The sequence below is a fragment of the Ochotona curzoniae genome, unplaced genomic scaffold (assembly GCF_017591425.1).
Source record: "Ochotona curzoniae isolate NIBS_2020 unplaced genomic scaffold, NIBS_Ocur_1.0 scaffold_2476, whole genome shotgun sequence".
NCBI classification, from domain to species: Eukaryota; Metazoa; Chordata; class Mammalia; order Lagomorpha; family Ochotonidae; genus Ochotona; species Ochotona curzoniae.
In genome coordinates, this window is record NW_024467095.1 from 7,556,013 (window position 1) to 7,700,191 (window position 144,179).

The 144,179-nt window shown below is 36.8% G+C and overlaps 1 protein-coding gene and 1 long non-coding RNA gene across 3 annotated transcripts; both read left to right on the top strand.

Annotated features, from left to right (window-relative positions):
• Positions 1-34,176: 34,176 nt before the first annotated feature.
• On the top strand, positions 34,177-89,837 carry TFEC (transcription factor EC). 2 transcript variants are annotated; one of them, XM_041002484.1, is made up of 7 exons: positions 34,177-34,237; positions 58,832-59,074; positions 77,896-78,010; positions 80,101-80,157; positions 81,563-81,638; positions 87,539-87,692; positions 88,577-89,837. In XM_041002484.1, the coding sequence occupies exons 3-7, from the start codon at positions 77,953-77,955 to the stop codon at positions 88,955-88,957; spliced, it is 726 nt and encodes a 241-aa protein (XP_040858418.1). In that variant the 5' UTR covers positions 34,177-34,237; positions 58,832-59,074; positions 77,896-77,952; the 3' UTR covers positions 88,958-89,837. The 2 variants fall into 2 exon arrangements, with proteins under 2 accessions (XP_040858418.1, XP_040858417.1); XM_041002483.1 differs by lacking the exons at positions 34,177-34,237; positions 58,832-59,074 and adding an exon at positions 68,004-68,970 and having other exon boundaries at positions 87,539-87,686.
• A 21,754-nt stretch (positions 89,838-111,591) lies between these two features.
• Positions 111,592-113,441, top strand: LOC121170991. Its single transcript, XR_005886075.1, has 2 exons — positions 111,592-112,217; positions 112,329-113,441. It is a non-coding gene; the product is annotated as an uncharacterized LOC121170991 (long non-coding RNA).
• Positions 113,442-144,179: the final 30,738 nt, after the last annotated feature.

Below are 144,179 nucleotides of genomic sequence, written 5' to 3' on the forward strand. Positions count from 1 at the left end.
TTTATTAGAAAGTCAGGTATACAGAGAGGAGAGGAGACAGAGAGGAAGGTCTTCTGTCTGCTGATTCACTCCCCAAGTGGCCGCAGTGGCTGGAGCTGAATCAATCTGCAGCCAGGAGCCCAGAGCCTCCTCCAGGTCTCCCATGCGGGTGCAGGGTCCCAAGGTTTTGGGCCGCCCTTCACTGCTTTCCCAGGCCACAAGCAGAGAGCTGAATGGGAAGCAGTGCTGCCAGGATTGAAACTGGCACCCATGTAGGATCCCGGCTGTGAAAGGTGAGGATTTATCCACTAGGCTACCGTGCCTGGCCCATATGGACAAATTTTTGAATTGAGTCAGTTCTCAGATATGACAGAATGACAAAATTGCTTTTGTCTAGAAACTTTTTAAAGTACCTTATTACTTGTATCCCATTATGGATCCAGAAATGTATCAATAACATTTTCTAATTCTTAAATGAACTGTTTCTCAATATTTATGGTAAATTCATTATTGCTTTCCTCAACTCCTAAAGCTATTTTAAAGATTTATCTATTTTTTATTGAAGATGTAGATCAGATTTACAGAGAGAGAAAGGGAGAAAGATCTTGCATTCAGTGGTTCATTCCCCAAGTGGCTGTGATGGCTGGAGCTGAGTTGATCCGAAGCCAGGAGCCAGAGGGAGCTTCTTTGAGGTCTCCCATACAGGTGCAGGGTCCCTTTGCTTTGAACTGTTCTTTACTGCTTTGGCTACAAGCGGGGAACTGGAAGGGACATGGAGCAGTCAGAACATGAGCTGCTGCCCCTGTGGGATCCTGGTATTTAGGGGAAAGATTTTGGCCACTGAGCTATTGTATCAGGCCCATCATAATACTATTTTAAATTTTAAATTTCCTTGACTTATTCTTGAGAATAAAACATACTTCCCCCTTTTCAGCCAGTAATTTAAGTAGATGGTCAGGTGTATTATTGGGCAAATAGTTTAAGCCAGTTTCAAACTTTATTCCATGAGTTGAGTGAAGTGTGAAAGCAACATATGTTTAACTTCTTAACTTATTTAAAATAGTTAATTTCCCAGTCTCCCTTCATCTCCTTTAACAATTCAGTGGGAGCATATTGCAATAGTATTCTCTTTCTTCACTGGTGGTAACTTTTCCCCTTTTATCAGAAAAAGGATCCTACTTTCTATGATCCTCTTACTAACATTTTAAAGGGACTTTTTTCTTCCTTGCTGACTCTCTCCAGCAAGTCCCATCTCAACTGTCGCTTATCATTCATTGTCCTTCTTTGTGTCCATTTTCTTACCTTAGTCCAGTTTTTCCTTTTCTTTCTTTTATGGGAAAGAGGAGAGTATATGGAAATAGGGGGCATTAGTGTTGGGAATCTCATATCAGCTAATGGACTTAAAAATACCATTATTTTAAAATAGAAATTGTGATTTTTCTGAAAAAGTGAGGTTTCTTTCTTTTGTTAATTGGAACCTCATTACTCTCATATTTATTTAAAAGAAAATGTCTAAGTAACTAGTAAAGTGGAAAACCCTGATTTGGAGTTTCAGTTGCTGCAGATAGCAGAGACATCTGTTTGAGTGCTCCCATCTGCTTTTCCACAGACATCTGGGGCCCGTCATGCTCCCATTCTTCCCGTTATCTGTGCCCATCTGCTTGGATGGTGTGTTCCCACTCCAGCATACTTTCAAACCCTTGCCATGGGGCAGAAGTGCCAAGTAATTATTTGTTGAGATAGATAGCCCACATAACACTGTAAGTGACATCTGTTCCATAGGAAATCCCTCCCTTGTGGCAACAGTGTCACATTGGCAGCGCCTAGAAATATCAGAATTGACACACAGGGACGATGGAATGTTCCATCTTTCTCCGAGTCCTCACTGAGAAAGCATCCAGTACCAGATGCTTTAGGGGCATGTGAACCCCCTGGCTCCTTCTCTTGTTCAGTCTACACCTATGCTAATTGGCAAGATGATGTGATGGGGATAAGTTGTTCCTGACCCCAGCTGGTAACCAAATTGTGCCCTACAGCATGAAGATTGGCATACTTTAAATTTTATTGAAACTAAGATGATAAAAAATGTGATATTTTCTTATGAATATGATTCCTACATTGTTTGACCTAAATAATAGCTTGAATGATAAATTCCCCAAAGTACTCTTAGTGCTGCATTATTTGGCAAAACTACAGGGACAGACAGAAGAACATTCAAATATTTTGAGAGTGCTGGTACCCACAGTTAGCAACTGAGTCCTCTTTTCTAAAGTATTTGAAACAAGTGGATAAACTCTGAATGTGTTGATTTTTAGCCATTTGATGTTAAGAATTTGGAACTATGATTACTATTGGCGGATTAAAAATACAACGTGGAAGGTAACACTTCATTTCCCATAGCATCTATACTGCCACTGTCAATGTCCCCAGTGATTTCTCAGGACGCCGTGAACACTTCAGGTGCAGAAAAATTAGAATGGTGTCATGGTGAAATGCTTTTCAGATGGAAGGCTGAAGTGAACATACTCAATTGTGTGTATAACTTAAATATTTAAGTAAAGTGTAAACCTTCAATATTGATAATCTGTATTTTTTATATATTGCTACAATACCAGTTATTGTTAAAGTGACTTAAATTGGATTTGACTACTTGTCATATTCTAATTCTCATTTTTATGTTCTCCTTTCTTTCCTGTCTGTGGATTACTTACATGTTTTTTGGGGGCTTATTTTTAGTTATCTACTGTGTTTGGCAGTAGAGAAAGAGAGACAGTGAAGGAGCTCCCAGGTGTTGGTTCATTCCCAAAATGTCTACCCCAGCTAGGGGTTGGCCTGGCTGCCACTGGAGCCAGGGGTTCAGGGAACCTCCCTTGTGGGTGGTAGGAGCCTAGTTTTTAATGGGAAACTAAAAACAGGAGCCAGATGTCAGAACCTGGTTCTTCAATTTGGGGTTGCAGGACTGCTACCTGACATCTTACCTGCTAGAGTAAGTACCTACCTTATTTACAGGTATTTCAGGATATGTATCATTTTTAACGGATTCATTTATTTTCATTGGAAAGGTAAATTTACAGAGAGAAGGAGAGACAGAGAAAGATCTTCCTTCCACTGACTTATTCCCCAAATGGCCGCAATGGCTGGAACTGAACTGATCTAAATCCAGGATCCAGGAGCTTCTTCCTGGTCCCCTGTGTGGGTGCAAGATCCCAAGGCTTTGGGCCATCCCTGGCTGCTTTCCCAGACCACAAGCAGGGAACTAGATGGGAAGCGGAGCAGCTGGGGCATGAACCGGCACCCATATGGGATCCTGGAGCTTGCAAAGAGATGATTAGCCAATTGAGCCATCACGTTAGGCCAGGGCATATATCATTGTAGTCTTTTTTCCCCCAGTGATTGCACTCAGCGTTATGGTATATTTGTATCTACTCCGTAATTTATAGTCTTAATAATAGTCTACTGACGTTGACAGCTTACTCACTTTGATTGAAGTATAGAAAACTGAGTTCACATTTAATACTTTTAAACTGCCTAATTTCCAAATATGCTTTTTCTAGTTTTTCTTTAAACTCTGAATATTTACCCAAAGGCATTGAAATATTTGCTTAAACCCTGAAACAGGAATTAAATGCTCATGAGTAAAGCACCTTTAAAGTGTAATAATAAGAAAATGAACAACCTAATCACAAAATGGACAGAAGATGGGAACAGATATTTACCAAAGGTATGCTGATGAAAAATAAACACACGTGAAGACATTCAACATAATAAGGCATTAGGAAATTGTAAATTAAAATCTAATGAAATAACACCACATACCCATTAGAACAACTAAAATCCCAAACCAAGAAAATACCAAATGCTAGCAGTTTTAGGGAGCAACAAGAGCTCTCATTTATTTATTGTTGATGGGAATGCAAAAATGGCTCAACCACTTTAGCATGGAAACTGGCAGTCTCTGAGACAGTAAATGTAGTGTTATATGACTCCATAATTATATTTTTGGAAGTTTCTCACATGACTTGTGTATATGTTCATGTGTAAATGCAATGAAGTGATCAACAAATTAATAATCTATAATAAATCCTTACAATGGGATATTATATAGCAATAAAGAAATTAGTCATAAAAAGATATGCATGAACTAAGTATACATCACTAAGTGAAAAAGCCTTTTCTAAAAAGTATACTTAGATGGGAACTTCGAAAAGTTGATAGAAAGTTGAATTAAAAGATAAGCTTGTCTGATACAAAATTTCTTTGAAGTCCATTTATGATATTTTTATAATTCACAGTCTCCATAAACTTTTTTTTTGAAATGCTGTTGTACGTTATAATTCAGGCTGGATGACACTTTGGAGAAGGCAAAGCTGAAGACAGCAAAGGCATCCCTGGTTGCCATGGGCTGGGGAGGAAGGGAGGTGGACTAAACAAAGTACAGAGGATTTTCAGGGCATTGAAACTAGTCTTATGACACTATAATGGTCTAATACTTTTGTCACATCTCACATATAGCACAAAAATGGGTATTGTTGTAACATATGAATTCATTGTTATGAATTCATTATAATATATCAATATTGGCTCACCAGTAGCAAATGAACCATACTGTTTCAAAGTATTAACAATGTGGATTTTGTCCCAGATGGGATTGAAGGGGAAGCGATGGGAGTAGCTTGTGATCAGATTAGATCTTAGAAAAGGGACTGCAGCTAATGCATAGATTTGGCAGTTATTGAAGAAATAATAGAGAGAACAGAGGAAAGAAGGATGTTACATGAAGAGTAGAGTTTTGAAATGTACTACAAATTCAAATCACAAGAGAAAGGGAAGAGGTAGTGAAATGGTATCTGAGAAATAATGGACTGTAATATGATGGAGATCAAAGCAAGAGGTCTCCAGAGAAAAAGAGCCCAAAAATAAAGGGACCCAGACTAAGGTGTTCACTGTAGGCTCCTGAGAGTGTCATACTGTAAAAAAGTATGGACAAAAGATTGTAAAATATTAACGGTTTCAGAGTACAGTTTCAGGGCAATTGCTGATTAAGTCTTGGGATAGAATAGGGCTATAATCAAACAGCAATTGGAGCTAAGCCTATCTAAAGCTGGTAGCTAGGAGCTACCCTTGGGTCTTCTGTATGGGTGTTGAGGTCCGAGGACTTGAGTCACTGTTTACTGTCTTCCTAGGCCCTAGCAGAGAACTGGATTGGAAGTGGAACTCTGGGGTCATAAACTGGCACCCATTTGGGATGGTGGCACCACAGGTGGAGGACTAGCACAGTATGCTATGTTGCTACCCCATGGTGTCACCTTTCTACCTATGTGAGCGTCTACTTCCAAACCCAAATGCTTAGTTTTGTTTTGTTGTTGAAACTGATATTTGCATTAGTGAAAACATCTTTGATTTTTAACAAGGTAGGAAAACTTTCTGGAAAACCCAGGTTTTAAGGTGAATTAGGCAACAAAGGTTTTCCGATTTAGTGGTTTCATGGCCAAATATTAGGTTGCATTTTTAAAAGGTCAAATTCTGAAAGGTATGCTAAGTAACCAACTCTGTATTATTAATTCTATAAATCTTGGGTACTGTTGAATGATATCTTGGCAAATGGGTATTCTACTTGTTAATTAAAGTAAAAAAATAACTAACATTCTCATTATTCATATCTATAAGTTATAATTCATCTGCTAGTTATTCCAGGTATATATATCATATAAAATCATCGATCCTAAGTTTAATTAGCATCTGATGGGAGTTAGCAATTTAACTTCAATTAACAGTATAAAGGTTAGGTGTGGCATACTCATTCCATAATATTGGTGCTATTATAATAATGAACATTAACTTGATCAATGAATAAAAAATGTAAATGAAAACTATCCTCAGGTTGAGTAATCTGTGGGTCTACTACATTCCAAAAAAATGCACTTTTATTTTTCATTTTGAAATAATTTGCTCTTACATGGTAGTGCTTATGGGAAGCTAACGCCCAAAGTGTAGTCTAGACCGAGGCATAATGAGAAAAAAGTAATCACATTAACAGCAGTTGGTCTTCTCCATCTGACTTCAAACCAATTCTGACTTATAAGACTGCTTAGGTTACCAGATGCTGGGGGCAAAATTCTCTGCAGTGTTTATGATCTCATTCTCAGGCATCCAGATTATCGATGCTCATTTCTTCCTCCTGAACACATGTACAACTACCTCCTATGTTATGTTGTCAGTGTTCAACCTGTTTCAGCTTTCTAATTTTTCTTAGTGCTTTTGCCTTTGTACAAAAGCTTTAATAATGAATTGTTTCGATTTATATAGTCTATGGTAAAATGGAAAATGAGATTAAACAACAACAAAATTCTGTGTATGGAAGTTTTGCAAATCACTTTAAAAGGGTTATTATTTCAGAAAGTAAAGACAGTAGAAATGAATGTAAATTTCTTTCACTAATGTGTTTTCACGGGTTAGGTTCTAGCTAAATAACCTCACAGAGCTAACATTCCCTCCGAGTTCTATTTCTCTATGAAGGTATGTTTCTAACACACACTTAGATCTTGCTTTCCCTACTGGACCTTTAGAAATCAGTGACATCAACTTAGAGGAAAAGAAAATAGAGATTAATTGAGATGTTATTTTAGGTATAGCAAATGTGAAGGAAAAAAAAATGGACTATAAAGCTATAAAGACTATGCATTTGGTAAGACCACAGGACCAAAGTGGTAAAATTAAAGAAATGAAAAACAAAAGTAAATTCTCTCCAAATTCATGTAGCAGGATACGTATATATTCAGATGTAGAGCAGGGAAGTTTAAGCTCCAGAATTCAAAGGTTCACATTTTGCATTCATTATATTTTCTTCCTTAGGCTCTTTCTTACCTGTCTTGTTGCCTTGTATCTTTATGATCTCTCTTCCTCATAGTACAACCTTGACAAATTTGTCTTTGTTTAAAAGAATAATAGAAGGAAGGCTGCTTCTATAAACTGTATCTATAACTTTTTCTTTTACCGCCTCTCCCCCCACCCCTTTTCCAGGCATATATATTCTACAGATTGCATTGCAGAGTTCATGTGTCGTCTGACCATACTTTCATGAGTGTCACGTCTTGCCTCTTGCTAGGAAATTTTCCCTTGAGGACAAGGCCCAAGTCTAGGGCTTTCTTTGAAACTTCAAAGCACTCAGTCTGCTGATGTGTTAACTCAATAGGTACTCAGTAAATGTTAATTGGTTGAATAAATGAACCAATGAAAGGGATGCAAATTCTCTCACCTTTGTTCAGAATGATTAATCTGTCATTCCTAGGACTGGTTTAACTTCCTGTAAGGGCATTCGTTGGGGGCCTTTTGTTAACTTGTAATTTGTTGTAGATGCTGTGCAAAGTGGCTAGTTTTCTAACAATAATCATATTCAATTCTGCAGTACAATTTTTGGATAAAGGATTAGGGATTCAAGCTAACATGTGGACAGTTTACTCAGCAAACTACTGAGAAAAACCACGTTCCCATATTTTGGTAAAAAAAAAAATACGTGAGTCAAGGGAGCATTATGGTCTTTATAGAATTCTGCCTCATTTACTTGGTGGACTTTGCCCAACTTCAGCAAAATAATTGAGTTTGGCAATGTAATGAACGTTTTTGTAGCCGAGCCTTGCTTCTAAGTCAGTTAAAAGGATACTACCAATAAGGAGACTGTACAAGCCCATTCACACACCAATTTGCCTTTTTAAACTTTGGATATTGATGTATCATAGTGGGAAAAAAATCACTTCAGTTGAAAAATAAAATGCTAAACATAATTATATGTCAGGTTACATTTTTTTTCCTATTCATGGGATACATGAAAGATGTATTTAACGAGATTTTTGTCTATCAAATTTGTCATTCCAAGGCAGGTCTTAATCCTATTAAAGCTAATTGAATGGAGTTTTCAGGCTATGTCACTTAGGTGAAGTTCATGTTGTAATCAGTATTAAAAGAATAGAAATATAAGAACCAAATAGTAGCATCTAATGTCTGCCATTTATTCTTTCCACTTGAACTGAAGGGCAATGTGAGAAAGAGAGCTGGGCTTCCAGGGCAATTCACTGGAGACCAGAGGTGAGATTTGATCTCTGCAAGGACAATTAGTAGGTTAAAAAATGGCCCCTATGTTGGGAATGTTGAGTTATATCTTTTTGGGAGATCTAGCTCTATTGGAGACAAAGGTCTGACAATGTTTCCATTAAAACACCACTTTCCAGAGCAAATATCTTCACTGTAAAAATTTGCTCCAGGCTAAAGTTGGCATCAAGATTTTAGCCCGGAAGCTATTTTGTTTTAGAGATTCAGTTCTGCCAGTTTTAGCTTAATGTTTAAAGGGAATGAATGAGATATGTGTCCACTCTATCCCCCACTTTCCCTTTTTCCCCTTACAGTGTAGTTATCAAATTAATATTTTGAATGGCATTTGCAGCTGGCCTTTGTGTTAAAATCCTATACATTTCTTTAATGAGTTTTGAATTATATACACTTCCAATACAGAGTGATTTTGAGAAGTAGTTTAAGAGATTTACTTTTTGCTTTGTATATTTATTTCCTGAGTTTCATATCGGAGATGTCATTTAAGCCAGTGAACCAATTAGAGTGCAACTAACCAAATCTGGTATTTGTTTGGAAGCCAAAGTTTTGTTCCTGGAGTCTTGGGTTGTTCTCCCACAGATATGGTAAATAAATAAAGAGTGCTGACTTCCGATTCTAGGGAAGGCAAATTTCTATGAGCTGTGCCTAGTGAGAGTTTTCCAGTAGTGACGACCTAACCAGGGGAAAGAAAATTTGAAGAAAAATGGAACCCTAAACTCTTATTAAAGGTCAGATAAATGGCTTGCTTTTCCATTTACACAAACTGTGTTTTGATATTTGATCTTATATCAAGCAATAATATTTGAAGCAATTGAACACTCAGTATAGTGAAATACATGATGTTTCTGAAAGGAGACCACTTTTGAATCCAGCACTTTATTTCACTGTTATCCAATGCTCTTTCTATGATGCTTTTCTCCAGAGAATTTTTTGGTGTGTGTCTTCTAACGAATTGAAAGAATGAGTATTTCATTTAACTCTAGGGTTCCAATTGAGCTGCCATCATATGACTATTGGTAACACATCTTTGAGCACTTGTAAGTCATGCATGTCTTATTGCATTACAACATATAAGCTTTTAATATTGTACTAATATGTTTCTCAAATTAAAATAAACTTTATGTTAGTGAAAGGACCTCTAAAGGAAAGAGAAGTTTTAGGGATATTGACTTAGAGGACAGAGAGAAGAACTCCCATTCTGCATCTTAAAGTCAGTATTTCTATACACTGATTGAAATTTAGCATAAGGTCTTTATAGATAATCAGCTTCAGACCCAAGTCTCAGTGCTTATATTAAAAAATCATGAAAATTATGTCCCTACCATCACCATAATTAAAAATCAGCTCACGATGGGTCAAAGACCTAAATTTAAAACTTGAGAGCTTAAAATTTCTAAAATGAATATAGGGAAACCCTGTAAGACATTAGTAGACATGATGACTTCTTGGATGAGATCCCCAAAGCATGAACGACAAAAAGGATTATTTCAAATTCAGAAGCTTCAACACAAATAATCAATAGTTGAAGATAACAGGCAAAAAACAGAAAGTAACAAATGCTTTCAAACATATAGACAAAGGGAAACTGATACAATATTGGTGAGATTGTGGATTAGTGTTGTTATTCTGGAAAGTGATATGGAAGTTTCATTTAAAAACGAGGAATGGAATTCCCATGTGTGCTGGGAAATCCACCACAGGATATTTGCTGACCATAGACAATGAAAATTACGATTTACTGAAACTTTTCTATTTTAAGGTACTGTAAAAGGCATTTCTAGTCTATTGGCCGAATTGAAATTTACCATAATGGAAGGTTAGATATTGTTTCCATTTCAATTCTTGGGCCCCTACACTTTTTGTGGGAGACCGAGAAGGTGCTCCTGGCTTCATATCAGCTCAGCTCTGAGAGTTGCAGCCATATGGGGAGTAAATTAGTGGCTGGAAGATCTTTCTCTCTGTTCTGCTCTGCTCTTTCTGTAAAATACCTTTCAAATAAAATGAATAAGCCTTAAAAATAAATTTAAAATATTGTGGTTTCCAGTGTTATATTAAAGCAACTTTTGGCTACTTGATTAACTCAACAATAAAATGTGTTTGAGAACCCTGTTAATGGAGATACATAAGCATAGTTCGTAAGATTTCTTTTTTGTGTGTGAATATAAATATGCTATTTTTCTTCATTTTTACAATGAACGAGAGATACTTTGCATTCCACCTACTATAGAAACATATCACAACTTTCTTGGTGAGGGTGATTTTAAGAAAAGCTGAACAATGGAATGGAACATATTAATTTTCTAAGAATACAATTTGCATAAAGGATTGATATAATTTTATGTTAAATTTGTGAGCAAATTTAGAACTCGTGGGCACCTTGGGAAATAGTGAAAAAATTTAAATCTGGGGCCTTTTATTACACATTTTCAGTTTAACGTAGACAGCTAAGCAGTCATATCACAGGCAACAGTAGGCAGTATTTCTCAATATAGTAAACATTTCAGGAGCAGGTGTTGGGGCGATGGTTTGAGTTGTAGATGCTCCAGTTCTGATTCAGCTCTCTGCTAATGTGTTTGAGAAAGCAGGAGAAGATAGCCCAAGGATTTGGTCCCCTGCCACCTACGTGAGAGACCTGGAGGAAGTTCCTGGCACCTAGTTTCCCCTTGGAACCAATTGGGAGAGTGAACCAGAACCAGAGGATTGAAGAGTCTCTATTTTACTCAAGGACTTGGGTCATCTCCTGCTGTTTTCCCAGGCTATAATGAAATAGCTGGATGGGAAACAGAGCAGTTAAGACACTGCTTGGTGCCTAGATGAGGTACTGGGACTTGCAGGTGGAGGATTAGCCTGTTGAACCACTGCATCAGCCACTGAATTTTTAATATTTCAAATACAATTTTATTGGCACATAATCCTGATTATAAGAGTGCTACTTCTTGGTGTTCAAGTTTATTAAGAAGTTACATTTTAAAAAGATTTACTTATTTTTATTGCAAAGTCAGATATACTAGAGGAAGATCTTCTGTCCGATGATTCACTCCCCAAGTGACTGCAGTGGCTGGAGCTGAGCCAGTCCAGAGCCAGGAGCCCAGAGTATCTTCCGGGTCTCCCACATAGGTACAGAGTCCCATGGTTTTGAGCAGTCCTTGACTGCTCTTCCAGGCCTCAAGCAGGGAGCTGGATGGGAAATGGTGTTGCCAGGATTAGAACCGGTGCCCATATGAGATCCTGGCACATACAAGGCAAGGGGTTTATCTATAGGCTACCGTGCTGGGCCTGAGACCTTCCATTTTTAAAATCTAAACCATGTTGTGAATTATGTATCAGTTTTGGCATAAAATTTCCAGTAATGCACAATAGTTCAAATACAGACACATTAATCCACAGAGTGAATGGATATGGAAAATAGTTTATTGGTGATGCTGTTTCAAGGAAGTTAATTGATCTATTTCTGAAAAAGTTTTGAATATAGAACTATTTCACTTATAAATTCAGGAAGGGATCTGTTGGAAGAAAGGCATATAGGAGATATGTATAATCAAAGGTTGGAGCAGAAATTATGTAATTGTGTAATTTCCATTTGATTTCAGTGCAAGTCATTTATCAATAACTTGCAAAGTAATGGAATGGAATTTGTAATCATGATTGTGCAGAATGTTGTCCTTTCTCTCTTTACACTCAAATATTAAGTTACCATTCTGCTGGAATATACTTCCTGAAGGAATATCCAACATTCTGCAATGATTCATATTGTCATTTTGCATTTGTTAACAATTCACTGGGGTATACAATGTATTAAAACATTACAACTTGGAAAACAGTGCAAGGATACTCTCTAATGAAACATTCAATAGCTCAAAAAACCAAACACAGTAAATGAATGGCCATGTGGAGTTGGCCTTTCTCAGAATTCCTGGTCTTAAATATAACACTATTGTTTTAGTAGAGTGCCCCATTACATAACTGATCTTATAAATAGAGAAATAAATATTTCGCTTGACAAACTGGGTATCGAATGAATAAGGGAATTTGAACCAAGTTCAATGGAGTAGGCCACGGTGAGGTTAAAAATTAATCTAAAAGCCCCCTTTTTATTTCAAAATGGCATATTGCCTTAAATAAAAAGCATTTGGATAAAAATGTTTTTTTTTATGGTTTTTCCTTTAATTTTTATTAGGAAATTTGCTTCATGCCTTAATAAATCATGTGTGAAAGAAGTTAAATTTAAACAAGAACAATTTGTATTCTAAAAATGAAAAATAGGCCAGTCATAGGGCTCTGAAATATGTATTTTGCAGGTTATATAACAGTCAAATAATTCATGGAATAATTTTTTTGCCATCCTAATATTAATGTAAGAGCCTCTTATGAAAAACAAGTTAAAAGGGTATATTTAATAACTTTGGAATCATAGTTGGTTATTTTTGTGTTAGCTTTATCAAAAGGTCAATCTCAATTTTCTATCATTGATAACTCTATGAATGAACTAACCAAATACATTTTACACACAGTTACAGTTAAAGGTGAAATTTGTGTAACTTTGAATGAATGGTTGATCTGATTTCAGTGCAGCTAATAAGTTCATTTTAGCTTCAATTTGGGCTTATTTTATTCTTGTGACATTTAATGAAATCTACAAACAAACCTAGAAGATTCTTATTTAACAAGTTTAGACTTTGAATTCTTGTTTATATGTTTAAATTTCCATTTAACTATGAAGTTATTGGCCTGTTCTTTTGACACAGTTGCTTTGTGGAATATTGGATGCAATCATCCATTTAATGAAATTAGCAAGTACAATGAATTTTGTTGAATGAGTTGTATAAATTAATCTCAGAAAAGTTCATAGAGAGGTACAAAGTACTTTTTCTAGCATAGACACATGATATTGAATTTTTGTTTAAAACCAACCTCTGCCTTCACTGATCTCCTACTTCAAAAACTCCTTGATACATAACCTTCTTAGTAGTGCAAAAATCAGTCATATCATATGCATCATTCCTCAAATAAAATCTAACTCCTTCTCATAGTCTCACAGGATGGGATTCTTGTCTATCTTCCTAATCTTGTCCCCCAGTTTTCTATTCCCTTTCACCGCATTGCGGACTGGCCCAGGTTCACTTCCTCAAGTCCAGCGTGTTGGTGTCCATATGCTGCTCTGTTTGCCTTGCTCTTTGTAACTTTTCATGTTAGTGATTCTGATTCCTGTTTCCTCATGTTAGCCCCTCTTAGTAAGTACCCATCCAAGGGTGTAATTGTTGATCCTCGAGGACATCCATTGGACCGAGGTTGATGCTTTCACTCCATCCATATCCTCCACTGTAGGGTTGATATGCACTAACTGCTGGTAATTACTATTTCATGAAAGCAAAGTCTGATAATTACTTGATGCATCACTCTGCAATGAATGCCTTCAAATAAGTTTGCCAAATATTGTTGAAATTTGAATAGATGGAAGATTTAAAAAATGCAAAGAAATACACATATGCCACAATATAGTATGCTCCATAATATAGGTATGACTATCTACTTTTTGAAACCTGAATTGTAGAAACCATTAACAGATCAGCCATGTAGACTCTCCACTTAATGCCTTTAAATATCCTGATAATATTGAGGTTAGTTTCCATGTTTTGGGTATCTGATCAAAGAGTCATTTGCTAACCGAATTTTCTCAATTGAGATCTTGGTTTACAAAAAAGAGAAAAACCATATAAAAAACATACTAAAAAATGTAAGAGATTAGAATGAATAATTCAATACTGCCAAGTGTTGAGAAATTGGTTAGTTGACTCTGTTATAAAGAACATGTTTATGACAGAATTTAGTATAGAGGAAAATAGAATTGTACCGTTAAGAATTTAGGAAAATTAAATCATGCCATAAATTCTAATCAAATCTTAAATTTGCCTTGGTTTTTCTTAGAGAACTCAGTGAAAGTATTTTAGGTAAGGCATGAAAGGAAGCTGGAGAGCTAAGCAAAAATGCCAAGAATTGGATTAATTGGCATAAAGCAAGGTGGCTGGGCACAGTTGGGAAAAGTGTCAGTGTATGGAGAATCCCTCCCAAGAAAGACGGTTTGTGCAATTAGCTCTCTGAACTTTAACCCTTCCAGAATAATTAATGAGTAACAGAGGGGATCAAGACAAAGACACAAAGTGATATGGTGGATGCTAGCAAGTAATACATCAAAGAATGCTCGTAATTGGCCCTCTGGCTTTCATTCTTGGCCCTATTTCTTTCAATTCATTGACTCCAAATAATGGGTTCAGGTTCATTATCAACAGGTTTTAGCTGTAAGAGCACAACATTACAACAAAGCTTGCACTGTGGCAGCATTGATGGCAAAGTAAAAAGTTGTGGTTGGTAATCACTCTTTGAAGAGGACAAGTAACACACCCCTTCTGAGTGAATCAACAGCTTTTACACCCATATTGAGAACCTGGAGAGCCTTGTATTTCCCAACTCTACAATGCTGGAATATGGCTGGTGTGGACAAGTAAGTCTATTTCCATTTGAATGATGTTTGAGACCATTGTGAGAGGGTTTATACCGTGTATTATCTCAAGTAAAGTTAAATTATTGACATACGACACACAAAGACACCAAGGAATTTTTTCACTGCTAGAGTATAACTCTATATGATTTCTTATATTTCTAATTTATGTCACTTGCAGAAATATTGATTCATTTTGATTATGTCTTTGTGGTCGTAATAAGTGGAAAGTTAGAAAATTTCCTGGGAAATTTCTAAGACAAGTGCTCTGAATCTTTCTGATTTAATGAACTCAACTTGCTTTAGGTCTAGATATGTTTCAGTAATAATTCATACAGCATGATATATACAGATATTTTCAAGGTTTATCATTGTTTAAATTTGTGTGGTCATCATGGAAGTCAGAGTTAATTTCAATTTTGCATATAGATACTTGGAAAATATTTCTACTTGACTAATTTCCAAAGTCACTCGAAGACATTGATATTGTAGTAATTTCCAGTACCTTACTGTTAAATCTATTTTTCAATTTTGAATTTAGTTAACATACTACTGCAAGTATCAGAGTAAAAAAGCAATGAATGCATATGGAGCTTACAATTTAAAATTTAAAACATTTACTTGGAAAATAGCAACACATTTAAAGTAAAATTGCATTTATCAAATGGTCAATTTCAAAAGCACACTGCATATTGGTTAAGTTATGGTCATTACTGAAGTTTTAAGTCAGTCTTTATTGAACTTTAAGCTAAAGTCGGAATGAAATATCAAATACGGAATTGATTTAGTTTTGTGATGCTCATTAAATGCATTAAAAATGACCGATAGACATGAGACTATCTATGTACATTTAAATAGCATGTATTTGTTAAAAACAAATTATTCACAAATAAAAAATTGTAACACTATAATTTATTTATATAAACATATTGTAGGAAAATCACTGATTCTCTACGATAAATCTAAAAAATCCATAAATGGGTCCTTTAAATTTCCCAACAACCAGTTTTCAACTTGGCTTGTTTTGTTGGTTATAGATCATAATGTACATCAGATTTTAAATGGAGAAAGTACTTATTTTTTTCATAAGTAGCAGAAACTACCTATTGATTATTGTTATTTAATGACTTGTTAATACATAATGGCCAAATATTTCTTCTAGCGAGTTAAAATATTTGCAGTTATAATTTCAGAGTTTGAAGAGTTTTTAGATATGACCTATTGATTTTAGCCTACCAAGTTAACCTAGCCAAAGTTCTCCTGACTCTAATTTATGCTAAATTTGGTGTGTGAATTCTGGAGCAAGGTGTCAGAGGCATTTGCCTCTCAGTGTTGAAGTCCTTGCCCACTTGGAGGCAAATGTGTGTGGGCACACAGCAATTACTCCTGTGTACACTCCACACTTTAATAACGTTAAGTTTGTCTTGTGGTAGCGTGCGTCATAATAGATGGGTTCGATGGACGATGAATGAGTAGCACCACTCACCTCACTGAGGAGATGTGTGTGTAAACAAATGTGCCTTACCACTATGAAAGTATTAAAGAAACACTTCCTGAGCAGAAGGAATGAGTCACTGACTATGCACAAGATGTTCCTAGAATTAAGAGCAGATGGCGAGTATATACAGAGGTCTTGAGAAATAAACACTAATTATATGGAAAAGGCAGACAGTGGAGGAAATCACTAAAGTTACTAACCACAAGGGCATAATAAAATTTTAAAAAGCAGCAAATTAAGTTGTTTGAAAGACCACCTTGAAGAGAGAGTACTAGTTTGAAAGCTATTGGGGTACTAGGCTGATATATTGCATGGAGTCATGTTGATAGGGATCTTCTATCTAGCTAAAGCAATTGGATTTAGTTCTTGAGCAACGAGGAGATTCTGGAATATTTTGGAGAGTGTGTGCTTTAGGAAGATACATGTCTTGTCACTGGGTAGCTTGTTGTAGAGAACAGAAACTGGTGGTGCCTGCAAACCTGCTGAAAGGCTGCTGCAACTGGACAGACATGCATGGTCTCCCCAGTTTCAATAGCGAGAGTGTGCATGGAGAAGTAAGGGCTCATTTACAGACTGGTGAAACTGGGATTTCATACTGACAAGTGAGTTCGTTTCATTTGGGGCAAACACACTTGAAGATTTGTGTTTGTGGTTTGTGTCTATTTGTGTCTATTTGACTAGTAGAGAGACAGATAGCTGGGCAGATGGACGTACTGAGGTAGAGATCTGTTGGTTTGCTTCCCAAATGGCCACAGCAGCAAGGTCTAAGGCAGGTTCAGGCCTGGAGCAAGGATCTTCATCTGGGTCTCACAGATGGATGGAAAGAGTCGAGTCATTGATACTATGGACTGACCTCTTGGGAGCTTTAGGGCGTTGAAGTGGAAGTTGAGTAGCTGGGATCTGAAGCTGCGCTCCAAGATGGGGTGCTATTTTACAAGTGATGGCTTTGCCTACCGTGCCACAAAGTTTGACTGCTTCAAGTGTTCAGAAAATTGTGTGTATAATATTGTTTTGTGGGAAAATAATTAAACAGATGTTAAAAGCATAGTTTCACTGAGCTATACTTCACAGAATACATTCATTTCATCTTAATAAGGTGTACAGTTCGATGGTTTGTAGAGGTCCTGGAATTGATATGACAATGACTTTTTTGCTTTTCCCTCTCTGCTCACTCTCAGCCTCATAATGGCCATTTTTTTGTGGCCTTTTGTAATGACTGGCTACTTTGTATTAAGATAATGTTTTCAAGGTTCATCACTGTTGTAGCCTGAATCAAACTTCATTCTTTCTTCATTGTCCAGTAATGTTTTATTGATGAACATCCCATATTTTATTCACCTATTAATCAGTTGATGGCCATTTGGGATGCTTTTCCTTTTTCCTATGAATAATGCTGCTGTAATATATTGGAGAACTTTTTTTGTGTGTGTATGTGTGAGCTCAACTGAACGTTCAAACACACACGTACACACACATAATTAGTGTTTCAGAATTGCCAAGCTATTTTCTAAAATGACCTTGCAATTTCATATTCTCATCAGAAACTTGAAAATTCCATTTTCTCTATAACAGTGTCAAAATTTGTTATGGTCTTTCTCCTGATAACCATCCTGATGTGTATAAAGTATCTCATTGTGGTTTTGAATTATGTTTTCTTAATGAGTACTGACATTTAACATCGTTTCATGCATGGACTAGCCATTAGTATATCATTGGAGAATGGTGTATTTGGATGTTAAACCCATTTTTTAGTTGGATTAAATATATGACATATATATATGAGTAAGTATATATTTATATTTTATTCAGAATTAAGCATTTATTTTGGCCAAAGGGTTTTAAAAAAAGGTTTATTTTAAAAATTTTATTGGAAAGGAAGATTTACAGAAAGAAAAAATACAGAAATCTTTCATCTGTTTGTTCACTCTGATTAGAAGCCAGGAGCCAAGAGGTTCTTTCAGGTCTCCCATGAGGGAGCAGGGTTCCAAGACTTTGGTCCATCCTCTACTCCGTTTGCAGGCCACAGGCAGGGAGGGAGCTGGATTGGAAGTGGAGAAGCTGGGGCAAGATCCAGCTCTTATATGGGATCCCTGCCCATACAGGCAAGGATTTAGCATTTAGCAGCCAAAACATTGCACTGGGCCTCAAAGGGTCTTTTTAAAAAATGTATCTGTGGGACTGGAGACATGGCTTAATTGGCTAATCCTCTGCCTGCAAGTGCTAGCATTCCACAGGGACACTGGTTTGTGTCCTGGCTGCTCCACTTCTCATTCAGCTCCTTCTTTGTGGCCTGAGAAAGTAGCAGAGGGTGACCCAAATCTTGGGATCATGCATACATGTGAGAGAGCTGCAGGAGGCTTCTGGCTGCTAGCTTTGGATCTGCTCAGCTCTGGCCATTGTGGCCATTTGATTTGTAATGAACCAATGGATGGGAGATCTCTCTGATTACCATCTCTCTATAGATCTGCCTTCTCTTTGCTCCTCCCCCCCACCAAACAAACAAAAACAACCAAAACCAGGAAACTTAAAAAAAGTATTTGCTAGTGTTACTTCCTGTTATGTGAATAGTCTTTATTCTCCTGATAATTTATTTTAAAGGTATTTTTTCTTCATTTTGAAAGTTTTTGTGTGCCGATGTGTGTGTCTTATTCGAACATGAAAACATGTGCTTAGGGTTTTGTCAGATGCCTTCTTTGAATCTTTTAGAATGATCACATGATTTTGCTATGATAAAATTTTAAAAAAAGTAATTGCAAGGCTATAGACATACATCTATACTATGTTTAGTATGACCACTTAAACATTTTTATGATAGATCTTATTTTAAAAATATATATTTTTAAGAAATAGACCCAACTACCAATGAATGGCCTGTGTCTTTCCTGTTTGATAATCTCATAGTGGATGTATCATTAAATATAAGATTTCAAAGACATTCCTTTTGTCCACTAAAAGCACTAACTTATCTTATGAGCATACACAAGTATACAGCAGAAGTTACATTTTCTGTGTATTTTCAATTAGGACATAATAGAGCTAATCCTTGGGAAAGAAATGAACAATGAATACATTTACTACTTAGGGTCTCATATGTAATTCTGTTGTGAGAAACATGTATTTTCTATCTTAAGTAATGCTATGTGTATTACATAAATTCTGGCAATACAGCACATCTCAAAATGAATTCTTGCTCATATACATGGCATTTCACTGAAAAGTGCAAGTACATTTTTGTAGCTGGTGTGGCATTCCAATGAAAGCAATATTTATATCAGAACAGGATGTTATTGGGATTCATAAGAGAATTATTTAAAGTAAGATCTATGTATTATGTGACAACTATGGAATTCCTCTTTTTATCTTTTAAATAATTATAGCAGTAAGTGTAAATGACTAAAACATTCTTCAGATCTAATTTCATCTGTGATGAAAAGGAACTAGAGATATTTTTCCAATTTAGTGCTTATTTTAAAAATAACTAACTTCTTAAAAATACCTTTGGTTATATAGTTGTTAAAAATCTAGGCTGAAGATAAATATTTCTATATTGCTATATACCTGAGCTGCCCTTTAAACACCTAATACCTTGATCCATATTCAGTTTTTTTAAACTTTAGTCTGCCTGCTGTGATGAAAGAGTCATCTCATCTTGTATTAATTTCATTTGATATATAGAATATCATTATGTCATAGCTGTTGGGGTAAGCTTAAATCCAGAGACTCTCTAAACTTTAAAAGTCATATTTGAAACTTTTCTTTGTGTATCAGGAATATTTTACTTTCCTTTGGGTCTATTTTAACAGCATCTAAATATAAGAAAAGCATCAGCTTTTTCATCACCAAAATATTTAATTTAAAAACTTCTTAGGCAAGTACCAAATAAAATAGCCGAGACTGTATGAGTGTGTGACAGTGTGTCAGAAACTGTCATCTTCCTCAGTCATCTACAAGGGAGAGCACAGATTGTGATCACGGTTTTGTGCCCTTAGTTTTTATTCTGTCTTGTTCATTTTGTGGTATTGTATCTTCAAATATATTGCCCTATAAGTGGATTGGAATGGGAGACTGGGCCAGGCAGAAACCAGGAGCCCAAAATTCCATCTAGGTTTTCCTGTGGCTAGCAAGGACCTAAGTGCTTGAGCTCCATGCTGTTTCCCAGGGTCTACATTCACAGGTAACAGGAAGAGTTGGGAGGACAGCCAGGACTGTAACTCAGGTCCTCCCATATGGAGCACATGTCTTTCAAGAGGTGTCTAACTGCTATAATAAATGCCTACTTAAGCTATCTTCTGCTGCATTTCCAGGATGTAAACAGAGAACTGGATTGAAAGTGGAGCAGCTGGGACAGACACCTGCCTCAATGGGATGCTGGCACTGCAGAAGGAGGCGTAGTTTGCTACACTAGGGCTGTTTTGGACACAGATGCACATTTTAGAGTTTTTTTGTTTGTTTGTTTTGTTTTTTTTGTTTTTAGCTTTTCTTTTACGTATTTCCTCACAATTTATTTTTCTCTCCTGAATTTAAAAGTTAGATCTTATTTTCATGTTGTTTTTTTAGAAGATACTTAAGCTCTAAAACTTAAGTGATGGAATTACTTTCTCAGGTTCAGGAAGACCCATGCTGAGCTAGTAGCAAAAAAGAAGCAGTCATTCATACTGATACTCAAAATAAGAAGTGCAGGGAGTTTCAAAGTAGCCCAACTCTCTCCAAAATATAGACCAAATAATTGCTTCTCTCCTATTTGAAATCCTCACTTAATTTTGCAATACTTTCTGAAATTCCACCAATTAAACATTCGCTTGAGATACTAAGTATTCCCTTTCAAAACAAACAAGGAAAAAAAATCCCCAGATGGTTGTCATTTATATGGATGTATTCCTTTTAAAGTCTCTTAGACACACAAAGAGGTTGAGTAGGGCTTTTGAGATGAGAAAATGGTAAGAAAACTTTGACATTTTTCTGGAGAGTCCAAGTTATGTGACCTAAGTTATTTACTAGAATTAAAAGTGAGGTGAGGATTTATGTACCAAGCGGCATCTAAATGCATTGTTAGGTCAAAGAAAAAGGTAGGAGAGATGGGAGAAAGACTTTGGTCAAGGCCACAGTCCATTTTGATTAAAGAATGAGATTTGGAATAATAGTCACAGCACATACTAATCTTACTAAATATTTGCTAAAATAACAAATGCTCCCACATAGAGGATAGAAGCAGGTATCTGTCTATCTACTTAAAAAAGCAAAGTGGGAGAGAGAGATTTTTCATCCACTCACTGTCCAAATGCCCACAATAGAAACAACAGGGTAGGACCAGGAGGAAGCCAGTATCTTCACCCTGGTCTACACGTGGGTGGACAGCTTCCATGGTTTTGGGCCATCCTCTACTGCTTTTCCCACACCATTAGAAGGGAGCTGGAGGGGAAGTGGACCAACCAGGACATGAACCTGAAATCTTATGAGAAGCCAGCATTTCAGGACACTTCATTACCTGTTACACAGAGTTGCACTAGCCTTGGCTAATCTTAACAGTATAAAATATAATTTGGTTGAATTGCTTATAGTCATGGATATCCAAAACACATGGTTGGTTGACATCAGCTCTTTCTTCTTGTGTTACCTTTTGTTGCATATTCTGTAATAGAGAATGGCCAGTATCTCATTGATGGTGAAACTATTTTTCTGTTGAAGAGAGGCATCACAGATATTTTCAAATTAGCTCTTGAAGCTTTTTACTAATTCCATGTATATGGAAACAACCATGAATAGGGCTTTCCAAGTCATCTGAAATGATTGTAGCAGAGTTTGTGGGAAATGAGGGATTCCTGAGTGCATAAGCTACAAAAAAAGAAAAATGATTCTGGGTCTGCCTCATGTTTCATGGCTTCAAGGTCTGGGTCTAGCACAGTTATGTCATTGAATTTTCAGCTCCCCAATTTGTGACACATCACATACAATCAGTAAAATCTTAGACACGTCACTAGCAAACCAGAACTTAAATTTTCATTTAAATTCATCTTTTATAAAAGTTGATTCCAATAGCTTTGATCATTTCAATGCTCTGTTTAGGTGGGAGAATCATTGAACTCTCAATGTTTTACTTGAAGTGACCAACTTGCTGAGACAAATTATGATCTTTCCAGAAATCATTCTTGGGCCTTAACTGGTGATGTATTTCCAGTGTGTAAACTGTGTTGGGGAATAATTTAAATTTAGTTGATTGAAGTGGTCACTTGCACAGTAGGCATAATTTATGGTATATATTCAAATCCAGAGATGTTCTTTTGGATATTTGAAAAAAAATTATAAATAAATGTGTTTTCAAAACATCACACAAATCAATGAGATTTGGATAAATTGCTTCGTTTAGATTAGTTAATACTTTCTCAGTTAAAAGTTTTAAGCATTTTACCCTTTTTGCAGACTCATTACAACTCAAAGGAAATCTTTTATTTCCAAATGCACTTTGGCATTTTAAAATGAGAAGATATAGTGCTCTTCATATTTGTCCTGCACACATATTTCCTGACAATTTAAAAAGCATGATGCCCTATTTCATCTCTGCTAACCCATAATTACAAACTGAAAAAAAATTGTATTTTCATGGTATATTAAATGTTGGAAATCACGTAGGGATGAACTTACATTAACCTAGATCAGTGAAAAGATACACACTGTATTAATTACCACTGAGAAAAGCAGCTATGAAGGGTTGTCTGTGCTTGGGTCCTTTAATGAGCTTATTTGATCTTTATGGATCATCTCTGCGATGGGACAGGAATTGGAATAAAAGAAGAGAGCTGGGTGAGTGACCCCAATGCCTTATAGCAGTAAATAGTAACAAAAGTGTGAAAGTATCTCTGGAAGGAAAGAAGAGTCACTGGGCATTTGGGCTGTGTGCAAAGCATCTTCTTCCTTGAGTGGGTCTTGAAAGGACATTTCCAGCATGTGCTGGTAAAATTCTGATTTTACATGGACTTCCTCGATTGTCCATCACTGAAGCAGCTGTTTTTTTTTTGTTCTATGTATTCTTCTCATGTAAATATGCTGATCCATGTTGAGTTGAACACTTTGAGAGAGACACCTGAAGGTCTCTGGATATTGTCATTATCTTTTTAGACCCTAATACTTTAAATTGGCTTCCTCAACTCAGGAGGTGTATCAGTCTGGAAACTGCTGGTATTATAGCCTGGAAATTCTCTCAACAGAATGGTAAAGCCACCACTGAACTTATCTTAAATGGTTTTTGTTTCACGGGGTCACTGTCTTGGGTTAATCTGGTGTCAGTCCCTTGAAAGCTGATATTTCAAATATTTTGTTGTTTTATGATTGTCTTAGGTCAATAGAGGAAAACTCATTTCTGCTACTCTGTCTTGGTTAGCCACAGTAATGAATTCTAGTGAAATTTCACTAATGTGTTAGCAATAATTATAAGGTATCATTTATAATTTGTGCTGAATAGTTATTTTTGGAAGTGTAGCTTATAATAGTAGAAAGATCATTGAAATTATAACATGAATGTCTGGTTCTTAAGCCAAATCTCCCATTGACTGACCTGTGACCTTTCACATTTTATGTTTATCCTTTGCCTTCCCATTTGTGAAAAAAAATTAGTATGCTGATAATATCTTCACAGAATTTGATAATCATTGAAATAATACACATATTAAATTGTTTTGAAAAGTATTTTATGTAAATATATTTACAAACTTTAAGTTGAATTTTAGAAAGTATGCCTTAAATTTTCACATAATCTTGTTTGTATATTTTCTATATGATAGGAGAAGTCTCTAATATGAAAATACTAACATTGTGCTAATAGATTAGAAAATCATGAGATAAATCATGATAGGAAATATTTGTATATGTAATTTATTTGCAATTGTCTAGATGACCATCCTTCTTATACGTACATCTTCCTATATTTTGCGTTTTTGTCTACATAATGCAATAAGAATTAAAGATGAAATAGCATGAAACAGCATTAGAAAAAGAAAAAAAAGCCATTCTTAAATGATAGGGGTTTTTACAATATTGATTCCAAATAATGAAGCTTATTACTTTTAAAATCATAACTTCAAACACAATGCAAAATTTGTTTTAAATATAACTATGAAATTACTGAGAGGAATCTTTTCCCATTTATACCAAAGATGAAAGACAGTTGTGATCATGCATAGGCTATTTTTCTGTCATCATAATTGGACTTATTTGCTAAACTAAATTAACGGAAACGATCAGGGAGCCTGCCCATTGATATCCTGCTGCACATATTCCTGGTGATAAAAATGTTAGGTTGCAGTTTATGTGGTTGATTTTACAAAAGGCAATGCACATTTATATTTTGCAGTGGATATATTATCATAAGATTGTGGAATACACTTAGTCTAATTTAGCAAATCAGAAACAGCAATTTGACTTGGATAAGACTTCTTCTTTGCTGTATACGTTGTACCAAAATAGGGCAAAATAATGCTGCCATCTATATTTTGAAATTTTTTTGAATTTGAAAAAACATTCTTAGATGTATATTGCCATAATGCCTGTAAGAGGGGTAAGCAGTTACACAATTCTTGAAATTTATTTCTTAGAATTAATTAATGGAAAAGATCACTATTTTAAATAAAAGCAAAAGCGGTAAATGCCTATAAAGAATTTTCATGATCAAAATGATTTGTGGTAGCCCTGTTGGATTCAGTCTCGAGTCAATGTTTTGTTGCTGTTGTTAGGTTGTCAGGCTTGGAAGGCCTGCAACAATGCACAGGCCAATCTGATGCCGGTGGGAGCTGGCGCAGGTTTTCCCACACAATTCCTTGCATAACCAGTAAGATCTAATTTTGTCTGCCTCCTCCCGAAGTAGATACTGCTGCTTAGAAGAAATAAATCTGGAAAAAGAAAGCTCTTCCCAGGTGTTGTCCCAGTTGAATAGTTAGCACCTTTTCTAGGCAGGTTGCAAGTGGAAGTGCCTTATGCCTCCAAGCCTGAGACCAGGCAGCTGTCAGATGCCTGACGTCAGCAGGTGCAGGCTGAGGGAGAGGGAATGTTCAGCATCTGGCTGTTGACCAGGATCTAGAATTCTGTTTCATCATCTAACCGGCAAATCCTTAAATATGCTTTCTGAACCATTGTTGCTAGAAAAGCTGAGGAAAAAAACAAGGACTCAAGAAATGGAAGAAATTTTGCTTATAGCGTAACTAAAAAAGAATAAACTTCCATTCCATCGAGAATGTATAATTAAGTATAGGTTTATTACATCTATTTTTGTGTCTGTAACATTGTGAAAGGACAGAATATCTCAGATAACTTAAGTGTTGCTTAGAGCAAGCAACTCATTCCGTATTCTGAATATAGTAAGAAATATTATTACTGTTGATTAGGAGCAAATTGTCATCAAAACATATTTTGTACCAAAATCTTACAGTATCAGGTAGAAAATGGTAGAATAGTATTAGCCTGCTACTAGCTGGCAAAATTTTCTCTGGGCATGATAAAGAATATATGCAGGTGAACTTCATGATTCATGAATCCCATTATCTTTTTTGGGGGTCAAGTCACACTATGTTTAATAAGCTGAGGTTGGAGTTTGTAATTTCTGAGTCAAATTTTACATGCTTCAGATGGGATGACGTGGATTCTAGTTCTGCCATACACTTAAATGATGTAGTTTTCGAATTGGTGGACTATGTTTAAATTTTGAGAAAATAACTAAGCACCATGTGATATCTTGTGGCCCCAAATTGAATTTCCTAGTGGTTTTGTAGTTCCCATTCCCAAGAAGCTCCCACGCAGCACCTGCACGTCTTCAGCCATATGCAGAGGCTGTGCCCACTTGCCTCTAATACCTCGTGTATCAGGGAGCTCACAGCATTTGCTTCATTTTATGATCTCAAGTATACTGAATTTCCACAAAGAAGTTTACGCTGCATAACGGTTCGTGGTAACTTGGTGATAAGCTGCCGTGATGTTTTTGGTAGGAACGTCTCAAATAATTAAGCTTTACTAAGTGCATAAATGCGTACTCTTGCGTGCTTCCCCCCCCCCACCCCCCCGTTATCATAAGGCAGAGAGTCATGCTTTTAGCAAGTGCTTTTTGAACAGAAGAAATGGTTTTGGTTAATCTGTTCTGAAGATTCAACTAACAATTTCCGATTTGTTAATGTCTTCCCTTGCGCGTCTTGCAAGATGAAATTCTTAAATCCTTATGTCCTATTCATGATTTAATTCACTGTTTTCTTGAAAGAATTTGTGCGTGATGTATTAAAGGTCTGTTTTCCATTTGTAATTGTATTCTTATTTGTATAACCTTTACTTATATTTCATATATTTCTTTTTCCGAAACTTTGGCTCTATGTTTGTAGAATGTGAAGCATCTATTATTAATCAAATATTGGTGAATTCTTTTTTGAATTGTCTTGAGAAAATGATGTTCTCTTCCTCAGAAAAAAAAGTGTTTTATAATGGAGCACTCTTACAGAAAAATCATTATATCCACATATGTTCATAAGATACACTATTAAATTCAGTAGTCCTATCACATGTAAGCCTCAGATATTGTTGCTTTAATGCATTCCCTCACTACTTTGATAAAAGCCTTAAGATGTTGCCACTAGTTCTTTGATGATTTCCTCTGATGTTACAGTACCTCTCTTTTTTCCTCCAAAAAAATCTGTTTTGCATAAACATGAGAAGTCAAGGCGGTTTGAGTTAACGAGTAAAAAGATTCAGGTTTTGCAACAAAAGCACATATATTTGCACTCAGTTCTCTCTCACTTTATACTGATCTTTCTAGCTGTAAGGAAAGTTTATTTTAGGTTTTTGGAAAATAAGAATGATTAGCTTTAAAAGAGGTCCAAATATATCTTCAACTTTATAATTTTGAGGTTTAGGGAGTGTTGTTTTTCATTGAGTTAAGGAGGTTTAGAAATGGAATTTTGAGGGATAAGAGACTATTGACCTAGATATTGACGGGTTCAGATTTATTTTACCCCTCATCCTTGCCTGATTTCTAAAGGAGGTCTACATTGTGTTGGATTCAGGCACAGATGATTGTTTTTGTATGTTGGTTTTTAATGTTTAGTTCCGGCTGCCAAGTTATTTTGCGCCAATTGCATTGAATTAAAAGCCAATATTGTGCAACATTAAGCGTAGTATTCCTGTGGGGATAGGGTGTTAGCCAATCCACCATGTACTCTGGTTTGTAGCTGAACTATGAAGTTTTGCTTTCAACTTTATGCCTAATATTCAGCACTCGTTAGCATTAGCCACATAACTCCAAGCTTACTTGTGATACGTGGTGCTGCCTCTATCACTCACAGTAGTTCTTTTTGTCAATGTTTGGGCCAAGTTGTCCTGCTTAGTGAGTGCTTTCCTGAGTTTGAATAAACATTTACCTGTTTTCTCTTTGTGTTCAATGCAATCCTTCTAATGCTTATGCTGTGTTATAAATGTTTTAAAGCCAAGAGTGTTCTGTGGCTCTGTTCTAGAAAAGAATGCCATTCTACTCACCAATGGTGATATCTGTGGGGCTTTCTTGATCTTATTGTGCTAAATTTTCATTTTCATTTTGCTATCTATACCCTGTGAATTGATAATAGAGACATCTGAAGTCCAGCTGTGCCTGATAGATTCACCTGTTTCTTTTTTTTTCTTAAAATTAAGGTTACTAGGCACACGTTCTGCTGTTATTCTTTCCCTGCCACACCTGTTGTGTTTCCCTAACACTGGAGGTAGGTCTTTGTTACCAGGTTTCCAGCAGCAGGTGAACCTTGTTGTGAGTCTGCATATTGTGTGACACTCTTGCCTTTTGTTTTAGGAACTGGCAGGACATACAGCTCTGTTTGGAGTTGGTTAGAATCACCAGCAGCCATCATGTTTGCGTGTGTGTATGCATATTTTCTCTTTGTTTCAGAAAAGTCTTCCAAAATAGGATGAGTATAAAATGGAATATAAAGCTTGTGAAATCTCTGGGATTTTCGAAGCTCTGCCTGCTCTGAGTTAAAACTAGACAATGATATACAGTTTTCCACATGATTAGCAAGGTCAACACATACGACAAAAGAATTGCTTCTGAGTATATCTTTGCCATAAATTTTCAAACATACCATGATGACTACTGTTTATACCTAGCTCTCATGTTCTCGTGTTTAAAATAGACATTTTTCAAAGACTTATATTTGCCAATATTTATAATTTCTGAAGTTTGTCACTTTTTATTTTGTCTTGTTTTTATATCAATGTGTGTCATAAAATATGTCTGAAAAACAAAAATGCTGGCCACTTAATCCACATATTACACATGCCCCAGATCATTTGAATCTGGATATTTGATATCGAATCTGATATTTGAGTGGAGTTATATTTCATAAAAGCTGGCTTTCTTTCTCTTGCATAATTTGGAACAAGTTTTTGCTTCTTATGTTGTTTTAAATGAAAGGAAACCTATTAGGAATGTTGTGCAAACAAATATTATAATGAAAAATAAGCAACCTGTTTCATATACCTCAGATAATTAGTGTGTTTTCTAATGTCAATCTACACATACAATCATTGACACTTATGGAAATATTTCAGTTACAAACTTAGCTGACATTAGCTATTGTACTATGTATTATATTTCAGTTAGCAAAATTATATTCTGTGTTGTTCCAGGAGATAAATATTGGAGTTACATGAACTGAGTACACTGTGAAATTAAGTGTTAATGTTCTTTTGATGGGAACCTCCACTTAGTAAGAATGTATTCCATTTAAAATTTTCTAAGCCATGACAGGACTCACTTTATTTTGCTATTTGAACTCTTGAAATAAAAGTGAATATATCAATGTTAAATTTTGTTTTTTTACTTTTGGTATAGAAATCACAGCAAATGGAGGTCCTGCATAGTGTATGGCAAATCAGGATTAAGGCATGTTAGATGAGTTCCAAATGGCAGATTTGGGGCGGGGGACAATTTTGGAAGGACAGTTTTCAGTAACACAGTGTTGGAGTGTAGGTCAGGTTCAATGTTATTGGCTCTGGAATTCCAATCATCATAGACAGACAGACCATCAAGAAAAACACAACACGCATCAAAATGTGAGGCATGGACAAACTTTTCTGCTTCTTTTTCTATTTCCTATCTTTTGTCTTAAGACCTTTCAATTTTCCTTCCTTAATATTAGTGTTAATAAACTTTTCACAGCATCCTTAGGAAAGCTATGTTCACTTTACAGAAAACTTGCATATGTAAAATGACATATCCAAGATGACAATTTCTCCCTTGCAAGTAGATATTAGAAGATGAGTTGGCCATGTGTAAGAACACACACACAAGTCACAGTAATGATGAACAATACATGCACTTAAATGGAAGTCTTAAAAAAGCACTTCTGTCTTATCTCCTTTTCTCTCTTACTTGTATTTACAATGAAATCAGAAGTCATTACAATGAAACCATAACTTACTGTTTTGTGGCCAGAATGAATGTGTTTCCTCTGTGACATTATAGATGAGCTACTCTTTATTAGTGATTTGCAGCAATAGTTGAGATGGTTGAGACTACTGCAGAGTGGTACAGTCATCCATCCTAGTAAAATGTGCATACTGCAGGTTTTCTTCCCTTGAAGTAGACACAGCCATTGACTGTTTATCTGAAGTGGTGAATGGTACTTTCTGCAGAGACTGGAAGGGAGCCTGCCAAGGAGTCTCCACATTCTATTTCCTGCCTTAGTAGTGCTGAAAGCATATGAGAGATGGATTCTCTATCATCCTGAGTCCTGGAGGAATTAGCAGAACAGATTCCTCCTGGCCTGTCCGCACATGTGTGGGATATGAAACCATGTTTTGTTTGTTAACAAGCTGTGGCTTCTTGGAGTTGCTTGTTATGGCAGCATATCCTGTCCTACCTTATGTGACAGACAGCAATTGTACAATTTTGGCAGACTGCAGAGGACTTGTCAGTTTTCTGATCTCTGGAGAGCTGTGGTGTCAATCATGGGAAATGCCATTACCTTTGGAACATACTAATATGACAAAGGAAGAAACTTTACATTTATTTATTTTTTGGATAATATGTTACCTAGTCTGAATATAGCCTGCTTGAGTTAGATGGAAGTTTGCATAAAATACTGTGATTTTTGGAATTTTGTAACTTTCCATTCCCAATTTTAAATAGATCTTCCCTTTTTTTTACCTTGTGGATTTATTACCTTCAAAATGCAAACTTCTTGGGAACAAGGATATTTTAAGTCTTAACAGTCATTTATCTTAGTGAGTATGATACATAAGGAATTAATTAACTCTAAAAATAATTTTCAAAAGTGGTGAAAATGGGAAGATGATAAGGATTAGTGACACCTGTCTTAGAAAAGGAAAAAGGGCACAGGGATTGCACACTCAAGAAAAATTTTGAGTATTTTAGGATTTCTGGACAGGCATTCCCCAATACTTTAGTGTGTGCCACAATTAACTATATGCTCTAGAGAAATCTTAAAGTCCTTGGTATCATAGAAAAATTAAGCTATATTAATATCTTAGAGGTGTAGAAATTCCTTGTTCTTCAAAACTGGATTGTTTGGGACAGAAAACATGGGAGAGCCATTTATCTTTGTTTCAATTGATTTTATCCATTTCCCATGAAGCTATGGCAGATACCTGTATTTTTGCTGACACTGATAAGGGTTTGTGAGTTGATGTTTCTCAGATCCACAGAGATATTCAGAGAGCATGTGGGAAGTGACATAGGACTGCTGTTGTCATTGTATGGAGACAGGATACTTACACATGTTCCATAGCACTCAAGTACGACATGATTCTTGTTAAGGGCATAATGTCATGGAACAAGGTTAAGTGCAGTTGCAAAGATATTTTAAAAGTTTATGAATGAAGTATGTAAGAGTATGTGGTAAAATAGTTGAAATCTACATACGTTTCAGCTTCAGGAGTTTAAAACTTACTTATGTGAGACAGTCTTCGCTTCTTACATAATATTGGGATCCAAGGTCAATTTCTTCTTCTGCACTTCACCAAACTGATAATAAAATTAGACTTTGAATAATTAATATCAATTATTTGCCAAGGGACTTAACTCTGACATTTATCTTTAAAGGTATAACTTTTATTCTTAAATAACTTCAGAATTTCAGCTCTGAAAATATATATCTGATTTTGTTCACTTGTTTTCTCCTCCTTTTGGCTTTTTAAAAAGAGAACAGCTAGGTTTCTTTGGTGTTTAATATTTTGAAAAATTTTCCTAAATTAATGATTGCCTTAATTGAGCTATGTGTTGGATAATGCATTCTTACGAGCATAGGGACTTTCAAAGTCTCATGTATAAAATCTATTGCCATTAAGCGATGTTTTGCCAGTACTTTTTGCTTTGTGATTTCTATGAAAACAATCTAAAGATGACAGTGTTTTTCTTTTTCCGATGGAAGGGCTAATTTGAAATTTTCTTACCTGCTTTTCACCTGCTTGTCGAGCTACTTTCTGAGTCTGTTTCTAAAGGTGCATCAGCTGTCATTTGGCAAGTAACGTATTTTTTCCTGTTTAATTGTTAATATTTTTAACTTAAATATCTATTAGTGTTTACTACGTTAGTGGCCCAAAATATGGTTGACCTTTGAAACCAAGAATTCCCTGCTGGCATGCATGTCTCATGTCAGTATCCTGTTCCCTTCTGGAAGCTAGTTGTAAGAAAGATAATCATTTTATTTCAAGTATTAGTTTTTGCTTGCAATTTCATACACTATCCCTTTAAATTACCACTTTTCTGTCATGCATTAATTTAAACCATGAGTGTTTATCTTTAGATGTTAGATTTCAGTTTCCCTGAAGGTTAGGACTTTTTCTGTATCAAACACCTAGTACATTGTAGATACTTATAAAATGAGTATTTTATTATCTTTGATGGGAGATTACCATAAAGATTATTGAGACGTGGCATTTAACACACACTGTCTACTCTATGACAGAATGATTCTAAATAGTTGTATCAAATGCTGTTGGTGTTTATTCTCTACTTCCATACGCGTGCTACCATTTCTGTAGACAACAGCTTGTCTTCCAAGAACTGCAAGTTTTAAGTTTCATCAGCAGGCTGCTTTCAGTATGATTCACATGACTTTGTCCATGTTGCAACTTGAGCAGGATGTGCCTGAGAATTCAGAGTCCCCTGGAGGCAGCCTGAAAGAAGCAACTGATAGGTTTTGGGAGCTTAAATATCTCGCTCTTTAGCTCTGCATGGGCAAGAATTGAGTCACATATTTTACATGGTTTTCAGGACAATAAAACTAGGACAGAATTGCAAACGCAAAGAAAATATTATGCTCCAACCTTGCAGAAGCACATTTTTGTATAAGATCAACACAAACAAGGAACACGTGTAATTCAGTATCACAACTAAATATGTAAATATAACACAAGTATTTTAGAGGAATGGAGAAAAAGCCCTTCCTCCCCAGTTTCAGAAGCAGAGATGAGAGAGAAAGAGAGTGCTTCTCTATGCTGCTTCACTTTTCAAATGCTTGTCATTTGTTTCCATGTAGCCAGTGATTCCATGTAGGTCTCTCCTGTGAGAAGCTAGACAGTGACTTACTTACAGCATCTCTGCTGCATCCAGGGGGATGGTACATGACATGGAAGCCGGAATCAGGCATTGAACCTGGCCTGAAAATTCAGGTGTTTCCTTTGGGACGGAGCATCTTAAACAGCAGCTTAACCTCTAGGCCCAATGCTATACATTCTCAATTTCTGAAATTCAAAATCCATGCCCACATAGTAGAAAAGTTACTGATTCTCACACATGTATTTTAACAGAGTATGCACTCAACTATTCAATATAAAATAATTTCTAAAACAAATCGAAAGTCTGTAATTTTCTCTCTCCTAATAAAATTTCTGACATAGATTGTATTTCTTCAGTTCTACTATTAACTTTCTATCTAACTAAATTCTTGTCTAAATCAATTATTTACTGCTTCCAAACACCCTAAGAAATGTAAATGTATGATAACATTATCAGAAAAAATCATGTAAACAAATATTTGTTGTGATAAAGAGATCTGCTTTAAAAAGTTCATAAAGCAAGATATAATGGGCTGAGATGTCTTCATATAATCCTTTCTTGAAAAAAGCAAGTGTCAGTTTAATTGCATATTTTTTAAAGCACAAAAGCAAGTGAAATTTGTGTATCAACTTCACATAAAACTTAAAAAGCTATCTGAACATCTTTTTTTGTATGTGCATGTGAATATGATGGAAATAGCAAACAGTCATAGAGTGCATGCAGATTTTCAGACCCAGATCACCGCGTGGAGAGAAACTTGTATCTGTTTTGTTTTGTTTTTAAGTTCATGCAGGTACATAATACATGAAATGGGACCTCTCAAGTGGCTTCATTTGTGAAAGCAATGATTTTCCACATTTCATTCCCTTAAAAAGTATAGATCAAACTAGGAAATGTGTAATAAGAGTAATTGGAACTCTGTATCTTCTATATATACACAGGAAGATAACATATTCTTGGACCAGAAAAAAATTACTAAGGAGTCACTGTGAGAACAACATCACTTTTTAAAAAAAATGTGATCTTATGAAATATGAAAACTTTGAGAGCTTTAAGACAAAACTTAGGATCTATTTATACTCTGTGCAAAAGTGCAGATTTTAAAACCTGAAAAAAAAATGGTGCAGATAGGTTTGTTGAAAAACTGCTACTTGTGAAGCACCACGTGCTGGAATACATGTAACATCTTAGTCCATAATTGATAACGGTACTACACAGCTCGTGGATGTTCTGGAAAAAAACTTTTAAACATCAGGCGATGATAGGATCAAGCTCTCTTGATCCTATTGTGCCACTTTTGAGTCGTTTACTTGGAATGCTGCGTCTTGAATTAGTACAATATTTCAGATAAAGAAAGGAAGTCGCCTTAACTTGAAACTGCTGTGTCATTTCTTCTTCCTTAACTGAAATTCCAACCAAGGTTCAGGAAATGCCCTAACGAGCCACTTCTCCTTTCTCTTTCCTCAACTAAGTAGATTCCAACCAGCCTAAACCATCCGCTTACTTGTGGTCATATCATTTGTGTTGGGTGTCTCCTGGCATGATGTTGATGCTGTAACGAGGAATTCCAATTTGGTGGTGATTATAGAGGTGATAACATTGGTAGAATTCTTCGTGCTGGTAGGTAATTGAATTGGCACATTATTTTTTTCCCTATACTTTAAACAAACTCGAGAGATGAGTGTAAGCAATTTGTTTTACTTTGATAAATGTGATTTGTGTAAAATTATGATTTCATTTTGTATTGGGAGGTTTCAGGATGCTAGACTAGTCAACATGTGATTTTTCATTATTTGTGTAAAATATACTAAGATGTCTTAATGTTTCAAATTCATCAAGATGTAGAAATATTTGTCACAGTTCATGACAAAGAAAAGATTTTCTTCAATATTTTAAAATTTTCAAATATTTAATCGCCTGGAATATGATTTAACATTTTCTTGCTTCAAGTTATTTTGTGAATAGATGTTGACTTGTGCTTTGAAAGCTAATAAAATAGAAGGTCCAGTCATAGCAGAAACAGAATTAGGCAGTATATTTGCACATGTCTTTTTCCCAAGATTAAAAATTATTCTGCTTTATTTTCATGTGTTTGTGGATATGAGCAATTTGTATCCTTCTCCCCCAAAAGAACTTTTTAAAGTGATGCTGACAGTAATGATTGAAAGAGCAAGAACTTAGGCATCTCTTTCTCTATGTGTGTGTGTGAGAGAGAGAGAGAATGTGTGTAAATAGATATGCACATACATGTGCGTGTTATGTATATAACATATATGTTTACATGAATTATAACTACATGCTTTCAATATTGTCTCACAAAGCATCTGGGAAGTAGATATTTTGAGAAAAAAATAATAATCTTTCATTCACTGTAAGTACCTTATTCATTTGGAATTTCTTTAACATTAAGAGACTTTAAAGCCATCTCGATATTTTTTGTTCAGATAACTGTGTCAGCAAAGCAAAACACCATGATGCAAAGTTTATTACTGAAATTATCCAGACAATTCTGCTTCACTTCTGTGTTAGGTAAATCTCAATACAGCCACACGCTTTAAGTGAATTAAAATGAAATCTTTCACTGCTTCAGTTTAAAGTATCTTAAATAGGCCAAATTCTATGTTCTGTTCTTTGAGTATAAAGAATCCTTTTTAGCTCTGAGATAAATGGGATACATATAATTTTATGTTGCCTCTTTCTTTAAATTTTGTTACTATTATTTTAATTTTCAGGTTTATTCCAATAGAATAGTTCAATGCATGAACATTCTAAGGAAATGAAAGTTGGAGTTAATGTCCTAAAAGCGAAAAACTATTTTTTAAAAGTCAGCTGAATTTTCATGTCGATGGCATAAAAATTTGTTGTAATTTTTGGGAAGTAAAAGTAGCTAAAAGATTTTAAATTTGATGGATTTTTTTTAGCACAAATGAGCCTTTCTTAAATTATGGCACAGTGGAAGTAAAACATAATTATGATAAATATGTTTGAATAGTCAGAACAGTGCAATAAGAGAAGGAGAAACTGAAAGAAATGAAATATTTTTGCATAACGACTTTAGACAAACTAATGAAACATGCTTCACTATGGATATTGATAAAATATCAAACACGTGTGTGGAAATGAGGTCATTTAATCTTTTATAAATCATGACACAAACAAAATTTTTGAAATCAGTTAAATGGTCCAGATCCTTCATGGAGATATACTCTTAATTTAAAAACACCGAACTAAGAAATAAAGTGCCAATGGATGCAGAGAGGGGATGTTTACAAATAGCAGATGGAAATTTTGGACAATTTGATGATAACATAAAAATAAATGTACGGCACAAAATATATTTCCTGCTCAAGATTTTCTGGCAATGTTTACTATGAAATAATAGACTGTGAGATTAGTTAAACATCTGAAAGAATAGTTTCTGGAAAGCCATAAATCACAGTAGTCTTATAGGGGCAAAATGTTATTGCAAGAAAGCAGGTATGAAAGGGCCTGGCGTGATGGCCTAGTTGTTAAAGTCCTGACTTTGCATGCACCAGGATCCCATATGGGCGCCCGTTCGTATCCTGGCTGCTCTACTTCCCATCCAGCTTCCTATTGGTGGCCTGGGAAAGCAGTCAAGGATGGCCCAAAGCCTTGAGAGCCTGTACCCCTGTGGGAGACCTGGAAGAAGCTCTTGGATCCTGGCTTCAGCTCAGCTTAGGTCAGCTCTGGCCGTTGTGGCCACTTGGAAAGTGAACCAGCAGATGGAAGATCTTTCCTCTCTGTCTCTCCTTCTCTCTGCAAATCTGACTGGCCTTCTATTAAAAATAAATAAATCCTTTAAAAAAGATTCTATTTTGATTTTTTTTAAAAAAGTAGGTACAAAAATACCCCTTGCTATAAAATGAGAGATAAAAATTAATAGCAGTTAGATCTGTACGATTGAGTTGGAAGTTTGAAGATGTATCAAAATTTGATAGATATGACTTTGTTGGTGAGAGCTTGGCTCATGAACTTCCTCTCTCTTTTTTTTTTTAACATTTATTTATTTGAAAGAACTTTAGAGAAGTAAAGGCAGATGGATAGGAAGGTCTTCCATTTGAGCCAGTCTTTGCTGCTTTCCCTGGAGCATTAGCCTGGAGCTTCATTCAAAGTGGAGCAGCTGGGACACAAACAAGTGTGTGTTCATGTCGTTTCTGTACAATGCCTTGCAGCATGGCTGTCCTCTGGCAGAACAGAAGGCAAATGTTTTGCTGAAAATATAAATGTTATTTCATAGATATTCTGTAACAATTCCCACTGTAGAAATAATCATTTAAACCGATGAGCGTGAATGGAACAAGCAAGCATTTAAGGTGATTCCGTGAAGGCTTAGTGGCTGTTCAGAGCTGAGAGAACACACTGAAATAGGAAGTTAGAAATTCAGCATTTTTTTTTTTTTTGCTTGCTACTAAATTGCCATGTGACTTTGAGTAAGTGTGTGCGAGTTTCCTGGGATTTTCAGTTGAACTAATATCTGTTATAGAGAGGGATGCGCTGGGGCCAGGCCTGCAGGTGAAGGTTGGGGGATCTGGTGGTATTTAATATCTGGGGCTTCTTTACCTGAAAAGTAGCTCTGAGGTTACTCCTGGGAAATCAAACTTGGATTGGATACAGGAACTTTAAGATTGGAAATCTAGCTCACAGCACAGAAAGAGTCCTCTCTCCTCCCAATGAGGCTCCTGACTGGCACTTCTGATGGGTTTTCTTAGTGTGAAGCATGGCACTGAGCTACTGTCCGGTGTCTCTCCTCTCCACATCCCTCCTGTTGCAAGAGCTTCAGATTCTTCCTTAGGACAGAGTTTTCAGAGTAAAAAAACCAGAGACTGAAACAACTCTGCCTAATTTAGGAAATACCAGCTAATTTGTCTTTTGGGGACATCTCTATTCTCCATATTTTCTCAAGCATATGGTCAACTCATTTGCGTTTCTCATTTGCTTTCACACCAAACACTGCTTTTACCACTTTCTCTCAGTTCATTTGGTTTCAGCTCTATGGACACACACATTGACAAAGCTTTTGAGCGATTGTGTAGCATGTATTTGTTTAAAGATGAAACAATGACAACCACAAATTGCAAGCAATGATAGTTGAGTAAATAAAGTATAAAATACATGCAGAGACTAAAACATTAAGTCTCTTACTGGCCCATGAAAAAGGAGACCCTAGACATGCACTCCGATCATGTTTTGTTGTGTTTCATGAACTAGTTTGTCTTGTATTCTCTCTTTTTTTTTGCAGAAATAATAGAGTATATAGTTTGAACTCATCATGTAGTAAAGGCTTTATCTGTATCGCATCATTTGAGTTTGACACTAGTTCTGAGGCAGAGGCTTGGGAAAGAGCAGGTGGAGTTGTTCAAGAGACAGCACTGAGTCGGGGATGGGACAGGATCAGGATGGAGTTTAGGCATGGATGAATTATGCAGGCTGTTGAGGGCATTTTTACTTTGGAATTCACTTTTGTTTTTCTCTCTTTTATTTGTTTTGAATGCGGCCCAATTTTTATAGCATTGAAAAATAAATAGTTACAGAGGAATAGAAAGGGGAGAAATCAGAAGTTATGGTGCTGCTGAAAATGCCTCCTGTACTTCCATATGGATAACGAGGGCTTTGACTGTATTCGATTTGCAAAAATAGCAGATGCAGAGGTAACAAGGGACCAGGCTGGATAGCTCTATTTTATAAAAGAAAGGGGCAAAGAGAAGAGACTCATTAATGTTGAAGCGCTAGATGGATAACCAGTGACAAATATCAAGTAGATATGCTTTAGTTTGGTCAGAGAAAGGTCATTGATTATTTTTGGTTAAACTGGTTCACGGAGGCCAGGTCTCCACTAAAAAAAGGAATTAATTGCTTCCATTTTCCACTAATTGCCTCAACATTTCCCTTTGCCTTGTCATTGGAGATTTGGTCAGAGAGGCAAAAAGTCAGAAGTCAGAGTTTGATGGAATCTACATAAAAAGGGAATCTGAAGAGACCAAATTATGGCATTTGGTGTAATAATGATAATGATAGTTAGCATTTTTCCCTGGGAGTGCTGTGGAGTTTTAGAGCCCTATTCAATCTTTAATCAGACCATAGGGCACATTTGAAAGAGTTCACTGTTTTTATTTCCATCCAGAGGATAAGGCATCACAGAGAGATGAATTGACCCAGGGCAGGTCTCCTGAGATGTTAATCCTGTGTGTTGGATCACACCCTCCAATGTTGAATTTTAGCTGGAAGTCGGTGCTGTTCCTGGAGTCATTCATTCACACTCCTTCAGCATCATTAGGTGTTATTGCACAGAGCTGTCTGAGAGTACCATCTCTATCAATGACTTTAAAATCACCCAGGAAAACAGTAGGAAATCAGTTGAAAGTCACAGGAATTCTTTGCTGAATGAATTAGTCTTTAAAAGCCAGCCCCACTCTGAATCATTGGGAATACATGAGTTCTGTTTTTTAGAAAAATTGCTTGTTTTCTGGAAGCCGAAGTGGAAGTGCTTCCCCAAAGCGGAAGCAGCATTCAGTTCTGAGTATGATCAATAAGTGTTGACTCAGTCTTGACAATAAATGTTTCTTTTTAGAAACTTCCAAACCTGCCACTTGAATCTTTCAATTTTTTTTGTTATAAGAACCAGCAATGTGTTATTGCTAATTACATATTTATTACATTATGTGCTCTTAGAGACTTGGTGTGTTAGAGAGAGCATAGGTTTTCATGCAAGAATGATTAAGGCTTAATCCCAGTTAGGTCATAATCACGGTTTCACCAAAAGCAGGGGATGTATTTTATTGGAACTCAACTTCCTTACCTGAAACTTAATTTACCTATTAAGATTTTCATAATTATTAAACTAGAAAGTAAGGAGAAAGCTCTTAGCTCTATTCTTGACTAGGAAGGGGACTTGGCAACTTTCATCTTTTGTGCTATTGTGATCACGAGGCTGTTGGATGATTCAGTTACTACCTGAAGCAAGACTGAGAACAAATGTAAGATGTTGCTAAGAAGAAAATTCAGCACTTTATAACATAGTTTATTTAATCAAGAAACTTTTGTAGCTATGGTAAAGTTAATCTACAACTCAGTCCACAGCTCACAGAAAGTTCTCTAACCACAGCTACACTGAAGAACATGCTTTATTTCTGTTACGCATTTATGGATTTATTTAGTTGAGCAGCAGAGAGACAGAGATAGAAAGACACAGAGAAACAGAGAGACAAGAGAAAACTCTCAGTCACTGATTCTGTCCCCAAAGTGCTAAGATGGTTGTTGCAGCTGTCTGAAGCCATGAGCCAGGAACTTGGTTTGGATTCCCAGTGTGGGATGTAAGGGGCCAGTTGCTTGAGTCATCTGCATTAGTGGGCAGATGCAGTGAATAACTGGAGCTGAGAGTCAAACCAGGGTACTTTGATGTAAAATCGAGTGTCCTAACTGTGTGTTAACACCTAGACCCAGTGCACACCCTTATTGTGATTTCAACTTCAGATTGCAATTAGCAGTTGACATTTTGAAAAATGGGGAAGTTAGAGTGTCCTTAGTTCCACTGTTAAGAAAGTTTTATTAAGTTGAAAAGGCAGAATGATGGAGATGGATGAGCAGGTGATCGGGCAGAATGAGAGCAAGATCTTCCATCGGCTGGCTCACACCCCAGGTGGTTGCAAATAAGCAGGTCTAGGCCAAGCTAAAACCAGACACCAGGTGCTTCGAAATGGTCTTTCATGTGAGTGACAAGGTCAAATACTTAGGTGATCTATTATTACTCCCTCAGGCCCTTAGCAGGGAGCTGGATTGGAAGCATGACTGGAACTGATGTACTGTCCAATGTAGGATGCCAACCTAGCAAGCAGTAGCTTAACGTGCTGTGCCATCATGACCTGTTTTATTTCCACTTTTACATTAATGAAGGAGATTCTTAAAACCTACCCTTTTCCTGGCTATTCACTTCAAGAATGAGGAGCAAAAGCGAACGGGGGCATCAGTATCACTAACTATCCCATTGGGTGCTAAGTGCTAGTTCAACCTCAAATGTGTGTCCAGCTCATTTCCTTGTTAGGAAATACTTCATAGGAAATGTTAGGGGCACCTGTAGTGGTTCTCGACTACCCTTCTTTCCTGTAACTTATAGCTCTCAGACCGGGCTGATGAACAGTCCCTCCCTAGTCCCTCTGCTGAGAAACAACTTTGAGGAGAATCCTAATTGTCAAACTGGTCGTTCACAACTTTTTGGACTTGTTTCTCTTAAGCAGTGCAACTTTATATAAACTCCATTCAAATATATAAACAGGAACACCTACTGAAAAAACAGCATGAGCCAAAATTGCATTTACATGGGAAGCCTGACTTGACTGTTTTGACTGCTCAAGTCACTCAAAAACTATTCATCAGTTAAGGAAATCATTTTGACAGTTTTTTGGCCCATTGATTGCTTGTTTGAGTGGCTTGCCTGTCAGGTTGAGGTGGTCACACTGACTGGAGGCAGTCTAACTGGAAAGCCTAACTTGGGAGGACGTGGGTGTCTGTATACCAGAATCTACTTTAAGTAACTGTATTTGAAATCTGTACCTATTTTCTCGGGACCAGTGAGAGAAGTTTGAGAATGACACATTGCACAATGCTTTTGACTTTCTAGAGTGAGATGTCTCCTCGCTTGTTAGAGCTGCCAATGTATTTATAGGCTACAACACAATCACATTTTCCCTAGGCAGGTATAGAATTCAATGAGATTGAAAACTACCTGAACTGGGACAAGTGCTAATAAGGCATCCTACGCTCTGACTCTTCTGGAACACTGAGGATAGATGTGTGACACAAATGACCTCTTAGGTAGCTAGTTAACAATTTAATACTCAGAGTATTGATATGCAAAATTGCCCATGCCATTCCTTTATAGCAGACTCTATAAAAAACAAAGAAATGAAATGAAAAAGAAATTATGAGAAAAAAATAAAGCGAAACACCAAACAAAACCTTGTGCAGGGCAAAAGAATTTGGAACTATTTGAATTACTCCCTCCCCCTTTTAAAATTTATATAATGAATGAAAATGAAAAATGTATAAAATGAAAAACTTGATGTATTTTTTATATACTCTCTTAAGAGCACAATGGTACTTCCCAAGCTGCCCTCCTCTTTTCTTTCTTATTTTTCTTTGAATTTTAACGGTGGCATACTCTCTACAATCACACTCTCAGCCCTTCACTAAATAAGGAATTCAGCTTTCTAGAAGCAACCCCCCTTTAGAGGGCCATTCTTATGTTTCTTTTAAAAGCTTACTTTGAAATATGCTCCAGGTTTGGGCAAGACAAAAAATAACACCATAAGGATGGAAAGAAAGATTTACGACCACATTATAGTGTTTGATTTTATGGGGAGAACATAACGAGGTTATTGTCTTCTGTAAGCACATTTTTATAAGTCTGGTTTATGTTAGTTGAGCATTGCAATGTATTTACAAGGAAGACTTGAAATATGCTGTTATTATTTAAAAGGCATATTCATGTGCTATGCCTAGCCTTTCTAAAATCCTAACTTTTCCTGGGAAAATGTTTGGAAAATGCTCAGGGTTTGGATGATATCTCACATACTTTTCAATAATAAATTCAGAGGGAAGATTAGGATTGAAGTGTCAGCAATAACATTAAAATAATGACACATTTCTTAATAGAGCATATTTTTTCTACTTTAAAGTAGGGCCACTTTAAGTATCATTCCATTTTGTAAAATTTGTGATTGATAGAGGGAAAGGAAATTTAATTTAGCTTTACTTTCCAAGTTGATACATCCCACTCATTCATGATTGTTCTTAGCAATAAAGCAAATGAGGTTACTCTATGACTTAGGAGTCAGTGACGAAGTTAAGAAGAAAAAAACCTTTTTGAAGAAATGAAAATAAAGCAAAAATATCAAAACCTGTGAGATGTAGCACAAACAGTATTGAAAGGGCTATTGATAATATATTTTGCATGAAGTTTGCCTTATATCAGAGAGAGAACATATATTTGCCCTTTTGGGATTGACTTACTGAGCATAATGGTCTCTAGTTGACACCATTTGGTTGTAAATGGTAGAATTTCATTCTTTTTAATGGCTGAGTAGTATTCCGTGGAGTAGATGTACCCAGTTTCTTTATCCACCCCTCTTTTGACAGGCATCAGAATTGTTTCCATGTTGTTGCTATTATAGATTGCTCTGCAGTAAGAAGGGATTACAGATCAATTTCTCATATGCAGTTTCATTTCCTTTGGGTATATTCCGAAAATTGAAATTTCTGGGTCCTACCACAGATGAATTTTCAGGTTCTTTTAGCACTCTCCATACTGACTTCCACAGTGGTTATACTAGCTTACACTCCCACCAACAGTGAAGGAGGGTCCCTTTGTCCCCACATCCATACCAGCAGGTTTCATTAGAGTTCTGAATGCAGGCATGTAGGCCAGTCTCACTGGAGTCAGGTGGAACCTCCATGTGGTTTTCGTTTGTATTTTCCTGATAGCTAGTAAACCTGAGCATTTTTCCTATGCGTATTAGCCATTTAAATTTGTTCCTTTGAAAAATGTCACTGCATTTCCTTCATCATTTCTTCCCTGGGTTGTTTGTTTTTCTGTTGTTGAGTTTCTGAAGCTCTTGGTAAATCCTGGATGTACTTTGAATAGTTCCTGAAAAAAAATTGAATTAAAAAAGATAAGATTGTATGGGGACAACACTCTTCGGAAATCCATGCATAGTTTTCATTGTCAGCATTGTCTACAAACTTTTTGAAGATCAATCATGCATTTATTTCTTTCATCAAACTTTATGCCTAATCACCTCTTTCCTAATGCCTTACGTGAACAAATTTGAATGTAGTTTTACCTACAGTATCTGTTTTAGAAAAAGGCAAATTTTAACTCCTTCCCCAAAAATCTGAGTTTATTTTTTCACCCTCCTGTTTCAGACAAGAGAATAATTCTACTAAAACTAGACTCTTTCTGTTAGGTTTCAGTGGCACTCATTTTTATAGTCACATATTTAATCAGTCATCATTTCTTATTTATACCTTTTACCTGTCCTTTCTGCATGTAGATATAGTGAGACCTCTCCATGTATAAACAGCTACCTACCCACGCATGGCCCATCTGTCAACCTAAGAACCATTTGCAACTGAAATCCTCAAAGTTTTCTCTTCCTGTTTTATAAAGTTTCTAGGCATAAAATTGGTCCCAGACTTCCTAGAAACAAATACTTGCTCAATTAGCCAATCTTTTAGCGTAATTGTGAATTTCTTTGCCTTCCTGCCCTCTTCACTGAAATGGAATGATAAGACTTTCTATGTCACAGAATTGCGATGATGAAAAGATTATACATGTAAGATTTTTGGAATTCACGACACATAGTGAGTGCTCAGTTTGTGACAGTTGTTTTGCTGGTTTTGTCCTCATTTACTTGCTGGTTGTTTAATAAACATTTATTGCAAAACTTACAATTTCCCAAGTACTGTGTAAAACATTGGGTATTTGATAATACATGAAAGAGCCCAATTCCTTATTCCGACTCAGGTTAAATGTAGCCCATTAAACAGGCAATATTGAGTATTAAAATGACATGTGAATAACTAATTGCAACAGTAGTTAGGAGATGATATGACCTGGTTTTGAGAGCAAAACTGTCAGGCCTTTGACAGTTTTGTAGGTAAAAGACACTCCAAAAAGGGAGAGAAGCATGTCTGGGCATCATTCTTGGTCACTGGGAGTCATGGACAGCAGGGGTTACTCTGGCCAGACACAGTGAACTGGGCAGAACAGCATGTGGCAACATTGGGGCAATGTCAAGAAACATCCCTTTCCAGTTTTACATCCCATTTTGTTCTTCATGAAATGAAAAGCAACCAAAATGTTTTCTTCTTTTTTTTTAGACAGAAGAGTGAATGATTCACTCTGTGGTTTGAACATTCATACTGAAAGTTGTGTGTAGAGGACACGGTATGGTAGCCTAGTGGCTAAATCCTCACCCTTCATGGGCTGGGATCCCATATGGTTGCCAGTTCAAGTCCTGGCTGCTACACTTCCCTTCTAGATTCCTGCTTGTCTCCTGGGAAGGCAATATCAGATCACCCAAAACCTTGGGACCATGTACCTCTGTGGGAGATCCAGAAGTTTCTGGCTCCTAGCTTTGGATTAGCTTAGTTCTGGCTATTGTGACCTCTTGGGGAGCGACCCAGTGGACAGAAGATCTTCCTCTCTATATTTTCTTCTCTTTGCATATCTGACTTTCTATAAAAACAAATAACTCTTTAAAAGTTGTGTGAAGAATGATCATATTGAGCAAACTGGGAGATGCACCATGGCAGAGTCATTGCATCGGATTAGGTGCTTGGGCTATAGCCTTGATAGTGGAAAACAGTGGTGGATCTCTGTGATGCACTTGTGAGTTAGAATTAGGTAAGGAGCTTCATATCTGGGGCAAGAAAAAAAAAACAATTAAAGGAGACTACCTGGTATTGGAGTTGAGTTGCAATGAAGAGAAGCAAACTTTAGGGGAATAATAATGAATTCTTCAGACTTTAACTTTTTGAAATTTTTGTAATAGGAAGATATGGATAAAATATATGCTATGTGGGTCATAATTTATCATATATACAAATACATCTCCTGTAAATGGTTTACTCTTTATATATAATGAGGTATACATACTACATATGATATCTTAAAACTGGTTATAAGCTATAAACATTTTGTTGCATATGATATCTATAAAACTATGTAGTAAATATATATAATACTATCTATTATCTATCTATATATGTATGTATGTATATGTATTAAATCTAGAGCTGTACCTCCCTAAAAACGAGAGAATTCTGGAGTGAAAACACAAGTTTGGGATATACATTTTTAGCATATGGATGGTGTTTATACTGATGGGCCAAGATAACAATAGTGGTCTTAGAAAATGGACAAAGAAGGGGTGCCTGGTCCTGAATCCTTTGGTTCCCCAATTCACCTGTCAGCTTCACGCAGAGATCTGAAGCAGAATTGTTGATGTGGAGTTTACTAGCCTGTTGATGGTATCTGGAGTCGTGTGAACAAGTGAGATTTTCAGGAGGCAACTGTGGCAGCAGAGGAGCAGGGGCCTTGTTTGAACCCTGGCGTCTGCTCAGGTACAAGTCACAAAATCTCTCCAGTCCCAGCAGGTGAATTTTTGTTCTCCCTCCGTACATGAAATGATGCTCTTGCAGGTTACCAGTGGAGCAGCTATTTTCCAGCCTGCTGGCAGGAGTGCCTACGCTTTATCTTGCCTTGTGTCTGTGGCATTTGAGTTGGGGAATCATTTTTTTTGTCTGGCAGATCTAGCCTAAGTGTTTCTGTGTATCCTGCTCTTCCCATTTTTCATCTGGCGCTTTTAAGTCTGTCCCATCTCTACTATTTTGATGTTTCCCCAAGTTCTTTACTTAACACTCTTACCCTTTAATGATAATTCATGATCCTGTGTCACTACATGTAAAACCCTGGCTCAGTGATTTCTTCTAAATTGGCTTCCAAGTCTGAGAACCTAAACCCACTTGGCTAGTGCTCACCAGCTCTCCTGGCTGCAGCGCAGGCCCTTTGATTTCAGGAAGTCCAATACTGCCAATTTTTTGGCTTTCCCTAAAAATGTTTGTTTCTCTGCTTTTTTGTCTTTTTTTTTTTTTTTTTTGTAAAAAAATAGTTTTCTTGGGCCTGGCGCGGTGGTCTAGTGGCTAAAGTCCTCGCCTTGAACACGCCAGGATCCCATATGGACGCCAGTTCTAATCCCGGCTGCTCTACTTCCCATCCAGCTACCTATTTGTGGCCTGGGAAAGCAGTTGAGGACGGCCCAAAGCCTTGGAACCCTGCACCAACGTGGGAGACCTGGAGGAAGTTCCTGGCTCCTGGCTTTGGATCGGCGTAGCTCCAGCCGTTGGGTCACTTGGGGAGTGAATTATTGGATGGAAGATCTTCCTCTCTGTCTCTCCTCCTCTCTGTATATCTGCCTTTTCAATAAAAATAAAATAAATCTTTAAAACAATTAGTTTTCTCCATAGCTTTTAATTTTACAGCAAATCATCATAAAGAAGTCCAATACTGATGGCATTTTTTTCTTTCTCTTCTCTAATTTTTTTTCAGTGGTATCTGGCATACCATTCCAGTTTAAAATCCTATTGCATAAAGTTGGATCTGCTATTCTATCGTGGAATATTGACAAAAATTCTACTGGTTCTGCATGTGCACAGGATGGTCTTTGAAAAACTCGATTTCCATATGATTGCCTGAAGAGTAATAGAGCTGATCACATTATTGATTGTGTTATTACTTACAGCCTAACAGGCCTAACCAGAGCCTTAGAAACTAGTACGTGTTAGATGACTTCTGTCTCATTTTTTATTTTCATTTGTCCTCATCCCCATTTTCTTAAAATATCTGAAGGAGAGAAAGAACATTTCGCTTCTGATTTCATAACGTTTACCACAAGAGCATTTCAGTAACACTGAGAGGTTAATTCTAGACACTAGTTAGGGAACTAATGTTGGGATTTTTCTCAAGTAACTTGAGCTATGCCTGGTTGAGAAATCCCATATTACTGGCATTTCTGGGCAGAGCACTTCTTGGAATCCATTAGTAAAATTCTTAATGTGAAATGACCTAGAAAAAAAAACCCTAGTAATTAAAAAATTGTTAATTCCATTTTGTTAGTATATCAAAACTACTATAAAACCTTGGTATAGACATGATGGAAATGCTTGATGTTGCAGTTCTGGACGAGAGAAGTCTGGAATAAGTTACACTTGTCAGCTCTAGTTAGACTTGCTCTGTCTCAGGCTCCGGGGGAGTCTGTTTCCTGGCCTCTTCCTGCTCTGAAAGCCACTCTTGTTTCTTGGTTCTGTGCTCCACTTCACTCCAGCATCTTCTCCCAGAATCAATCTCCTTCCACTGCCCTGTTGCTTCTTACAAGGACCCTTGAAAAATACAGGGAACCCAACTGGAAAATCCAGGATAATCATTCAAGTTAAAGCTCTTTCATCTGATGATACTCTCAAAGTCCCTTAGATAACTGAAGTTATATCTCTAGGGGTTATGGAGCTGGATTAATGGACATCTTGAGTGGGGGAGGCATTATGTTACAACTGATGATGCATTGTAAATGAGTTGGAAAATTTTAAGAAGGATAGGACAAATTTTTCAAATCAATTTTTCAAATTAACATGGAAAAGGAATCCTAAATTATCCTCTCTGAAGTTACTATGAAATATTTCCCTATATTTTAATGCTATAATATTACCAGGTATTTTGATTTTAAAAAATTCTAAAATAATTAACCCCAAAGAAAGATCTTACAAAGAATTTTTCTGTGATTTTCAAGTCTTTTTAATTTGTTATATGCATTAGTTGATTTTTAAAATCCATTTCCCAGAAAAAGATAAAACATACTACATATTTTATTCATTATTTTTAAAGCCAAGCTGTAAATAACATTATTTTCTCACCCCTCCTCTCCCCCAACCCCTTGACCTACTTCTTACTCTCTTGTGGTGAGTAGTTAGCAGTTTCAGGAAAGGAAACGCTGAGATAACAGTAGAGATGATATAAGGAAACTAACATTTCTCCTGGGGAAGCGGGTTTGGATTCTTCAGAACACTGTACCATTATTACATGGCTGTAGAGACTGAAGCAGAATGAAACACCTTAAAGGAAGTGAACATTCATCTAGAGGTATTGTAAGTTTCAGTGGTATCCTTGTCCCATATGATCTGAAGCACCCATGTCTTGCAACATATGATGATTATATCATAGGTCATGTAGCACGCACAAAGTGACAAAAGTGTAGTCGCGAGCGAATCAGATTAAGTTCCACCGGTATGAGAGAAGCAGCAGGAGACGGCTGATGTTGTGTGTCTGTCTGGAGCTCCTCTTCGTGATTCTGCATCTCAGTTTCTCCTGTGCAATGGGATTAAATCACTACAGTGTTCAGCTAGTGACTAGTTATTATCTGTTAAGGGACTACCAACCATCCATGAAGTTCTGTGATCTCAACAAATTAATATTTCAAGGCTGTGCATTCTTACAATCATAAAAATTTAAAACAGAAATATGTTTCTTGGATTCTAGACAAGCATTGTTCTTCAGTTACAAGGGGAAGGTGAAATGAAAACAGCCTTGTAACTGATGGATTTTCCTCCACACAGGCACGATAGTTGAGGAATTTGATTGGCGTAGACACATGAACAATAGGTGCATTTCAAAAAGAGAGCCCCCAAGCTCATCTTTACTAGTTAGGTAAAATGAAGATAAGATAAATGTTACCCTGTTCTCAGATGTACTAGTAATTTCTGCAAAAAATGAGTGATAGAAATGTACTTATGAAAAAAAGTCATTTTCTGCGGTGTGTCAATCAAAATGAATAATCTCAAAGTCTCATTTTCAATTAGATTACTTTAATATTTAACTACCTAAAATGCCCCGATCATATTCTTTATAAAATGATTAGAGTAGAATACTATAGCTCTAATTGTGACATTTTATTATGATAAAAATGACTTCATTAATTGATGATCATATATCAACCATAAAGTAAGTAGATAAAGAATATAAAACAATTTCCAATTAAAGAAAGGCTAAAACTGTATGAATTGTTTAGACCTTTTTTCAGAAGTAAACCTTTATGATCCTTCTATTTTCACAAAAAAATGCATAAAACATCTTGTGAATTTCTTTTATTGGGTGAGAACATATTAATAGTATATTATCTCAAATTTGGTAATTAAGATGCAATAGTAATAATCAACATAAGTGTATTTTAAAAGTTCCATGGGAAATTTTTTCTTGGGAAAATGGAACTAAGGTCTGGCCCTGTGACACAATGTTTAAGCTGCTAGCAACTATGCTGGTGACATTCCCTATGGGGTCAGTTTTAGCCCTGGCTGCTTCATTGCTAATCCAGCTCCTTGCTAATGTGCCTGGGGAAGCAGAGGAAGATCGCTCAAATATTTGAGTGTTCGCACTCACGTGGGAGACCTTGGTGAAGCTCCCGGCTCCTAATGTTGACCTGACCAACCTGACCATTGTGGCCATTGAAGGAGTGAACCAGTAGATAGAGGATCTCTCTCTTCCTTTGTCCCTTTTTACTCTACATGTTAAATGAATAAAATAATAAAAAAACTTTTTAAAAAGAAAATGGGAATAAAAGTTAAGGCAAGCATTGTTTTCCCACGATACACTTTTTCTGTGGAGAATTCGAAGATTCATTGTAAATGTTTCATTGGCAGAATGACTTAAAAGATGGTAAACATTAAAGTTTGGATTCCTGTTCCATCTCTGCATTCACGGTGTGAAAAAATTGCAATGATGGCTTTCCCAGATGTTTGAAATATGACCTTTTAAAGAAGTCAGCCCTGTTTTTTTTTTTTTTTATTCTCTGTACCCTTGAAAGAACGTTCACAACTTCATAATGAAAATGATACCAAAAGGTCACTATGCCAAGAATGAAAAATAGCATCATACGAGAGCAGTATTTTAACTGGAAATGTAAAGCATCATCCAAACACAATTGCTGGTATCTGAAGCAAAACACCGTTAGTTTATAAAAGTCTTCACAACAAGTCTCAGTGTTGGAGCTCTAACTCAATACACTATTTTAGATTTCTTTTCTGAGAAACTATTTTAGATTTTTTTATGAGTACAGCTTTTGTAGTTGTCATGTACTAGTGTATTTGTGTATTTAATGAAACTTTTAAATCTTGGGATTCTGAAAGGCATTTCAATATGACATTAACTTAGAGAGGAAGGTGTAATGTATAAATATCAATTTTTATTAATAGCAAAACATAATGTATTTGGATGATTAATTCATATTAAAGGAAGCATATAATTTTATTAATTCTGTTGTTTTAATTTCATTTTTAATCTTTAAAATTTCAACATAATTTTTCAGAATGATTAGGAGTTAAGTATTGCACTGTTCCTTGAAAAATAATTGTGGACACCTTGTTGAATTATGATATTAGATTTTATGTGCAAAACATTTACACAGTCTTTTCTATATGCTGTTAATTTAGTATGCAAAATAAGGTGCACAATATATTACTGATCCCGAAACTAAAGACCAGAAGTGCTTCAGAGTTCTGGTGTGGCAGGTGTGGAGAGATATATGGTGCAAATATTATTGATTATCTAACACCCCATAGGGGTTCAAGGTATCAGTGGCTACTCAAGCACACTGCTGTATCTGTCACAAAGTTATATGAATCCTCACTCCAAGTGGGATCAAGGAAGACTACATGCACACCCTCACTTTTTTTATGCGTGAATTCTTCACTGACTGGGTCTTGGCAATCATACTTTTTTCTGGTTTTCATTTTGAATTGTGGCATTGTAGATATTTTCCGATATGACATGGAAAATAAGACTATCTCACAAGCCTAAAGGATTGCAAGAGTAATGTTATTGGTCCTTAGAGATGTGGATCATGCCATCATCTGCTATCACCGAAATGTTCTCCTGTTTTTTTCCCACTACTGCTCCATCTTGTTGGAACGCCCTGACCTTTACTCTTTCTTTGACTACTTCTGACTTAGCCCTCTTGTCCTGATCCATCATGCCATCCCTGGGGAAATCTCTACTGACTTATGCCTCACTTTGACTTGAATGACATGTTCCCTTTTTATCTAGACCTTTTTGGTTGACTTTATGACGTATTATATTTCCCTAGGGTTTGTCATATTGTGCCATAGCTAAATGAAGTCTCTGTCTTAAAAGATGGTGAACTCTTTGAAAACTGATAGCGCTGCCTTGTTGCTGCTATACTTAATGCTCATTGCGACAGAGTAAAACTTTGATGTGTAGTTAGTGTTCAAAAATCTTTGAGTAATTACTGAATTATAAACCTGTGACTGCAATGTCAGATATGTCTTAAAGTACCAGTGCTCAGATTTTCAGAATGTTTAATAGTAGCTTATTTCTGTTATTGGTTGTGTGGGTGGTTGAGCTTAGTGTATACATGTCTGTTTCATTGTTTTGTGGACCAAGTGAAATGGCTAATTTCCGATGTGGTGCTTGATGGATGTCTGTGACTCACAACATTTTGAATACACATAAATTCTTTAAAAATTGATTAGACAAGAGTCACAGGCTAATCCTCAGCTTGCTGGCTCTGGCATCCCATATGGATGCAGTTTCAAGTTCTGGCTGCTGCATTTCCTGAATCAGCTCCCTGCTTAATGACACAAGAAAGCAGCAGGGGATGGCCCGAGTCCTTGGGTCCCTGCATCCATGTAGGAGACCTGAAAGAAGTTTCTGGATCTCAGCATTGATCAGCTCAGCCCTGGCCATTGTGGGCACCCTGAGAGTTGATCAGTGGTTGGAAAGCTTCATTGTCTCTTTTTCTCTGCCTGTATCTCTCACTTTGCAAGTAAAAGAAATAAATCTTTTATTTTTTTAAAAAAATCGGGCTTTGCAGATCAGAGATAGTGCTGCTATTTATTCTCTTTAAGTATGCAAAATAATTATTTTACTGAGAAACTAATGAAATAAAATAAATCAGCACATGTGTGAGTGGAGCTAGATGCAATTTTATGGGATGCCTAGGTTTCTTAGTCCAAATACAAGGCTTCATCAAGTGCCAGTTTTTCTGCGGGAACACTATTGAATTAGAAAAATTCTTCTTAGTAATATTCATATCTTTTGAAAATCTTTTAAGTATGACTCTCTTTTCAAAGACACACCACTGAATTATCCAAATGAAAATGATTGGGACTGAAGGATTATGTTACAATCACATTTTATATTATTATCCATCAAATTGCTTTGGATTATATAATACTCGGCTGAAATATGCTGACAGTTATTCAGAAGCCTAAGTAAAACTTTTGATGAACTGGGCACTACTTTAGCTCAGTAGTTACATCTCAATCAGACAAGTATGATGGTATAATTTTAGGTTTAGTCAAGATGAGATTTATGGATATATCCTATTCACAGACTTGCTGTGAAGAAAGTAAGATTTGAAGAAATGAGTTATTAATCTTTACTGCAGAACATTAACAAATGTCATGTGGCTTTTATGAGTTGGTACCTAGGAGATAGTAGATTCATAAGGCCCCCAAAATAGATTTCCTCTTATATACCTCTGATACAGGGAACATAATGAATAGTTACCTATTATTCACTTGTGAAGTCCAAACTTTTTCACTTCATTTATTAAATTCAGTCTAAGTATAAAATTAACAAACTTAAATAATGGCTGTCTTAGTCCATGGAATGGGATTGCCCTGCTTTTTGCTGAGTGTGTGTGTGTGTGTATGTATGTATGTATGTGTTTTGTGATGCTGTGTGTGTTTTTATTGACTATCATCAAGCAATATAATTAGAATAAATATCTTTCTGGACAAAGATATTACTGTTTCCGTTCTTGTTAATGGTTCAACAGGCTTGTTGGGCGGGTTCTCATGTTTGCTTGATTCGTGTCATTGGTGACTTGAAAGGTGATGAAATGTTTTGTTGTTGAGATAATTGCTGTGTGGCATTTGCCATTGCTTCTTAGTTTTGAGTGTTGAAAGATGAGCACCAGAGGTTGGATCATCGTCTCCAAAGCTTCTTGCCCTCAGTGTGGATAAACGGTCTCCAAGTGTGTGGTAGTAGGAAGGTCAGAGTTCCATGGAGATTGGCTTTCACAGAGAGCAAACTGTCATTTACATGTTTGCTGAGTGAATGGTGAAAGAATTAGCTAAGTGTTTTTACCAGTGCCTTATGCTTTTTTTTTTAAAAAAAAAACAACTTTTTATAAGAGATTAATATAAATATAAGTCTGAGTAAATAGGAGTGACATTTAAATGCATTACCTGATATAAGTGATATTTAAGGAGATGTGACACAAGCAGGACAGGTAATCCTGGGACTGGTGGAGTCCCTGGGAGGAGTTTGGTTTGACTACTTTTTTTTCTCTCTCTCTTTTTTTTGGTTTCCAAGTTTCCTTGATCATTATATTCTGTTTGTTTCTATTTAGTTATCCGGTATGTAGGGTCTGAAATCAATGTAAGGACAATAACATAAATTAGGAGAATGTGATTAAGTTTTTTGGAGAGTCATTTGGAAAGTACCATCAGTATATCTGCAGGTGGGGCTATGGCCCTGCCCCCAATTCTGCTTGGTTGGCCCTTGTTGTTCCAGAATTCTACCTACCAGGAAGTTTAAATCCAAATGCAAATATGGCCCTTAACTCAATAACATCTGGTTACTCTTAATTAATTTCTAACCAAATCCTCAGCAATTTGCAGAGTTGAATCCTTCCTAGATGGATCATACTCTCTGGAATTTTAGATTAGATATCATACACCCTAAAGTCAACTTGCAGCACGTTATCAACTGCTATTATCCGGAAACACCATCTTACTTCTTTCTATGGTCTTAAGCTGTTTTCTCATGCATCCCCGTCAGTTCTCTCAGTAGTCAGAATTTCTGTATCAGTTTCAATCTAAAAACAGAGGCAGAAAGAAGAATCCCCCCACCCCAAACACATACCTTTGAATACATGCATTTTGTGTTTGCCATCCAAATTCCTCAGCAGTTTTGTTTTCTGCAACTTAGAGATGATGATTTTCTTTCCAGAACAACTCTTCTCTTTAGTTCATTCCATGTGCAGGAGATTTGGGGACGCTAAATTTTCTGTTATTTTGTCTGCTCATTGGGCATCTGGTCCCAGATTCACTTACAGATGGATCAAAGCACTACTTTTACATATATGTCTGTATATATATATACAGACCAAAGCTTTGGGACCAGACCAAAGCTTTGGGACCCTACACCCGGGTGCAGGGTCCCAAAGCTTTGGGCTGTCCTCGTCTGCTTTCCCAGGCCACAGGCAGGGAGCTGGAAGGGAAGCGGGGCTGCCAGGATTAGAACCGGTGCCCATATGGGATCCCGGGCGTGCAAGGCGAGGACCTTAACCACTGTACCACCATGCCGGGCCCAAGGGTTTATTCTTTTTTTTTTTTTTTTTTTTTTTTTTTTTTTTTTTTATTGTTGCTTACATTGTATTATGTAGTACAGTTTTATAGGCGCTGGGGATTCCCCCCACCCCTCCCATAACCCTCCCCCCATGGTGGATTCCTCCACCTTGTTGCATAACCATAGTTCAAGTTCAGTTGAGATTCATTGCTTGCAAACACATGCCTAGCATAAAGTTCAGCGTCTTATTGTCCAGATAAGTTCAGTGGCCTCTTGGGGAGACCTTCTATGGTCTGAAGATAGGTCTAACAGGGTAGAGATCCGGTCAGTTAAAAGCCCCAACAAGGCCTCAGTGTCAATATACAACATTATGGAATTAATTGACATAGTAATGGGTAGACAATATGTTAAAAATAATGCAAGTTCCATTCTTCGAAACATCTGGGTTGAGACAGTATCAATGACAGGTTCAGAAAATAACCAACAACCAAACAAAAAATTACAGGTTAAATCAAGGCAAACATGTGGTATCTAATCTTTTGGGATTCACTCATTTCCCTTAGCATTATAGTTTCCAGTTGTGCCCATTTAGCCACAAAGAACTGCATTTTGTTTTTTTTAATAGCTGAGTAGTATTCCATGGAGTAGATGAACCAAAGCTTTCTTATCCAATCTTCTGCTGATGGGCATTTCGGTTGCTTCCATGTTTTTGCAATTACTGATTGTGCTGCAATGAACATAGGGATGCATGTTGGTTTGTCGTAAAACAGGTGTTTTGGATATATTCCTAGGAGTGCTATTGCTGGGTCATATGGTATGCAGATTTTGAGTTGTTTGAGTGTTCTCCAGACTGATTTCCATAAAGGCTGTACCAATTTGCAGCTCCACCAGCAGTGGAGTAGGGTTCCCTTTTCCCCGCATCCTCGCCAGCAAGCGTCGTTGGTGTTCTTGTTTATGTGGGCCAATCTTACTGGTGTTAGGTGGTACCTCATCGATGTTTTAATTTGGATTTCCCTTATTGCTAGGGAGCTGGAACATTTTTTCATATGTTTGTTTGCCATTTGGACTTGTTCCTTTGTGAAATGTTTGCCCATTTCCCGTGCCCATTTCTTGAGTGGTTTGTTTGTTTTGGTTTTTTGGTTGTTTTGAAGTTCTTTGTATATCCTGGAAATTAGCCCCCTATCGCCTATATCGTGTGCAAAGATCTTCTCCCAATCTGTGGGTTGCTTTTTTACTTTGTTGATTGTTTCCCTTGCTGTACAGAAGCTTCTTAGTTTGATGAGGTCCCATTTGTTTATTCTGTTCTCAACTGCTATTGCTTTTGGTGTCCTTCTTAGAAAGTCGGAACCTACTCCTAGGTCTTGCAGGGTATTTCCTACATTTTCCTGCAAGAGTTTGAAGGTTTCTGGATGTAGGTTTAGGTCTTTTATCCATGTAGAACACCACCAATTCACAAGTGAAACTTGAAATTAAAAAGACAATGCTCTTTATACTAGTACCCAAATAGAGAAAATACTTAGTTGTAAACCTACCAAAATATGAACAAGGTGAAGAAAACTGCAAAATTTCAGCAAAATAAATCCACAAATTAATAAATATAGAGAAAAGTAGACTCAGTACTATCAAGGTCTGGCTTCTCAACTTGGTCAACAAACTCAATGTAATTCTATCACAATCCCAGAAAGTTATTTTTTGGAATTTCAACACAACAATTCTAATGTTTAGACAGTTAACTTCTAAGTTTTTTCTGAACGTGGTTTCTTATTGTAGGTCTTTTTAGTGTTATATTTGGACGACTGAAACCATTATTGATGTGGTTAGATCATTACTTTCATATTTGTTCTTGTTTTCTGTATGCTTTTTCTGGCTTTTTCGTCTTATTGATGTCTCTTATTTTTGGCTGCCTTGTCTGATTTTAATTGAGCATTATGTGATTCCACTTTTTTTTTCCCATAACACCTCTAGATTTTAAAATTTTTTGAGAGGTTGCCAATAGTTTGTGATATAGTTACAATGAATCCAAGTCCAAATAACACTATAGCAATTTGTGGGTAATGTGAATAGTTTTCAGTAAATGAATAATCTTGTTTATTATTGCTGTCATGAATTTCACTTAGATGTAAGCATACAAAAGCATGATATATAAATATTAAATATACATATTTCAGGAGATGTAGAATTCTAGGTTCATATCTCTCCAAGCATGCTAAGTATTTCAAACCATTTTCTCCTTGTTTGTGTAGTTTTTTTACAGTTTGAATATGCCCAAGTATAAGTTTTGCTGCATTGTGTCTTTGGTGTATATCTTCCTTAATGTTCTTTGGTCTTCCAGCATCTATATTTTCATGTGTAACGTCAGTTTGGAGAAATTCCTGGTCAATATTGCTTGAAGTCTTGCTCTAGTATTTTCTCACTTCTCCTCGAGCAGTTGTACTGAGACATGATGCATCTTTTGTAGTTGTTGCCTAATTATCAGATAATTCCTAATGGTTTTCTCTCAACCATCTTTCCTCTGATTCCTTCGCCCCTCTTCTTTGGAAGTCCCTATCAAGATATCTAAAATTTAGACTTTATTTCTGTAGTCCTGTCTCCTAGGATTTTAAAAAGGAACGAATGAAATCATCTTTGTGAAATCTTAGCTCCGTGTCTAGTATTTGTTGGTTGTATTTATTATTACCATTATTGTTATTGTTGTCATTGATACTAATACTGCCCAACAGCTTGTAAATTCTAGAATTTCTTTTGTACTCTGGTTATATTGAAACGACAGAAAGGGCTCCAATAAATGATTTTAGAGCTAGTGGATGAATACTGAAAAACTAGTCAATGAATATTACAAATGATTCAACATAGTTCTGTTGGAACAAGCTTTTTTTTTTATTTGTAGGTGTACACTGTTCTTTAGATGTGTGAAATTGAAAGTGTGTTCTCTAATGAATACCTTGTAAATGTATGCAGATTAAGAAGGATTAACTTAAAACTGTAGGATATTCTAAGTAGCTACCCCAGAAAATTTCACTGCTGGCATTTAAATAAAATGTTATTTTACAATTTTAAAGCTCATAGCAATATAATTAGTAATATGTATAATCTTTATTGCCAATCTTAATCTTTTTTATATGACCGAAAAATTATTTTATGGTAGTACAATTAAAATAATGCTAAAAATGTCAGCATAACAGAATTAAACTAAAGTAACTACTACAATATTGTACCCCAAACCAGCTAATTTAAATGCAAAATACTTTGCAAAGGCTATTTATCTGGGCTAATGCATGCTAAGGGATTTAAAGAGTAGTTTGTGTAACTGAAATAAAAGGAAAAATAAGCATTGTACAGCAATCTCTACTATTGTTTAACATGAGGGAAATATTAAAAAGGTTTCTAGATAGGCCACTTGAGGAAAATATATTAGAAGCCATAGCATAGCATAGTAAATATGCACGCAACTGGCAGGCAATCCTACATCCTAGACTTTCAAAGGAAAGCTTGAGATGCCGAAAATTGTCCTTTCATAAATGACGGGGTAGGATTGACCATTGCAGCTAGAATGAAGATGCTGCAAAGTTAAGTTTCTTTTTAAAAAAGGTTTCAAAGGACTAAACCATTATTAATTAGTTGCTGCATGGCAATGATTAGATTTTTCCTGAGCATTTCTTTGCTGATTTGTAAAGATAACTTTACTAATTTATTGCTATCATAAAGTGGAAATAGGGAAAACATTTTAAAAATAAGATTTTGCATAAAATATATCTAGACTCTGTATAAAAGCCAGGAACTACAGATTTTTACCACCTGTGTGCCATATTTAATTCATAAATTCTAGTTTCTTTTTTCATGGGTAACTAAATTGTTTTCTTAATATATATTTGATTATATTTGTACTCCATAGACTATTTAGATATAATACAAAGAAATCCAAGGAATTGGATTCAATAACAATCTTACGAATCACCAGTGTTTTTCTCTGATTTGCTTACGCTTCTTTTGTATCTTCTTAAAGAGAAGATATATTATATAATATGATGTACTACATATAATTCACATCATTTAGGGCTATTCACCTAAAAATTTGGTTAGCATTTAAAATATTTTGGAAAAATGTAAATTATATTTTGAAAGTCATAGTTCATTAAAATGGCATGTTACTTACGACTGAAGACTAAGCCATGGATCTGGAATAAATTCAATGTCTCAGTGTTTGCTGTCATAATTCCTGTATGGAGAAGATCACTGATTTATTTGATTGATGTTCCGTGTTGTGTTTGCTTCCATTTTTAGGCCTCAGCACACCTGGAAAGTCCAACAAGGCCTCAGCCACCCAAAGCCCAGAGACAGCCAGTCAAACCTTTCGTACCCTTCGATCATCACCAGGCTGTGAAACGGCCCCACCCGGCAGCATCAAGCAGTGCTCTGCTGGGGCAGCACGGATGCTCTATTCCAGACTGTGATGCAGGACTCCCGGGAAACCCCCTTGCCAGGCTGCTGACTCTTGGGAAAGAAGACAGCTATGCAGGATGGCATGTATGTCCCATGCTGCTTAGGAAGGCAAACTTCAGGGTTTGAAAATGGGATGAGGAGTTGAGGATGGAAAAGTAGAGTGTTCACTTTCATGGAGCTTGCATTTATTGTGTCTTGCTCTAAATGAACCTTCAACCAATACCAAAGAATAAGTATAACTGGGAATAAAACTTCTTACACTATCTCAATGTGGAAAAGCGAAGTTGTAGTTGAGCTTTCTTTCCCTTTCTTCTGGTTTATTCATTTAGTTTTTTCTCTCTCTTTTTTCTTTCCAGTTGATTTGTTAGGTTACGTAATGGTTCTATTACCTCTCAGGCTCTCAAAGTAAATGCTGGAGAATTAGTACTGAAGCTCTGTATTATTTTTCTTAAAGATGTATTTATTTTTGTTGGAAGACAGATTGACAAAGAAAAGGAAAGATGGAGAGAAAGAGCTTTCATCTTCTGGTTCATGTCTCACGTGGTGGCATTAACCGGAGCTGAGCCAATCCAGGCAGGGGCTGAGAGCTTCTTCTAGATCTCCCATGTGGGTGCAGAGTCCAAAGGCTTTGGGCCATCCTCAACCACTTTCCCAGGCTACAAGCAGGGAACTGGAAGAGAAGTAGAGCAGCCGGGTCGTGAGCTGTTTCTCAAGAGGGATCCAGGTGCTTACAATGGGAGGATTTAGCAACTGAGTCATCGTGCTGGGCCCCAGGTCTGCACTTTTTAGCCATGAAATCAATAGTCTCCTCTAAGGATTAATATTCAAATTCCCACTACTTGAATTCCAAAGTATGGAGGAAAACTTTATTTTTACAAGTTTTATGTTAACCTGGATAAGAGAGAAGAATAAGGATCTGCTAGATTGTTTAATAAAAAACTGACAAAAAGGACTTGTTGAAAGTTGAAGCTAAATGTAAGCATCTACATATGTTTACTTAAGATTTTCAGTAGCAGATATATAAAGAACTTTAAAAAATAAGGAATATAGAACCAAATTCTCTATTCAATCCACAAAAATCACAAAAATATATATAGAATGAAAATCATTTGAACAGTAAATATTAGAACCATGCCCAATACAATTTATCTTACTATCACCTCTTTCAAAGTTCATTTCCCTTTGTGGGAGATTGATTTTTAAGGGAAAAAATGCATCCCTAGGGATATAAATATTTCAGTACATCTCAGCAAAACCCAGAAAATGATCTTATTATCTATCTTGTAAAATTTGCTTTTTGAAAATTGAGTGGGTAAGCATCCAATGCTTCCCCGTCTTCTGGGTTTTCCTTAATACACTCTGGTTCCTTAGGAGCACATCTTACCTTGATTTCACAGTAGGTTTGCACAGTGAAGGAAATGTTGGGATTTTGGTGTTTCTTTAGGAGGTCTCATCAGATGGTCACAAGGCCAGGAGCAGTTGAAGTGCTTGAGATGCAATGTGATCTTTTGAGACAATGTGAACCAGAATGAAGACAAAATGTTTCTATTATGCTTTAATATATGTATACAAAATTCTCTTTCAACCACTAATACCCATTCAGTTGTAGTTTATTCAGTTCCTGTAGCTTGTATTATTATTAGTCAAATTCTATTCTCTTGGAATTTGACTTAAATACACATTTTTCACATGCTACATCATTCACAGAGGTCAGTCTACTGACCCAAGATACAACCTGTGCTGCTTCAATTTCCTAGCATTCTTTTATCAGCAATAGAAGTTCATGCATGAAGCCAGAGTGTGCGTAGTGACACAGAATAGTGTATTTCTGTGTGATATGAGCCTTCGACCAGTTTCATCTACATTTCTGTATTTGAACTTAGCCAAAAAGGCTGAGAAAGTATCTCTCATCTACATTTCTACATCTTGAAACTTTGGAGACTTGCATTTTAACATTCCCAAACAGGAGGGTAGAGTGGGAACTTTAGAGATGATGGATGTTGCTATCTTTGTTGTTTCTTTCTCTTCCACATTTTCCTGTGACATCAGGGAATATTTGATCAATTTAAAGAAAACCACAGAAATCATAGTTATCACAGGTTTTTTTTTTTGTGTGTGTGTGTGGGGGGGTACCCTTGGGTTCAGTATTTGTCCTTTGGAATTCGGGAGAACATGGCAAGGGCAAGCATTTGGAATTAAAACTCAGATGGAACACTTTGGCGTGCTAGGGTGCAGTACCTTCCCTGATAATGGTTCCAGTCTCCTGCCATTGGGTTCTTAGAAGTCTACAGCTAAGTTTTATGGTTTATTAGTAAACACTGCCTAATAGCCAGGATGATTGGGAGTTATGAAAAAGTTTGTCTTTCTCTGAGCACATTGCTGCACCAAACAGAAGCAATGCTATGTAGTGAAGAAGGGAAAGTGTGACATTTGGCAGGCGACTCTCAGTGTGTTTATGCATAAAAGGTGTCGCCATCAAAGCTATGCCTCTCTCATGGCCAGTTGAGTTAAGAGGATTTTATGTGAAGAAGACTAGTACCACGTGAACAAATGAGTATATATTACACAACACTTGATGATAACCAGAATCAGGAGACTTGGTGGTAAGGAGAATAAAATAAACAGAGGTGAGTGTTTACCCTAGTGGTTAAAAGGCAGGTTAAGACATCTGTGCCCAAATTTAGAATACCTGGTTTTCAGCTCTAAATCCAGCTTTCTGTTAATGTGGGAGGCAGCAAGTGGTGGCTCAAGTAAATGGGTTTCTGTCTACCCCTGTGGGAGACCTAGTTTGAGTTCCCAGCTACCAAGTTTCACCAAGTCCAATTCTGCCATTGTGGGAATTAGGGAAATAGCAAGTCAAAGAATAGTATTTCTCTCTTTCTCTGTGTCTCTCTCTTTCTCACCCCCTTCCTCCATCCCTCCATGCCTTTCAAATTAATAATTTTTAGAAAACTAAACTAACAAAATGGTAGTATTGATGGGTTATATGCATATATGTAGTGAAGGAAACAGATAAGCCTATTGCATTTGAGATTTTTGCTCAGAGGAGTGTGCAAAAAATCAGTTCTCATGATCCTCAGTCTTGCTCAGTCTGCTCAGTTTCCTTCAGCCCTGTTCTCTTTCTTCTCCAACGGTCAGCTTGGTCTTACTGCAGGGCTTCCACTTCTTGCTCCCTGTCTTGGAACTATCCTGCTCTATGTTCTCCTGGAGTATTTATATATCAGGAAATCTTTCCCTAACCACTCTGGATAGCAGGCATTCTCACAGAGCCTTACCTATGACCTGCTTTAATTTCTCAATTCCTCTGCTATTCTATTTTCTAATTCAAGAGTTTGAATCTGTAAAGGCAGGGCCTTTAATGCTATTGGCTCTGGTTTCTTCATTTACCGCAAGGTCTCACAGTAAATATTGTGCAGTAAATATTTGTTGAGTTAGCATATGAATAATGTTCTGTTCTCACCGTATGTTACTGTGGGACTATTTCAGTAATACCATCTGAATCGTTGATTAACTCGTTTCCAGATATCTACATTACAAATTAATAGACTCTTTTTTTTAAAGTAATATACTCGTAAGATACTTTTTCACATCTACCAGTTCACTAATTATTTCTGCACATGTAAGGGAAATTTATTAATTACAGTATTATATAAAACATCTATTTTAATATAATGCTTACATATATAAAATTATATTTTATATAATACTCTAAAAACAATCTCCTTTATATATATATAAGAAAACTAGAGCATGATTAGAGTGAAGAGAAAGAAATAGAGAAAAACAGAGAGGGAGAGAGAGCAACACACATAGAGAAAACCCTAATTTTTTTAGTATTACCCACAAAGCATACAAGAATAAAAAGAAGGCTGTTTTAGAAAGGATTTGAGGGAGAAACTAGAGTGTTGGTTGAGGTTAGGATCACATGGCCAAACTTTTCCAGGGTTTCAATTGCACCCCTTGTGGTCACTAAAACGATGATCTTGGGCAAATCGTTGCATTTCCTTTGCTTCCAGTTCCTCATGTGTAAAGTGGAAGCTAACAAGGCACCGGCATCGCAGGGTTGTTTTGACTTTTGGAGCAATGCCTTTCACGTCTGTGCGCTAGGAGTATGCTTGTCGTTGTTACTGCTTAAGGTGTCTGTGAATACTGTTGTGGTTTTTGTTGCCAGTCACGTGAGAAGGTGCAATGACGTGGAATAATACTCTTCCATTTGATGCACATTCTGTGGACTAGGCAGAGGAAATTTTGCTATTGATGTTTAGGTATCTGCCTGCTTGTCAGATGCCATCAAAAGTTTGAAAAGGAGCATGAAGTTGTGGGAACGCATCAGCTGTGGCTTGAGGTACTTCCTGCTGGTCCTTCTACAGATGCAGATATTAATTCCCAAGCCAAGGGTACCGTACTCAGCTGGCCCTATTCAGCCCTTGGAACAAATACAAGGCGAAGTAACCAAGTGTGTCAGAATCAATTCATTTTCAGTTTTAAAATATTCTGGGGTTCGCTACACATATAACCTCAACATTGTTTAAAAACCTAAAGACTACTATAGTTTCTCTTTCAGACTGAAGCACCAATTTTACCATAATGTTCAGCATTCTAAATTCACTATGTTTTGCTAGCTGGAGGATATTATTGAGGATATAATCGATACGGAATCAGATTCCAAAGAGGAAAGGACAGACTCTGTACTAATACAAAGAGCAATCAGTCCATGTTTCCAGATCCCAAGGAGACCAATGAGAGAGGAATAAAATTGCCCCAATAACAGAAAAGAAATTTCATTTGGTTAGCAAGTGATGCTTTCCAATAAACATGAGCTTATAGATGAATATTGAAAAAGATTTATTGGCACAGAAGAGAGATAATCTACTATGACTGAGGAAGATTATAGAGTCTAGTATAGCAGTATTCTCTGTCTTTGACTATGTATCCGTCTTTCTAAACCTAAGGTGCTTATGTGTATGTATGTTTGCATATTATGTGATATATTATATATGATATAATATGCATTATGTAAAATATGAGTATATACTACATTAAATAGTTTTACATATATACTTAATCTGCTGCATAATTTTCTGTGAGTTCTTCTTTCTTGAAATTTTTTTGTCAGAGGTGCAGCATGTAATCAAGAACTTTTATAAGGCCAGAACTACAATTTTGAGCATTTTGTCATAACAGTGCTGTAGGGTTCTGAGTCTTTACATTTTTGTTGGAAAAAGAAACATGCAACAATAATGAAAAGCACAAATTTATTTCCGAGTTAGTAACCAGAGCTTAGCGGTGAAGTAAGACAAGGCAAAATGAGCCTGAGCCAGCTTTATAGCTTATGGAAAGACTACTGTGTTGAAATCAGTAGATTCCTGGAATGATATTCAAGGAAGGGGCGTAGCTTATCTGGTGTTTCATTATTGTTGCCTTCTCATTGCTCTTTTACTGATCATGCAAAAATCTTATCTGTAAGGATGTGTAAGCAGTTTCCGTGCATTTTGAAGAGTATCAGTTTGTGTATGGTTCAGGGTCTTCTGGAAAAGACAAGAAAAACAGACTGAAGAATTGTAATTGAACTGTTACTCTATGCGTGGTACTGTGCCTATAATCTGTGTTGGGCTGGGTGAAGAAACAATTGGTGAAAACATCCTTCTTTTATCTGCACTTTTTCAAACAGAGTTTCTGATGAGAGAAGTATCTCTCCTTTACCTTGGCAGCAAAGCCTCCATGTACAATGTCACTAAACATTACCGAGTAATGTCCAGATAAGGTTTAAAATCTGGAGTTTGTTATAGGCTTTTCTGTTTTTCTCAGAGTGGATTGATAAGTCTTTTCTCTTTTGCGATTTCAAGTAGCACAGATACATAAAAAAACGGATCAATTCTCTCAATGAGCAGGTTATTAATGCTGATTTCTCCCTGTCTAATTCTACAGTGTGAGGGTATTCTTCCCTTAACTAGTGCTCAACATCTGGATTTGAGGAAGTGATGTTAATCTCCTGCAGTCTTCTCTTCCTGTATGCTATACTTATTTCACTGAAATTACACATTGGAACATTCCTTGTGGAATACGTTTACTTGCTTTCTAGAGAAAGTACCATGGCTTACTCAGGAAAAAACTTAGTGATGGCAACTTTGAGAATTTACTTTTGTTACACAGAACATACTTTTAGAAAGATGAATTCTGCTGACCATTCTGTATTTATGTAAAGGACTACCTGGTGTCGATCAGTCAGTGATAATCACTGGTTTTAGCAAAACTGCATAGTTCAATTGATCAGGTATTTGTTGAGTGTTTATTGTTCAAAAAGCATAAACTCTACTTGCACTATTTCTGAAACTTGGATGAGTGAGACACAATTCTTTTGTCAAGAGGTGACACTTCAATGACACCTCACACCGAACGTGTCGCAGATGCATCAGGAGAGACTGTGGATCCTGGTCTTATACTCCAGGTATAAATCAGACATTACACAAATCAGTTCAACCTGTGCTTTGACATTTATTTCTGTATCATAAGAATACTGATTTCTGGTGCAGTTAATTTATCTATTACTGAATTACATATGCATATTTTGATGTTAGCCAGAGGTTTGCTTTGGAAATTGAATGAAGAAAAACAGACAGATGTGAGTATTAGGGTAAATGCTGTAGAAAAAGATTCTCTTCTATTGGTGAAATGATACTTTTGATTAATAGACAGTGCATCTTAAAATAGTCACAAACCATTGAAACTGTAGCAGTGTTGCAATGGTCTAGTGGCTAAATCCTTGCCTTGCATCCATTGGGATCCCATATGGGAGCCAGTTTGTATCCAAGCTGCTCCACTTCCCATCCAGCTCCCTGCCTATGGCCTGAGAAAGCAGTCAAGGATGGCCTTGGACCCCTACACCTTTGTGGAAAACCTGGAAGAAGTTATTGTCTCATAGCTCCAGATGGGCCCAGCTTTGGCTGATGCAGCCACTTGCAAAGTGAACTTGTGGAGGGAAGATCTTTCTCTATGTATCTCTTTCTTTCTGTATATCTTCCTTCTGATAGAAACAAAAACAGAAACAGAAAAAAACAAACCAAAAAGTATAGTAGTGTCTCCTTTTAATACTTTCCTTGACAAAAATTTAGAATAAAGTTTGACAAGCCCCTATAGATACAGAAAAACTAGAATTAGTAAAAATAAACAATAGCCAAAAAGAAAGAGGTGATTTTTAAGACACAGAAAATAAAACTAAGATTTTAAGACAGATATGAAAGCAGAAAAGTAGTAACAGAAAAAGATAAGGCAAGAAGCAGAAATGAAAATACAAAGAGAAAGAGGGGGAGTGAAATGGAGAGAGAACAAGGCTTGTGCAAGACAGCTAACAGTTTAGAGGTAGGAATATTTGAGGGACTTTACTGGTTCATGTAGGTAAAATAAAGACTTGTTAGATTTAGAGAATGTTTTTTGTGCATATATTAGCCACTGAACCTTTGGTGGAATATGGTGCAACTTAATATATAAAGCTTGAGCATCAAAGGGATTTATTGATCCAAGTCATCTGAAAATCCCTAAGTAATGCTGCATGTAGGCCTTCCTGCATTTCTGGGCTGGATTTATTCTCAGTTGCTGGGCTAATCCTCTCAGCCTATTCCAAGCTGTGCATAAACGAACAGCCCAGCTCTTGCTTCTCTCTCTCTCTCTCTCTCTCTCTTTTTTTAAACACTACTCTTTAACCAGAAGAGGAAGTTTCTGTTAAATGTAAGTTAGTCTTGATGGAATAGGTGCCACCTTATTCTCTGGGTATTCTTTCTCCTCTGACATCTGAAGTCTGTGTACATTTTTCCCAAGGCTCAGTTCTTGGCCATATTCTCATATTTCTAAACACCCTCTACAAGTTGTCTCAATTCTTCTCCAGTCTGGACATTTCCCTCGTGTGTCAGACTCATAACCTACGGCTTGCTTGGTGTCCTGCGAGCTTCAGACAGACATCTCAAGCTTAACGTGCCTGGACAGAAACATTTGCTTTGCCACCAAAATCTGCTTTGCGTTGATCTGGAATCTTTTACTTTTATTGTGCCTTTGATTCCCACACCCATATATGTAACAGAGTCCTCTGAGAAGCTTCCAAGTCTTGCAGAATCCCTCTTATTAACACGTTCTCCCAGAAAACGCTTACTCAGGGCAAGACATCTCCAACCTGTACAAAACCCACAAGATCTGACATAGCTTCCTTACAAGTTCTTGCTCCCTCACACTGGCTCTTCCTAAAGCAATGATCAGCTCCTGTTTTTCCCGACCTGTTAATTTTATAAAATGCATGGGATAAAATCCAGATGTGATCAGCATTTCCCCCTTTGATCTAGACCCTGCAGCCATAGTTCTGCTCCCTGAACACGGAAATTAAAGCATCATCTTCAAACCTTTGAACCTCATTTTTTGATGGCTGCTTAAAATACTTCTATGTCAAATCTTCATATGGCTGCCTCTTCAGGTTTCAGATTTTCAGTCAATATCATCTTCTCAGAGAAGCCTTCCATAACTACCCTAGCCAGGATTCAGCATGGCAAATCTTCATTCCTATCTTTTCTCATGCTGATGAATGGACTAACACAATTTTTCTAATTTGCCATTTTATTTATCCATGTGTTATGTACACTCATCTTAAGACTGTAGTCTCTCTGTTTCTAACATCGCTGTCTTTCTGAAGCCTAGACTGAAGCCTGTATACTTCTTGATTCCTAGTATCCATCACGGATCCTGTGCCAAGACAGGTGCTCAGAAAATGCATATTAAATAAGTTACTCTGAAATTCACCCACAAATATTCACTTGTATCATAATTTCAACTATGGGCACTTTAAAATAATTTTTGATAGATTTCAAATGCAAAGTTACAGAGAGATGGAAGGAGAGACAGAGAAATATCATCCATCTGATGCTTCACTCTCCAGTGGTCACAGTGGCCAGGCCTGGATTGTTGAAAGGGCAGGAGACAGAAGCTTTTTCTAAGTCTGCCATGTAGGTGCAGGAGTATCACGCTTTGTGCCATCCAATGCTGCTTTCCCAGACTGTTAAGCAGGGAGCTGAAGTGAAACAACTGAAACTCCAACCAGGGATGCTTACACTGAAAGTGGAGGCCTTACCTGCGATGCGATTGCATTGGCCCCTGACCCTGTGATAATTTTCTTGGGAAAAATGCAGCAACAACAAGGAAATGCTAGTGACCATAATAGTTGAAACACTTTGCTCAATTACTATATGATATAGATTTTGAATAACGATTTTGTGAAGAAACTACATTTTATCTTGCAGCCAATCTATAAGACTGAGTTTATTATTATCACTTTACAAATGAGGAATGAGGCAAGGAGAAAAGTTCGATAACAGGGAACAATAGAGTTGGGACTTGAATGCTGCACTGAATGAAACCCAAGGCAACAATCCCACCCTCTCCATTGTGTCAGTAGACTGGAGAGGCAGAGAACTGTAGAATCTGGGACTTGAAGGGACCGGAGACTGTGGTGATCCTTGGCCTGACTCCCGTGGAGTGATTGTTCAGCCCTGAGTTTAGATCTGCCTCTATCAGTTCACCCATTGATGTCAGTTTCATCCCTTCCTCTCAGAGATGGGATTGTGCATAGTAACCCATTTCTTTTAACGTACATGGGTATTTTTCAATCAGATGTCTGTAAATGCTGGTGGCATTTGGCAATCTAAGTAAACTGTTATAGTTCAAGACCATCGCAGGGATGAGGCCTGAGTAAATATTAACAACTCTCATGCTTGGTTGGAACTTAAAAGGACTGCCTGACATCCACGAGCAAGCTTTTGTCCGTCACAATCTAGACCAGATTAGTCTGAAAGTCCAAGGAAGAACCAAAGTTCACCTGAGAGCAGAAGTTCCTAGACACGTCTCCCAGGATTGTTTGCAAGTTGAAAGGACAGAAAATGATGAAGGAGAAAGAGAAAACCATTGCTATTGTGCAAGTTATAGACCCTTCGAAGTTAAAACTGGTGAGCAACTGCATTTTGGAATTGTTTCAATGTGTGGAGATGAAATCGCCTTACATACTGAATTTAAACTTTATGACTTATAGGCAATAAAATAAGGTACGTAGAAATTCAGCTTTGAAATGTGTAGAGAATACTTTACTGACAAATTCACTTACTTAGGAGGTCTTTTTTTTTAACTTGTAAGATGTATTTTTTTTTTTTTTTTACTGTTCTGGGCTAGAGTAAGAAACCAGTGATAGTCTATTTAGTTAATGAATGTTAAACTAATGTTTTGTTGTGATTTTTTTAATCAAAAAGTTGATGTTTCCCCTAGTTGCTACACTGTTCATACTAAGTTTTTATACATTTTTAGACATTTTAAAACTATTTTTATACATTTTGTACTAAAGAGATCACATGTGCATATGAATTGTATTTTGCAAAAGTATTTGTGGAGTGTCATTCTCTGCTTTGTGTTTTCTCTTTTCTGTCTGTGATAAGCCAGCTCGCCAAGGACAAGGGCTCGCCCACTCCACCCAACACATTATTTTTATTCACTCAGAACAATAATAATAATAACAAGAATAACACAGCAGGATTCTCTGCTCAGTGTTTGCCAGTCAAATCCCGTGGCTCTGCTTTAGCAAATAAAGTTAGAAGAAATTCAATGGTCTGTGCCCTAAAACCGGAAAAATCTGGTTGCTTGCATCTAAATGAATAAACAGCCAAAAGGAAAGAAAATAATCTTTCAAAATGCCAGTTTTTCAACTGTGCGTACATTGAATAGCATCTCCTCCCCTACAGAGCTTCTCTTTATACCTGAAGTTTGTCTGCCTTTCATGTCTGCCTTCATTCTAAGTCTTTTGCTTACATTTCGATTTTAGAATCACAGTAATTTCTTCACAGAAAGTCAAAATAGAGGATCCAGATAATTGAAAAAAGTTTCCTCTGTTTCTCTTGAAATTCACAGTAAATGTATTATTTGTTGCACAAAGTATTAGTTTTTTATAATTTTCTTTTGATACCTTGTACTGACTAATTATTTGGAAATAGGTGATTATATCTAAGATTTCTTTCCTTTTCTGTATTATAATGTAATTGGAGATTTTTTACATACATTTTGGAAAATTTTCAGGGTTTCATGAGTAATTCATTTTCGGGAACATAGTGAATGCATAGGATGCTACTGTCTCCTTCTGAGTAAAGTAATAAAACAATAAATCTAATTAAATTAAGAAAGAAAGTTACTGCTTAGTGCATTATTTCTATAGCATTTTGATAAACAGAAAGATAATGCAGGTTGATGCAAGGAAGGTTTAGTTGAGAGTTTAGTACATTGAGATTTAGAGAATAATTTCAATTTGATAATTACGGAAACAGTTTGTCCTTATGCATTTGGGTTGCATAAAGTATCAAAAGGAAAGAGTGAAATTGAGAAAAATATAGTTCAGTGACTTCAAGTCCAGTGACTTCTGGGTTTTCAAAGTACATTAAATTAAAAGTATTAAAAGCAAGGGTTTTTCCACATCTGAGTAGGTAGTAAAGAATCTGTTTCTCTTTCAGTCCCGGTCTTGTATTCACTTTTTCCTTATTGTAGGAAAGTCAGATATACAGAGAGGAGGAGAGACAGAGGGGAAGAGCTTCTGCCCACTGGTTCAGCCAGAGCTGAGCCAATCTAAAACCAGGAGCCAGGAGTTTCTTCCAGGTCTCCCATGCAGGTGCATTGTCCCCAGGCCTTGGGCCATCTTCAACTGCCTTGTCAGGCCACAAGCAGGGAGCTGGAAGGGAAGTGGAGCAGCCGGGATGCGAACTGGAGCCCATTTGGGATCCCAGAAAGAAGCAAGGCAAGGATTTAGCCACTAGGCTGCCATACCAGACCCTTTTCTATTTATAAACCATTTGATTTGGAGAAAGTTCATTTATTTCTTTGGGTTCTAATCACTTAATCTTTAAAATAACAAATATGAAACTTACAGAGTTGTTCTAAGAGAAGTTGAGTATTTCATAATAAATCATTTAATTATGTTTTATTAAAAAGCTTTAATTATATTTTATTATGAAATATCTTTGGTTTAAAGCCTAGTGTACAACAGATACTCAGCTACCCAGGAAATACATGCTATGACAATGTTTATAGCTTATTATAGTTAAAAATTTCCCATTGATGGATTCCTGTCAGGAATAGTTTCTCCCACACTCACGCTCCCACTGTCGTCTGAGATCAGTTGAGAGGAAGACATGGGAATAGTGCAAATTATGTATGTGGTGATAGGAAACTATTCATAGCTCAAGATTGATGAGACAGCCAGTTAAATGGATCAAGAGGGCCGTATGAAGAGGTTTTGAAAATCAGCCACTGGAGTTTGGACTTAATATTTACCTGTGAGTTACATGGGAATATGCTTTGATTTTAGGTTTTTTGAGCTGGGGTAGGGAATCAGAGAGAAACTGTAGTTAAAATATGTATGTGTTGGCTGAGGAGGAACAGCTGGGAACTTGTTAAGAGTGATGAAGAGATAGCAGAAGGAGGGCTATAAGTTAGTCACTGGCCCTGAGGATATTTAGAAATGAGACAAGATGAAATCATTTAAACTCAAAAATGATTTTAAAAAAAGAAAGAAAGAAAACTGGGCCAGCATTTTGGGATACTGGATAAAGCTGCTGTGTGTGAGGCTGGCATCCCTAAGGTCTCTCCACTTCCAATCGTGCTGATAGCCTGAGAAAGCAGCAGAAGATGGCCCGAAATGCTGGCCCTTCCACTCACCTGGGAGACTCAAAGGAAGCTCCTGGCTTTGGTCTGGCTCAGAGCTCCTGTTGTGACTGCTTGGAAGCAAATCAATAAAAGGGGAATCTCTCTCCACCTCTTTCTCGGTAACGCTGACTTTCAAATCAATAAATACATCTTTAAGAAAAGAGGGGTGGGGGGAATTGTAGCTGGGTGACACGTCAGGTGTCGCCTATGATGAGAGATGAAGCTATAAAGCAGCAGGAAACATCATGGAAAGCTTACATCAGATTGCTTAGGCTGTCTTTAACTATATTTGGCCCACTGAGAATAGAAGATGTATGCATGTTTTTCACAGCGTATTAGATATTTTGACAATAATTTTGGGCATAGATTTTATTTTCTTATAGGTTGATACCTATTTTAAGTATGTAGAATTATGAGAAGTTGCAATCTTCCCTAACATATACTTCCAAGGCATCCTATTGAAATGGAAGTTTTACAGTTCTTCCTGACTGACTTAATTGTAATCTGGGCACATGAACAACACGCATTTTTAAAAAGAGCACTTTAAATGTGGGACAAAGTTCACATTACTGCTTGTACTATCAGTAAGAATTGTTTAATTTAACCATGATCCTCAAGAATTTCAGCCAGGATATTGATGCTGTGGCTTCATGGTTATCCTTCCACCTGCAATGCTGCCATCTCCTGTGGACACCAAATTGAGTTCTGGTTGCTCCACTTCTGGTGCAGCTACCTACAAATGGGCTGGGAAAAACAAAGACGATCCAAGTCCGTAGGCCCTTGAACCCACGTGGGAGACCCAGATGAAGCTTTTGAAGTCTCGGCTGCACTTGGACTTCCAGCTTCCTGCTAACACACACCCATAGAGGCAACAGGCACATGGTTGCTTGCCATCCTTTTGGAAGACCAACCTGATGGATTTGCTGGATCCTGGCTTTGATATGATTCACTCTGGGCTATTAAAAATATTTGGGGATTGAGCCAGCAGATAAAATATTTTTTTCTCTTTGGTTCTTCTTGTTTTTTTTTTAATATATAATGAAATTTTAAAAATAGATTTTAAACCAAAGATGTAGATATGTGCTAAATTCTGCTTTGCAATTTTGTGTGGAATCAGGTAGAGGAGCACAAGTCATTTCACATAATGAATTCAGCATCTTTTAAATAAGTCACTCAGACTAGAAGGTTAACAGTAAATAAAACCAGAATATCTACATCTGAATAGGTAGGAAAACTTCCTGGAAGTAAACTTGTTTTCAGGTAGAATTTTTATAAGAAACATGTCAAATTATTACTTGCTCCAAAGAGCAAAGCGCAAGGCTGTGAGACACATGTTTTCTGAGTAGAATCATTTTCATATAAATATCAGTTAAATTCAGTTTAATTTAAACTAACAAATGACTCTGGTTAAACAGGTTTTGTTGAAAAATTTGCACGGTCATCCAGTTTTACTGTAACTTGTACAGCTGTTATCACCATCCGCAGTGACCTTCCCCTCACTTCCTCGTTTGCTAATCCCTCATGATTTATGGGCTGGGAAGCACAGCAAAATTGTTCTTGGTATCACTGCTTTTGACTTTGATGTCATGGTATGTGTGACATTTTGTACCAAATGCTTCCCTTGATAGTGTATTGTCCATGAAGAGGTGGCCTTTATACTGTGAACACAGCACTTTTCTCAAATATTGTTATTGTGGCTAGACTTTCAAATACTACAAAATTCAATGCCAAAGGAAATTATATCGATTGGAGCAATTTTAACATTTTTTTCAGTTAGGATATTTTTAGTTGTGAAGATTCAGACATATTATTTATTGAGTTAAGGAAGATCTCCTCTATTCCCAGAAAACCAAGAGCTTTGTTATTTTTAGATTTAATTTTATCAAGTAGTTTTTCTGAAGTTTTTGAGATGATCATAGATTTCTCACGTTTCTCTTTTAATATAATCTAATAACACTTGTTTGAAACCGGAAGTGATTTTGAAGAATTAATTCTTTTTTTTTTTTTAACTTAGGATTTGTGTCAGATGTAAGCCTAACATAAAGTCTTTAGTTTTGGTTTTGATGAATTGCCACATATTTCCTTTTACTGTTAGTATTTGGAAGCGTTCTGACAAATGTTGCATGATATATTTCCTGAAATGATGACACTTTCCCTCATAAAACTATGTAGTTCAGGGAGTTTACTTTTGACATATGTTTAAGGTTTTGTTTTGATTTCTTCAGTAATTAAGACTTTTCAGGCTATAAACTACTATTTCAGATAGCTCTATTTAATATCTTTTGAAAGCTGTTTGTATTTTTCCAAACATTTACATTCATTGCCAAATTATTTTAGGTAGTACATATCTTATATTTCCTATTTCAATAAAATATACAACACAAAATTTATAATTATTTGCAAGTGTATAATTCTTAATCTGTTGACACTTAGCTGGATAATTTAATCTATGTTGACTATAATTATTGGTATATTCTCACCTGTCTCTCATTTGAATTTATTTTTTTATTATTAGTATTTATCCTTAACACTTGCTTAACGTTTTCCACATCATACTTTTAGTTTTCTAGTCCAATCAGGCTGATATTATGTGCACTGCAACTCCAGGCGACATGATTATGTATTTCACTTTTTGATTTCAGTTCCCTCATTCCTTTTTTGTTACACAATCACTCTTTCCAGGTATCTGTTAAATTTCACTTCCTATTCATTTGAAATACAGCCTTTAAATATTCTATTCAGGTACTTTATCCAAAAGTTTTAAAATGTAGGTCTTTTGGGTGATGAATTTCCTTAAATATTGCATTTGTAATAATGTTTTTTTATCATTGCGCTATTTGTGAATGCCATTTGTGCTGGTTATAAAACTGGTTCACATACTTTTCTGTCTGCATTTTTAGAACACTGATTCATTGTTTTCTATTTTTCCTCTGTACATAATCCTGTCTTTACATAGCTTTTTACATCCTCTTTGTTATTATATATTCTTCAATTTCCCTATAAAATTCCGAGTGGATTTTTTCCTGTATTTCTTCCTTGACCTTCTTTAGGCACTTTGAGTTTTTTAAAGTAAGATGAAATAATGATAACAACAAAAGAGAAACAATAATATTTTATTTGGTTTTAGCTCTTGGAAATGTATTCCTATTATATATTTTTCACATTTTCTTCTCTCCAACTTCATTTTTCTCTCTGTAAGACTAATTTATATTTTCCATGGTGATTAGGTTTTCTTTCATATCTTCTATTTCTTGGTCTTTTTTCTTTCCTTCTATACGCTCATTTATAGTAATTTGGTAGTATATTTTATTAATGATTTTGTATCTTTCTTATTGCCTTCATTATGCTGCTTTTCCTATACCATTTTTTAAGCAGTATGTTTTCATACCTCCTATATCTGCTTCACTGCTTTGATCACTATTACATTTACTTGTGATTATTTTTGATGATATAAATCACTACCAATATTTTTCCTGGCTTCTTTTTGACTAATCTGAGAGAGTTGGTTTCATCTGTTGGTTTTTTTGAGTTGTCTGTTGGTGTTATGTATAATCATACGTGTGGTTTTATTTTTAAAACAGCTGTTTTCCTCAAACGTTTTGAAATCATGACCCATGAGCTCATTTTCTTCAGGAAATGCTGTGCTGCACATAGAGCATAGACACGGGAGCCTCCCCATCACATCCTGTCCTTGCCAGCCCTGTGATCTCAGTCCTGGAGGCATGAATGAAGTCCAGAGCAGACAGCTTCACATCCTGGAAAGCCACTCCCAGTTACCTGTCACTTCAAAGCATCTTCTCAGAACACTTCCTTTTTTTTTTTTTGCTATTAGCTGTTTATCCAGGGTCATGGCAAAGGTTTTGCTTTACTAGAAAGCACTGTGATTCTTTAGCCAGAATAAATATTTGTTCACAAAATATCTATTTATCCAATTGTCTACTATCCTAGAAATTTAGACTTAGACATTATTTCCTAAGTAACATAGCTTTGACAAAGGTAGATACAAATTTGCTTTCAAAGCTCTTTGAAATGTGTATGCAATCTTTAAATTTTTACTAACATTATACTCATACATCTTTTAAGGGAGAAAGGCACTTTAGAGTACATGAAATGTATTACATTCTTTCAAATCGAAACCCAATTGTCTAATGGTATTCAAAAAGTGATTAGCCATTTACATGAAATAGAGTAGTACCTACAGCATAAAATTAAATAGGATATTAATCACTGTGCTTTAGGGCACAAATTAGACAGTAACCAAGGTCAGAAGAAGATGTAATATAGTTATAGTTAAGTAGGATTAGCTTCATTATCAGAATTCCAGCTAGATTCCTAAAGAATAATGCACTGGGTACTATCTAGCCAGGTGGCATGGACCCAATAAAGTGTAATAGTTAGGAATCTCTCACTTTGTTTTACAGTATATATAAGTAACATGTCTCATTTTCTTGAACATTTCTGCAATTTGCCACTTCTGCCTTGAAAGCCTGAATTGAAGCCCTTCACAGGAGAGGCGCCTGTCCCTGGTCCCTTCCCTGTTGCTCCAGGTCTTTCTGTGCCACCTGTCTTGTTTCTCCAAGGCGCTATGGAAATGTACAATTCTAGCTAATGGTGTCTCAAATCATAACCAATAAGCTTTTCAGAAAGATAACAGAAGATCTATACTTTTACAAATATAAATGAATGATGTGAATGTTAGGGAAAAATCTGCCTTTTGGAACTTTTTAAAAGTAGCATTTATTTTATACTGGAATACAGCATTCTTCTACTGTATCATCTTTGCCCTACTTTGCAGATAAAGAAATTGACCAGGGATAAACACTAGCTTAAGTACTTCCCTTTCATAAAGGTTAATGAAGTAAAAATAAATTTTAAAACACTGAATTTATATAAAATCAACATGAGGCATCCTATTGGAACTAATGATGAGAAAAGTCTGAAAAAAAGTACAACAGGGAGCACTGTGGTCTAGAATGTCTCGTTTGCATGTGCATAAACTTGTGCTGTAGGGGACTTCAATTATGTTTTCAGAATTTTTTCCTTAGAAATATATAGCATTTAGTACATTATTTCAAAAATGGATTTTGGTTCTAATATATTCTTTGTGTCTAAATACTTCCAGAATACTTTCCCAAGTGTTACAACAGTTCTTTCAGGTTGAATTGAAGCTTTGCAAAAAGTGGGAAAGTGGAGTTACATTTTCCATAATAATCTCGTTATAAGTTGGTTTGATTACATGTATTGTTCCTTATCCTTGAGGAAAGAAAAAAAGTTGCTTCTTATTCTACTCTTGGCTTAACTTGCCAGAAATGGAATAAAAATACTTGGAAGGGAAAAGTTTTAAAACTTTAAGCTCTGCATTGCCAATGCAGCTTGTTCTGAAAGAACGAATATTAACTTTGAAAAATGAATATTATTTAAATTTAATATTCTTGGGAGATCAAATCAATAAGCATATTTTGAATGATGAATAGTTGCAATTTTGAATTGTATAAGGCAACTTAGCTTTTCTGGAAAAATTGTTCCCAAGAAATACTTTAAGGGTTACAGTGGTGTTGTAATTGGATATTACTGGTTCACTAGAGGCAAAAGTAGCTTTAGACTACTTTTGGCTACCAGCTGGGATATTTATAATAATCTAGAACATTAAGTGCATAGTGAGAAAAAAGTATGCCTTCCAGAAAATAGAGAGTTTCTCATTTAATTAACAGTGTATATAGCTTGTGACCGAGAGTTGACGGGAGTACTAATGGCATTAAGAAAGTTCCCAAAATGTTCGACCATTTTACCTAATTTGTGCTATGCAATGAACTTTCCATTTTTCCTGAGATAAGTATTGATTTCTGTCCAATGAGATGTTTCTAATTGTATTTATTTTAAAACATGTCTTAGGCTGCCTCAAATTTTTATAGCTTTGCAAATATCAATCAGAATTTTTATTCATGCCTGAACTGGCTTCTTTTTCTTAAAAACAGATGACTTCGCCTCCCCCTAACATATCCTCTACAAGCATTTAAGAATGCATTAGCAAGTAGTCTATCCATGCTTATGTCTTGTTTAAAATTAAACTGTGATATGACACAAATTGTTAGCAAAGTGACAAATCTTAAATGGAAAATTTAAAACAGTCAACTAAATATGTCAGCATGCACAAAAAGGTTTATTTGACTGTTTTGTTCTTTTTTCCTCTAAAGTTATCTGGAAATATTTTGGATGTATACTGTGGTGAGCAGGGAACTTCACCAGTTAATATGGGGCTTACAAGTGCTTCCTGTCCAAATAGTCTACCGATGAAAAGGGAGGTTACAGGTAATGTTGCTTTCCGGTTTTATGCTTTTTATTTTTATGAACTGTATTCAAGACATGAAGGACATATGTTATCAGGTTAAGTGGAATTTTTTAAAACACTATGAAAATAGTGGAAAGGAAGAGCAAACCCATCATCAATTTTTATTTACTCAAGAGATAAAGATATAGAGGAGATAACTCTATTTGCTAATTCATTGCCCATTGTCCACTTGACTTGGACTGAACCAGGGTCAGACTTGGGAAGTGGGAATGCAGTACAGGTGTCCCACGTGGATGGGATGAACCAACTCCTCACTTCGTCACCACTGTCTCCAAGATTCTCATTGGTAGGAAGTTCAGTTCAGGTGCTGTGAGTGTGAACTGAACCCTGCACTCTGATATGGATCATATTGTTGCAAAATGATGTAACAAATTCTGGAGATCAATCTATATATCAATTTGTATAAAACCAATTAAACTGTCTCATTACAGCTTGTTTTAGATATTCATGGAACACCTGTGTTCAGCTTCCTTAATTGGGAAAGAATCTCAGTTTTCACCAATTCATGTAAAGTTGTCATATGTTATCACAGGGACATGGAGATGGGCAAATTGGAGATCAGATGGGTTATTTTCCCAAGATTAGACTTTTGATGAAAGACACATGCGAATCAACACAAGAATTTCCTGATCAACAGATCCTGTTGGTTATTTTATAAGAAAGTAAAATGAACTGTAGTTTCTGTATCAAGTCTTCCATGTCGATTATGAAATCTAATCTTTACTAATTTTATACAGTATAGTAACATTTAAAATAAGCATAATATGGCTACTCATAGAGCTTAATTAAGGAAACTCAATAAGTGTTTGCGTTCAAATTATTTAAACTTAAAAGAAAGAATCTATTTAATAACATATTTGAATAAATAAATAAACAAAGCTGTAATAGAAGACCACTATATCAACGATCTATTGTTATTTAATAGCAAATTATCCACAAAACTGAGTAGCTTGAAATAACACACATTTATGGTCTGTTGTACTGAACATTGGGGGTCCAGCAAATTGATTCTGGATCGGTCTCTTATAAGGTGCAGTGAGGACATCTAACCCTTGACTGAGGCCGGAGAATGCACTCCTGCTGGTTCACTCACTGATTGTGTGAGTTATGCTGCTGGCTTGTAAATAGTCCCGACTGTTCTGAAGCTCTTGGGTTGCATAAGTGTCTTCATGACGTGCCAACTGGAGATCCAAGGGACACCAAAGTGGAAACTGAAAGTGTCTTCTTTGGTACAGCTTTGTAAGCCATGCTGATCATTTCCACATCATTCTGCTGGTTTCACAGGTCATCCCTATTCCTTGTGGGAAGGATGTGCTAAGGGTGTGAACACCAGCTGAGACTCATTGTGGGCCATGTCGATAGCTCTTGACTGCAAACACATAGAGCACAAAGAATCTGATCAGTCTGAGTCAGCATGATACTTTCTATGTGTTGTACTTCTTTTAAATTGTCCCAGTGATCACCAGGCAGGTAGGATGTTACGTTCATTTTATAGGTGAAGGGTCTGAAATGCAATAAGCACATCACATTGCTATTAGAAGGAGGCATGGAATACAGAGATGTTGCCTTACAGACTAAAGCCTTTGCTAGTGTTTTTTTTTTAACTAGACATTATCTCTTTTGCATTTCTAAATATTTTCATTAAACGTATCACTGTACAATTTTGTGGTAACCAATATTGCATTTTAATGGCTTCTTTATATTAATTAATTTTATGATGCACATCCATAGGTTTTGGGATTTCCCTTCTCGTTCCCAATTCCTTTACTTCCACTGATTATCCCTGTATTATAGTCCTTCAAAAATAGTCCTAAATCCATTATTCTGCTATTTACATGTATCCTGACATTGTAGGTGTGGACATTGGCAGAGATCCCAATATCCTACTATCAAATTATGTATTTAATAGTTTCATTGGGAGTTCATCTTTGATTTAAAAGTGGAGGTGCATACTGCATTGCCTATTAACCTGGTGTTTCCGAATTAGGTTGCCTTGGAAGGGTTTTAAGAAAGGTCTAAACACTGTTTCAATTATTTTTCTTTTCATCAGAGACTGACAGTAAAGCACTGGCAAAAGAGAGACAAAAAAAGGACAACCACAACCTCAGTGAGTATACTTTGCCCTTTTTTCAAGTAAAATTAATCATAAGAGGAAATGTATATTTGTAAATGCATGGCCTTTTATTATCCAAACAGAAATGATTTGAGGTCAGAGGACCAAACTGAATAGTACATTTTCACAATTTAAGTCAATTTGGGTGTGAACTCTCAGAAAACGTACCCACATATTCTCACAAAATGCAGCACACCACATTCTCGCCTTGTTTGTATACCCTCAGAAGAGCTCAGAATGATGAAGGTGAGTAAGCCAGGTTTCACATGAAATGTGTGCTGAATCCTGACTCAAACGGTCAAAGAAATAATAGTGGCCTCAGAAAATATAAGACATTTACATTGCAAGAAAACATATTTCCAGGGTCCTATTTTTCATGTCTACCTGCACCTCCCTTCCTAATGGTATGTTATCTGAAAGGCACTCCTTCTGCAGTAGTGTCAAATTCAACCTCTGGAAAGAAAAGGCTCTCCTGCCCTCCTTTCAAAGGGGCGATGTAACTCGTTGATAATGCATCAAGGAGATGGAGAAATGTAGGCCAGAGTAGCAGTTGAGTAGCAAGAATTCAGTCAATGTGGAGAGCGTGTAGCTATGTTCAAGAGCTTCCTTATCTGGAGTTATTTGCTAAATCATCGTACATATTGGTAAAACTGCGTGATTTAACAGTATCAATCTTATTAAAGAAATTAGCACTTAGGAAATTAGTAATAATAAATCTAAAATATATATATTTTTAAATATTTATTTTTATTTTTTATTGGAACATCAGATATACAGAGACTAGGAGAGACAGAGGAAGAGGAAGATCTTCTGTCCATTGATTTATTCCCAAAAGGACACAATGGCTGCAGCTGAGCCAATCTGAAGCCAGGAGCAAGGAATCTCTTCTGGGTCTCTTACATGGCTGCAGGGTCATAAGGCTTTGGGCAGTCCTTGACTGCTTTCCCAGGCTAGAGTCAGGAAGCTGGATGGGAAGTGGGACTGCCGGAACACAAACTGGCACCCATAGGGGACCCGGTGTGTGCAAGGTGAGGACTTTAGTTGTTAGGCTACTGCATCAGGCCCAATAAATATAAAAATATCAAGTGCATGACAAGTTTTAAATCTTTAAGGATTATAAGAACGGGTACGAAAGAGTGGAACTTTTTTTATGTAGAAGTTATAAATTACGCTAGAAAAAAGTGGTTAAGTATATTCTGTCCTTCTTAAAGGTGTGAGTAAATTTTATAGCATTTCAAATAACAAAAATTCCTTAGTTTATGAAATTTTTATTTTATAAAAGAGAAGTACCATCTTTAACTAAGTTGAAATATTTGCTCACCTAATAAAAAGTATACAGTTGATCAAAAGCAAAACTGTATTTTAATGAGATTAATCAATGATATTTCTTCTTTACTAGTTGAAAGAAGAAGAAGGTATAATATTAATTACAGAATCAAGGAGCTTGGCACTCTTATCCCGAAGTCTAATGATCCGTGAGTTCAATAATCATTTCTATAATAATGTTATGCTTTCTGTATCCTAAAATCAGGTGGGAGGGAAGAGAACCAATGACTGGGAAACTAAGTAGTTAATGGCAAAGTTAAAGTTATTGCTGGTCTCAGTTTAAAATAGCTGTTGCAGGTTAATCATCATGTTGCATCAAAACTGTTCCTGGGAGTTTTCCATTTGTGCTATAGGAACAAGTGTTTTAAGTTCATAGTGGTCTTCTGAAATGATAACACTGTCAGATTTAGTGATAGTGACAAATACTATTTATGATACTGGCAGATACACTCAATTTATAGTTGCTGCAATTCTTCTGATTTAATACTTGGGTGTAAATGAAAATAAAGTTTCACAGATTCCCAAATTCTGTACAAAATTTTTACACTCCAGTTAAGAAAATCAAACTGTAAAACTGTTCGATGCCAACCTTGTTTTGTGTGTGTGTTCATGAGTATGTGATGTGAACACAGAATCACACATTGTAAATTACAAAAACAGTTACTCAATCCATTTATAGTATTGGCTGTTTCTGCAAACACATAAAAGCATTCTCTGTAGCATAATGATTTGAACCGATTTCTCCTAATTCTGGAAACTACCCATTATATAGAAATGATGATGTATATGAGACTTGCAAAAAATTTTTTTTCTAGTTTGAAATTTTTAATTCACTTGTCAGCTCAAGTATTATAGCACTCATGCTAGCGAAGGTACCTAGAACAGCACAAAGCGGCAGGGTAAAGCAGACGAGCCCTGTGTCGCCCTAGGCTTGTCAGTTGCTTTCCAAAGCTTGGCAGACCTCCTAGCACCTGCTGGTGTTACCCAAAGCCGATACCCTCTTAACCTTTGTGCTTAGGCTTTCATGAAAATAAAATCAAATCAGTTTCATGGGAATACTTTGCAAATGTCACGCTATGTTTTTACAGAAGCTTTGTTTAATGTTCCTTATAAGAGGATGTGGCAAACTTTTTCTGTAAAGGGCCAAATTATCAATATTTCAATCCTGGGCCATATAATCTCTTCCTTGGGTCTTAATTGTCGTACTACAGCAGGCAAGCAGAGGTGGATGGTGTGTAAATGAATGTGTATGTGGGCACCCAGCGAAAGGCTTTCACAGAAATGCCCAGGCTGAGCGTTGTGTGCCCCTTGCCTAGAATATGGACAATTCACTTAGGAAAGGGTCATATTTGAAACAGATTGAAAGTGAAGAAACCTCACTGTCAGTCTTAAGCGACAGCCTTGCGCTTGTGGAGTTCAGAAAGGACAGGACTTGTATGACTTATTGCAGGTATGGCATCGGTAGGGAAACAGCATTGAAGATCTAATTAAAAACACTTTAATTAATCATGTTGAATCCAAGTGTGGGTTTGTTTGGATGACACAGGCAGAAAAGACACTTAATTGAGGTGTTACGTTCCAAATCTCTCTCTGCTAATTCTGTTTCATTATGGGTTAGCCCTTGATTTGCTGTCGCCTCTTCTGCTTTGCTCATGTCCCTCTTGAGGGTTTAGCAGTGATAGTCTCATGGCTGAACCGTCTTAACCATGGACTTGCCCTGAGAAGTACTCTGCATCTTAAAGAGTAGCTAATTAGGGTCCGGTGCGGTAGACTAACAGCTAAAGTCCTATCCTTGAATGTGTTGGGATCCCATATGGGCGCCAGTTTGTTTCCTGGTGGCCCTGCTTCCCATCCAGCTCCCTGCTTGTGGCCTGGGAAAGCAGTCGAGGATGGCCCAAGGCCTTTAGACCCTGCATCCATGTGGGAGACCTGGAAGAGGCTCCGGGCTCCTGGCTTTGGATGGGCACAGCACCGGTCATTGTGGCTGCTAGTAAAAAGCAATGGACAGAAGATTTTTCTCTCTCTTTCTCCTCCTCTCTATATATCTGACTTTGCAATAAAAAAAAATAAGTAAATCTTAAAAATCAACTGGTTTACTTCTGGAATGGCTGTAAGGTCAAACCTGGGCCAATCTGAAGCCAGAAACCAGTGGCTTCATCCAAGTCCCCCACATGAGTGCAGGGTCCCAAAGCACTGTCCATCCTCCGCTACTTTCCAAGGCTATCAGCAAGTGGCCTCAATGGCTGGAGCCGAGCTGATCTGAAGCCAGGAGCCCAGAGCCTCTTCCAGGTCTCCTGAATGGATGCAGGGTTCCAAGGCTTTGGGCAGGGAGCTGGATGGGAAGCAGGAACACTGGGACACGAACCGATGTCCATATGGGATTCTGCTGCATGCAAGGCAAGGACTTTAGTTGCTAGGTAGATAGATGCATTTGAAAAGTCAAAGAAGACCCAAATTTGCACAAGGGAGCATCGGATTGGATGAGATCAGGAGCCCGTTCCTTCAACACCCATGATCCCGGGCAAATAGCAGGATGGAATGGAAGGAGTGACTAGTCCTCAGGAGTTTTCCAGCTCCTGTTTAAAATTAAATTTGGGGTTGACTTGAGCAATCAAAGCTCGTACCTGACAACACTGAGTTCTATGAAATCGTCATTTTGATGTGTCAAACATTGATTCAGAAATTTATATTCTTTTGTAGTTCAAAAGGGTGAATGGAGCTAAGTAGAAAAATGATCTAGGGAAAAGCTGTAGTTTGAGAGTGATAGTTTGAAAAATCACATGAAGAAAATAACCAAGAGTGACATTCCTTTGACTAGTTCTTTAAAATCACAGTGATAACTTAAACAAACCCTACAAAACTAAATAGAGCTAACCAGCAATCACAAAATGTGAGGACTTTCTACGGTGCATGTAACAGATCTCGTTAGCATGCTTGGGAGCCCCATCCATGTGTGTTTTCTGATGTATGTTTATAAAAATAACACTAAATGGAGGGTTTAAAATCACAGCATGAATTACCCCAAAGGCACTACTAGACTACCTTTGTCTTGCCGCTACTTAAATTGACTATGCACACACTTCTTCAAAAACTCCAGGGCAGGTGAATATTATGTAAAAATGTCTTTTAATTTTATAAACTTTTGAGGAAAACCCACAGTTTTTTTTTTAAACTAAATGAATCTTTCCTTACCCCTTCTTCAATGAGACCTTCTTTCTGGTTTTGAGCAAGGACTGAAACAGAGGCAGTAAGCGAGATCCAACAAAGCTCGCCAAATCAGGAGGCACAAAGTTTTGATTCAACCCCAAAATCTCAGATATGTCATGGTGTTTTCTGACTTTATTTTTTTTATAATTAAAAAAATTGGAGAATCCAAGTGTTGGACACTGCTATAATAATGCCAGCTAGCGTGTTGTCCCTGCTTTCACCTTTTAGTACTTCTTTTCTGTTTTACACATTTGTGTTATCTGCTTTGGTCTCCAATTCATCCCAAGTTTGAACTTCCAAAATGTCTAAAGTCCTTCAACAAAAGTATTTTGCAGAAAATCAAAAGCCAGTATCAGCATTCATTCTTTATCATTGCCTTTATTCATGTTCATTGTTTATAGGGTGCCATACGATACTTTGAGTTCTGAACTGCATAAAATGATCCTGGGAGAGAGACAAAATTCCTTCCACAAATAAGAAAATTTAAAAATCTCTTGTGCTAAAATAACTAACAATTAAAACTTTAAAAAATCAGCATGAATGACATCTGGTACAAATTGAAAGAAAGCTCATTGGGCATTCTCTTGTCAACATTGTGAAGGTTTATTTTAAATCTAAATAAACAGCACATTAAACATCAAAATTATCTTGTTATGGTCCTTCAAGTTTCATTTCCAAGTGAAGAAATGAGACAAAATTGAGGATCCATAATACTTTTGCTAGCACTTAGAGTTTTATTTCAGAAGACCATTACATTTCTGTTGCAGATACTTGGTTTGAGGACAAAAGTAATGTCTTTTCAAACCCTCTCCACCATCAGAACAACTATCAGATAAATGCTACAAGAGCATTATGGCCCTAGAAAACTGCTTGAATGGTTTTTCTTTTTTCTGTGATTTTACAAAATTATTTGAGGAGAGAGAAAGAGAGAGAGAGAGCTAGCACCTGCTGCTTCACTCTCCAAATGCTTGCATTAGCAGTAGCAGGAACCAGCAACTTAATCTGGGCGTTCCACCAGGTGTTAGGACCCCCACTACTCGAGTCCTCAGTGCCTTCTCCCCTCCCCCCCGCCTCGATCTTTATTAGCAGAAAACTGGAGACCAAAGGAGGCCCAGCAGGAACACGGAGAGGCTGTGATATGGTTATCTCAGTCGGCAGCTTCACTTCTAGGCCAAAAGTCAGTCCTGCTGAAAGATTTTCAAGTGTGAAACAAATGCTGACTGTGGTTTGATGCATTTCAGTGTAAGAATTATTATATTCTATCAAGCATTTTCATGTGCTGGAGGAATTTTTTAAAACAAATTTTATTGAAAATACCGTTTATGTTTATGGACTGATAAAATGTTATTTAATAATATCTTTATGTTCAAATGGGATGTAAAGATAAATACAATCTCTCTCAAGATGCCAATGACATTTTTCCACAGAAAGACAATCTAAAAACCTATCTATATGTCTTTAATTTTTTATTAAACTTTTAAAAACTTTAAACAAATTTTTATTACACAAAGGTTGTCACATAACTTCATATTTTATAGTATTTTGTGTACAAAGTTTTCATTTTTAGTTGGATTTAGTCCTAAGTATGTTATAGCTATTTATTTTGATAAACTTTTAAATATAATTGTTTTGTAATTTCTTTCACGGTTGTTTCTAGTGTCAACAAATGTTATTAATTTTTGTTTGTTAAAAAATTGAAAATACTCTTGGGGATGAGGAAAAAAATTGTTCCTGTTCATGGCATTATCACTAAGGAAAACTTCCGCTGGGGCACCTGCAGGCCAGATCGCGCAAGAGCTGAAGTCTCACACTTTTGGTCCTCAGTAAACATGTACAGCTTCAATGTGTTCACGCAGGTCACACAGAAGAAAAGTACATACGATATACTGCACACGTAGACCAGGTTCCTGGGTGATATTGCACACACTTCGTGACTCTGAATTGACACTGCATCGAGGTTTTCCAGCACTTCTGAATCGTGTCTCACAAATAACACGCCCTCCTTTGCCACACACGTTTTCACGTCGCATAGACGATTACATTACTTGATACGTGTTTTCAGGCTTTAAAGCAGCAGCTTGTGCATTCAGTTCCTATTTAGAATTTCTGCTGACATGAAGATATTTTACTAGAGTTGTTTTTCCTAAAAAGTTATCCAGCAATGTTTAGTTTTACTCACCTTAAAAGCGTTTATAAGTAGGTATCTGTATTCAGCTTTAAAAAAAAAAAACACCAAAGAATGTAAGATGGTTGTGCAGAAAAATAACTGAGCAGATGGCTTTAGAACGTTTGCTGTGCTACAGAAAGTATTGTCGCCAAGCCGTGATGTGTTTCACACAGTCCTTCAGGATCACCATCTCAGAAAGACTTCATCGGTTTTCCTTAGAATCCTAGAAGCAACCTCATTCGGAAGAGTGTTAAGAGATTGGTACATTTGAAATGATCTTAAAAAATTTAGTCTTAAGTCCTCCGTAATGTACATTTCCTAGTTCATTAATGCAGAAATACTGCACATAGATTTTAATCTTGAAGTTAATAATAAAAGCAATTTTCACTAAAAATATAAAAACTGTAATGGTAGAATCATGATATTGCATTTAGCTCTCCCACAAAAAGTCACTTTATTACTTTCTTTTGACACTTATTTTCATTCTGGGATTAATTTTACTATATAAGGGCTTCTTAACTATTCTATTAAAATTTCTATTCAGAAGCAATAATATCTAAGAGTGAATAATAGTCATGTAAATCATTATTTCATATTAATGTAAAAGATTTTGTAAGTTCTTAGGAATTCTGCTGACACGCACAATTGTGAAAAGGTTATCTTTCCGTTCTGTAGTGATATGCGTTGGAACAAAGGCACCATTCTGAAAGCATCAGTGGAGTACATCAAGTGGCTACAGAAAGAACAGCAGAGGGCCCGCGAGTTAGAGCGCAGGCAGCAGAAGTTAGAACAGGCGAACCGGCGACTTCTGCTCCGGATACAGGTTTTCATAAGAACCTTGCCCTGAACCATGTAGCTTGCCCATGACTTGCATGTCATCAGTTTTATTCATTGGTCTCATTCGTTTTTGTTGTTGCTGTTAACAATCTTTTTTTTCTGCTGAAGGATAATTTCATTGCTGTTTTAGAAGTTCACGAATTGTTCTTTTCAATTAGATTTTGATTAGAAATCTAAGATCAAGATTACCTTACAAAAATATGCATGCACATAAAATGAATAACAATTGCACAATGCAGAATGTAAAACTCATTTCATGCACACAGGGTTAGCACAGGAACAAATAATACTATGTGGAACATTTGCTTCTCTAGGCAATAATGAAGACTAAACTCTCTCCTCTCCCTTTTATTTAGTAACATTATTAGTAAGACTACTATGGATTTTATTGTTTCTGGAATATTATATCAGTTTATATTAAATCTCTCCTCAACTATTCATGTGGCAAAAACACCACTATATGAATTTCCATAACTCATTTTTAAATGTGAGAATGCTTATAGCTAGGTAAAATATTTATTCTGCTCCAGTGAAATGGATGTAAAATATGATGTGAAATTAATCGGGAAGAATGAATGGAAGATTTTCCATGATCTCCAAACGGCTGCAGTGTGGTGTCAGTCACTGTGGGTCCGGCATGTGCCATGAATTCCTTTACAGAACAATGAGAGGAGAATGGAAAAAAATCTGGAGTAATTTTCTCAGATATATTTTTCAGGCCTTCAAATGCACTAGATTTTATCTTTTGCAGAATTTTTATAATTTATCTTACTCTTCATTTGAATGCTTCCTGTTTTGGTTCAAGTTCTGGTTTATGCTGTAAAGTTGAGTCCCTGCTCTGAGATGTTATTTCATACTTCTTGTTTGACATTGCAGGAACTAGAGATACAGGCCCGTGCTCATGGTCTGCCAACCCTGGCTTCGCTTGGCATGGTTGATTCAGGTGCTGCCATCACCAAACCACAGACCCACCCTGAGCAGTACTCAGTAGACTACTGCCACCAACTGACTTTACCTCAAGAGCTGAGTTCTGAGCTTTCTGATCAAGCGATGGCCTTCTCTGATCCTTTGTCACACTTCACAGACTTATCATTTAGTGCTGCTTTGAAGGAGGAACAGCGATTAGACGATGCATTACTGGATGCCAAATTATCTCCACTTGGGGCAGATCCTCTGTTCTCTGTCACTTCTCCTACAGTTTCCAAAGGGAGCAGCAGGAGAAGCAGCTTCAGCTCGGAAGAGGGTGATGAGTTATAAGAAATAAATGGGACCAATCCATCAATGGGACGCAATCTATGCTGGTGCTGTGCAATCTCATTCTGTGTGTCTTGTATTGCCTTGGCTTTGTTTTTCTGAAATTACTGTAATGTTCATGAAAACTGGACTGATGAGGAGTAAAGGAAGAATTCACGAAAAAGTCATGGTGACCAGGCAGGAGGTACAGCGTAAGGAATAACCCTCTATTGATGTTATATAGGCAACAACTTGGTGATGCACTGTTAAAACTAAGAATTTGCAGACTATAAATACTATACCAGCTAAAGCCAAACAATCCCTTACTTAGTATTTTACTTCCTTCTTCTCTTATTCAACTCTAACAATATCAATTTTAGTGAGTCATGATCAACATATGTGGTGGTCACTGCTTCGTCCTATTGTCTATTGAGCATGTTGTTTAAGATTCTAGGCTTATAAAAGAAATACTTATCAAATAAGTTATCTGTCACCTGCTATTCTATAGCAAACATAAGAATTTTCCACAGTAAAAAACGAAAAATTGTATAAAAACATGCTGTTTACCAGAATCAAATCCTAGTTTTGCTATTCAATTCAATTCTACATGCTCTTTTCAGAAAACAAACAAAAAACATTTAAAATGTCTTTCTCAATGACATGGGATATAAATTTATCTGTTCATACAACACACATCCACATATGTGTACAATGTAGGCAGCATATATTCTTTTTTCTATTTCTATTTTTCAGCAATCAGAAGACATGTCAGATAATCCATTTCAGTAAACAAAATATAAAAGCTTCCCATTCCATATTTGACGTGGGATAATCAGCTATTGATGCAGTTTTGCTCCAAAATGACAAAATACTAATATCAACTAATAAAATGATTAGTAAAATAGAAACTCTTTTACCTGTGTATTCCCACAGTTTCCTGGAGTTCTGCACAATCGCTGGTGGTATTGTTAGCATTTATTACAAAGATATTACCATGATATGTCCCTCGGAGTTCTACATGTGAAGGTTAGTTGTGTTAATTCAGTTACGGGGGCATGTTGCTCTTGGTGGAGCCCTGGGAGTGGCTGTAGAGAAGCTGTGGATTCTGTAAACATGCAGCACGGATGGTAAAGGCATAGTCTTACCCATGGGAGGTCAACAGTATCACAGAATCCACAAAGAAGAGAAGAAATGTGGAAGGACAGCCTCACTGCACGCTGTAAATAAGGAACTTAGGAAAAAAACAAAACTGAGCGATGAGTTCGATGGGAATAATAGAATGGAATTCCTCTCTTAGGGAAATTAATTGGGTAAAAGAGTAAACATTTAAGGGCATGATGTCTGAAAAATGATAATAAGTTTGGGGTATTTTGAAGGGACACTCATTAAATTTAACTGAACAGCTTGATAAATTATGGCTGAGCAGTTCTAGAAAATAATATTGGTAACAGGTTGGGGTAATCCTTAAAATGATGGGGCAGAGAGGAAATGTTTTATTGGAAGGCAGAAGGCTAGAGATCAGAACACATATTATTAATTTGGGCAAGTAATTGTTCATGAACATTAAACTGGGCCAAATCTTTGAAAGATCTTTCAGTTATTTCTCAGTTGAAAAATATACCATCGTTACATTTAATGCTAATGCTGATAATTTTAGGGAAATATTAAATACTTTTGATAAATGATTATTGCAAATTTTGTTTATATCCCTAGCTCAGATTTTAGAAAATTAAAATAATTTATGTTGATTTACATGGAAAAATAATTATCCATTTCTAGTAGTAATTATTAAATCCAGATACATGAGTTCATATGACATGTTTGATGTGAATGAGAGCAAATCAATATACTTTCTAAAAATTTTTCAAGAGGAAATTAGTATATACTTTATTCAAAATTCTCTTCATTATTTGAGTTGACAATTTTGTTTACTATTGCACAAGGAAATATTTGAGATGGATTATATTTTAGGATAAGTGGAAAATCCACCATTCAGATCATAGGCTTTTATTCTGTTTTAAAGATTCATTTTATGTATTTGAAAGGCAGATTTACAGAGAGGGAAAGACAGAGAGAGAAGGAGGGAAGGAGAGAGAGAGGGCGGGAGAGAGAGAGACAGAGAGAGAAATCTTTTATCCACTGGTTCACCCCCTAAATGGCCTCAATGGGCAGGGATGAACCAGGCTTAAGAGAGGAGACCAGGAGTTTCATCCAGATCTCCCATGTGGGTGCAGGTATCTAAGTACTTGGTCCATCCTCTGCTGTTGTTCCAGGACATTGGCAGGGAACTGGGTAGGGAGTGGTGCAGCTAAGACTTGAATGGGCACTCATATGGCATGCTGACATGGCAGGCGATGGCTTAGCCCACTCAGCCATAGCACTGGTCTTAGAGCCTTATTTCTGTTTGCTTTACATTTCCATCCTCACTTCTCTTTACTTTGAGAAGACATGTACTAATGGTGTCACTGTTCATAATTGACATAAGGACTTGTTGCCCTATATTAGATCCTGGACACAAAAGATGTGACAACAAGTGACCTAATATTTGTTGCTGCGTTGGATCAAGGGATGCCAGGAAGTTGTAAAACAGGTAACAGATATGAGTGACAGAGTGAAAACTCGCACGATGCCCTGATTAACTGAAGTAGATTGAAAATTAGATAGTGGTTCTCCAGTTTTAAGGCATGGTTCCTAAAATTTTATGAAACTCACAGGCCTTCATTCTTAAAATGTAGAACTGCATGAAGATTGTATGGAAAATTCCAAATGTCTCCTAAGGTCCCACATGAGAAATTCTTGTATCAGATATGTTTATCTATTCAACTGTTTAACTATGTTTCTATGAGGAGTTAAGTGTGTAGTTATTGCATATAACGATGTGCAAGCAGAGCTATTTGTCTGAATACCTCTGACTCCTAATTATGATTACATAAAAGCATGCCAAGTATTAAATTATTCACTAAGTTATTAACTTGCCAAGTAACCCAGTTTCAAACCATTTTACAAATTATGTCTCCTGCGTATTATACAAATTCTGCGTCAGTTTCCCTGATTATTGAATGTTACACACACACACCACGACAACTCAAAATGATGCAAATCAATTTCAAAGTGAGGCCTGGTGCCAGTGCTCAACGGTTAAATCCTCACCTTGCAAGCGTCGGGTTGCATATGCATGCTGCTTTGTGTCCTGGCTGCTCCACTTCCCCTCCAGCTTTCTGCTGACAACCTGGGAAAACTGTAGAAGATGGACCAAAGCTTTGGGACATTGTACCCAGTTTTGGAGATCCAGAAGAAGCTGCTGGTTCCTCACTTCAGATTGACAGCTCTGGCTGTTGTGGCCATTTGGAAAATGAACCGGTGCATGGAAGACCTTTCTCTCTGTCTGCTTCTCTGTAAATCTTATCTGCCTTTCCAATAAAAACAAATAAATCTTTAAAAAAATTGCAAAGTGAAAATGATGCAAATCCTAAGAAAAATTATTGAACTTCTTGAGAATCAAGATGCAGTTTAGGAAAACTGATGAATATCTGGGAAATTTTTGCAAAAATGAGAGTTCTGATAATAGTGAAAGAAAACGATTTTGCAAATAAATTTATTACAAAACATCTACTGTAACAAAATTTTTCTTTTTCTAAAGAAGCATTTATTTATTTGAAAGTCCAAGCTACAGAGAGAGAGAGAGAGAGAGAGAGAGAGAGAGATCATCCATTAGCTAGTTCACTTTTCAAATGGTTATAATGGCTGAGCCAGGCCAGCCTCAAGTCATAGGATTGTTGATATACAAGTAATGAATCCTTATTTATTCTAAGAATTAAAGTCAGGGGCCAGGGCAGTGGCTGAGCAGCCTAATCCTCAGCTTTTAATGCTAGCATTCCATATGAACACTGGTTCAGATCCTGGCTGCTCCACTTCCCATCCAGCTCCCTGCTTGTGGCCTGGGAAAGCAGTAGAGGGCGGCCTAAATCCTTGGGCCTGAGAAGCCATGCGCAAAACCTGATGGAAGCTCTTGCTCCTGGCTCCTGGCTTTGGATTGGCTCAGCTCTGGACATTGCAGCTGTTTGGGGAGTGAAACAGCAGATGAAAGACCTTTCTATTTTTCTCTCTGTAATTGTGCCTTTCTAATAAAAATAAGTAAATCTTTTTTTTTAAAAGTTTAATTGAATTTAAAACTTAAAAAAAAATAAGATAAAACTATTTTGTTTTAATGGCTAATGCTCCATTCTAGATTTTTTCCCCCTATTTATTATTGTCTTGGCTGTCTTCTCATGGGCACATTCTAAACAAACTTTCCAATCTTTAATTAATGAGTACCACCAAAATGTAAGAAGAGCTTTTCATGTCTTTCTCTTTGAATGTCTTTTCTTCTTGAACATTTCCTATACCAACTGGGGAATTTATGTAAAGCTCACACAGGTTTATTGTGAATTTAGTTTTCTTTGCATGGGTTAGAAGTTTCGCTCTTGTTTGAATTCCTAGTCTGTGGATCTGTCCCCTGTCCAGCACAATATCCAGTGACATTTGGGGGACACATTGAGGAGTAAACTTCCATCTTGTTTTCTTATCCTATGTTCCCCTGTTCATGTAACTATAAATAAAATACTTGACAGTTCTTCTGTTTATACAAAATAGAAATAATTCCTTAGTTGTTGTGTTCACTTGCCATAATGTTAGGGGACAAAATATACCTCACAGCTAAAAAGACAAAAAGTAGATGCTTATGTTTTGTTTTGATCGCCTGAGTCATATTGAATTCTCTTGTACATCAAAATACTTTGATCTGATCCTATGGGATTTAAATGATTAGATAGATCTGAGATAGAAACAGGTTTTCCAATGGTCTTCACAATATCTCTGGCTAATTACTGGCCTCCTGATATCTAAGATGGGAATCAAAACTGGAATCAGTTAATGAGCCAGAATTATTTTGCTGTGTCAGCATCAGACAAGCCTCCTGGGTTTCTGGAACACAGGCAAAGGGTTGAATCTTGCTTTAGTGCTATCTAGAATTACACAATTTATTCCTTCAGTGTCCCAGAACTAAGTAAGAGCTGTCAGTTTGAATTATAGTGCATTGTGTATACTGAGATTTTATTATATTTACTTGATAAGTACTAAACATATTTGGAATGTTGCTGACCTAATATGCCTCATGACCCTCTGTAATCATTCATTGATAATATTTTATTATTTGTATGATTTTTAACTTGAAAACCATGAAACAATGTAAAACTTGTGAAAAAAATAGCCTTTCTTAAAAATACCTGTGCTGAAAGTTTTTTTTGTTTCATACAGAATTTGGGTTAGAGAGTCACATAAAGTAGTTTTTTAAACTTCTTTTTATTATTATCATTTTATGATGTAATTCCATAGGCCCTGGGATTCCCTTATTCCCTCCCTGATTCCTCCCCCCCACTGAGTTCCCCTATATCATTACTAGTATAGTTCTTCATCCGTTACAGTAGTTGTTTTATTTTTTAAATTCTTCATGATTTAATCAATGTAATGAAGAGATACTGTTGTGTACAACTTTATACATAAAAGGGAACTACTTATCTTTTTAATAAAAGGATTTATGTGTGTATTTCTACATACTCAAATGATCCTCTGTATAATTTTTTTTGTCTACATGACTCAGTAGGCTTTAAAATAAAAGGAGAGACCTCTGTGTGTGTGACATTATCTGTTGCATTGTGTATGTATGCTTGCATCCTTCTGTTTCAAAAGTTCTTTCTTCTATATGATGTTTTATTTTCTCACAGAAACTTTTGTGTGTTTTTAAAAAGCTGGCTGCTATGTTCGGGTCATGAATATATAAAAGAAAGGGAACTTATTTTACTGAAAGAATTCTATATAATCAGTAAGTTGCATGCCATATTCTGTAAGGTAAGAAGCAAACTAAGCTCAAAGATATTATCTAATACCGCTGCCGCCGCTTATGGCATACTAAGTGAAAATTAATTCAGCTATTTAATCTTAATAGTAACAATGTAGTTAAAACTTTTGACTATAATAGCTTTTTGTACATATGAATAGCTCAAGTAACATTCCAATAATTTTAATCTAACATCGGTTAGATCAAGAAAACATTGTTAATCTAATTTGTAATTATTGCTATTTTTCACATCTAATAAAAAGTAATGTATCTTATTTTCTAAGAAAATGAAGAATATTGTTGTGCCTTATTTTAAAAATGTTAACATAAAGGGAGCAGATTTTCTGTATTTCAAAGATACCGTTCTAAGAATATAAGGATGCAGTCTTTCCCTTCCTCTCCTCCATCTTACTTCTTTCCTTTTTCCCTTTTAATTTTTGCAATACCGTATTTTCAATTTACTTTATTTTCATTTGAATTATGAGTACCATTTTTATGTTAAAGTACAAATAACATCCTCAGTATAATAGAAAATTTATACTGTATATAAACAACTACGTCTCTATGTATAATAAATGCTGTATTTCTATAGAAAGAGCCTGAAAAGTCCAATTTACTCTATAATCACACGCTTAATACACTGCTAAATGTCGTGCTCAACCAGTAAAATAGAAAACATACAGACATCTTTGTAGAAATACTTTTAGTATGTGACAGTATTTTATTTGACTATATTAAATGAAAGACTGTAATTACTCAATGTGTTACTATGCCTTTTGATTTGCCTTTGTCTATATACTATATTGGGAAGTGTGGTATGTGAGTGAATCAACCAGAAGGACGCAGAGCAGTCAGCAAACTTCACAACTGGCCACTGCTTGCTACCTACAGTTTATGCTGAAAAGAATAGTCCAGTATCCCACATTTCCCCTATTATTGAAACTGTCTCATTCCTTCATATGGTCTTCTGCCAGCTCCTTCTCCAAGGCATTATAGCTTTGTTTTATGAAAAATATTTATCAAAATAATGCAAATTTTCTAACAAGCAAAAAGATAACAGTGCAAGCTCTAAAAATACCAAAACAGCAAAACCTTTTACTGTACTAGAAGGCCCCTAGGTAGTCCTGGATAAATAGACCACTGTATTTTAATATGTAAAACTCTTTAAAGGTGCTGATTGGTATTGACTACACCTATCCCTCGATAATGAGATTAATATTTCAGTTGTATTGAGACTTTCTAATATCTGATATCATGTACATGATCTTATTATACTTCTTTTAAAAATAGAAAAAAGGGAATTCCTGAGTTTTCAAAGTATCGTGTTCCGTGTTCAACGATAGGTTGCTTGCTTTTTGCAAGAGTAAGATCCCATGAATATTTTGTACTGAAGAAATAGCAATGCAAAAAGTTCAAATCAATACAATCCTTGTTGTGTGCAAAGAATAACCAAGGTAATACAGGAAAAAAATAAGTCAGGATTACTCTTCAACAAGATATTGACTACAAAGATGAGTGGGCTGAATATATTTAATAAGAAATTACATATTGCATGTGTAGTGCAAATGTGCTGTATTTATACATATAGTTCCATATGGGAACTCATAAAAATGTTCTGATCTCTCCATTTGAGAAAGGACACCCACGGAACAATTTATTTGGATGTAATATGCGTCTGGGAAATATTGAAGCCATCTTTAAGTATCTCCTATTGGAAACACATACTCAGAATTACACATTCCTTACTTACAGTTGTCAAAAAGATGGAAAAGCTATATAAATCCGTAACGGGTTTTAATGTTCCCACTAAAACTTTTGCTTTTTCAAATATAAAGCATGAACATATAAGCAGCAATTTTATTTACCACTAAGATGATTAAAGTCCATTTTAAAAGTTGCTGCATTAATCTTATTGTTACTTCTGCTACTACCACTACCACTACTGCTATCAGAGTTTAGCTGTATGATGTTGAAGTGGTAATATACAGTAATGGATGGATGCCCATTATGTTAAATAATTATTAGTTTTCTTTTTGGAAATCATAGGACAAGAGGGCAAAACTCTAGATTGTGATGATTTTGAAAGGCAGATCATATTGTGATTAAGTATATGATTTGGGTAATAAGAAAAAGTGCATCAAGGCTATTGTTCCTAGCATGGGTTTAAAATTTGCGTATTGCTTCTCCTTCTGTCAAAACATCTGGTTCCTGAAAATGCTAATATTTCATAAAAAGGTTCGTAAGCCAAGTGGATTGGAAATATTGCACGTGAATCACTCAAGCATTATAATAAAATAAGAGCCATGTTCAGCAAAAATTAAATGGCTGCAAACAATACCATAGTCAAGATTATAATTTATTTGCTTATGCAACTGCCATGTGCCATGGCATTCATGTATAGAGAAAATGCATATAAATCATGTGATTATGTCTTCAAAAGTACTTTTTCATGCAATTATATGCAATAAGTACGTGTCTAAGATCACCAGAACTTTGCAATTATTGTGAGGGTATTAGAACAGTGTGTAGTCATATAAAATCCATTCAGATAGTCCCATGAGCAGGGAGAAGGAGTCACTCGAGACATTCATTATGGCATTATATATCTACTTATTCATTGATAAATGTGAAAAGTAGATTTGGGATGTAAATGGATTGCCTTTTCTGCACAGGTCCCCAGATCAGTGAAATCTTTGTTACTCCACCACTACTCTGATGCTGGGTTCTTGAATCTCAGAAGTCAACTCAATAATCGTCTACTGTCAGGTGTTCCTTCACAATCTAGTACCCTAGTTCTTTCTTGTTGTGCTTGACAGCTGGAATTCAAATTCTTTCTTTGAAATGTTATTTATGTTCATGTTACTTTCTGATGTATAGATCATCTTCCTCCCTAGATGGATGGGCACTCTGTACCAATAATAAAAGTAATAAAAAAGGTGCCTCAGTTACATAGCTTAATAAAGTGTCTTGATAGTTTCTTGATAATAAGTGATAGATGATCATAGCTACAGGAAGTATGTTTGTGTTGAATCCTACAGATGATGAAGCAGCACTCAGTCAAGGCTGTAACTATTACTGGAAAATATGTCATTTAATCTTTGTAATTATTTCTATTCAATGCAATGTGTGTTTAAATCTTTTTTGTTCTCATCTGAATCATGACTTCCAGAAAAAAAGAAATTATGAATATAGAGAAATCTATTATTCTAGAATCATCCCATTTATTCAATCAATTATTTGTTTCTTCACTAAGCACCTCCCAGTGAACAATGGTTGTCGAGAACGTGAAAGATGAAAGTCGTTGTAGCTGTTCAGTAAGATGACCTTAGAAGCATCCTGGCAAAATGGGGTGTTATGCACATAGCAGGGCACTGGAAACAGTTGCTGCTCACGTGAAATCCAAGGGTAGATTGGGAGGTGCCTGATGCAGAGGGGAGGTGAGAGAAAAGGGGTGAGGGTAGTCCTGTAAGCATAGGGAATCACACTGTTGCTCATCCAAAAGACACATTAGTGCCTTTAACAGATTGAGATACAACTCTGAGAGTTTAGATTTAGGTTTATTTGGAGTGATAAAAGGTTACCAGAACCCAACAATATCAGCATGTTGAAACAGTATCACCACTCCCATGCCTTTTGTGGCAATGCTCACAATAGCCAAGATATGGATTGAAACTAAGTGTCCATTAGTGGATGAATGGGTAAAGAAAATACACACACATGCATATACGTATACATATACACCTATGTACTAAATACATATAAAGGGAAATCTTATTCAGCTCTATGAATGAAGAGAGTGAGGGTATTATGTCAAGATGCAGAAAGACCAATAGTTCATGTCCTCACTCAGTTGTGGAAATTGAACAAATGCATCTCGTGGAAGTAGAAATAAAATTGGCTACCAGACACTAGGAAGAGTGAGGACAATAGCAAGATATTATTTATAGGGTACAAAAATAAGTAAAAATGACTGCGATGAACTGTCATCTATTGTATGTTTTCAAATTGCTATAAGAAAGAATTCCCAATGCTCCAAATACCCAAAAACTGTAAATAATTGTGGTGAAAAATATGCTAATTACCCTGGTTTGATCATTATACATTGAATGCATGTGTCAAACTATCACACATCATATTCCATAAAAATGTACTATTGTTGCATCAATTAAAATTTGTAGAAGATGGCATTATTTGTCACTTCTTGGAGAATGTATAAATGTAAATTTGTGTATATACTTCAAAAATGCTTAAAATTTGGCATTTTGGACATTGATTTTTTTAATCTCCAGAAATAAATGTTAAGAAAACAATGCAAAACAAAGATTTACATGTAAGAATATTTATTTATCTCAGTAACAGTAGCAAAATGCGAGAAACATTATATTTTTATAGTTGATGATAGCAAAGAAAAATACAATAGGATAAGATAAAGATGATAGGATAAATTTGGAAGGCTGGGAAAATTAATTAATCATCCTTATTATAAAAGGATTCCATCATAAAATACACATCTAATCATTTTATTGATTATTTTAATAAATTTGGTTTATGTAAGAGACAAAGAGAGCTTCCGTTCTTGGTTTACTCTGAACATACACTTCTAAATGGGGCAGGGCCAAGGGCCAAGTGTGCATTTATGTGTGTGTTAGGCAGAAGCTGGGTCAGAATCAGTGGCAGGAGCAGATTCCAGAACTTTTAAATATAGGGTGTAAATGTCAGTAGCAACTTAACACACTGTGCCACAATTCCCACCACAGGACCGGCTTCTTAACCAGTATCTTAACAGCTAGGCATAATAATCATACTATTTTATTTAGTCTTAAGTAAATAATGTATAATCATAAATGTATATGACTGACATATGTTTGCTTAATGTAAATGACAATATAGTTATATATAAAATACAATATACAGTTATCACGTTTAAATCCACACAAAATGTAACAAAAGTAATATCAATTATTTTTAACTGAAAAGTACGGTTTTAGTTTATTTTCTTGCACGTGTACCTCTGTATTTCTCAGTATTCCCCCATCAGTGGAGTCTCTGCAAGTGCTTCCTGCCCCTGAGTGTCCCACTTTACTGCTCTGTCCCAGGAAGTCACTTTTGTTTAATCTCTGTATGTGGATGAATCTTGGTCATTTTATTCAAATTTTACTGACTTCAAGGAACTTTCTGTAGAGTCTCTAGCTGCAAACCATCTTCATTGTTCCTAAGCTACCATAGTACATAATCTTTTTTAAATCTTTGGGTGAATCATCTCTGTAGTCATTTCTTTTATAATAATCTATGTCATATTGTAATCACCGCCTTTGCAAAATGCACCTATTTAATCTGTCAGCTCATTATTATCTTTGTTCAGACGGAGTGGAATGAGAATAAATTTGTTTCTGAGAAAAGGGAAATATGGCAGCAACAAGCCTAAGATGGCTCTGACAAGTGATCATCCAGATAAGCACTTCTGGAACATCTCATCCTGTTCTTGGGAACTTTGGGGTAAGTTTGGTGATGGTTGGCCTTTGTGTGAGAGAAACGAGAGGCACTTAAGTCTTCACTGACTTTAGAATTAAAGCAGAATTGATCTTATGTGGGGGAGATGAATCTGAGGCATCCAAAAACTTTCCTAAAATATTCTGAAGTTATTTGTGATATTTCCCTAAATGATATTTCATGTTTATTTCTTTAATAGAAAAGTTAAAGTAGCAGAGGGAAGAACTGTTAAGTATTATACCAGGGTGTTTTTGTTTGGTTATCAAAATGCGTGCACTAAAATCATTTAGCCACAGTAATAGAAGGATGCAATGAAAGAGATAGTAGACTGGAACTCTCTTCGAACGGAAGGATTGCCACTTTTTTTTTTTTTAAGATTTATTTAGTTTTATGTGAAAGGCAGTTACAAAGACAGCAAGACAGGAGAGGGAGAGATGAATTGGTCACTCCCTCAGCATGGCCCCAACCTTGGCAGCTGGGCCTATCCAATGCCAGCAGCCAGGAGAGCCTTCCAGATCTTGGGTTCAGGTGCTTCAAGTTCCTCAACTGCTTTCCCAGGCCATTTGCAGGGAGCTGAATTGGAAATTGAATCCGGTTCTCAAACTGGCACCTGTACGGGATGCTGGCACCCTAAGAATTATCCTTTTCATTCTAGCCTACAAGAAAAGAAAATTTTAAGTTCAGATCATTCCAGAGAATGTTATTGGTTGATTTGTCCTCTACACCCTTCAATTCAATTTTTCAAGCACCACACTGGAATAATCATTGCAGTGTTACTTATTTTTAATTGTATCTTGACCAACTTTATCAAGGTTGCTGCTAGCTAATATTCCGATGGCCTTTTGTGGTTCTAACAGTTATGGATGATCTGTCAGAATGTGTTTAACTAGTTCTGCTTTCAGGGCATAGAAATCCTTTCTCTAAATGGACAGATATTCTACCGCCATTGCTTTTTATTTTATTTAACATCATGTCTTTTTGTGAAAGAGTAAAAGAAGCTTGTAAATACCAAGAAAAATGACATCTCCGTACACATGTTGTGTAATACTTTATCCCCAATTATAAATAACAATACCTGCATGGGGTACATAATTCTAATGATATAATCCAGTCTTAGTGTTTTACTGCCTTCATAAACTGCCTCAGCAGAACTATTTGTGATTTATAGCACCAATAGAAACCTTTAAATTACATCCTATATTATGTTGTAGGGCATGCATTGCCCTATGGTCTCACTTGCAATGTCAGAGACAGAGGGAACCAGAAATGGAAAATTGTGATTTCACTGTAAATCAAAAGCTAAGTGTTGTTTATGAGCACAGAGGTTTTAGCACATGATATCATTTCACTTTCTCTCCCCCATTATAGCTGTTAACCCGATGTGGGCCAAAACTTAATGCAATCAATAATTATTTATACTTTAATATCTTTGACATTGATAAATAGGCACTAAACATGTACTTTATTCCCCCCCAATTAATTTTTTTATTATAAAATAGGCTGGATTTTCCCTGTATGAGTGGAAATAATGTTTAAAAATATGTATACTTATTTCCTTTTATCTTGTCTTATTTGGTATTTTTCTTCAAGGCAGGATACTCATTAAATATTGTTCAGTTTTCCATTAGTTTGGAAATTAGTTTCCAACTTGAATTAATTTGTTGATTAGTGATTAATGAAGACAACAAAACAGTAAAATTTGTACTTGAGAAAGAGTTTATAGTCACCAATTAATTTGTTTATATATGTTTATATGTTTAGTTGTGTGTGTGTGCATTTTCATAAGAAAATGCATAGGTACCCAAATGCACAAGTTATACTCAGAAGAGCAGATCATTTCCTGATCATATATTTAAAGCATTAATACTATCTTTTGTGATATATTTTAATATTAGGTTGATAACTCTTTTTTTCAAAGCATTTTAATATTGATCTTGATTTATCACAGAATAAAAATATCTTTTGACCTCAAATTTGTCCTGATATTCTGAGCCTCCCAATGATTTCAAGTACTTAGAAATAAGAACAATGACTTGTGATTCAAGTGCAAGCATTTATCTGAGTGTGTCCAGATCATTTACCTGGCACAAAATAGCATAAGATACAGACAAATCAGGCTGAATAAACATAAAACCCAAATATTTCTTGCTTTTTTAAAAAGCCATCTTTCCCAGCATAACCATTTCTTAGTGAATATTATCATGTCCCTTGCCTTGTAACAATTTATGTATATTGAGACATAATTTCACATCTCCAATTCCTCATATCACATTACTACAGCAATTCCGTGAGATTTTTATCAACAACAGTACATATACATGCTAGAAAAAAAGGTCTTATATCTATTTGGATTCGGATAATTTCTAAAGAAAACCATTAAGAAATCTAGAAAGTTGATAGGGGTTATTTCCACATTTTATGTGTCTAATATTTACCTGCAGGCAAATATGAAAGATTTCTTGAATAACTGTGGCTACTTAAAATTTACAGACTTGAACCTATGCGGAGAGAGTGGTTGATCTTAAACTGACACAAACCAGACAGTCTCCTAATGTTACTCTAAGGAGTTTTAAACTGACTTGGTTAAAGCTGAGGTTATTTGCCTTGGGGTGGCCTAATGGAAGGGTTATTATAACACTGTCCACAAATAGGGGCCTTGAGAGAGTCAAGCCAGTGCACTCCACTGACAGTTAATAGACTGGGCCATTGCCTTGTCACACTGATCTCCGAGGCCAAAGGTCATACCACCCCCTTAATATTTAAATAAAGATACTTGACAAGAGGAGAAAACATCTTATTGCCAGTGGTGGCGGCTGCTCCATTTGTAAGACCCTTTACAAAGCCATGCTAATTCTGGGCCTCCTTAGAATGCCTGGTAACCTTTCATAAATCCATCTTTTCCAGATGTCCTTGGGAATGACAGTTATAAAACTACAAATGATTTGTAATGCAAAATGGGACTGACAGATTTGAAGATAAGGGCTCCAAGTACTAAAGTGACTGGAATGATAGCTAAAAAAAAGGCACCGAGTGCATGGATAAATAGCTACCAAAGTGACTCAAGATTATTTTAAACATCTCTAGTAAATGAAAGAAAAGGGTACATGAAGGAAAACTAGTGTTTACAATATACAGGTAGCAAAGGACGTCATGAAGATAATAACTCTGGGTCGGCAGGGTGAAAAGAACAGAGCAATCAGAGCTTCTTTTCTGGGGAACCGTTTTTCAATTTTTCAATTATGTCATTTTTTATATGTAAACATATGAACTCCATTTTTATATCATTAAGGAGTACTGGACTAAGTGAACTTAATTATATATTTTTATTTCAATTAAAAAGAATAAATGGGTTCCTGGTGAAACAATTAAACATACTTTTACAACATGATCCTAAATTTTCTATCTTTGTCTGTACATACGATGCATTTAAATAACAGAATGTTAAACTTGTAGAACCTGATAAGGACTATAATACGGTTAATAATGCAGGGAAGGTTGGGGTGGTGGCATTCTGGAGGGAGGAGAGGGCAAGGAGGGATCCTGTACCTACAAAACGCATCAAGGAAAATAATAAATATAATTTAAAAACACAAATGGACTAAATGCCGTATTACATTAACATAGTCACAATGAATCACATCTTAAAACTTAATGAAAGACTAATTTCTGTATTTAAAACTTGCAACAGGGCTGATTTAGATCCACAGGATAAACAATCCAACGAAAGGGTGCCTCCCACTATCTGTTTTCAGGGAGCTTGAATGTCAGGGAATGACCTGAGGCCACGTGGAAACACTGCACGTGAGCTCAGGCGTGGTACTGCATGAACGGTCACGGAAGAGTTCCGTGGCTCTGATTTTAAATCATCTACAGGCTAATCCAGAAGCCCTGTGTGGACACTTTCTCTCTCTCTCTCTCTCTCTCTCTCTCTCTCTCTCTCTCTCTCTCTCGATGATGTGAGTGAGAGATAGATAAGAGATCTGTCTTTACTGACTCCTCAACTGACTGTAACAACTACGGTTGGCCCAGACTCAAGCTTGGATGCAGGAACTCAATGAGGTCTGTGAGGTGTTTGGCGACAGTTCATTAGACTAGCTATCAACACTGCCTCCCGGAGACTGTGTTTGTTGTCAGGAATGGAGGGGAGGGAATGTCAGGAGCTGGGACTCAAACCCAGGCACTCCAAAGGATGATGCAGGTGTGTCAACCACTGCGCTCAAGGCTGGTGCTCCAGACCTGGGGCGCTTTCGAGCAGGTGCATGCTACTGAACTCATGAAGACAGTCCTGCAAGCTTGGCCATTTGATTTTCTCCTGTAGAAGAAGCTTAGTGCTGATGCAATTTCCCTGTTGTGGTTGTATGTGTCACCCAGTTCTCTTTCCCCTATATTCACATGTCTTCTGTTTGGTATTCTAGTCCTTCCATTTTACTCCTGTTTCTCTTTTTATGTGCTATTTAACAAAATGAGCCGATGGCTGTGGCTACTGGTTGGGGGGGAATAAACTCTTAGAGATCCATAGAAACTTTCCGATTTAAATATTTTAGTTGCATTTTGAGATCTTGAAACTGAGCCCCGAAGTTTATTCATAGCAACAAATACAACACATCTTTGAAACAAGAAATGCATTTGCAAACAGTACTTAAGGATTTCTGCAAATAATTGCATTCATTAGATCAAATTTTCTCGAAGTAGAAAGTTCCATGAAACAGATTTCTGATAACTTTTAATTATATTTGAGCAAGGCATAGAAAAAAAGAGGTTTCCTTTTCTTTTTAGTTTTACATATTTTTCCAATGCCATAAAATATATTATGATGTTGACAGTATGTCTGAGAGATGTCACCTACAAAACATTGAACTAGGTGCTGCTTTTAGTATGTAAATAAAAGAAAGTGTGCACGTGGTAGTTTTTTTCTGGGTAAATTAGACCTCATGAAAACTAAGGTAAGCTTCCCCTGCTTCATGACCGATTTATTCTCCTTTTTCACTCAGTCCAACTTGTGAAATGATTAGGTGGTCAGAGGCGGGATTGCAATGTACAGGCTAGTAAGCCACGTAAACTGGCTGTTTTTAGATATTTTGACCAATGAGTCTATGCTTATTTCATTCATTCATCATATACTTAACATTTATTGATTCATTGGAGTCAGTAGAACAGCCCTTTCCTAGTGCCTTTGAGAATTGGACATGCGATGTTTGATTCGTTTATTTCCCCAGCATTTATTGGCTTCCGTAGACCAGTAGTTTCTAGAGAAATTCTGGAGTACCTCCCTCTTTAAGGACTTGGTTACCACCTTACCATTTATCTTCATCAGAAGGCCTAATCCCCTGCCATCTTCATTTTGAGGTCCCACCTTCAAAGTGAACTTTTATCTGGCTCGAGCTGCTGTTTAATTAGCATGCGTGTAACATAGCCTGACTGTCTCAGACGACCCTTTACAGTGTTCTAACACACTCTGGCCCCACCCTTGTGCGTGACCCCCCCCCCCCGCCCCCTCTGGTTGCAACACTGAAGTTTTCTGAGTAACTTATTAGTATGTTTTTCTCTCCTTGAATCACAAATCCAGGCTGGCAGGTACAGTGCAATGTGCAGACTGGATTGAAGCAAAGCAGCATTCTCTTACTTTGCTGTGTATAGGAAGTGATAATAATGAGAATCAGATTTTCCTGGGTTCATACACAGGAAACAACTTCTGGCACAGTAATTCTTTGAACTGGAAGCATGAGGGCGACTGCTAATGCATCCTCCTATTGAACGTGATGCCTACGCACAAACGCAGCCTTTCTCACTGCTGAAATGGACCGGACCAGATTTATGGCACTAAACTTCTGAGCAAATATGACTATTTTGATTTACTCTGAAAGATTCTTGTGTTCACAATTCATCTGCTGAGATCAGAAGTTCCAGGGTCGATTCCACGTAATTTAGTTATGAAATGGATTTAAGATATGTTCAGGAAGCTGTTTTACAAATACTTGCATCTGATCAGAAAAAGAAAAAAAAAAAGAAGTAAGATAACTATCACTCCAACAACGCTAACAATCCAACAGTAACCCAGTGTCTCATATTGTGGGATAAGTAGCAGTGGTTTATTCCATCCCTTAGGATCTGTAGGAAGAGGATCAGGCCGATGCAGTGCAGTTCATAGTATGACCAGAAGCAGCACAGTAAACCTCTGAGAAACTCACTTTCCTCATCTGTAAAAACGGGAACAATTATAAAAACCTTATGTAATAATAATCATACAAACCTCATGTGGTTGTTAAGGTTCAAATGATAGCACGGAAGCAGATGTGCTTTTCAAATTGTACAGTTGCTAGAATTACACACTATTTTATTTCCATTAGGCTGTGAGCTCATTTAAGGCTAGAATCGTGCTGGATTCATTGTCATTAAAATGTCTAGACTTAACACCATGCTTGGCACCGGACAAGTGCTCAATAAGTGCTGAGTGAACATATGAATAAATCAGTTCAGGATACTGGAGCTACAAAGATGAATTTAATCTTGCTCTCTGAAACCTTTTTAATCCATTTGATGAACAGGATATACACAAAGAACACTATAACACAAGTTGAAATTTTGTCTGCACAACTTCAGCAGGATGACATTTAGCACCAATCTCATAACTGCTCTGTTCTTTCTTTTCAAATGCTTTTTTTGTTTTTTAAAGGATTATTTGTTTATTTATTTGAAGGATAGAGTGACAGAGAAAGGGAAGGAGTGACAAAAATGGGAAGTCTCCCTTGTTCTCTCGGTGTGAACATGTGCATAACTACACATGAAAATGTGAGCACCCACTAATATGTATTTTTCATTTTTAAGCTTCCCTGAGTATTGTCATATGAACAAAGCAGCAGAAAGTCATGTTTTTGGGAGTTAGGAGAGAATTTTCAGATTATATTTCTAGTGGAGAAAAAAAGTCAATATTATGTAACAGTTTAAGGAAGATGGAAAAACAACATCTGATTGTTCTCACCGGATCTTAGGGCTCAATGATCTTCCACAAAACTCATAGTGACTGGTCTTTGAGATATTTCGTGAAAATGGAAAGTAATGGTAACCAAATGCAAAATATCTTAAATTGGTTGAGATGCCCACTGAATGTTCTTTTCCTCAAAATGTCCTCGTTGACCCATCAGAGAAAAATATATTTAGTCCGTTCTTAACTAATTGTTGTTGTAGGGATGGAACAAGTGATTCGTGTGTCTACTCTGACATTCCTGGGATGGAAAGCCTAGAAGAAGCAGGAGTGAGGACTGCAGCCCTTCCTGGTGTCATGCATCTGGGGCGTGGGCGCGCTGCTCAGCTGCGTGGCTGCGCATGCTCTATTGGTGAAGGAAGGTAAGACATTCAGATCCCTGGAGAGTTCTCTTCAGTCTCATCCACAACTCAGGATTATTCAGTTTTGTGACAGTTGTAAAGTTCCCACAAAAATGACACAATAAGTGTGAAGCAGAGAGATTTCAAATATAGCAATCCAATCTATTAAGTGAAAGAATGGTCTAAAGAGAATCCTGTGGCTACTTTCTTCTAAGAGTGCATATTATTTTGGTTTTGCATTTCTTAGAATTATTTTTTTCAATATCAGGATAGAAGAAATGCTGTTATTTTTACGTTGCAGATGTGAGACCACAGCATAAAAGAATTGTGGACATACCGGGACGCCCAGCTCTTGACCGGCAGAGAATAACAGACTACCCACTGCTGCACAGATGGAAAGTTTAGGTCCATCTTGTGTGTTTGTAGTGGTGGTTGCTTTTTGGCTGGAGTACTTTGTATTGCACATCCTGTGCCTGCTTACTGGTTTATGGTTGTTGAAAGGGGAATAGAATGATGACACTGAATGTGGGGAAATCATAAATTTTGAACTGTCTTGTTGCAACGCATAAGAGGAGTACATAAAAGTACAGCTCCCAACCCAAAAGCGTAATGAAAAACAAAGGCAAGGTTTGGGTGCAAAAAGGGATCTGATTCTTTTCCTTTGGACCCTTCTGTCTCCTGCCCCTACAGAAAGCTGAATAACAGGTTCGTCATAGTTGTAACAGGAATCTGGAACATGCCTCCAATAAGAATGACATTACACTTGTAGAGTTCTTGCCTATTGCTTGTGTGTGTGTGCATGTGTGTGTGTGAAAGAGAGAGAGAGAGCGAGAGAATGAGGACTTAGCATATTGAGAAAGGAACTGTTTGCATTTCCTCTCTTCAGAAGACAAAGTTGTGATTTTTTCCTTTCCCACTGAGAACTCCAGCGAGCTCTGAGGTTGATGGTTTCCACTTTCACCCTCTCACATCCCAAGGTGCTTGTGGAAATGAACATTTTGTGTAGCAAGATGGGAGAAAGCTATTCAACCATGCAGGAAACCTATATGCCAATAGAGTCTGTATTCCACACAGTGAGGGGAAATGGTTATCAGTTGAAGCGTGCCACATTACTTAAAGGGCACCTGGCGACGGGGGAATGTGATTTATCATCTTTTTTAAGAAGAAACAATCAGAAAGAGACCAAACAAAAAGTTGTGTCCAAACCCCAAGTTTGAAAGTATTTTTCTGTCTCTGAAATAGCAAAGTCAGAATGTTAAAATCTGTGTGACTCTTCCTTCTCTCTTCCCCCACCCCAACACTGATTCTTTCTTAAGTGGCTGCCAACTGCCAGCCCAAATATAAAGAGATTCATGAATTACACCTACTTGGAATAATGATGACCTGTTTTATGGGATGCTGAGATTGTAGAAAGAGGGGAAAGACAGATCCTCTTCAGCTAACTGAGATATATTAGTTTGAGATAAAAGGACTGTGAATAACCTTCCTTGCAAACTGGCACTACAATTTCATCATCATGAGGAGAAACTGAAGAGTATTATTAAAGACAATTAAATCAACTAAAACAGGTGAGAAAATAACTAAAAATAGATTTAAAAATAGGAGTTGACATTGAGCATAAAAACAATCTTATAAAGTCCTCTTTGGATAACCCAGGTAAACAACATGTACTAAAACTCAACGTAGTTTCTTGAAAATGTATATGGGCAGTTATTCCAGAAGAGAATTTCAGACACTGTTTTTGTAAAAAACTGGTTCCTACAGGTGTCGTCATGCTCTTAAGAATCATATCTGGGGTCTGAAGCATTAGCCTAGTGGCTAAATTCTTGCTTGAATGTACTGCAGTTCCATATGGCCATTAGTACATGCCCCAACTGCTCCACTTTCCTTACAACTCCCTGCTTGTGGCCCGGGAAAGCAGTCGAGGACGGCCCAAAGCTTTGGGACCCTGCACCCGCGTGGGAGACCTGGAAGAGGCTTCTGGCTTCAGATCGGCATAGCATGGACCGTTGCGCTCACTTGGGGAGTGAATCATTGGATGGAAGATCTTCCTCTCTGTCTCTCCTCTCTGTATATCCGCCTTTCCAATACAAAAATAATAAAAATAAATCTTTAAAAAAAATCATATCTGGGGTCTGAAGCATTAGCCTAGTGGCTAAATTCTTGCTTGAATGTGCTGCAGTTCCATATGGCCATTAGTACACGCCCCAACTGCTCCACTTTCCTTACAACTCCCTGCCTGTGGCCTGGGAGAGCAGTAGAGGATAGGCCAAAGCCTTGGGACCCTGCACCCGTGTGGGAGATCCGCAAAAAGCTCCTGACTCCTGGCTTTGGATCAGTTCAGCTGCGGCTATTGTGGCCGCTTGGAGAGTGAACCAGCGTATGGAAGATATTTCTCTCCTTCTCTCTGTAGATCTGTCTTTCCAATAAAAATAAATACTGGATTTCAGTGCTCTGAGCCAATTTTGTTTGTGAACTCAGTTTACTCTCTTCCTTATGCCTGGAACCCTTTCCTGCACTGTGTGGCTCTGGCTCACAGTGTCTCTCTGAGCCCCAGCGGGTGACCTGAGGATCTAGTTAGAATTTCCCATCTAATTACCAGCACAAGGAATAGATTCTGATTTCTCTCCAGTTTCGTCCTAGAAGTACAGCCAGGGAACGCATCCGGATGTTCATGGGTCCTGTTATTGTTGTTTTAAGCAGAAATGTTAATAAGTGGTTAAAATGAGATTATACATCAGAGGATGATTTAAATGCCAATTTTATGGAGAACAAAGGAGGAATAATCTAAGGCATATTAGCCAAATGAGCAACTTCACCATTCAGAAGCAACGTGTTTCTTCAACATGGACTTGGGTCCCCCTGTAGCATGCCTCTCCCAGGCCTTTGCATTCTTTACAAATTACAACACTTGACACCTTTTATTACTCAATTTATGATCTGAGAGAAATTGATAAAATCTTCCTAGATCTTACCTCCTCTTCATCTTCTCATACAGAAAAATGCTTTGATGTTTTTATATGTGAGAAACTGTTTATAGTGAACACATCACTTCAAAACAAAATAAAACGGTAGTGGATGCCATGTTTCCAGTTGTGAATTCTCTTTCACACATCTGCTTAGCTTTCCTCTTAGACACCTGCCAGCTGTTTTTCAGTATCTGATTGCAAAGTTAATGTCCTTCAAGTCCTTTGCTCTTAAAGTGTTATTTGCATCTACGAGCAGCATGGACCAAGTAGAAAAAGGAATTTAGCTTCCAGTGGTGTGAAAACTGCCTGAAACACCATTCTCAAAGTCCTTTTCAGTGGGGTACTAAACAATAAGGACCCCGTTACAGAGGCACTTGCTTGTTTGTCCACTAGAGGTCTCTCTCGTAACAGCTTTCCTTCCGTTGGGCTCATTAATTATTTTACTCAAAGGAACAATTCCACCTTTTTAGATTGGAATGCTGCACTTAACATGTTATGCTAGAGAAAGCTATAATACCTTCTTAGCTCGCTCTCTTCCTTGATGAGTAGATATTAGGTTGACTGAATGAATCATCTTTGGTATTTCAATACACAATGGCTACACTTTTGGAAAGAAGTTTGAACTTTGACCTACTCTTCCAAAAGTCTCCAAGTTTGATCAGTTAAAACGGAGTGCTACATAACAGATGTGTTTTAGCCAGTGAATGCTGGGGCTCTGTTTTCTTCTAAGAGCATCAAAGACCAGGTGCCAACTTAGGTCACAGATTTGCTGACCTGAGCTAACTTACCTTCTTTTCTTTCATTTTTGCAAAGGGGAGAAAACATATTTGTGTCACTTATTTGCAGATATTTAGATTTTTTAAAAGCAAATTGTTTATTTCTTATTCTATTCCGTGTGTTGAAAATCAGCAATTACCTTCAGGAAAATCCATGTTACATGATAGAGGGATTTTTTTTTTTTTAACTTACATTTCCTAAAGAAAATACTAATTAGGAACTTTGCATTTTACCAAAAAGGCTTAGCTGCCATCCACTTGCTTGAAAAGACCAGTAAGTTTTTAATAATTTTAAAGCAGAAAGAATCTGAAATTAAAATTAAAGTAAGCACAGAATTCTCTCAAAGCATAATGCAAGATCGCATTGAAAAAGTACTATCGAGTGAAATACATTGACATGAGGCACAAAGCTATTTAAATATTCAGAAAACCCAAAGAATGTTCAGATTTCAGAGGCTGAAAGTAGAAAGTCAGAGCTGTGTTCTTGACACGAGAAATTCAATGGGAAGACGTGCAATGCGAAGCAGCAAAGGGGCGCCTAGCAAATCAATTTTAGTGTTAGACGGAAGGTAGAGTATGTCTGCATGAACGGATACAGTGGCTAAGCACAGAGCAATACTGTATAATGAAAAAGGGCGCGAGCGAGCAGGCGTCTGACAAGCAGCGAAACGTACCGCAGCCTGGCCGGGGAACACAGACCTGTCAAGACAACAGTTTGGAGAATTAGAAAGTGAACTCCAGCGGAAGCAGAAATGGAGTAATGCACTATTTACATCCCTGAAGTTTTCCGTTGCGTCCCCAAAAGCGTGTCCTATGCCGTCTTTTCCAGCTGTCGAAGATGAAGCAGCTAAGTATGTCATTTCTTTCAACGCAAATTTCCGATATAACAATATTTTGCGTGTTGGGAGCTAAATCTACTCATGTGACCGTTACAATGATTTTTTTTTTTTTTTTTTTACCAGAATTAGCGGTTAGATGATGAAAAAGATGACGGATAAAAGTCGAACGCCATCTTTTCAAACGTGTGTGACTCGACGGAACAGGTAGCCTGGCAGCTTTGGGTTCTGTGTTGGTGACGGATACCCCCACCCGCAGCCACTCGTGATCTGTTGTAGCTGTTCATGCGACTGAAATAATAGCACAGGCATCGCAGACTTGCGGAATTTTCTTCTGGAAGGTGTCCAAGAGACCGATTTTTTTTTTTTTTTTTTTTTTACATTTTGCAGTTGAAAAAACCGTTCCACAAGTGAAGGGACTGCTGTAACATCTTTGAAAGACTGGATTATTCTGGGAGAGAAATACCCAATTGACTTCAAAACAAACAAATAGCAGTTGGGTGGGATCACAGAAGCATATGCACCAAAAAATACATAAAGCCAGAGTGCTTTCAGGGTAAATGGCATGCTAATGGAATTTCATTATGGAAAAACTTATTTTTACAGAATACTAATTGGCTCATTTTCATCAAATGTAAAATAAGTACTATTTTTAAGATGGGTTTTCAGAACATTCAATGTGGAATGTTTTTCGTTTTTTCTTTCTTTCTTTCAGCTCTTAGTGGACAGTTTGTACAGAAAGGAACGTTTCCTTTCTGCTTCTGTTCCTAGCTTGTAAATATCTGTGCCTTCCAAGAGGTTCTTATTTTTATTTAATTCGGGATATCTTAAATAGGTGATCGGTTACTTCAATCAGTAAAATCCCATATGAACAAGAACAAAATTAACCAAATTAGAACAATGAGAAACAATTCTATGTCATAACATTGTTTTTCCTTAAGAAAAAAAAAAAGCCTTGGTAAGGCAATCTTGAACAGTAGTTCAAGTTAGCCTAGTGTTAACCTAGAGTGAAAAATATGCAGTAGAATGCGCTTTTTGTTGTAATATTGAGGCTGAAAATGTTCATGAGACAAATTAGAACTGAAAGTAAAACACAATCATTTTATATCAACACAATATAATATTGCATCTTGGGTTTTTGTAGTATATTTACATAAGCAAGGCGGTTGACACGTATGTTTATCAAGTCACTTCTTTCAGACAAATCTTTGACACTCTCAGGCAGAGTATACTGTGGGGGGAAAAGGTTACTAGCAATTTCTAGACTTTTAAAGAAGCTTTGTTACACTTTTGTCTCGGTAACTTGCTAGAGAAAAACAGGAATTCATTCTATTGATTATCAGGACATAACAAAAAAAAAGGTGATTGGAGTGAGTTTGATTAGTCAGATTTCAAAGTACTCATAATAATTAGAACAGTTTTTTTTTTTTATTTCATTTTGGAGCGAGAGAAAAACAACCTCGAATTCCTCCAAAAGACCTTTCTTGCTCCTTCCTCCTTAATTCTTTCTCCTTCTATCTTTTTATGCTTCTGTTTTTTCCTTTCTCCTTCATTCTCCTGTGACATTTTAGAAAAGAAAAAATGTTTAACTTTTGTTTGCAGCTCCCATTTCAAACCCTGGCTGTTTCCTGGGGTCAGGGAAAGTGACTTGGAAGACAACGGGAATGTTCCAGCGATTTTTAATGCAGGTATGCCTTAATTCATAGACACAATTTTTTCTTATTCTCCTTCTTCTTTTTGTAGCCCATGATAGGAATAGAAGCATTCAGCTATCTTGTGCTGGATTGAAATGATAGGTTACAGTAAATACCAAGGAAAATGTGGAGAAACACTATTGTGTTCCCCTCCAGTGCAAGGGTTTGGTTTGTTGCCTGGCAATAAGCTGGGCCTCTTACGTGAGCAGTCACAATGTGGGTGGAATCCATGAGACAAAGCCAGACATGGGTTCTTAGGTTCTTTTTGAAATCTGGTGTATTTTTTCTCTGGCCGTTAAGCCCTCTGCAGGCTCTTGGGATGGAATCAGGTTGGCTGGCAGGTGATCTCCTGCTGGTAGTGGCTGTACTGGATTGGGTCACATGGAAGTTGATGGGTGGCAGAGTGACTGGCACATGGACTGTATGCAGCCCCAACCCGGGTGAAGTTGGAAGAACTGGCCACTTTGCTTTCTTAATCTTTTTTTTTGTTTTCTTAATGGATAATGCTTTGTGTTTGAAGGCAATGTTTGAGCGCCATTGTTCGTATTTCTTTCAGTTTGGTGGAAAACTAAAATGGCATAGAACACATGCAAGAAATGTAGGCTGTCATTCGTTGTGTTTTCCTTTCAAAAAGTCCTGTTTATTTTCATGGGACTTTGACATATTTATATAATTTCCTTCCTTTAAAGAATGTGGAAACAGATTTGCAAACCTCTCTGTCAGTAGCCATCTGACACATCGTCTGAACTGTTTTGCCTACAACCAAGTTTTGGCATAAATAGATATGAATATTAAACTGGTACAAATGCCTTCAGCAGTCAGTAAATCACACATCAGCTGTCCTTACGAAGCTTACAATGACTTCATTCTATACAGGAGCATTCGTTTGTGTGCTGGCTGTTTCGCTTAGAATCTAGTTTCTTCTAATGCACCTAGGAAAGCAACAAAGGATGAACCAAGAATCTGGTTCCCTTCTACTCGCATGGGAGGCCCATCTGAAGCTCCTGATTTCAGTGTATCTTAATCCTGACTTTGTAGACATTTGAGAAATTAACCAGTGGATGGGAGATCTCTTTCTCTCTCCCCTGCCTTTCAAACAAATATTTTTAAAATGAATTAAATAAAAAGAAACACATAGATACATTCTTTTTTAAGAAGATAGATTTAGTCCTTTGAAAAAACAGAGCTACAGAGAAAAAGAAAGAGATCTTCTGTCTGCTTGCTTGCTTTCTTTCTTTCTTTCTTCCTTTCTTTCTTTCTTTCTTTCTCTCCCTCCCTCTTCCCTTCTGTCCTTCACTGCTTCCTTCCTTTCTTGCTGCTTCCTTGCTTTCTTTTCCTTTTTTGGATTTTTTTTCTCTCTTATCACTTTACAAGATAAATAGAAGCATAATTTTCATAAAACCCTAGATCTCTACTTAAGTGATTAATACTATGCTTCTTAAATAATCAAACAACAATTATAAGTGTTAACATAGTCCAAAGATGAAATTGCAAAGAAATTACTGATCAATAGGTGATACCTTTAAAATTAGAGTTTGAGTGATTTCTTTTTCCTATTGATTTCTAAATGTAGCTGTAATCACTGTAATGTATTTCCAGCTTATTTTCCTTTTTAAAAATTTCTTTTTATTTTTGATGGTGTTTACATAGTTGCTCAGGGTGGGAAGGGTGGAGGATTAGGGAAAATTGGGTGAGACCATTGTTTTCAAATTGTTTTTCTTCCTCCTTTATCTTGGGGAATGGGGGAGTTAAGGGGAGATGCCTCACCCAGTCTCTCAGCTGCCTCAATAACTGGGATGGGGAATGGCCACCCAATGTCATTCCAGGGTGCTGATGTGCAGCATACACCAAAGATTCTGCTTAAGTGTTTTCAATAGTTCTGAAATGCTGTCGATTTCATCAATCCAAGGATGAGGAAATCCTTCCAAGGTCCATTGGCTGACACAGTCCACCTTAGTGCTCCCATTCGCCCAGGCATTTGCTGCTAACTCTTGGCTGGAATAGTTCAGCAATTTTTCTGCCCTTCTTCCCCTGCTATAGCACCAGATACCCCCTGCAGGCCCTAACTGACTGCCATATCCTCTGTGTATCTGGACATGCCATCCACTGTTCCATCTTAGCCATTGAGGAGGCCCATTTCAGACACATGCACTCCGTGGTCAGTCCACTGATCCTGCAATTCTCCCCATCATTGGAGTTTCAAGTCCAGTGGCTTACTTGGGGGGAATCCCCAAGAAACCTCATCTGAAGTGATCACGGTCCTGAATCTCATGTGTGTTTGCCAGGATGGGGTCTGGCTCAATCTGTCACCAACATCTGCCTATATACATACTGGCAATTGCTGGGCCATTTCTGTCCCCAGTCTCATGTCTTACACAGACCAATGGATGCTGTAGACTAGCCCAACCCAGCCCACTACACATGAGCCTTCACCATGTCCAAACTGACTCAGTCAAACTAACCGAATTATTGTCAATGATAGACAGGAAAAACATTTTTAAATATTTAAATATGTTAGTGTTCTTTATCATCAGTGCAAGAGAAGGACAAGCTTTTATTTGATCATGTTATGTGATTTATAAAAAATTCTAAACCTACAAGAAAATTCCACACATAAAGACAATATATATTAGAGAAAATGGGGGCAGGTTTACACTTTCTGCATCTAGAGCAGAGTTTATGATATTTTAAAGATTTTTCTAATGAACGATGACTGCAAAAATCATCAAAATAAACTGCTTTAATTACATTTTCTATAATCTTTCTGAAGAACAGTCGCATGTATTATGAGTCTGATTCTATAAATGCAGCAGTCAGTTTTCAGAGAGGTTCGGATATTTCAGATATTTTGGACAAGAGCTCTTTTTTCTTTCCCCAGTGCTGCCTCTTACGTAAGCAGGTATATTTGAATTGCCCGTCATAGGCTTCATTTAAATATACATATGTTTAAAATTAAGTCAGTAAACATAATTAAACTCTGCACTTTTAGGGAAATGGGGAATAGCAAATGGATTGATTCGTAGTAGGGGGTGGTCTTAACTAAGAGAGCCATGGGACATAGTTCTCAAAGTGTTTGTGAAACTTGTCACTGCAGATACACACTTGCTTGTTTCCAATCCAGAAATAACCCACAGGAGACAAGAAATAAAGACATCTGCCTAAATGCCTATAAAGAGAAAGCCAATAGCTCAGAGAAGATTTGTGTTTGATTCCTTCAAAGTTTTTAAAGTATGCTAGTTAATCATGCAACTATATAGCTGGTTAGTAAAAATATTCATGAAACTGCTTGAAATGCCAAAGGAGCTTGATGAGAATCCCCTCAACTTTGTCAGATCTTTAAATGAGAGCTAAAAATTAAACATTAAAACTTAAGAATATAAAACTATGGCCCGGCGCGGTGGCGCAGTGGTTAAGGTCCTTGCCTTGCACGCCCAGGAGCCCATATGGGCGCCGGTTCTAATCCCGGCAGCCCTGCTTCCCTTCCAGCTCCCTGCCTGTGGCCCGGGAAAGCAGTCGAGGACGGCCCAAAGCTTTGGGAACCTGTACCCGCGTGGGAGACCCGGAAGAGGCTCCTGGCTTCGGATCGGCATAGCATCGGCCGTTGCGCTCACTGGGGGAGTGAATCATCAGACGGAAGATCTTCCTCTCTGTTCTCCTCTCTGTATATCCGCCTTTCCAATAAAACATAATAAAAATAAATCTTTAAAAAAAATAAAAAATACTTGTGGTTTTGAAACCTGGAGAAGACTGTGCTGCCTTTTTTCCCTTTAGCCAGCACCACAGGGATCCCCAGGTCAGCATTCAAAACGTGGCGGAACATACGGAGCACAAGGCACACAGCTTTCGATTTCAGGAATATGGGATTCGAAAGTTGGACAAGTGCCTCTTGACAGCTGACAATCAAAGCCATGAAGTTAATATCCATTAGTCAGTTACTGTTTTTAAAATGTGCTTATTTTATTAATTTGCAAGGCAGAAAGGCATAGGGAGAGGACACACACATACACACACAGAGGGACAAAAAGAGGAGACAGAGAAAAAAGGCGAGAGATGGAGAGAGGGAAGTTTCAGATGCTGGCTTACTGCTCAACTGCTCACACTAGCAAAGCTAAATCAAGCAGTCAGAAATTCAGGGTCTGGCAGGTCCGTGACGGAGACCCAATGAGGGTCTCAGGCTGCACATGGGCTGAAAGCTAGAATAGGGACTAGAGGAAGAATTTGAATCCAGGAGCTCTGTAGTAGTATGGGTGTATGTCAAGTGCTGTCTTAACCACTACACAATATCTATCCGGAACTAATATTTTGAGAAACAAAATGCTCAACTTCAGCTCCATGGACCGTCCCCTTCAAAGTTGCTTTAGTTCCCTTGAAGTCTGAGGAGAAAGTGGAGTCCATGATTGGGTCTATGTTTGCATCATTTAAATAAGCTTCCCCATTTTTACTATACCTGTGTAGCCTCTAATTAGTTTTTCATTCTCAGGTCTAAGTATTATGATTAGCTTATTATTTAAATCATTTTACATATTAACATTACCAGAATGAGAAGAAACATAACGAGTCAGTTAATTGTTATTAGCCTGTCTTTGTTGAATGACAGCTGAAATAATGTACGTAGGAAATGAATGAAAACATGGTGAGGTAAAAACAGCTCATCTAGGGCCTGGTGTGGTGGTTCAATAAACTAATCCTCCACTTGAAGCACCAGCATTCCATATGCGTTCCAGTTCTTGTGCGAGGTGCACCACTTCCCATCCAGCTCTCTGCTTATGGACTGGGAAAGCAGCTAAGGATGGCTTAACTCTCTGAGCCCCCTGCACCCATGTGGGAGACCTGAGACCCCTGGCTTTGGATGAACTTGGCTTTGGCCCTTGTAGCCATTTGGGCAGTGAACCAGTGGATGGCAAGAGCGCTCTCTCTTTCTCTCTCTCTCCCTCCCTCCCTCTCTTTCTCTGTCTCTCCTTCTTCCTGTAAATCTGCCTTTCAAATAAAAAAATCTTTAAAGGACAGTTCATCTGAAAATAAAACTCGTTTAAAAAGTCTTATAATACATGAAAACCATATAGATGAAAATATATGGAGACTTCAAGGAAAGCAAGCTATGATAATTGAATGAATAAATACATAAACAGCCTATAAAGTCAGATGATTCTATGCGATGGTAACAGTTTCAGTTGCATTTTCTTAAATTCCTGTGACAGGAACTAAGAGATCTCAGGGTCTGCATCAATGAAACTATTTTTACTTTGTCTAGAATCATCTTGCGTCTTTATCTGCAGAATTGCTGAGTGTCACAACTATTTTAAATGTTTCGATTTAAATTTTAGAGAAACAAGATACTTCCTAATTAAAAATTCAAGAATAAGAAAGTCAACTTTAATGCTTGACTTATAATATTTGGCTGCGTTATCCCAATATACATTATTTAGCCATTTTTGCATCTTTCGGAAGATGTTTCATTTTTAATAAAATGCAGAACTCTTTTTCAAAAAAAAAATCTAACCTGTGTAATCTAATGTTCTTTCCTTTTAAAAAAGATTGATTGGTTTCACAGGCAGCATGGTGGAGAGATGAAGGGGAGAGACAGAATGAAAGAGATGAAAGAAAGAGAGCTTTTATCCATTGGCTTATTCCCTGAATGACCACAATGTGTCTATTGATCTTGTATTTTGCATGAAGAGAAAGCATATGTTTGTCATTTTGGAATTGGCTTATTTTACTGAGCATGTTTTCTAGTCGGGACCATTTTGATGCAAATGGTAGCATTTAATTCTTTTTATTGGTTGAGTAGTATTTCATACACCATACAGTAGATGTATCACCATTTCTTTATCCATTTCTCTTTCAATGGGTATCTGGGTTGTTCCCACGTCTTTGCTACTGTAGATTGTGCTGCTATAAATAAGGGTTCCTGTGTTTCTTATTAGCCTTTAAGTTAAACTAATTATTTAAGGAAGATACAAGCTTTCCAACTGTTCTTTCTAACTAGAAATGTTTTACCTTTTCTTTATTGTGATGCTTTAAAATAGAATTTGCTAAAATTTGTAAGTTTTTCATATTTTTGTTAACTTTATCTCTTAATTCTAAGTATAATATTGTTTTTACATAAAACTTTCACTAATGTTTGATATATTAGCATTTTGAAGCTAGACCCACAGTTTACAAAGGAGTACAATTTTACATACCATGTAGAAAAAATTGTAAACATTTATCAATAAACACTGTTAGATAAGTATCTGGTGAAAGGAGTTAAATATTTAGTATAAACTTAGGAAATGTTTTACATAGCTTAAGCTTTTAAAGTGATGAATCAAATGTAAATGTAATCACATGGAGAATCAGAAAAAACTGTCAAATTTGTAGCAGAAAAATGTCAATTCACTTGTAAGTGATTCCAAAGTAGTTTAATAAGAGAATATTTCTCAACAAAAACTTTATAAGCAAGGAGGGGCTGGAATGACATATTCCAACATCTGAAAGAAAATCACTGTCAATCAAGAATACATTACCCAGTGAAGTCATTGTTCATCAATAAAAGATAAATAAAGGCTTTGAAGAAAAGCAAAAGCTGAGGGAATTCATTATTACCAGACCAGTCTTGGAAAAGTTACTTAGAGAAGTCTTACGACAGAGGCCAAAGAATGATAACAATTATGAAAACACGAGAAAGTACAAAACACACTAGAAATGAGCAAACAACATATAAAAGTAGGTTCAAAAATTGTTACAGCCAAGTCATACCCTGTCTACAATAACTTTCAATGAAAATGGGCTTAATTTCTTTTTTTAAAATCTACTTTAACTTTAAAATTTTTGTAAAATGAATGTATTTTCTGTTTCTCATGATTAGAAGCACAGGGAATTCACCTTCCTCCTCGCTCTCCTTCCGCCCTCTGTTTTGCTCTTATTACTCCAATGGCATAATCATTCATTTTACTAGTTCAACTTTCTGATAAGTAAATGTGCCATGACATGACAAGTGGAAGAAGATAAAGTAAAATAATGTAATGTAAATGTATAATAAAAAATAAAAATAGAAATCCTACTATTCTTCATGAGTAAAGATATATGCTCTATACAGTAGTTAATCTGCAGTGTGCTAATCTCCCTCATAGAATTAATGCCATTTGTGCTTGGTGTCAGTAGCCTTTATTAGAGAGGAGTTATTAATGCTGTCATTTTGGGACTGGCTTATTTCACTAAGCATACTGGTTTATAGCTGGATCCATTTTGTTACAATGGCAACAAAATTTCTATTTTGTGGCTAAATTCTACTCTATAATGTAAATATAGCACATTTTGTTTATTCACCTGTTGATGGACATCTGGATTGAGTCTATGTCTTACAGTGGAGGAAGATCTCTTGCCCCATCTCTCTCTCTCCTTCATCCCATCATTCTCTCACTCTAACAATTCAAAATGGGTCAAAGACCCAAATGTAATGTCTGAGACTATGAAAATATTAGGAGAAAATACTGAGAAAACACTAAAAGATATTGACATATGCAATGATTTTTCAGATAAGAGTCCATAGATTGGGCAAAATATTTGTCCTTATACATCTCACAAAGAGCTAATATTCAGAATACATAAAGATGTAAAGAAGAAAATTAACAGAAAATCAAATAATCCTTCTTTATTGGATATTGGCTCAATGGCATGAGTAACTATATATTGAAAAAAAGGCAATTTCAATTTTTTATTTTAGAGAAAAGCTGGAATCTTTCCTTTAGTTCAGGGAACCCTGTCTCTCTGGAACACTGTGGCCTCTAAATCAGAGGACACCAAATCATAAAATGAAAAACAAAATATTGTGAGAGATTCCTTAGATGTGCTAACAAATGTCTTAGTTGCCTAGAACAGTATGTGAGAGAAAAAGAAAGGCCTACCATTTGTTGTCTCAAAGTTTACACATATAGAAGCACTTCCCTGAAAAAACAAATATGCTAACAGCAAAAAATTGACTTACAGTTTTCAACCCTTACAAAGGGCCCGTGTTTCTAAGTTCATGCTGACAATGACTACATTGTGAGTTAGCCGCTTTCTCACTCATTTTTCTACATGATGAATCTCATGATTAGTCAAGAGTTGTGTGATTTTTATAAACCAAAAATAAATGTGCTTTACAAAGTAGCCAATCAAGGCAAGTCATAACCCAAATAAATATCTATTCCATCAATTACACTCATTTTCTCTTCCGAAGAAATCCATTTGTCCCAACTTGCTCGCCGGGCCAGCCTGGCAATAATAATTCTCTAGGTTTCCAAATTTTTGTCTAAAATAAACTAAAAACAGGAGGAGGAGGTAGGACAGAGGACTTTAGTATTAAGACTGAAAATAAATTCTTAACCACAGCCCTTACATATCTAAAAAACTACTCTTTCTCCCTTCCTTGGTTGGATTCATTCATTCATTCACTTTTTTTTCCTTCCCCACACTTGTCAATGCCTATACCTTTATTTATCTTAAAGGAATATATTTTATAAAAATTTCTTTGCTGGGAGTACCTTTATTTCAGTTCATATCACTAGAGATTGTCATGGCCATGGTAGTTCAGTTAATACTTACATATATTAATTTTTGATGCTCCAAAGAAGATACCATCAAATGTTTACTTTTAATTTTTCCAGGTGTCTAAAATAGTTGAAAATTTCCTGATGGTTTATGTGTGTGTGTGTGTATAAGAATCTCATCACATTCTTTATTGTATTTTTACTTATTCATTTATTTTGGAGAGCAGAAAGAGAAATCCAGTCTGGTAGTTTGCTCATAAACACAGCTTTTAGTTCCTGGATTTCGTTAGTAGATCAGACTTCTACATTGAGATTTTCAGCTGGAGGCTTATTCTATGCTAATTCATGTTAGTAGTATAGAAAGCTAGCTTCCCCAAAGGAACAAAGGACAGGCCCAAATAGAGAACCTTTCAAGTGCAGGTTGTGGGTCTTTGTCCAGTTTCTTCTGATTTGGGAATGGATAAAGTGCCCAGGTCTTTATGTCTTGCTTCAGGAACAAGAAAATTGTGAGGCTGCTCCGCTGCCTCCTCTTTGCCCAGCTACTTCCTGGGCATTAAGCAGTCAGATAAAGAAACCTGTGTTCAATTTCAAGGACCAGTGCAGTGGCGTATCATATTAATCATCCAGCTGTAGGGTTGGGGTACCATTTGGGCACCGGTTTGCGTTCCACCTGCTCTGCTTCCGATCCAGTGTGTGGCCAGAGAAGGTAACAGAGGATGGCTCAAGTCCTTGGGCTCCTACACCCATGTGCGACTGACTTAGTTTACTTTCACATGAAATTGGTTTCATAGCCATACAGATCTTCCAGAGTCAATGGGAGTATTAAGCCTGCCAATCCACATTGCTTCAGAGCACACAGCATATCAGAAACTCGACACGTATTTCCTATTATTATTTCTCTTGGGAATAGAAAGTGCCTGAGTCCTGTCCCAAGTACCAGTTGCAAATGTTCTTTTCCTAGAACAGTGGAAGTGATAGCAAATGTAAACTCCTTGCTTGCTCCAGAGATTCTCCTTGCAACCCCTGCTCATGCTTCCGATTATAAAGGTGTCAGGGATCTGCCAGACCACCTCTGATTCTTCCTGAAAGTCTGCACTGCTTCCTCTGGAGGAGAATTTTGAACCAGGCTTTGGTGCCTTGACATTTCATCTGTACTAAATCTTGGAGAAATGCTTTGCTATTTCTGACCATGGGAATGATAACTCTCCTCCAGGCCTTTAACTAATGCAGATTAGTGTCTATTTTTACATTCCTTCGGTCATTTCAGGAGATATGTGAGAGGATGGAAATTGGACCCCTGGATTCGAGCGATCATCTTTCCCAGGATTCCAAGAGCATAGGCAAAAACCTTCATTTTTTTTTAAATCACTCGACGGTATTGATAGCTGATAACTTAGTAAACGACTTAAAATTCAGACAGACAGAAAGTGTAGAAAAGCTCTTTCAACATGAACTGCATCGACTGGTTTGCATCCCCGATGTTGTTTATAAATTGTGGCTCAAACCTCTTCTCTTGTTCTTTACATATTAATGTACAAAATTCCCCATTTTTTTGGTTAATATAATGCAGGTATAGTCCCTATGCAATGATCTTAGCTTAGGCCTCTTTCTAGTCCTCTGGAGTTATTTACATGCAATTTTCAAACAGAGGTGATCTTTCCTAGATGCACTAATAATATTTACATTTTTAAATGGAACACAGACTGAATGTTAAGGTAAAAGGTTACGAGGTCAAGGAAACATAGAGATTAGAACTTTAACCAAGACAGGCTGTTACATTTTGAAGATATCAGTATCACATGCTTTGGAAGTTTTATGTCATAGCGGACATAGGTGCCTCAGAGTAGGGGGATTTCTTTGTAAAATGAACAATAGTGTTTGTCAACAGCTATTAAATAAATCATACAGGGATCCATAGCTATTAGGATAAACACATCTCTGAACAATTCCAAACAATGAAGTTAAAACACTGGATGAAAAGGGATGAAAATATTGAGCGGTTGCATTTCAAACAATTAGTGACAGCAAAGCAAATGTGAAATCTCAATTAATGGAGCCAGTTTTTTGAGGAATGAAGTCATTATCTACAAGAGAATTAAATATAGAAATTTAATGATTCTGTGTAAAGCTCGATGAGTTAAACATTTTAAACAAAAAAGCACCATGGCGTAAGTACTGAAGCTAAGCAAGACTTGAAAGCAGAATGCAGGCTAACCGAAGAACATTCTCACCTTTGAAAGAGCAGTTTGTAGATGCCCTGTTAGTTTGCACGGCACAAGCTAACATCAGACATTTTGCATCAGAATCAGGTATAAACGGCTCGTGTAAAGGCTGATGTTTCCTGCTCTCTACTGAATGACTTTAGATCTTTGGTACAGATCATGAACAGTGCTTTCAGCGGGTATAGAACGTTTCCTATGATTTGATCCAATTGGTACAGAGTTATGCTGCCAATGGCAAGCATTTTTTATAAAGATTTATTGATTTTTATTGGAAAGGCAGATAAACAGAGGGAAGGAGAGACAAAGAGGTCATGGTGAGCAGTTTGACATACGATGTTTCTTCTTCTGTATCCATTGTCGTTAGTTGTTGAGTTTTATGTTTGGTCATCTGAGAAGAAAATATATGGGCTTGGTGTTTGGTCCTGTGGCTGACACCACTTGAGATGCCCACAGCACATCGTAGAGGGCCTGGGCTTAGGTCGTGGCTCCACTTAAGATTCCAGCCTCCTGTTAACATTCTCCCCGAGGAGCAGTAGGTAATGCTTCAAGTACCCGATGCCTACCACTCGCATGAAATACCGGAGTAAGTTTCAAGCTGTAGGTGTTAGCCTGGCCTTATTCCAGCTCTTGCAGGCATTTGAAAAGGAGCCAACATATGGGAGACAATGTCTATTCTCTCTTCTTTTTGAACAAATTAAAAATTTGCCCCTAGCTGATGTGATAGCTTTCATATTCAACCTTCAAAATTGGGAAATGCAAATTTATCAATATATGTGTTAAATTGTGGGTCAAAGAAATTTTATTTAAATGGCCATTGTAGGTGTATGTGATGATGGATAATATGTACATATAGGTTTCTTTCAATGAACCTGAATTGACAAAAATGAGCTCACTAATGAACTTAATTTTATAATCTCAGTATTAGCTAACATGATAATTTCATGTAATTAGATAATAGTTTGTTATGTTTTTCCTTTCAGTAGAAAGTCAAATAAGGGTGCATTATTTCGTTTCTTCTCTAGAAATGTAGTACCGAGTTTATAAAACTCTATTATGATGTGCATTGTTTATGTGTATAAATTGTATTTTAGCTTTTACAAATAAAGACTCATAATTAAAATGAATATTTCATAAGTATCTGCTCTCTAATGTCCTATTTCATTTCAAGGGACCTATATTTTTGTATTTTTAATCAAATTTATGTAAATAAGTATCACAATTGGAAAAGCAAAACTCTGTTTTTTAATGTCACAAAGGAGAGTCTAAGATAAATATGGTAGGTCATCTTGAAGTCAGCCCTAACATGAGAAAGAAATTGAATGATCTGAATAAAATCTCCTTTGATCAGCTACCATTCTAAGACACTATGCAGACTAAGCCCCACCCCAGCCGAAGCACTGAGCAGGAGAGTGTAAAGAAACTGTAACTTTTCCAAATGGGGACAATCCAATCTCATGCACCTGACATATGAATACATTACACTTGAAACACTCAATAAAAGTACTGAAAGTTAAAGAACAAAAGAGGCAGCTTGAGGCTGTTTTTCATAATTTTTCTAATTCTTTGTTTTAATGGAACAGAAGAGTTTTGTAGGACTGAAAGAAGAAGAAGAAAAAAGCCCCCCTGTGATGAGTTCATCATGTGCAAGTCGTTTTTGCAACCTGAATGGAATCCTGTACATTGAATGATGGCAATATTCTCAATGATGCATTTTAAATCAATGTAGTTCTCAAAGAAAGCAAAATCTTTCTTCATTTCACACTAATGTATTTACCATTTCTTTCTAGCCCTTTGCTAGGTAATGCAAGATAAAAGAATTTATACAAGAAAGCTAGTAAGGGAAATTATGAAATTATGAGTCTCATTAACAACAATAATGGTTATTACATTAATAACTATAATAAACATTCAACAAGAAATTATAATTCTGTGAAGATGAATAAACATCCTTATTTGCAAGTGTCTGTAATATTTCTAGAATTATAGTTATCCATCAAGGCAAAGAATAAGGGTCAGGTGATCTGAAGCTTCATTCTTTTACTAAATATAAGGCTTTGACAGATTCCAAAAATGTGCTTTCCAGATGCCAGCTACGTGTGATTCTGAATTTGACGCAGAATCAGTAGAAGACTGCTTCTCTCAGCACAATGATCTGAATCCAGCAAAGCAGAAAACCACGAGCTGTTACCTAGTGGCTTTTGGTGGCATATCCTTCATCAGGAGACACCAGATTAAAAACCTCAGAAGGGCGTTGAGGGTGACACTGCGTGACTTCCAGGGCATGTGACGATAGTCAAGAAGCTTGCAGTATGATAAGTGGTGCACCTCTGTGTCAGCCAGCGGTGGCTCAGCCAGTCTCAGCTCGAGAGGCCCAAGGTCAAGGAGCAGAGGGAGAGAATGAGTGCCTCTTCCCCTTGCAGGTCCTCACCCTTCAGCCTCTAGCACTGCATCAGTTGCACAATGTCATGAGCAAACCTAGGCTCTGCCTTCTAATAATTAAATGAGACCAGAAAGCATTACTTATCCTAGATTTGCTCACTTCTGTGCTACAAAAGTAGAGAAATAAGCCTTTTGGGGAACTCAGTGTGTTTTTTGATGAACCAGAAATCACAATGGGATTTTGATACTCAATTTTAGCCCTAGGTTAAGTTAGGAATAGCAGTGTCTCAAAATTAGAATAAAATAAAAGAACTCATTAAAGACCCGTTATAACCAGAAGCATTTAGTCTCAGTTAGATAAGACTTTGAAAGAAGGTTAGAATAAATAACCCTACCACAATGTCAAGGAATATTTTAGACTTGCTGTCTAACATATCATTACTTAAATAAACCAGTGCCAGCTAAATGGAGAAATTAATAATCACTTGTTTTTTTTTTGATTGCCAGAACTAGAAATATGTTTCTCTTGCAATAATTCAAAATTCTTTAATTATGTTCTTGTGCCTTGTAGGTATTACAAAAGAGTCAAAAATACTGAGATATTAGTTGGTAAGTCTGGAGACACTGATTGTGAGTAAAATACTAAACAGGCAGTGAAAATATCATAACAAGTGGCAACTATGCCAATATTATACTTCTTAGGTGAGAACATATGGATACTATGGTTTGCAGATTATGGGCGGGAGTGTAGACAAGGAACTTTTAACAGCACTGCTGCCAAGCCTCCTACTGTGCCATCATCGACCCAAATATCTACGCCCTGCTTCCCCTTACCTATCCCAACATATCTAGAAAGATTCTAATGTTTATATAATGACTCAAAAATCACTGCAGTGCAGATATTCCCCAAATCATTTGTTATAAGCAAAATTGTTAATGAAATGTGGGGAAATATTCTTTTATTTTGTCCCTTTATTAAAGAGTAAAGATCATTCGGCACTCTTGTTATTCCGTAATATGGACCCAAATTTTTCTTCCCACAGTGAGTCAGCCCTGCAGAAAGATTTTCTTTTTTAACTTGAAAGAGTTACAGAGAGACAGAGAAAAACTTCCATTCATTGCTTCATTTACCAGTGCTCCACAAAGGCAAGAGCTGAGCCAATGTGACGCTGGAAGCCAGGGCTTCTACCAAGTGTGGCATGTGGGAGCAGGGATTCAAGAGCCTGGGCCATCCTCCCTTGCATGTTGGATGGAAAGTGTAAGCAGCTGGGACTGCTCCCATGTGGGATACCAGTGCCACAGGCAGGGGATCAGTCTGGTATGCCATCGTACTAATTCTGAAGGATACTTAATTATAGTATAGCGAACCAAGGTTGTTTTGCATTTGCCCACAAGCATTGTCATATTCGTTGCTACCTGGTACTTTCTTAAAGAGAGAAAGGAAGAAATATTAGGAAAGAGAGAGAGGGAAATACTTTGCATAATTCAATTCATACTGCCCATCATTCAAACTCCATGAAAATATGTGCAAGACTGAGCACATGAGAGATTGGAATTAACTTCTCTTTAGACTCTTGAATACATCTCATACTAAGATCTTACAATTTTTGTCTTCTGAATGTGATCAATCTTGCTTTAGAGATTTATTTTATTTGAAATTTACAGTGATACAGAGAGAGAGAGAAAGACCGAGAAAGACATTTTCCACACATACGTTCACTTCTCAAGTGGCCACAACAGCCAGGGCTGGGTTAGCTGTAAGCTTGAAGGCAGGGATTCTATCTGGGTCTCCCCGTGGGTGGCAGGGGCCCAGGGACTTCGGGCATCATCTCTTGTTTCCAAGGCTCATTAGCAGAGAGCAGGACTGGAAACAGAGCAGCTTAGACTCGAACTGATGTTCTGAAATGGGATGCCAGTATTGTATGAGGCAGTTTAATTCACCGTACCACAATGCCAACCTCATGACCACCTTTTTCAAAATGTATACTGCACCAAAAAAAGAAAAAATTATAGATACATACTGCATCGCCTATGGTTGTTGGACCATTTTGTACCTACCAAAAAAACTGCCATCCATTCCAGCTCTGAGGAAAATACTAATGGTTGAACTTTTAAAGATATGCTATTTGCACAGTGGTTCATTCCTACAGGATTTTGAAGTAATTTAAAGCAGAAATGGATTTTACCTTAAATGCTGACGACAGAACAAAGTGTGGGCTTGAGCTTCCTAAGGTCCCTTTCCTGGAACTTCACAATCCTTGTCAGGGCAATACCATTCCGAGAAGTCCTGCAGAAAGGAAATCCAATTGATCTTGTTTAAACAAAACTTCTTAAATGTATTTGACTTGGACCCAATATTTGGCAGAATGATTTACCCCTCTGTTGAGTTGACAGTGAGGGAGACGGGATCAGAAGCAAAGAAGTAGAACATATGTGTACACTTTCATCAGGAAAAAAAAATGAGGTCAAATGTTTAACAACAAAAAGAGTTTAAAAGTTAAAATTTAATTGTATCTCTGCATTTTTCAAAGGTTCTTAGTTGCAAGTATTGGAAATCAACTCCAATAGATTTCAGGGGTAATTCTTAAATAGACTACTACTAAATTCTCAGGGGTTATTAAAGAACTAGGTTTGCAGACAATTTTCAAAACATAAATTACCTTACAAACAAGTTGCATGAAGTCTCCATTGCCATGGCCCCTGAGGATGCACAGTACTTCCTTTCCCACAGCCCTGGACACTAAGCAGTATATGACGTTAGCAATGCTGCTCCATTGCCTCTGGTCCTACTTCCTCAGAGTTTGTGTTTGCTTATGTCACAAGTTCTTGTTAAAAATTGGGGTACACTTAAATAAGAACTGATGGAATTATGATTCCTTATGAAGGACTATCCCACTGTAGAAGATGGCTCAAAGCCTTGGGACCCTGCACCCATGTGGGAAACTGGAAGAGGCTGCTGGCTTTGGGTGGAGTCAGTTCTGGCCATTGTGACAACTTGGGGAGTGAATTAGTAGATGGAAGATCTTGCTCTCTGTCTCTCCTCCTCCTCTCTGTATATCTGATTTTCCAATATAAATAAATAAATCTTTTTTTTTTTTTAAGGAGAGACACAGGGAAAGAGGGAAATCTTTCATTTGCTGGTTCACTCCCCAGACGATTACAACAGCCAGTGCTGGGACAGGCTCAAGCCAACAGATTTACCTAGACAGCTCACATGAGTGTCAAGTACCTAAACAATAGGACCATTTTCTCCTGACATATCTGAAATGGAGCAGCCAGGACATGACCTGGTGTCCACATGATACTCCAACATTTTAGGCAGCAGTTCTACCCTCTATGTCACAACACCACCCCCTAAAAGAAGCACATACTGTGTTGCATAATGAAAGCGTCTTTTGGAGAAGTGGCTCTGCGCACAGCTTGTAACAGACGTTTAAATGACAGCAACAAGATCCCATACACCTATCACTACTTCTGATCCCAGAAAGGCATATCCCTGATGATCGCACAATGACAAATTGGCTTCCAAGTTTATGCCCTCACAAACTCAAGACAAAGAGTGAAAAATCAAATTGATTTGTTTTCCAAAAAATCTCATTGACTGTGGCAGAGTCACACACCCAGTTCCAGAACTTCTCACTAGTTCAAAGATGTGTGTGTGTGTGTGTGTGTGTGTGTGTGTGTGTGTGTGTGTGTGTGTTGTTTCCTCAGACATGGAAAGCCTAGAGATTATGAGAGGGTCACAGGATGTTTGATCAAGGCTTCCCCTAAGCATCGAATAAACGTTGGGGGTAAAAATAAACAGACATCTTTTAATGTCTTGTTGAAAACTATCTGATATCTAGTTATAGGCCAAGACAGGAAGGAAGGTAAATATGAAGGGGAGACTGGAAGAAAAGTGTAGACCCTGAGGGAAGCGGTTTGGAGCAACACTCTGAAGATTGGCCCAGGTTGAGCAATAGAAGGACAAAGGCATTTGCACTGCCCTGCGGAGAGACTCAAGCTGTTGCTTTCAGGCTACATACACTGCCTTGCTCTCTAGCTAAGCTCTGGGATAGTTGCTGACATTGGGTTAACTTGTTTTCATTGCCAACATTCAACATCTTTTGTGGAGAGCTCTCTCTATGCACTGATTTCCATACAAAATGTTCTGTATCCAAACCTACCCATGATCAAAAAGGCAGCCTCTGAAATGAGACTGTTGGGTTTTAACACTCATATACCAACTTTTGACTTTTGTCAGAGAACTTTTAACTTCCTGTGGGTTCTTTTCTCATCTCTCGATTGAGAGATTGAATTTAGAATTCACAGCATCATGATGAATGAACGGATTAAAGTGTTGGGAATGTTACTTTTTAGATAGTAGGAAACAAACAAATAAAAGTTATTTATCATTACTGTTATGAAATATGAATCACTTTAAGTCTTACAACCTATGAGTACTTTATTATTACACACAAGGAAGTGAGAATGGAAAATGAAAAACAAACATGCAAACTAAACCCAAAAAAACCTTCCTTACTCTTTCAAACTCTATTTAGCCAATCATAGAGCTGGGTTCTGAGTTCAGCTCCCTCTGTTCTGTCACCTGTCCCACAAATCACAAATTAAACATTAGTTTGGACTATTGATCTTCTATCATAACGTAGGTTCCCTGGATATAAGGACAAGGGAAAGGACAAACACACTGGGCCTTCCACCTTACTTTCTTGAGGATTTTTCATTACTCATGGTCTTCAGATGCAGCATAGACAATAGTACATTAAGTAATATAGATTGTACTCTGGAGAAAAATTACTTTTCTGAAGACAAGAAACAACCTACATCCTCAATTCTAATTCAAATTTGGTTATAGGCTGAAAATAATAGTAACTAGAAATTCTTGTAGATAATGTAATCAATCAATGTACCAGGTAGCCTGCATACTATTAAAGACTTAATTTGCTGGGACGAGGAGTGCACCTTTTTCAGTTAAAATAAGACTAATGCTTAGCATATCAATATTTAAGCTGAATCTATTTTTATTAATTAGGATTTGAAGGTTGTCAGAAACTCGCTGCAAATCGTCAATTACCTTGTACCTGGGATGTCCCTTATAAGAACATCACATTACACAGCCATAAAAAATTCAAAGAGACAGTAGAACGTGCAAAAAAAAAAATCTTCATTTAAATTTGAAAGAATGAAAATTAACCCTTATTCTTTAAAAGGCTTTATATTTAACTCAGGGTCTTTCTGGATTTTAAACTACTAAAGACTATTGTAGAGACTAGTTCTTTTTTTTTTTTTTTTGTTCTTCCTAATCCAATGGAATCTGCTTTAAATAGCCATAATTGGTGATTTTCCAGATCAAAGGTCTTCCTCAGATCAATGTGCAGAGCTTGTCTATATTGATTCCTCTCCATGCCTATGAAAATATCATTTGTTACCTCGGGAATGGTAGTGGAATGAAGAGGCTCACACCAAATTGGAAGGGGATCAATGAGTTTCATGTAGATAAAAATAAGCGTGTTACCTGAGAAGAGAACATCAATTTTTTATGGACCCTGGACCAAACAGCAAAGGAAAGAATGATCTGGTAGGTCAGTCCTCCGAAAGCTCACAATACTTTTTTAGCCAGAATGGAACTTCTTCGACCTTAACAAAAATTTTATTGGAGAGGAGAGACATTAAATGTTTGAGAATTAGTAATTTATATTGATTACTATAACATCTCTGTGGTTTTTTTCATTTATTAAATCCCAAGCTTCCCTTTCTCTACATGCTTAGGAAAATACAATTAAAATATTTGATTTTTATCTGCCAAAAGTTGTCTCACCTGACTCATATATCCTGACACCTAAGGTCCAATAGGGACTGGCAACAGCATAGTTAATTGTTAATGATTAATCTGGGAAAAGTCTAACTGGCAATGACCCAAATAAAAATGATGACTTAAAAGTAGCTTGTTGATAGATTTTTTTTTTTTTACCCCTCAACTTGCTAGTTGAGGTAGACTGAATTACCTACTTATAGATAGGCAAAATTACCTCCAATACTCAAACAGCCAAGAATATGAAAGGCATCCTAACCAATTTCAAGTTTCTGGAAATTTTAGCAAGTCAAACTTAATGTAAGGGGCATTTAAACTTACACAGTCAGAAGCAGAAAGTTAGGTTTGGACTGCTGCAGGCAACCAGAGGCAGAATCTGCATTTCTAGCTGTGTCAACTAGGCAGAAAGTACTCTTGAAAGGAGCAATAAGCAGGACTTATCCAAAGGAGATACAGTCAAAACTCAGGAGGAACACACAGAACTTCAGAGATGTTGATGTACCTGAGGATGAAACCCGAGCAGAGAGCAGAGCTCAAGGAGAGACATCTCCAAGGGGACTTCCTGGCTTCAGAGACTTTGAGCCTGACATCATATTTTACAAGATTCTTACGGAATTCCTTTAATAGCTCCTCAACCATTCAACGCTGGAACACTCTGATCTCTCAGAGGCTCATAATTTAGTGCTTCTGTCAGAGGTTCAGGAATTTTATGCTTCTGTCTCCAGAAGTCATTCCACTTTCTCTGACAAGCAGGAATTTCGCTGGGAACTAACTGCTCAAGCTCTACAATTGTGCCTTGTGATAACTCCTGAGTGGAACATTCTCACCACGTAAGAACTTCTCACAATCAGCCCCCTCCCCAGCCCCAAAGGATCTGATAGCTTCTGGTATTAAAATGACAGGATCAGCTGGGCTTCATAAATACAGTGTCTAAAACCTAGGATACATTGCATTACAATGTCTATAGATCCTGACTGAGTATTTAATCAGGGACCATGATGCTCTAGTTTTTCTGGATGCTTTGGCCACCAAGTTTCTTCCTCTTCTTCTTTTTTTTTCTTCCTTTGCAAAAATACGACACCCTGTGCATTACATAAATGAAAGAGCTCTAATAGTTTTGAAAATAATGAAAAGAAAAAAAAATGTAGCAGGAGCCAGGTAGGCTACAAATGCAGCACAAAATCTCAAGCAGCCAGCAGGCCTGGGAAGTTGTGTTGAAGAAGCCGTATTCCACATAGCTGAGGTTTGCTGTTGCTTCTGCACGCTTTTCTCCCTTACTGTCCCTAGGGCTTGAAGTCATGCTTCAGGCGTAAGTTCTCAAGAGACGTGGTCAAAGCACCCACTATAAGGAAGCCGGAACCAAGTACTGCATTCCGGAGCTTATATATTGGTTGCTTCACTGACAGCTGCGTCCCAGTGCGCTGTCACTCTTATTCGCGAGTACCCTGTCGTCAGGAGAAGCTTCCCTCGTTTTCCGATCTCTCACTAACTTGGAATCCACAGAGCCCAACACAATCTGTAGGACTGGAGTCAAGGACCCCGACCAGGGACGGGGTGATTTGGTCCCACCATGCTGCCTGGGGCTGGCATCTCCTCGCCCTCAGCCCTGCCCTAAGCCCCAGCAGACAGAACTAGTTAGTGTTGGGTGTTGTCCGCAAAGCCTAGCGTCTTTCCAGATGTTCAGAAACAAATTCAGGGTTTTAATTCCACAGTTCTGTTCTCCACTCCCAGACGTCTTCTGTGCCGTGGGAGTGGAGGGGGCAGAGGACCGGGTTTCTCAGGTAAGTGAGGAGAGGTGTTTTCTTCACAAACTCCAGCTGCTTTGGAAGGTCTGTTGTAACAGTTTCTCACAGCTGACCTAAGGCAGGCAGGCATATTAAGGTAGAGGCAAAGCAACAGGTAAATGGGATTGTTGTCTGAGGAAACTGTCTTATTTATCCATACAGATGGTGACACCAAACTTCTCAAACCTTGCAGGTAAGGAAAGTTGCACAAGGTTTCTAAAAACAAGGCACTTGGAAAATCCAGCAGGCACAGTCGAGGAAGTTTAAATCATAAGTGAAATTTATTATATTCGAAGTCCAATCTAGACTATCATTGAGTTATATCAGTACCAAATCAGTTGACGGGATGTAGAAATGGAATGTGTAGTCAGTGACAAGAGTTGTCAGGTGTAAATGAGTGACCAACCGCAGACCAAAGAAAGTCCAGTCAAGGTTGTGGGAAGGTCTGGGAGCGGAAGGATAGGATTCGCAACCAGAACTAAAAACAAAAATGAAAACAAAGCCTGGGAGGATCCTAGGGGCTGAGTGCAGAAGCTGCAGCCCAAGAAGAGATCCGAAGGATGATAAAACCAGAGGGAAGGCAGGAGGAAGACCTGTCGCATCTGATTATGCACAGAAGAGATGGAGTTAGCAGAAATCTGAGTGTACTTCTTGCAAGTTTGCATTCCTCTTTTTAGTGGCAAGGAGCAACAAGGTTTTCAAAGTGGGTGCTTGGCCAAAAAGAGTGCAGTTTTTGTGGCTGGGAATTAAGGTGGGTAGAGCCAGGACATGGTGGTTTGTGGTGGGGGAGTCGAGGGGGATGGTGGGAAACTGGTGAGCAGACGGATCCATTGCATTTATCAAAGACCTCAGTGCAGCATTCTCTTAAGAGACAAGGAGCAGGCTTCGGTCCAAGTAAGCAGTGGTGGGCTAAAGACATACCGTAATATTCACACACCACTCAAACGTGTATATGTTGGCTGGAGATACACGGGATTTATATTTTCTTTGCTCACGTCTGTGTTTCTTAAAATATCTGAAGTGAACATTTATTACTATTGTACTAAGAAGAAGATCTAATTTCAAAGTGAACATGTTTTGAAATGGTATCTTTATTATGCTATCTGGTTAAAGAAAGAGTAAGTAATGTCACTGGTTATTTGTTCAAATATAAACAGCCTGCCTACTCCTTTTTTTCATTTTTTCCATACATGTAGGACATTTTGATTAGAGAAACATTTTAGGGTAAGCTTATGTAAATAGTTTGTATTTGACGACAGACAACTGATCAACTACTAGTTTAAATGTACTCATTGAATCAACAAATATTAATAGGATATACAAATATTGGTGTTCAACATGGAGCTAAAGTAATATTCACAGCAGTATGAATTACTAGAAAATTATTTCAAATTTCATTTATATTTTCTCTGGAAAGAAAACTAAACAATAAGATGTTATATAAGTTACTGCAAGATAATGGGTAATATCAGATTTTATATATCAGAATATGCTACTGGCTAATATCTTTAAAGTAGTGAATGTAAGAATGCTATCTATTTACAAAAGATATACACATATATATTTACACAAAAATTTTAAACAAAAGTCTGATAGATTGTCATGATAATAATTAGGAAGCTAAAATAATACTGACTAAATAAATTTTTTACAGGGAAAAATGCAATATATTTGTCTGAATATAAAGAGTTTCTATGTCCCTACAATCTTTCAAAAGGAAAAAATCAGGAGCTTTCCACTGAGCCCTTACATAATAGCTCACGTTACAGGTGCTGTCCTAATTCCTGATGTGGAACGTCAGTGGTCCATGGGATGAGTCACATATTTACCAGTGTTAAGATCGTTGGTGACTGTGTGATCTTCGAGGTTAACTGATGAGATTATTTTCAAAAGCAGCAACAGAAATTTAAGAGCGTTATTTCTCAGCTGGTATTGACTTCAGTTATAAATATTCTTGTTCAGCAGCATTCAAAAATAATGCAGTCCTTTCTGTTGAAGATCAAAATGGCCATGAAAAGCATGTTTTAATGTTAGGCTCATAAAAAGATGAGCCTAAAATGTTAGATTCATAAAAGAAAGTAACCATAGGTGAAAACAAAAATAATATTATGTGAAAAAGAAATGTGTCAAATAGCTAAAAGTTTTTCTAGGGATGAATAACAGACCAAGATCGAAGACATATATGATGAGTTAACTAAAAGTTGTCATGAATTTAAGTAGTAGAGAAAGACAATACCTTTCCCCATTATTTTATATAATGTGTAACTAAAATTGAGTCTAAGGAGCTGAAAAATAAAGAAGTTAAAAAAAATTTAGAACTTAAAAAGAATAAATTGGTAAATTCCAATATAAAAAGAATGTTAAAATTTCTTTTAAAAGAGTCACAAAGCAATATATGAAAAACCCAATGCCAGCGTCGTGCTGAACAGGGAGGTCGGGAATACATAGGTAAACACGTACATACAAGCATTCTTGTTGATGAACTGTATAATGGAGACTGGCACGCTGGGAAGTGCAGACACATTGCAGTATGCATCTCAGCTTCTAAATAAAAGGACTCCCGACAAAACTGCTAAATGTACCTTGACAATAAGATTCTGGATTTTCTACCTTTGCCTGTACCTACAATGTCATGACACACTTAAATAGCAGAGTGTTGGACTTGTGACTATTGCTGAAGGACTTTGTTGCTGTAATAATATTGGGGAAAATGGTGGGGATGGGTGGGAGAGGGGGAGAGGAAGAGGTTGGGATGTTTATGCTGAAAAAATATATTCTGGGAAATAATGATAATAGCAATAAAAAAAAAGTTACAAAAGACAGAATAAGAGACACAGGCAGAGAAATGTTTTGTTGCTGGTTCACTCCCCAGATGAGGCAATGGTCAGTGGTGGGCCAGCCAAAGTCAGAAGCTGGGAGCTTCCTCGGGGTGGCAGAAGCCTGGGTATTTGGGCCATAATTTGCTGCTCTCCCAGGCCATTAGCAGAGACCTGGATGAGAACTGAAATAAACAGATGCAAACCTCATCCATATGGGATGCTGGCAATGCAGGGAACATCATTATTTACTATGCCAAAATTCTGGTACATAATGTATAACTTTATACATTATTTTAATTATTTTAAATATGATATGTTAAGATTTGAGTACTTCATGGGTATCCACAAGTGTTTACATATATACATATGTATATATGTATATACAAGTGTATACATATATATGTTATATGTAATTGGCCAGCTGAATCACTTAGATCCTTTCATTGAAAATGTAAGGAATAGCCTTATCTTGTGATAACCTTATATTTGGCATTGCAAGATGTGAAGATCTCCCAAATAAATTTATTTTTGAAATTTCCAAATATTGAACATGACATTTCTTTTAGTTTGTGCTTTTCTAACCACACGACTTTTCAAAAAATGCATTGTTTGGTAAGGCTCTCAGACTTGCACAATTTTATTCCACAGCTCTGTAAAACATTTCGTGTCTGCACAGATAGCCTGAAAACAGGTAAAATTGTCTTTGAATTGCCTTGTGCTAGATGCATTACAACCCAAGGAGCAGGTATAATCCTCAAACTAAAATCATTTTAATACAAGCTCAGGCCTCTTTGAGATTTATTTCCCACAGTGTCATGGAGACTGTAGAATAAAAGACTTTCTGTTTCATTAGTAAAGACCACTGTATCATCACAGAGTTTGCAAATCATCCACAGCTACTTCAAATAAATACTTCCCCACAGCGCAGAACTTTTTAAAATATCTTGGGTAGTTGAAACAAATCAAATGAACTCATGTACCCCTGGAAAAAGTGCATGAAAGTTGAAAACACAAATACTACTGTGGCTTATGGAATTTAGAGTTTAATGTAAACAGGGTGGCTGAAATGCTAATCTTTTATTTATTTAAAACAAAGAGGAAGGTCAGGAAAATAATTCAGCACACTGATTCTGGTGTGGATGGAGAAGAGAAAGGCTCTGTCACTAAGGAAGGAATGTTGACAGTGCTGTGGCCCGAGCTCCTGCAGCTCGCTCCGGCTCTGACCTGAGATCATTTTGGTCACTATGGATAAAAGGTGATTGGTAAGCTTTGTTTTATGAATGCAACCTACATAAAGTATAAGGATTTTATATCATCTGTAAACCTAAACTGAAAATTCATGAGAAGGGAAAACTACAAATCTTAAGCAACCCGTTTTCAAAGGGCAGATTTTCCATGTATAGTATAATTTTGTCATTTATTTACATGTAAATAAGTAGAAATTAGACCATTTGATTACTTTAACTAGATTTTTTTTAAAAAGCATGTTTTCTTTATTCCATCGGTGGAATTCCCATATTTAAGGCTTTCAAATGAAGGTCATGTGAACAAATCTTGTTTTGTCAGGTGGATGGTCTATAATATACAAAACTTTGATCAAAACCAGCTGCTATGACCTGATATTGGTTAAGCCTGAAAAACCAGACAGTACAAACAAATACTATATCTTGGCTCAAAACCCTTTCCACATCTGCCAACAATTAATTCTATATCAGGCCTAGAAAGAGTGCTGAAAAATGGGATCAGATTTCAGAGCAAGCAAATAAACAAGGGGCCCTGCATCATTTGTCATTAAGTAGATGCAGAGGGCTCCAACTCAGAGGGAAGCTCAGATTGTTGACCCTCCAGTCCAGCAGAGGGTGAGTTAGAAAGACTGCAGGCGTGTTGTTAGTTGATAATCGAATCCAATCACTGACTTATGGGTGCCACCTCCAAAATTGATTATGACTCCAAAACGAAGATACTCTCTTGGGAGTTTAGAGCAGTAATGTTGAGGGCTGTAAGATTTTACAAAACACTGAGACATCACCTCTTGACATGTTCGTGGAAGACTAATGACACAGTTCAAGGTGGTCATGATAAGAAAAAGCAAAACCTAGGCTTTCCTGCTGTACCTTCTTGCCTCACAAAATCCCCTCCTCTATCTTCCTAGTTAGTCTTCCTTCAACTTCTTTTCCACTTTCTAAAGCAACAGACCTGATCCTTCGTTCCTGGTGTGCACGTTCTAAGCCGAGATTGGCCATTTCCTCTCTCTCACACGTTGGTTCTTGGTTTGCTGGAGTCATCTTAACCATTGCAAACCATCCAGATTGTGCATGTTGTCGCGATGGTCCAGAAATACTTCCTGTCCCTCTCCTGCTGCGTCCTATGCCACAGCACACTGCCATGACTCTCCCATCATCCCTTTGCCGCTCATATGAGAGAGTTGACGTGTTGGGTGGACTGGGTCAGGAACATGCAAACTGAAGCTCTTTTCTCGTGGAATTTCTCACATCACTCTGCTCTCGTCCACAAGCCTATTTCCTTTGCTGCAGACTTTTGATACCTTCCCTCCTCTGCAGTATTAACCAAGAGATTGTTACCTAGCATGCTTCCTCCGAACCTACCACCACATCATCTCTCTTGTTGGTTGTTGTTGCTATTGTTGTTTAGTTGTGTGTTAGAGATACGAGAAAATCAAAACTGAGGTAGATGGTATATATGTAAAGTACGTTGACATGTTAAGCTACGTTATCTATATAATATGGGTAATTGAACTGGGTGGAGGAAAAGCTGTATTAAACAAATAATTCTTTTTGACACAAGCAACGTTTATTCAAGAACATTATTTCAAATATTCATTAGCAATAAAGTAGAAAAGTTTGGCTATAGAGCCTCTTCAATATAAAAAGAAGATGGACTTTTCCACTCTTATATTCCACTTGAAGGAATAATTTAATTAAAAGGCAAAGCCAGCAGGAACTTTATAATCTGCATGCAATGCAGGATATTATATAATGACCTTCATTTAAAACCCAAATCATTAAAACTAGTAAGTCTAACTGGTGACAAGGGAGATTTCAACATCAGGTCCAACAGCTTAAAAATATGAATAAAAATCATAGCTTAAATGAATCAGTCCATTGAGAACTTATCGCAAAGTAAAATGAGAGAAGAAAAAAGTTACCTAGGCAATGAATCCTTTTGCTGTACTATTTTATATTTTGACATGCACTTCTTTTTTTTTCTCTTTTCCCCTCAGAACTTCTCCTTCTGTATAAAATAAACCCAAATCTACTTCCAAAGAAAAATTATTTTAGACACTTTGGATGCACCAGACAAAATAATCTTTAAAGGCAGTTAAATCACTTCTTATCTGCCTCAGCTTCATTTGTCACACAATCTCCAGAGAAGCGACCATGAAGTGGGGGAGCTAAGGCACCTTTGACGAGGCCAGAGAATTGACTACTCATGAGTAACTATTTCTGGACACTTTTCAGCACTGCAACACTAGTTGAAAGCTATGTGTTTAGTTTCTGTAACACATATCTTTGTTTTGGCATCAACTTCCTCGTATGATGGCCAATCTTAATACAGTCAGAATTAAATCAACCATTAGATCAACATCTCTAGTTGTTGGAACTGTTTCTAAGTTTTGGAGCAAAGAAGCATAACTGAGTCAAACTTTTATTGAAATGCATAATGGTGACACTTTACATTCACCCTGTTTTCTTTTCTCCCCTTTTCCCTCTCACCACTGGAGTCTGTTCTTTGTCTGTTTACTTTTTCTGTAGGAGCTGTGATTACCTCAGGTTCCCTGTCTTGTCCGGGCCTGAGTTTCCGGGCTGCAAACATCACCAACTTTTCTTACTTGTGATGACTTCCAGAAGAGCACAAAAGAAATTAGAACACGCCGTCTTTGTTGGTAACTTGATGCCAGAGTTTCAAGAGGAAAGATGAAAATGAAGTCCAAGTCGTCATTTGATGTTATGGGGAGAAATAATATGCTTGAATTTCTTATAATACCCTGAGGGAGTGACTACAGTCCCATTTAAAAGTTGATTTTGTAGCAATCCCATAGGATAAGGAATATTATGTCAACCAGTGTTTACTTACAAATAACCAATCAGTTTAGCAAGTTATTTATGCATGAATTGGCGAATCACTTTGTTAATCTATAATTTAGATGTGTAATTAGCCAAATTATTTAAGCAGATTTGACCGAGCATGTTTATTAGTAGATACATATGGGATATTGGTGTAATAAAAGCTACAAAGTATACTAAGAAAGAAAAATAGAAGTGTAAGTCAGTTCTCTGCGATAAAGGAAATTGTCTTTATAAAATAATTATTTCTGTGATTTCACTGCTGGGAATAGACATATCTTAATTTTTAAAAAAATATTAGGACTCTAAAGACCGAGTTGTAATCTCTGATCATCCTCCCTGCTTGGTTGTTCTGTTGCACAACAGGCACTTGTACTTGCAAGTGCTTATTTTCTTTATCATAAAAGCATCAGGTGAGCTAGAGCATCTTGCAGGTTTGTTTTCGCTCTCACATCTATAGCCGTATGCACTGTTAAGTTTTGGAATGCCTGTCCCAAAGGACAAGATGAGTATGAAGCTAGATAAATCTTTAAGTCTCTAAATTTCGATGAATATGCATGACTAATTAATGGAATGATTATAAGCATTTTATAGTAACTACATAGGACATGGATTTCAAATTGTAAGAAATATCAATGGTTATCAAAATGGATTTAATATACCGGTAGAGTTTCTTATATTAAAAAAAACTCTATGAAGTATTTTCCAATAATGGCTTTGATTTCAATGATGCCAATTTCTAATAAAATATTTCAAACCTAAATGGAGTTTATGAAAATAATTTTAGCATATGCATAGAACAGCCAAAAACCTTTGCATTTGTTGTGTTAAATAAAAAATAGCCACATAGTATTTAAAGACATATGCATATGAAATTTCATAGGCTATTGAAGAAATGTGAAAGCATTATTTAATAGATAAATAAAATTCTGCAATTCCTTCATGCAGTTTTTAATTTGGGAGAAAAAAGGAAAATGAAATTAATTAGATGTAGTGAGAAGTAATGTTATGATACGTCATACTTTTAGGGGATATTGTAGTATTTACAATCCAGTAGACAAGTTTGTGAAAACTAGCAGATTTATCTGAACCCAATGTTTAATAAATCTTTTACTGACTCAAGAAGCTATAAAATCTATGTTACATAGAGCATGAATTTGGGAGATTCATATTCCTGTTCCACCATTTATACGTGTCAATCAGTAACTTTACTGCATCTTATTTTTCTTCACTTGTGTAAGTAATCCCTAATTCACACAGCGGCCGTGGATACTGAGAGGACAATCACAGAAAAACAAGATTGGGAAATGCGGATGTTATTTTCAATTACCTGATGAGACCTACGAAGGGTAGCATGAAATACCAAACCTTTAGCAGCAGCCTGAGGGAGGGCAACGTAAGCTCTGTGGGGCTGGAGTTTATCTTTTCTTTAAAGACAGGTGCATGGAGGACAAGAAGGAAGCAATCGGGTGTGCTTTGGGAGCAGGTACTCCAGAAAGGGTGAAAGATAATTTTGTAAAGAAAATAAGAACATTGCCATACCTGGGGAGCTAGCAGAGAGGAATAACAATTTTGGCACTTTGTGGGTTTCTGTAGCAATGTTTGGTATTGTGGGAGCAGGAAGAGAAACTACAGTTGAGATGTTTGTGTCTTGTTTGTTTTCCTCTGAACTGGAGAACTTTGTTGGACCTAGTTTTCTGAGTAGAGGTCACAGCATGAAATGCTTACAGGAATTTGTTTAGGTGAGAAATTGGCCAATTGCCTGGTTGGGAGTTTGGGTGTGGGAAGAAGTTGAGATTTAAAGAAGCCTTAGTAGATACTCTGATGCTATAAATAATTGTTGTGAGGAAGTCTGAGTCTGGACATGTCTTTGAACTTTCCACAAGTGGAGAAAGGCAGGTTTTATTATAAAATCTAATGATAAAATATAGACTTGAAGTTCAAAAGCACCTTAAGATGCATCACATTATTGTCTAATTACCTGGGTTCCATGTAGGAGGTGGAGATGGTGTGCCAGGTTCCTACTTTCAGCCTGGTCCAGCCTTGTGTGTTGAGAACATTTAGGAAATCAAGGAGAGGTTGGAAGGGTTCCCTTCTTTCTCTCCTTCTCTACCTTTCAAATAAAAAAAACATGAACAGGCAAACCCACACAAACATTGTACATAATGAATAAGCAACCACCTGCTAGTTTGTTACTTGAATTCTCATTGATTTTTTTTTTTGTGTGTGAACAAACTCTCCCTGAGTGTATACAACAGGCTATCTGTGGTTTGTAGTTCCACATCAAACACTCAGCCATTCTACCCCCTTGAATGAGTTTTCAACCCACATTTGGAGGCCATTCAGAAATGCTGCACTGTAATCAATCTGAATCGAGAGACTGCAGAAGGGCTGAGACGTCAGCATCGTCTCACTTGTGTTTCTCCTTTCCCTGAGACTCAGGTTGAAATGGAAATGCCTAACTATTGAAGCATTCTTAAACTTCGTGCAGTGACACGCTTCTGGGATGCCTAGGGAAAAACATAGCTTAACACAATTGAAATATTAGTTTGACATCTCTCAAAACTTATCCCACATACATATGAAAAGCTGCTTTCTGAATATATTATAAGAGATAACATTGGAAGAAGATGAATAAAGTGTTTTCGTCGTCTCCTACATGCATGCCATAC

What these genes read in the sequence shown, in the direction of transcription:
- TFEC (XM_041002483.1), top strand. Translation starts at nt 68,905, where the DNA reads ATGATGAAGGAGAAAGAGAAAACCATTGCTATTGTGCAAGTTATAGAC. An exon ending in ACCCTTCGAAGTTAAAACTG is followed by an intron (nt 68,971 to 77,895) that starts GTGAGCAACTGC and finishes TTTCCTCTAAAG; the next exon opens with TTATCTGGAAATATTTTGGA. An exon ending in AAAGGACAACCACAACCTCA is followed by an intron (nt 80,158 to 81,562) that starts GTGAGTATACTT and finishes CTTCTTTACTAG; the next exon opens with TTGAAAGAAGAAGAAGGTAT.